Source organism: Ornithodoros turicata, chromosome 2 (assembly GCF_037126465.1).
Source record: "Ornithodoros turicata isolate Travis chromosome 2, ASM3712646v1, whole genome shotgun sequence".
In the NCBI taxonomy this organism is placed as follows: domain Eukaryota; kingdom Metazoa; phylum Arthropoda; class Arachnida; order Ixodida; family Argasidae; genus Ornithodoros; species Ornithodoros turicata.
In genome coordinates this window covers 18,695,447-18,839,625 of record NC_088202.1, presented here as the reverse complement: position 1 = coordinate 18,839,625, position 144,179 = coordinate 18,695,447, and the positions used below count along the sequence as shown (strand labels likewise).

Here is a 144,179-nt window from a genome sequence, read left to right as displayed (position 1 = left end):
AGCTTAAACATGCTGCAGCGTACTAAATATTTTGTCTCTACCTGATGCAGAAGTCGGAAAAAGTTATTTCTTCTTTTTAATCTTGGGAGGCGCGACGTCATGGTGAGAGCCAGGGAGGTGGAGGGATTTCTGCCGGCAATATTGTTGCTGGAGAAAGCTGGCTTCGAGGCATACTTTCGAGTCTAAGGAATTCGGTGCTGCTTGCATGTGTTGGCAACGATGTCATCTGTGTTCATCGCTTTCTGTTGTGGTCATTGGGAGCACTGTAAAGCTTTGGGAGGTTACAAGTGCACATACTGTCGAAACTAAAGCTCGATAAACATGTCACAGAGGATTCTGCGCGAAGCTAATCCGTGTGATTAGTGGGTGAAAGTGCTGCTGGAACACGGAAAAACCGTTCAAGATGCGGGCCCCTTTGTCAGTTCTGGGCGCTTCACGAGGGAATCGTACAAGTATACAGTATTGGTCTGAAGGTGACGCTCAGTTTACGGATGAGGTTGAGCCGTCTGTGGCCAAATGCTGTACCTACAGTATTTGGTTGGAAATTGAGATCATATGGAGGCGTCAAGGCACTATCCAGATGAAAAAAGTCTTCAAAATTTCTTTCCAACCCACCAAACGTGGCGTCAAGCGACAGTGAAACGGACGCTTGTGTCGTTGCTAGGACACTGAAGACTTGATGCATACGACGCCTTTTCCGACATAACGTATTCGAAAGCTGGTCGTTTTGTGATGACGTGATTGCGACAACTTAAAAAAAAAAGAAAAAAAACTTAAGTAATTTTGCCGAACGTGGTAACAATTTGTGTGTGGAATCTCTGACCTGCGTTCTTTCATTTGACGACACAAACTAAGTATCGGTTTCGTGACTGTGTAGTGGCACTTTAATGCCCTGATAGCTTTTTGTGCAGAACTGTGACATGACTTGTCCAAGTTGACTGCTGTTCCGGATGCACAGATACGAGTATATAGAGGCGCCACATATTGCAACAGGCTCCTCTTTCACTGGTGGTGATGGTGGTGACAAAAGACACACCTGTGTTTGACTCGCTCCAAATAATTGTCGCTGGCCTTGTTAAAGCCTAATTATCCCATGTTATGTACAGATGACTTGTCCAGCCTACCACGTCATGACCGAAGCAACAAACCCTAATCACTGAAGCAGGGATAACAGAAGTTGAGTCTGTGCTTCATTTCATTGCCTTCCACACCCCCTTTGTGGAAAGGTGTTAAATTCAACCATCCTATTTCCAGAATGGTCCGCTATAAATCTGGGCCAGATCCAGGCTCGTCCGAGGCTAGGAACCAGCCCAATAATCCAGCCTGGGAAATCGGGTGGAATATTTGTTGGGGATGATGGTGTAGTTTACTTTTGTGCTCAAATTCGCAGCCAAATTTACAAGATAAACCATTACTTACTGCCAATGTCATCTTCTTTCCAGTAATAGAGAAGTAAGGGCCTGCACATATAAGGGTCTGTTCGGAGTTAGTGTGGCGCACAGAGTACATTGGTTTGTGACAAGGGAATACTTAACGATACACGGCCCCATAGCAAGCCAGTGCCTGTCTTCAACATTGCAGTGATTTCTTCTTACTATACGCCGCGTGCACAGACTAAAGGTGGCGCTTTGCGCGGCCACGTAGCGGTGGGAAAGCGAACTTTTTGTGTGAGTCGTCCGATATCGAAACCAGTCAAAAGTGTATGTAGCGGGCATCATGAACATCGAAATTGTGTGAATCGGTTGTGTAACTTTGTAGATTTCAATCGCTTTAAACTCCGAACGACTACTTTCGGTCCTCAGCGGTCATAAGACTATAAGGCATAAGACTATGTGCAGAAGCAGGCATGTGAGCGTTATTCCAATTCTTTTAGCTTTTCTTCGTGAGTACCGCACTTGCGTATGCTTTCTTTTATACTTTTTACAGCACGCTTGTAAAGGTTGCACCTATAGCGGATGCAGAATTCTCATTAGCTGAGTTGGAAAAAGCGACAAGGTCCGAGCTAGTTGGAGGTTTTTGTCTGAATGGAGAACACACATCACGACATCACTCAACACAACACGAACGATACACGGTCTGATTATGGCAAGCAATTAGGCTCATTGGCATAAAAGAAGACAGATAGAATCCACGGAGTAGCTTATTTTGTGACGCATACGTTTGACGGCCGACATTCATCTTCTTCTCATGTCCACTTCGTGTGGATTTTGCGGGAAACTCTAGAACCTTGTACTCCGTTGGGCGTTCTCGGGTCCCGAAAAAAATGGTCCCCGGTTGCATGGGCGGAAATAATGGTCCAGCGGGGTTCCGTGCGCCCAAAAATACAGCAGTCGTTCTGGAAGGTCGATGAAACGGATCCTAGCCGACCAAATGCTATCACTCACCCTCCTGATTTGTCAACAGTGGGAGCCGTAGGTTTTTTTTAATAAACATTGATATTAACGAACAATAAAAGCTGCACCTCATTCAGTGAGAAACATAAAAGCGATTAAATTCGCTGCACGTGTTGTACTGAACGGATTACAGAGGATTACAGGCACGCTACCTTCTGTATTCGTACCAATAAAATAAAACACACATAGACGCTTTACACTGAGCTCACTAGCCTGGCTCCGACCTCACACTCTCTGTACGGGAGGGGGGGGGGGTCGTTGGGTGCAGTTCCCAATTTAGCCTGGATGCTAGTGCTTTCCGTATTGTTGGTCACACAGGTCTTACAGTTGTTCTGTCATACTTCCTATGCGATGAGCCGTATCTCTAGCAGAAGCGGAGCTGTAAAGCTGTAAAACAATTAACGAATGAGAGGGCAACAGCTTTTATTGTCCATAAACATCACAACGGAAAAGATGCAGGGGACAACTGTAAAGCTCGTGTCTCTCTCTCTCTTTTTTTTTTTGCATTCAAGCACGCGTGTCTGACCACTAGTAGAAAAATACTAGCATCCAGTGAACGATATCGCTAGCGATCTAGTGCAGCGAATGATTTCTCTTTTATGTTACTCATTGAATGTCGTGCAGATTTTATTATCTGTTAACAGATGAAAAAGGTCTATGCCTCATTTTTCAACAAATGGGGGGAGCGAATGGTAACACTCGGTCCGCTGTGATGCGTTTGATCAGTTACCCCGTCCAGACCCCTGTATTTTTGGGCGCACAGGAGCCTGCCTACACAACCAGGGACCTTTTTTTTATACCCCGCATTATCATATGTTTTTGTGCACCCAACGACGCAACAGTTTGTGCGGTACGGCATTACATTTAGCAGCTATCAATTCAGGCGCGGCGTCACCGAAGCAAGGTGACGATTGAAAGCGTACGAATAGCCCTCGAAAACGGAGCCGACTCACACAGCAAGTTCCTATGGCTGCCGCCAGGATTCTCGGCGGACGCTTTGCACGAAGCGTATGGCAAGCTATTTGCAACGTGTTTGCGACTTGTCGCTCTGCAACATAAATTGTGGGTGCAGCAGCCTCTAATTGAGATTGCTGCCAACGAGTGTGTAGGTGAATCATTGATATCAATAGGCACAACAGCAGGAGGCAGACCTATTGATCCTTGCTCACAAATCTGTAATTGTCACTGCATATACCTACAAGCCAGGGCATGAAGGGGTAATGCTGACCACGAAATTGACTACGGTGGAGACACACAGCACAGGACACCGTCATCCGTGGTGCACTACCTAGAGAAGGTCGTAAAGCTTACAACTTAAGCCACCCACCCACTTGGTTACTATACAATCTGATGAGAAATGCACTCTTTCTTATCAAAGCGTATCTTAAAAAAATAAAAATATGCTGTCTCCTGATCAAGAGGCAGCCAACCTGCAAACAGGTACGTTTTGTGTTCAATCCATTCCCAACACAAGCCGATTCCGTTCTTCAACCTGCTTCAGTCGAGACAAGCAACAATATTTCAGTTCAAACAGCGAACTTTTATACAAGTAAAGCTATCGCCAGCGCGCGAAAGGCGGCAAGCACCTCGACATGCCCTTACTTTTCTCTTATCTTCTTATGTTGAATTCCAAAGGCAGATTCGGAGCGCCTGCGGAGCAAGTTTTGTTGCTCCACCGAGAGCAAGTCTGTTCGATTGGCAGATTGGGAACAGTTCTGGAGTATTCCAATGGCAGCTTCGGAGCGGCATTCGAGCCAAGGTCGCTCCAGGGAGCAACCAAGACTGCTCCGCCAAAATAGGCAGATTCAACCGGAACTCTACGTGACGTGTCACTTGTCGCTCGTGCTTCGTATTCCCTGTCTCTGCTTCGCCAACATGGCCGCTTCGCAACGCGTCTTCGTCGTGATTAGTATTTCGCGTCGTACGTTGGCGATTTTGTTTCATGAAGGAAGCGATAAGTCCGACATTACCAGGGCAACCAAAGGTGATCAGGAGGACCTTGATGTTGCAAAACATGTCGTTATAATGGAACATGACCACCTTCTTCTTCCTCTTCTTCCTCCGTCTCTGGCCGCCATCCACCAAGGGAGATTACCCAGGGCTAAACTCCAAGGTGGGCGCATGTGTTCCAGTCACAGATTCGGATCACTTGCTCTAGGCCAGATCAAGCCGCTCCACTGTGGAGCCTGCCACTTGCTCCGACTCTGCCATTGGAATTCAACATTAGATGTGTGCGACCTCCGAACATTCGAACCTCTCAAGGACAAGGAAGCAGATCCTAAGTTCCTCGCGCAGGCCACAAATGATTTCCATTGTGCGTATCACCGCAGCAGGTTTGCCTTGCGTTAAGTCACGTTAAGAGGTGCATGCTTTGCCGTAAAATTTCGTGATATCACGAAGCTAGCTTTTGATCATGAACTCTGCTGTCTGCCGGTATCAATACCAGATGCTGGTGATATTCTGAGAGTTATCGAGGTTCCTTGATGATGGATGTTCACCGACGGCGCAAAAGTAAACAAAGGCTCGCTGCGCTGTACACGACGACATGTCATTTCCTCACTGCTGTGTATTCCATTCGCTACCCATTGGGCACGTAAAACCATATGGGCGTCTGCATACTGCTCCTATACACACTCCACAGGCCCCAGTGTAATTAATTTCGTCTTCATTGGGCGCGCGAATGACATTCACCAGCGGGAGAGCTTGCTTATCTCAATGCGCCGCATCACATCATTCATTTCATCGACGTCTTCTTTCTGTCGCACACCGATGTCTGTCGACTCCGCTTTGAAACACCGTTCATTCAGTTTTCAACATCTCAGTGCAGCAACCGCTGCGTACTCTTCGTTGGAGAACAAGCACCACCGCGCCAAACAGATACGCACTGGGCTGCCTTTCCAAGCAAGCAAGCAAGCAAGCATGCGTACAAGGCGGCCGGCGGCGCCCGCACAGCGGCACGGACCGGCAGAGAAACACAGCTGCTCCGTTTGAGTCTACCTCCTCACTCTCCACCAATCAGCTGCGTCCTTTTCCTTCTAGCGCTCTGCTCTTGAGCAGATCTAAGACCTAAATACGGGACCCGGCGGCGGCGGCAACCATAAATTGACCGCCGGCGGCCGCGTGGCGGCCCGCCACTACGCCGTATATGCCCGTCTACTTCCGCCAACTGCCAGCGACGTTGCGTCGGGCGTCATCAAGTTGGAAGTGGGCATAATGTTATGTTACGTTCGCAAACAAGCAAGTTTTACAGCGAGAGCTGATAAGCGAAGTGAGGAGAAGACTCTCTACCTCTGACTATTGCTTAGCGACACCGTGTTTAGCGATTCTTTTCCCAAACATGTAGTTGCAATGAAAGATGAAAGTCACTGAAAAGGTTACCCAGCTGTAGGAGTCGAACCCACATCCTCTGGATTGCCGGTCCAGGGCTCTACCAATTGAGCTAAGCTAACACGCCTTCTCAGAGACCTCCAGGGTGCGTCATCTGAAGGGACAAACCAGCCACTCTCTCTCACTCATCCTCCTTTCACTCTTACATTTTTGCTCACTCACACACACATTCATACGACGGGATCGACGCAGGCGATTGAGGCCTTGTATGTATTTGTCCCTTCTATGTTGTTCCAGCCTCAGAGCATCAGTTCTCTCATGAAGTTGCAAGACACGCTGAAGCAGAACACTGTGTTCATCATGCTATTCAAATGTGTGTCGTTCCTCAAAGTCACCTCACATAATGTCATTCTAGATATTTTAAACTTTGTACACGATGAGAGTGACTCAAACGTAATTATAAGGGAGGATTTTCTTGTTGTTGTGGTTCATTCCTTTCACCAACCGCACAAATTTGTGCACTGATTTCTGTGTTCTGCAATGAGAACTTTTAAGACCCCTTGTGTCTTTTGCAGTGGCCCTTGTAACCCCACACAAGTCTACGGCATTGCTCACGTTTTTCGTTTTACGCATCGACCAGTTCTGTGATGATTTGCGTTCCCTAGCTTATTCTGGGATGAATTTGTTTACACACCATCGTTTGATTGAAATAGCCCGTGCAAAATAGCCTTAGTTTTTTGTGCTTGATGTCGTACAGACATATTATTGAAATTAGTAGATGTATTACATTTCTATATACCAGCACGCACATATGTTTTGTTTGCTTTTGTCCATTATGTCCATCACTTCCATTACATTAGTGGCAAGGGATACGTGCCATGCCATCAACAAAAATGAATCATGATACATTTCATAAGCAACAATTTCACTGTACAAGCCATATCTCACACTTTTTTTGTAGACTATGTTCACGAGCTCACAGAAGGAGTACTGGCACTCATTCCAAGATTTCCAACATTCAAGTTGGTCAAGAGAGCTCTCAATGTGGAGCCGCTTCCTTCTTGCGCATCTACTTACTGCATGAGACAAAAACTGACAGTAGCTGTGGAGCAACACAGAGGTAGATGAGGTGAAGGAAGATATAGCAGCAGCAAAGGGCGGGAATTGATTGACAATTGATTGTTTTATGGATAATCACATTCAACAGTTTTTGCATAGGTTCCAGATGTGAAGAGTTGGAGGCTGCCAACCCACAGAACTTGCCACATGGAGACATGCCACCATGTATACAGGGTTTTTGCTCTTACGTGTTCAGAAATTTTATTTAAAGCGAGCGATAAAAGAGAAACGAGCGCTACTTTTCAGCTACTTGACTAGGTGGCTACTACTAGGGTGCTACTAGTGAAGCAGTACATGTTTCTTACTCAAGTAGCAGAAAAGTCACACTTGATTTTCTTTTATCGCTCACTTTAATGATAATTTCTGGATACGTTAGAGCAAACACCCTGTACAAAAAAGGCCCCTTGCAGGGTGACCCGACATAATTACGCCAGTACATAATTAAGACAGCACTCCAATAAGAACCCACTTGAACCTGTACAGTTCATTGGTTTAGCTTTGTGTCTGTGAGTCATTCGTTCTCTTCGATACATGATTCACTTGTATGACACCACTGAAAGATTGTTTGTCACAGGTTTACTATATATTTGCGTATCCTGCAAAAGGGGTGAGGCCTGCAGTGAAACGCGACTTGGTTGTAGCTGCAGAAATCCCTTACATCTTTGTGGTGCTTTGTGATTTCAGCAAGCATCAGTTTTCCAACTGCTCCAATGCCATGGCAATAGAGAGTCAACTTGCCTAAATATGTCTATGGTCCCTTGATAGCTTTCTGGTCATGCAGCTCCATCGAAAAGTTGGCCTAGGGACAACGGGCGCGATGGCGATGGCTTCCTGCTACGTTGCAGCAGCTATAATGCGAATAATCGTTTTCTGTTACTTTATTTTATGCGGAAAGCCGCTGCCGATCTCTTGAGTGGCACGGATGTATTGTCGCGAGTCTCCTATCTTCAAACGCTCAAACGGAGAATCTGGCGCCGTTTATGTGCATAGTGCCCGGCGGTAAGGCGATCCGTACATTATGTAGCCCGTAGAGGACCTTCTACAGTTAATCGCAAACAGTTACTGCGCCCATAACGGCGTACTAATTGACGCGATCGGCCAACCGCAATCAAACCAGTCTCTTTCACGTGGTACCAGATTACTTACACTCAACTGTTGCCGTGAAGCTTGAAGACGAAAGTAAAGATTCTAAAAGGATCTCGACTGACTCAGACATGTCAGGAAATTTAGCCGCTGTGTCATTGTCGTTCATCTCTTGCTTTAGTCAGAGTTCGAGGTAACTCGTTACAAGTAACTCGTTACTGTAACTAAGTTCCTTTTCTTGGTAACTTGTAACTGAACTCAGTACCCTTGCGCCATGGTAACTTTCAGAAGAACTCGTTTCTTTTTCAGGTAACTTTGCCAAAGTAACTTAAGCTAAGTTCCAAGCTAGTTTTAATTCGCTTTTCACTCACGTCCACTTATTTTCTTGCTTTCCCGGTTCTTTCATGGCATTTTATGCCACAGAACGTGATATTCAATCAATGACAGTATTCATTCAGGAAGTAAGAACCGCTGCCATAGAAATGAAGCTTAACCATTGTGCGCCCACAGGGAGTAAGATGCAAAGCGTTCGAATTGTTGGGCATAAACGAAAACGATCTAAGTGTGTCGCACTCCTCCGCAGGCAACTCAAGGTCCAACTCAATTGCTCACGCACGCTACACCTGTGTAGTGCGTTTTTGTGTCCGAAGTTACTTTGAAGTAACTCGTTCTTCTTTTAAGTAACTCCGTGACTGCGAGTTACATTTCAGTCTGTAGTACTTCGTTGTTAACTTAGTTAAATTTTTCACACGGTAACTTAACTCGTTCTTTTTGACGGGTAGCTTCTCAATCTATGGTTTTACTCATCTCGTATCGACCTCATTTCTTTTCCGAGACTGAAAGGAACCGCAATGTGTTCGCCATGCTTGCGTGAATCGATCTCGAGCAGCATTTGTATCCTGCCATACTAAACAACTTTAATAATGCGTACTTTATTTAGCGCGTAGAAAACTTTATACAGTTAATCGCAGACAGTTACAGCCAACAGACAGACGGCCGCTTAGTATTTGACGCGATCCGTCGATCGCGATTACACGATTATTGTACCAGTTAACATCCCTGAGAGCCAAATTAGCTCAAAAGCCCCAGTTGCTTGAGCAGTTTTTCTTTAAGCACTGAGTTCGCTGTTGGTGTCGACGGCGCACACTTTCTTTTTACGGGGCCGTTTCCCTGGGCTCGTTGTTTGACGGGACGGCTTCGCGGTTCCGGCGTGCTCAGATACGACGGGCAGCCGTCGAATAGGCGCGGCACTGGATATTCTCGAAGCTTTGGCCATCCACGCTTGTGCAGCGCTTTCTCGCCGTTGACGACGAATTCGTCGTGCCACACGACGTCGGTGTGGTCAACGTGCTTCTCGCAGACACGTGTGTGAGGAGAGTCAAAACTGAATCGCCCACCTTCAATGCGAGGGATGACACGTTTCCACTTCTCACGCTTGTCAGGATCCGCAATAAATGCGAACATGGATATCTTGCCACCTACGGGACATCCGAGCGACATTTCGTATCACAGCATGTCTCTCGCATGCTGCTAGCACACAGTTATCACGAGACAACAGCTGAAACGCGTGTACTGCAATGGGAAACGCAGGCGTTTCACTCCCGGGTTCGGATAGCAGCGCCACCACGCGGACGCTGCGGTCCCTGGGCAAAGCTTCCACATAGAGTTACGTAGAAGCTGCGTGACCAGGAAGCTATCAAGAGACCGTGGTATGTCTTTCAAAACATGCGGATATACGAAATACTTTTCGTTTGGGGTCACTCACAGACTTCAGGTGAGTGAAAACTTCAGAATTACGGTCATCCTTTATGCAGACTCAAACAGCTTCATAATAGTAATGTGCTTTGTGTAACGTTCTGTTAAACATAACTGATGGTGAGTTAATAATGCTTTATAAATGCGAAGTTGAGCAGTTCTTAGCAGTTGATAACCTGTTCATACACTGTGTGCGCAATATTTGTTGTATGATTTTTATGCAAACTCCTAGTGAAAGAAATTATTGACGAAACCGCCCAGAGGTTGTGTTGAGTATGGATTGTTCAATAGGGGTACAGGTGGTGCGAAAACTCACACATAGTGCCAGTACGGTATACGTACCTATTTCCCTCATAATGCGTGCTGCATGAACAATGTCACCATCCGTCAAAGGTGGGAACTCGCCGTGAGCGAAGCGAGCAAAGTATGTGTGACCAACTTACAGATGATAAGCTCACATGTGGTTAAAACTCTGTGTTAGTCCTGTTGGTGTTGATCTATAACTCGAAGCGCGAAATTCGACACAGACAGGTGACGAAGATGCCCTCAGCAGGGAACCTGTGGTTGTGTTCGTTTATTCAGCTCGCACCGCGAAGAGAGTCGCTGCGAGTCGACTCTCGAGCACCTCTAGCGCTGATTCCTCAAATTTTAGAAAGGGGGTCACTGCCAGGGCGATGACGCTACGAAAGCCGCACCAGGGCATTTTCGCCCACCAACAGGCGACTGTCTCGGCTCTCGAGCTGCTCGAGTCCAATAAGCGAACGCAGCCCATGTTTTTCCACTGGGCCGGTGTGTCTTCGGATTTGTGTCGCCGTACGCGTTCAACTTTGCGCTTCCAGTTGCAGATTATTACCAATGCCAACAAACGAATCGTCGATCTTCCGTGATAATTTACACAGCACGGACGAGACTCCGCAATCCAGCCCAGCAAACCATCGACAGCGGGAACCTCGAAGTGATTGTTTTCCTCGTGTGGCGATTGGTTCCTTCGCGGGGGCACTGTGTGACGTTTTGCCGGATTTTGGGTGAGAGACTTCCGTCATACCCTAAGCATCCGTCGTGATGCTCTTGCTGCATTTTTACTCAAATTGGGTGCAAAGCATGAGGATGTTTGAGGTGAAATTTTCACCGCTGTGAATGTTATTGGCCGGGTGAAGTACCCACACTAAAGTTTCAGAATGCGTGCCGCAGCAGGCGATTGAACGCCATCCTGAACGCCTCTGCGAATGAGTTCGCCAGTTGTGGCCGTTTACGTGTTACCGTGAGGTACCACCCGACTCCCGTGGTTCACGTGGCGTTGGTTTCATTCTAGTGCATTAGAATACCGTAGCAGCATTATGTTCGAGACAAAACACTCTAAACATTTTGGACACCATGGTTCCTCACTGTGAGGAGCCTCATTATTTCATGATGAAAGATGGAAATCACTGAAAGGGTTAGCCAGCTGCAGGACTCGAACCCACATCTTCTGGATTAATCAATAATTAATTGAGGTAATCCAGAAGATATGGGTTCGAGTCCTACAGCTGGCCAACCTTTTCAGTTCCAACTTCCATCTTTCATCAGTAATTTCTTAGGCACTTGAGGATCTGTATGTGTTTGTCCTTTCTATGTGTTCCAGCCCCAGAACATCAATTGTCTCATGATCATTATTCCATTTCACCACATTACCGCCAGCAACAGGGTCGATCATCGATCCTGGCGGTGAAACTCCCCTATGGTCAAGATTAAAACAAAGATATTGTGCTGTAAACGAACAGCTGGGTCATTCCACGCCAAGTGATTCAATGGTCCTGGTCGACACCGGCAGTTCGGTTCGTAAAAATTGTCATATCTACCCTGTGCCCCTGTGCTATCAGTAGGCATTTCACGAAGTGCTAGCTTCGGGCTCTATGAACACTTTTGCTCTTACACGCAAATTCTAAGAAAAGAGCTTAAAATCAGAGCAACATACGTAATACTGCGCTTGATGAACTAGCGCTATCAAGCTGCGCTGAAGAGCGTGCAATGGAAATATGTCGTGACCAGAGCAGGCGAAAAGGAAATGATTTTTTTATTCCGTGTTAGCGCGGCGAAGTAATTCTGGCTATGGGCGGCGTACTGATTTGGACAGAGGGAGGGGGGATAGCAGGAAAGAGAAGGGATAGGTGGTTAGTATGCGTTCTGGGCCGATTTGACGGATAACTGTGCCGAGATTCGTCTGAAAAGTCCTCAGAAAACCTAGGGAAACTCTCAGACACCATAGCCGGAGGTAGGATTAGAACCCGTCACCTGCCAGTTTTCAGCACGACCTTTGCTACCACCAACGAGCGGGATGCCTGAATCTGTTCGGCCATGCCGCTGGTAAAAGAAAAGGTGTCCCGTAAATATTTATATCAAGAACGGCCATTTCGTTAATTATATACGAATATCGAAACAAAATATTAATACAGCACTGCTGTTATAGAGTTTAGTTTCATATCACATTAATCATACCAGTCACAAACTCACAAATTTTAAAAGATTTTACAAAGTCTCAAAATTTTACAAAGATCCGCGCGCCACCAAGCCCTCGGCACAAGCCAGCATGGGAACTTTGAGGATACTGCTCCGTCGTCCGCACAGGCTGACCGCACCTTCCCCTACATCACCTCACCCCACCCCACCCATCAGCTTCAGTTATGGTTTACTAAGCTTTTAAAGGGGCACTAAACAGGTCGACAAATATTTTCCAGTAGTGTGACTCCATGAAAGAATGCACCTCACACTACCCTAGTATACCCTTGGTTCAATTCAACAGCGCACATTGACCTAGAACAATGCTATCAAAGAGGAGCAACCCGCGTGCGTCTCTCCTTCGCCTCTGACGTCATGCGGTTACGTGGAGGCTCGCCAGCGTATCATATGGCAGCAGAGAGCAATGACGTTTCGGATTGCTGAGCCAATCAGCTTAGGATCAGCTCTAGCGCGGAGTGACTGGTGGTCCGGCTGTTGTGCCGGACTACGTTGTACAGGTTTCGGATCTAGCGGCATGTAGTCCCTGACCGAATAGAGCGATGTTGAGCATGAAATTATTATGCGCACTTCGGCAATTAGTTCATTATACGGCATGACCCCAGAACGCTCAGGGACGCTCGCATCAACATTGGAAACCGCGTCAACTGAGAATCTCGCCGAAACGAGCCCGGACCACGTTGATCGGGTCGGAAACACAAACTGGTAAGTGGAAGTTACTACATCGCATTGTGTATTGTGCAAGGCATTGTCTCGTCTTAGAGCTTATCGAATTATGTTGTAATCACCACATACTATCAGGTCATAGGTGATGGGTTGGTATACTTGACGGGTGACCTAGCCGTGAGGTTTCGGTACTTGCCGCTGTCTCGGGTCTTCGCCGACTATCATATTCATTCTATCATGTTCTTTGGCACCTTGATGCTTCTGTTCGTCTATTTGTGTTCCAGACTCAGAATAGTTACTTCCCATAGGTGTCGATGCGGGAACTGCGTTGGCATGCCAACATCAATGGAATCGGTATGCTGCCACGATTACGCTGCCGTAGAAGAGATGATTGAAGAAAACGGGGTGAAATGTATGACGTAGCATGATGAGTTTGCCTCCGCCTGTATAAACGAAGTGGTCCTGCGCCTTGCAAACAGAGATCTGCGACAACGTGGAGTAAAGACTGGTAGAGCAAGAAATGAGTGAGTATATAGGGACGCCGTGAAATTACTTGCGTTAGACTCAGCACAGCCACTGGTGTACTTTTGTATTGGAACACGCAAGCGTGCATGTTTCCTTTCTTATGAAGCTGTTACATTCTTTCTTGCTGCAAAATCTCCGTCGTTTGTTTTGCGAGATTTAGCATTATGAGTCAACTTTGCAGAGTTCTTTCTCTTTCTAGTCCATTTCTGCATTCAAGATTATTCTCTGTCACTAATATTTACACCTCGCCTCGTTTCAGACAGTACCGTTTTACTGCATACCGCCAGTTTGTACTGTGGGTGTGGGAATATTTGGGGAAATATAACCGAAAGCCTCTGCCATCATGTGCAATAAACATAATCAGGAGGCGTTTCCCTTCAAGAGCATACAGGGGGTTTCGTTTCCCCAAGAAAAGCACAGCACAATAAATTTATTTGCACGTCCCTCTTTTCATGTGTTTATTCTTTTTTCTGACATGACATCCTTTGCTCAACATACATACCCCATCTATGTGCTATACGTATGTGGAGTAAGCATGTATACAAATATAGATATACAGCATAAACAACAATGCATTTTATCCTTGTGTGCAGACATAATATGCCACAATTGTCTGTTGTGGTACTCGAAGGCCAAAAATCACGTATCACACGAATAATGAAGCACAGTTAACACACTCATTCTTAACGAGAGGATAGAGAGGCAGCAAGCGAGCTGGCGGTATAGATCCATAACTTAAAAACCCGAGACTAGGGGACAAAAAACGACAAACAAACGACGCAACACACCTTGTCTGTGTTTGTCGTTTTTTTGTCCCCTAGTCTCGGGTTTTTAAGTTAAGGGACTCATTCTTTGTTTGCGATGCAATTCAGTTCCTTCGAATAGCGTACATGCAAAATGTGTAACGTGTGCATGTCTGTACTCTTCATGCATATCCTGCTAGCATCATTGTAGGGTGTATGACATGGTAGAAATTGAACAAAATCCAGGATCATGACATATCCCCTTTTTCAATGCAACAAAACAGGCACAGGAGATTTTCATACAGGAAAAACAGTTTTCACGGGTCTGACTTTGATAGTGATAGGTAGGGCATAGTACTAGGGCACAGTCACATTTGTGCAGTGGAGCAGCCAGGATTGCTGCTGAAGCAGCACGGTCTTGAAAATGGTGTCCTGGAGCATACTTATTACATGAGTACACACTTTTCTTTATTACAATGTTCAATAACGGTGCTGACACAGTCACGTAAGGTAGGGAGAACATGTCTCCTGAATGCATGTCGAAGTTCCTGTCCACATCATATATTAGCTACACCATTCGTATGCATGTGTAGAAAAGGGGCCTGATCTCTGTGTCCATCCCACTGGCATATGTACATGTCCTATTTCTTACCCGCCTGTAGCGGGCCAGTAAATTGCAATACAGTCCTAAATTTTCTTTGAGAGGTACATAGTGGTATGTAGATGTCATTGCAGCAAAAATACTAAACAGAGACTAAGTCTATTTATCCCCTCTTGCATACAGAGACTAAATGGATGAAGGGAAGGCGTGTTAGCTTAGCTCAATTGGTAGAGCCCTGGACCGGTAATCCAGAAGATGTGGGTTCGACTCCTACAGCTGGCTAACCTTTTCAGTGACTTTCATCTTTCATCGTTAATTTCTTAGGCAATTGAGACTTTGTATGTAATTGTCCCATCTATGTTGTTCCAGCCTGAGAACATCAGTTCTCATACTAAACTGACGCTTCCAGAACAACACTTGCATCATCACCATACCGATGTTACAATGTTGAGGGATGCAAAAGCTGCGTCCACCTAAAGAGCTGACATCAGTTGGCTAATCTGGAAATTCTGGCTGCCACGATGTCTTCCTTTGGCAGCCTCTCTCTGCAGTGGGTCATTGGGAGTGGGAAGCTTTGTGAATTTCGTCTCTTCTTTGCATCTTCAAATGATGTGCACGAATTGCATTCAGTTTCTGCTTGTGCAAGCAGCTTCACAATGTAGTCTGAAAAAGAAGAAGACAAAATAAGGTGGTGCCTAACAACTTTTCCTGCATTTACTCAAAAGTGGGGGTACGTACTGAATGTTGGTGGAGTTTTAATGGGGCAAGCAACTTGGTGGCCCTGCCTTGCTTTGCAGCTTTTCACTTTCCACCGTTGTACTCCAGCCGATGTCCCCGCTTGGCAACGTTCAGTGTTTTCATTGTAATGGAGAACTGCCAGTCTCGTCCTGTAAGAATATTTCCTTTTTTTAATTTATCTGTCATGAAGTATAGCATAAGCAATAGCTAACCTGCAAAGCATGCCTTCAGGGGAGAAGGCCACTGATTTTGGCGCAAACCTGATAAGGCGTGGTGTTGTGTGCAGCGTTGGGCGTTCGTGCAGCTCTCCGCCCCGGCCCGGCACCTGTTACGATGGCTTGACGTGGATTGGATAAATAACAAAAGACAAGTTGCTCCTACATCGTAAAATGTCGCATGAATCATAGACGTTCTACGTTTCCTGCCATATACTTAAAATACTAATTTTAGCCGTTTGTTAGAGAAATAAATAGTCGCTCGAACAAAAATGACACATGATGCAGCCAAGTCAGTCGCTTCACAATCCAACGCAATCCATCAAGTGCCGCAGCCACCGCAGCGCCATAACTAGTTGTTTTCATATCTTCGCGCGATGATTTCGTCGAAGTGGAAACGTTGTCGGACGTTGTCGGAAGAGTACCGGGAGGTTTTGGAGGAAATTTCTTCAGTGGACAATGATCAGTGCCGTGGACCTTTTTTGGACCAGTCGAGCTCACCAACAAGAGACGTTTTGTCAGCGGCGTCAGATACGGCTTCAAGCTTAGAGGGCGATTCGTCAGATTCCGACGCAGAATCTTACGGTTCAGACATCGAGCATGAAAATCTTCTCCAAGATGAGCTAGTGTGTGAACAAAATGCCACCTCGCAAAGTAATTCCAATGGAGTGCTCCACACAAGTGATGAGCAAGCGCTGCCTGGGAGGCCCTCAATCGTAGCTGATCTTGCACAATTATCCCAAAAGCATAACCTAACACACGCCTGCCTAAATGACATCTCAACCATGCTTCGCAAGTGGGGCATGGAGGTACAGAGACGCTAGAACGATACTTGGCACACAACGAAAAGTACATTTGCAGCAGGATGGCACGTTTGTTCATTTTGGCCTGGTGCGTGGTATTCTTCAAGCATTGGCCGGCAGTGAAGATGTTCCATTGCAACTTCAATTGCAGGCGAACATTGACAGGCTCCCACTTTTCAAACGCTTAGGAACATGCCTGTGGCCAATATCGTGCCGGAGTCCTAATGCTAGCAACAGTGTGCCCTTCCTCGTAAGTGTTTACTGTGGTAGAGGGAAGCCACCACACTTGAGTGATTACTTGAGTGATTACCCGAAGGATTTCATCGAAGAGGTGGAGAATCTAACAAGCAATGGCTTGGAGTATCGGGGGCCATGCCTCACAGGCAAGCTCACTGCGGTTATTTGTGATGCACCGGCACGGAGCTTTGTGAAAGCAATAAAGGGTCACAACAGACATCATGCGTGCGAGCGTTGCAACCAGCCAGGTGTGTATAAGGACCACCGTATGACCTTTCCAAACACTGACAGTCCTAGGAGGACAGACATTTCTTTTCGCACTCACCAGGACTCGTCTCATCACAACGGATATTCTCCATTTCTCACACTGGAACTGGACATGGTGTTTGGCTTTCCGATAGAGTACATGCACCTCTTGTGCCTTGGGGTGACACGTCGTCTTCTTCAGACGTGGGTCAGGGGTCCACGACCACACTGCTTGAGCGAGTCTCAGAAGAAGGAGCTCAGCCTGAGGCTAACAAGCTCTGCTCAGCATTTCCCGAGGGCATTCCAACGCAAGCCACGTGGATTAGAGGACCTGGAGCGGTGGAAGGCGACCGAGTTCCGTACCTTCCTCATGTATGTGGGACCAGTTGTGCTGAAGGGTCTTCTGCGCGATGACTTTTACTTTCACTTTCTCTGCCTCTTCGTGACATCAAGAATTCTAGCACCTCCAACCCTGTGTTCTATGTACTGTGATTATGCAGGACAGTTGCTAGAATACATAGTATCCGAGTGGGCACAGCTTTATGGCGCTTATAGTGTCGTCTACAATGTGCACTCACTTATTCATCTTGCTGAAGAGTGCAAGGTGCACGGCCCACTGGACAATTTCAGTGCTTTTCCCTTCGAGTCTCATTTGGGAAAAGTTAAAAAGATATTGCGTACCACAAACAGTCCACTTTCCCAGCTAAGCCGGCGCCTTTCTGAGCGAGGCAGGGCAAACCAACCCCAGAAACAGTTGGTGCAGCACGAAATCAAACCGAAATAAACTGTTCTCTTGACGAGTGGAACAGCACTGTATGTTGAAGCAGTAGAACAAGACCAAGCATTTTGTGCCGTGTTACCAAATCCGCGTGACTTCTTCACAAGTCCTATGCAGTCTTCTGTGATAGATATCTATCAGACAGACAAAGTTCACCCATCAAAAAAGTGGTACAATGTCGATACTTTCAAGAATGCAAGAACATGTCTCAAACTTGAGTACAAGTCCGGTCATCTCGTACTGCCACTTATGCATTTGCTGTAGGTGCTCACAAACATACATTGTATGCTCGATAGTTTTGCATAATGCCGAGATGAGTCTTTTTGCAACTATGCAATTGCCATTCTTTCAATGTTAGGTTTTAAGCCTGCTGTTAGTACACTCCATTTTGTGCACCCCTCAATGTACGTGGCATGCCAGATTTCCTGGGGCTCTCGACACTTGCTAGAGAACCTCAGACGAGGACAATCACACCAGTTCCACATGTTTCTTCTATCAGTATTTGCAATGTGCATATCGTTGAAGACATCTTTGGTAGCGTGCAATACATAAACAGATAATTTCAAATTCCTACTGTTTTGCGAATGATTAACAGTTGCCAGTGGGTTCATTTTTTTCAATGTTAGGTTTTAGGCGTGGTCTTAGTACACTCCATTTTGTGCACCCCTCAATGCACGTGGCATGCGAGATTTCCTGGGGCACTCGGTACTTGCTGTAGCAAGTGTTGAAAGCCCCAGGAGATGAGGATCATCATTCCGGTTCAACATGTTTCTTGTATCAGTATCCGCAATGTGTATGTCGTTGAAGCCATCTTTGATCGTGTGCAAATAAATTTGTACCTCCATGAACAGGTTCAAATTCATGTTTTATGCAAATGCTACGCAATTAAACAAACATGAACAGTGCTAGTTTATATTTGATTAACACTGTCATCTTGTCTTGTTAAAAGGTATGTGTAATGTATCGAGATACTGCATGGACTCATTCCCCTGCATGCACTGCAGCAAATGCGATTGACTGTTCTGCTGCTTGAAAAAGTTCATTTTCAAGCGGACTACTAATTGTAATAGTTCTCAAAGAGAATACTTGGCATTCGGTGTCGCAGAAGAAAGGATTTTCGCATCGTATAAACAAACATGCTTGCTTCAACATGCCGTCCTTTAACTGATGTAGCCTATCTCACGCCATAGTAATGTACATTGGCCATGTGCGGGCTACGCTGGCATTCCTGCCTGTAAAGTACCAATGGACAGCCAACATAATACCAATGAACATAAAATACCACGCAGGAACATGGATTTTGACAAATTGTAGCTGAATGCCCTCAGAAAGCATACTTAGCTGTTTTCATTCACTTTGAAGGTCTCTGTAGCACTTTTCTCAATGCCAAGCTAATGCCAATAATACCAACTACGTGCCAATGATTGGTTGTTCATTGGCATTCTTGGGCCTGTGTTGTCCCAATGGGCCCAATGTGAAGCCAATATTGGTCCAATATTGCGTGCTGCCTAGGTATGCAACGTGGATCAATAAGAAGGCCTGCAGAAATACAACAGTTGCCAATACGATAAATAAAAAAAGAGGAGAGAAGTAATACCAGTGGTGGAATTATACCAGGTAACGCTTTATTATTACGCGGACTCACCGTTGGTGTTATCGCGGCATATTGGCGCAATGTGGGCAAAATGGGCTTGCCAATATAGGCAGCCCATACTGGTCCAATATAGAGATTGGTTGCACTCCCCATATTGGTCCGTGATTGGACCAATATTAGTAATCCTGGCAACCCACATTGGTGCAATATTGGACACCTACCAATATTGGACAAAACTGGACAAAATTACAAATATCGGTCTAATGGGGAGCGCAACCAGCCAAGCAGCACGCCAATATTGGTCCAATATTGGACCCATATGGGTTGCAAAGATTGCCAATATTGCCCCAATGTCGGCAGCCAATATTGGACCAATATGGGCACAAGTGCCCATTTGGCAAGCCCATTTTGCGTCAATATTGCTAATATTTCTGTGATAACGCCAACGGGGAGTTCGTGTAATAATAAAGCATTATCCTGTATAATATTCACCCCAGATAATACTTTCCCTGATTTTCACTTTTTTATTTCTGCGGATCTAATTGATCCACGCTGCACATGATTGCAAAAAGAAAACAGGAGAAAAAAACACGGCATCGCCCCCAAAAAAAGAAAAACGAAGAACTACGCCCGCCTTGCTGGGAGACAAAAGCAGTCCCCCCCCCCAAGGAACTGCCAGTACTAAAGATCCCTCAGAGTGTATTGGCATCAAATGGAAGGCCGGCCACAGGGGCAGGCTTCCTGCAGCATCTCAAATAGACTCGAACAACATTCTGAATACCAACTCTCACCCAGCGACTAAGGCTGGTCAGAGATTGCTATACGTGTCCGTTTCGCCATGCAACAGTCCATGACACTGGAAAGCTGCAAGTGGGAGAACAACACGAGGATGTGGACATCTCATAGATTAACATGGAACTTGCCATTGTCCACCCTGAAGAGGATGTCAGAGGTCATCCAGCGACGGTGAAACTCAACTGCTCCAAGCACCGCACGCTCCCTGCAAAGAACTTTGCGAATGCCGGCGTTAACTAGCCGAATCACCTCCTGCACACTGCGGCTCTCCTGCGCGTGCACTCGTCGACAGCGTGAAATCCACACTTGGTAGTTGATTTCGACCACCAAGAGCACAAAATGCCGCCTATCCCGCAGCGAGACAGGGAGGGGGTACAGACCACGAACTGTGCTCCACTCAACATCCGTCAGGCTATAGAGGCCTGCTACACGATGCCACAGGGCACCCGGCAACAAACATAAACTGAAAGCATGTTCTGCTGACTCCCTGTACTCGCAGAAGGGACAGCCGGGTGACGTTACACCAAAACGGGAAAAACGTTCACGCAGCGGCAAGACGTCATGCGCTAAGCGCCACTGAAGACTGGCCCGCCGGGCGTCCAACCAGCCAGCAGTGGTCGTACGCCACGCTATGTGGCGCTGAATAGGCGCCGAGTTCGGGGGTGGCCGATTAAGCGCAAGAAGTGCCATGTAAAGGCGCCGCACGGGCCATGATGTTACGTCATCATCAGGGAAAGAAGCTCGCAGGCTGCGCATTGCCACAACGTATGCCTTCAGGTGGGGAGCCACGCACTCTGAGCGCGGGCGAGTGTGTGTCAGCTGAGAAAAAAAACGAATGTCGGGTCCTAACAGAAAAGTTAGTAGACCCTGAGCAGGATGCCGCTGCTCTAGGAGACCCTGAAAGATCGCGCGCAGACCTAAGGCAAGGCACTTCAATTTGAAATCGGGCACCAAAAGGCCGCCATCTACGCGAGGCCGATACATACGACCTCTCGATACCCATTCTACTGAACCGCCCCAGATAAACTGAAACGCCGCACGTGTAGCGGCCTGAAGAGTAGTCCGCGGAGGGATGGAGATATTGGCTAAATACCAATATTTACTCAGAAACCAAGACGCAGCAAGGCGCGCTCTGCAGGTAATGGGGAGTACAAGCTCTTTCAAGTCCCGGAGCACAGGAATACTACGCATATGGACACGTGCCCAGGTGCTGGGAGATATTCCTGAAGGCAGGAAATCATACCCAAGAACGCGCACGGCATTCTTCACAGGAATACCAAAGGGTGCGGAGCACGACGGGATGAGGTTGACGAAAAGTAGTGCGCTTTTATCTCTATTGATCTGTGCATTAGAAACCCTACCGTAGCTTTCAATTACCTGGAGAACATTCCCGATAGCCTCCTCGTCGGTCAGGATGAGAGACAGGTCGTCCGCATACGCAAAAAGCGGTAATGCAGATGTGCCCGGAAGGGCAAGCATCCGGGATGCAACCGAGGAGGCGAGGCCTAAAAGCGGGCCAAACACTAGGGCATACAGTGCCGGTGACAGGGGGCAGCCCTGGCGGACACCCACCTTTATGGGGAAGTTAGCAGAGGTACCCCCATTGACACCAATGGAAGCTGACGCACCAGCATACAGTGCTCGGAACCACGATATGATCTCGCGATCAAACCCATTCGCCTCCAACACACGGTACATGTATTCGTGAAGCACACGATCAAAGGCCTTCCTTTGGTCAAACGACACTAAAACACAAGGTCGCCGCCGACTATGTGCCCAGTACAAGGCGTCTCTTAAAGCCTGCGTATGAAGCGTGATGGACCGCTCAGGGACAGCACAGGCCTGGAATGGAGGAATGACTGTACCAAGAACTGGAGAGATGCGTTGCAAAATCGCTTTTGATAAAATTTTGTAGTCAGTATTAAGCAGTGAAACAGGGCGATAGGCATTTGGGTCTTGTTTTTTGGAAGCATCCTTGCACAACAAGGTGACAATGCTCTCACGCATGGACGGACAGAGGAGACGTCGTGCCAAGCACTGATTCAGCAGAACTGTCAAAGGCCTCCGAAGAGTGGACCAGAAGCATTTATAGAATTCAGCTGGGAGGCCATCGGAACCGGGAGACTTTCCTGTGTGAAGAGCTTTGACGGCAGCAGTATATTCGTCCACAGAGAACGGAGCTGCACTGAGCTCGATACGTCGTGCGTCCGGCAAAAACGCTCGACCCTCGACGTCGGCAGGCTGCACGGAGTCAAAAAGCGCCATAAAATGATCACGCAGCAGTGATCGAACTCCATCAGGGTGCTCCTGAACCGAACCGTCGGTTGCAACAAGTTGCTCCCCCTTGGGGAGACATAGCTTTGAGCTCAAAATCTGACTCATCCTGGTGCTGAAAAGATCGTATACAGCCACCAGGAGCCTTCTTCACCAGAGCGAGAAGGAATTCCACGCGTGACACTGCCGACGGCAGTGTTACGCGAAAATCGAGCGGCCGGCTGGCCATGGCACACACACACGCCAAAAGAATCACACTAGCCCATCACCAACAATAGAAACACACAAAGGAAAACACACAGAGATATATAGATATTTACAGAAAATCAGAACAAGGACAGAATCACTCACCGCAGCTCAGCTTCGTCGTCGCCGTCGAAACTGTTACTCCTGTGAACTAAAAATTTCCAACCCGCTCCGAGACTACAAACGAGTGAAACACTTTCGTGACGGTGACGGATATACGCCAGAGCAATTCACACTGCTTGCAGCAACTTGAAAGCACCTAATTTTACAGAAGAACCATCCCTTCCTCTCAGACATTGTGTTTTTTACTTGACTTGCCGCAATTCCGGTATCAGTACAGCAACCAGCGACATTTGAGCCGTATGAAACGTCCATTGGAGCTGTCGCGCTTGCGCATTAGCTATAGGACGCGTGATTTCGCTCAAACAACCCGCTCGCTCTCAGTCGACTCGACCGATTGGCATTGGCATCGCGAAGGAAGATGGCGGCTATTTCCAGAACGTGGAATGTTGCTGTTGAATTCGAGCGAACGTTACATTGGGATTGCCAAGTACGTCGACTGTTTCGAACAATGTGTATTATCTGCGGGAAGTTGTTGGATGTAACGATGCCCTGAATTGGCTATTTCACACGCTTCAACGTTCAATCTTGCCGTGCTGCTTGGGCATTTGTGCAACACCGGTACGTACCATTTTCTGTATTTTCAGTCAATATGGGGTGTACACGGGCAATATAGGGCCCATATCGCCACGATTTTCCCAATATTGGTTCAAAGTGGGCAATATGGGGCCCATATTGCCAGGATTTTCCCCATATTGGCTCAAACTGGGCAATATGGAGCCCATATTGCCCATTTTCAGTCAATATGGGGAAAATCTATACGGGTCCCATATTGGACCCGTATCGCCAATGACCAGCCAATATGGGCCCAATATTGTGTGCTGCTTGGGCAGGCTCTATATTGGACCAGTATGGGCTGCCTATATTGCAAGCCCAGCTTGCCCATATTACTAATCCCACATCACTATAACATCACTGCTTCAATCTCCGGAGCGGACATCACGGCTCGGTGGAAGAAGCCAAGCCAAATGTCATGCCAAGCCAAAACATTCCAGACCTCCAGCGTGTTGTCCACTCAGGGCTTGTGGGCCTCAAGCCGGAATGTCACTGGAACTAAAAATTCACTTTTCTGAAAAACTGGGAATAACTACTTTGCGCACATAATCAGTGTTCCCTAATGAACACGTTGTGTAAGTACCATTCCATTCTGCAACAGTCGCAAATCGCTGTAGCTCGGCTTTAAACCATACATGGAATGCACACGGGTGACCTGAAATGTCTTTTCTCTCGTTGAAGTCCGACCAAAGGGAGCAGAGCTTTCCCATACGCCCGCGCTGGAATTGGGGAGAAGAGGAGGAACGATAATTTCGAACTTTATCTTAAGCAATTGCTGATACGAGTAGTAGTGACTGGACACGGGGGGGGGAGGAATTTGCAGATTTAAAGAAGGAGGAAAAAATGAAAGATAGGAAAGTTAGAGGAGGAAGAGAAATTAATCTCCATCCCTGTTCCACAGTAGTATTACAGGAAGTGGAGTTAAAAAAAAATGAGATGGAGAGTTTAGTGTATATACCATCAGCGACACCACATCAAGGGAACGAGCAAAACTGTCAGCGGATTTATTTAAGTTTCTTGTATCTTACAAGAAATATGTATAAAGGAATATTACATCATTGCTAGCTACATAATTCTAGCTAATTGATACAATTAATTGATTTTTGTTGTTCTCTTCTTTAAATTCTTCATCTTCATTGTATTTCCGTTTCTTGTTGAATCCTATGGTCACTTGGTCTTCTGTTCCGTCTTTGCTGTTCTCCCGTCTGTGGGTTGAATTCTCGCTTGGTATTTACTCCTGTAAAAGCTTAATACATTTCTTACAATTTTCCTTTGTTTTCGATGTTATGGTTATGGGAGATATTATTAGTATGATTTTAGAAATTAATTTATTTATTTATTTTTGGCTTTGTGTGTTGGATCTTTGAAGAAGGTTATGTTTATCTTCTCTCTCCTTTTTCTCTTTTTCCTTTCCCCTTTTTCTTTTTTTCCTTTTCTTTTATGAGTCTGTACATCCTATGGATTAATTTAGTCCTTGTTTTGTTTGTAACATTTTTTTTTCCTTTTCCATTTTTTTTTCTGTTTGTGTGATTTATGTTTTTGGGGTTAGGTAGATATATTATCCGGCCTCCCTTGATGTTCTGCTTCAGCTCATCATCATCATACATGAGTCCTTCTATCTATTTTCTGCCCTTCTTGAACTTCTGGTGACCTGTATGGCTGCTCGCTAATTGAAGAATCACTGTTATTTGTGATATTCTGCCTCGTCGATTTCGCTGGATCTACATCCCCTGGGGGTTTGGGATGCAGAAGGCTCCAGGCTTAATTAAGCCCCTGTAGTTAGCCTCTTTATACAGATTCTTGCCAGTTTCCTGGCTTCCAGCAGGCAGATTGTCCTGGCCCTCAATCAACCGGAGCCCTCGTCCTCCCCCAAGGTCCGAGCCGGTTGAGGCCGCAGCAATGGGAGTCACCGGTATATTTCACAGAGGTATATCATCATATCTTGGATTGCTGACATCATTTGTTGATTGCTTAGTATGGTTGGGAAGCAATCTGTGGTGATCGTTTTTTTCATTATATCTTGAATTTTATCTCTGTGGGGCTTTGTATCTGGGCATTTTATCATATAGTGCACAACATCACCTATACCTTGGTTGCAATTGCATTGTCCGTCATTGATAATTCTGAACTTTGCCAGATATTCAGGGAAGCTTCCATGACTTGTTAATATTTGGGATTCGTAATGGTTCATAACTTTATTTGGCTTTTTCGTAATATTTGGTATCCATATTTTTATGTTATTATTATATATAGTTTAACCATCTTATGTGGCATTCTCTCGTTATGTCTTTGATTATTAAACTTTTTATGTAGGATTTAGTCATTTTTACTTGGATGTAATTGTTGCAGTGCCGAGCTTTATTAGCTATTTCATCTGCTATGTCGTTGCCGAATATATCTGTGTGAGAATTTATAAAATTGAAATCAATACCTTATTTTTCCTAATTTCCAATATTTCATTTTTTAATTCCTGAATTCTAGGATTATGATGGATGGGGTTTGCAAGAGCCATGAGGGTGGACAGACTATCGGAGTATAAGACAAATTTATTATGTGTGGAGCTTTTTATATACCGCATACTTTCTGTTATAGCGGTAAGTTCCGCATCGAAAATATTTGAGTAATTTGGGAGTTTAAATTTCCCAATATGAATTATGTCATCACACAAAAGCCAGCTCCTACATTTTAATCCATTTTGGATCCATCGGTAAAGATGGTTTGTTTTCCATAAATGACCTTGCCCGGTCTTTTAAAGTCAATTATTTTTAGTTCAGTGGGATGTATTTCCCATTTATTGTAAGGATATTCTACGTTTTCACTTTTTATAGTTATATTATTTATTTTGCAATTCACTTTTTCCTGCCACATTTGATACATTAAGCATTCCTTTTTTATTTGTAGATCTATGGGGTTGACATTGGCTAAAACTGGGAGGGTTTCGTTTGGGACGGTTTTGTAAGCTTTAGTTATCTTCAATAAGGGAATTCTTTGTATTGATTTTAGTTTTCTTAGCATGTGAGAATTGTTTTCTGCTTTGAACCAAGCCGGTGCAGCATACACTATTATCCTTTCTACACATCTTAGATATAGTTCCCTAAGAATTTCCTCTCTTTCATTTTTTATTTTATTAGTAAAACTAGATAACATTAGAGTTAGTGTAGTAACTTTGTTTTTTATTTTGTCTAGATGTTCCAGAAAATTTAAGTTTTCTCTAATATCTTTATATTTTGAGACATTTTTATACTTTGATTTTTCATTTTTATAATAGGTGGTCTATTTTTATATTTAGTTCCTGTAGTTATTAACATTGCTTGTGTCTTTGTTACGTTAAAATTAATACCGATATTTCTACTCCATTCTGACAGAACCTCCAGGGTCATATTACCCAATTCTTCCAGTTGTCTTCTAGACTTACCTTTGATGATAAGAGTTACATCATCTGCATATGCTTGTATATTTACCTCTTCTGAAAAGGAGAGGTCAAATATCGAATTAATAGCAATATTCCAAAGGAGGGGACTCAGGGGGGATCCCTGAGGACTTCCTGTATTCATCCTAAAGGTCATTTCCTTTTTTGTGTGTGAGGATTTGATACCTTCTATCGATTAAGAAGCTTTTTATTAGACTAGTTAAATTATTGGGAATGTTAAGTTTAATTAATTCTTGGATGACGATTCTGGGATTTAAATTGTTAAAAGCATTCTTTATATCCAAGGATATTAGAATGGAAGAAAATTCGTCTTTTTTATTTCTTCTCAAAATGTCCATTATTCTTTTTATTGCGGTTGTGCTTGATCTGCCGTGTATAAACCCATATTGGGGTTTATTGAAAAATTTCCTTTTATATAGGAAATGATATAACCTTTGGTATATGAGTTTTTCCAGTATTTTACTAAATAACCCTGGAACGGCTATTGGCCTAAAATTACCCGGTTCAGTTTTGTTTCCATTGCACTTTGGAATCAATATTAATTTATTGATTTTCCATTGCACAGGAAAATACCCTATCTTGATGCATTCATTATATATCCAAAGTAAAAAATCGGGATGTGAGGTTATAATTGATTGTATTGTTTAGATTGACTTTATCTATTCCGACGTCTGTTTCTTTCTTGAGAGTTTTTATAACCATTAAGATTTCATTTTTGGTATATTGATTGTCATTGTTGTTGCTTGTTATTATTTTATCTATTATGTTTATTGGGACTGTTGTAGGGAATAGATATGTTATTATAGTCTCTATGCTATCTTCTAATGTATTGGTATATGTACCGTCTGTTTTTAGAACAGCCGGTATATTTTTTGGGGCATCATTGGATTTTTTCATCATCTTATATTGTAAGGTAAAGGGATTTTATTTTTTTATCTGATTAATTTGGGCAGTCCAATGGTCTTCTTTGGCTTTTTCTATTCTATTTTTATACTCTTGAAAATATTTAAAATAGGTATTTTTGTAGTGTGCTCTCATTGTTGGATCGTAGACTTTTTGATATCTTTTCCTCATTGCACGAAATTTTTTACGTGTTATAGTTAATTCGTTACTCCACCATTCAACTGTATCTCCTCTAGGTGTTATTCTACACATACATTGTTTCCTGTATGAGTCGATTTTTTTTATAAGTTGCTTCTATTGTTTTATCTATATCATCCCTTGTTTGTAGTTCTGTTTTGGAAATCAAGGTGAACCATTTGTCCTTTTTAATTTTCTGGTTTAGATATATCTGACCTTTTTTCGTTAGTCTCCATATTGGGCTTTTTTCTTTATTAAAGGCTTTGAAAATAATGTATCTATGGTCGGAACATGATGGGATATCGCTGACTGTCCAATCTTTGATTGATTGGAAGTCCCTTTCTGAAATGATCGTTAGGTCAATCCATGAGCTGCCGCAGGGGCCATGGAAAGTCGCCAAGGATCCACTGTGATTTCTTAGAGCTAGGTCAGTTCCCAATAAAAAATCTACCACATTTTCTCCTCTTTCGTCCGTAACATTTCCACCCCATAGGGCATTTTTGGCGTTAAAATCTCCACTTATGATTATTGTTGTTCCTTTGAATTGATTTATTTCTTTATTTAAGATTGATAAATTTTCCATAATATCTGAGGTGGACTCGAAATAGAGATTAATCAAGATGAAGGTTCTAGTTCTGTTTGAACATTTCAATACAATCTGATTTCTCGAAATATTTAGTGGAAAATAGTCAAAAGTTTTATCTCAAAAAATAATTACAGTTTTTGGATTTTCATTTGCACAAAAGAATTTACAATTAGGGATGATATCCTGGAATTTTTATTTTTAATATACGGTTCTTGAATACAAATTATGTCAGAGTTTAGTTCTTTCATTATGGCATAACAATTATTTATTCCTGCCTTACTTCTGACTATGTTAATTTGTAGAAAATTTAGCATGTTGAGTAAGGTATATGTGTAACTTAGATGCCCATTCTTTTCTTAGCAAGGGCTAGTTCCCTTTTGTATTCGGGACATTCCCGGGAATAGGCCGAGTGGTAGGTATCATGATTTGCTCCTTTCAAGGAGTTTGCATACCCGCATGGCCGACAATAGTACTCGCCCTTTCTTTCTTGGCAGTCTTTTGCCATATGGGCTTCTCCACATAGGTGGCATCTAGATCGCTCATCTTTACAATCCCTGGTGGTGTGGGTATATAGCAGGCATTTCCCACATCTCTTTATCATGATCTCTTCGCTTACCCTGCACTCAGACCATCCCATATATAGACTTCTTTTTTCTAGTAGGGCTTTTGCTGAATGTAGTGCCACTTCTACTATGAACGTTGTGGTGCGTCCCATTTTGATTTCCTTTATGATATTGAAGTCATCCTGCTGTATCTTTAGGTCGTTTTTAATGTTGATTGTTGCAAGCAGGATGTCTCTTGTGATGCGTTTTTCCACCCCTGCTATGCGCAGTCTGGGGTTTCTCTTTTTAGGTAAGGCTGCCTGGAGTACTCCCAACGTTTGTTCGTTTGTGTTTACTTCTTGTACTAGTTTTCCCAGACCGTTTATGTGTCGAGACTTAACCATTATTCCTCAATTCCTCATGGGTTGCAGCGTGGCATCTGGAATGCCCATTTCCGAGGGATCAATGTTTCCTCTCAGTAAGATACCTATTTCCTCCTGTGTTCTTTTATCCTTTGCGTGAATAAATGCCACTTCCATGGAGGGTTTATCTTTCTGTCGGCTAGGACCTGGGATTGATCCCACCGCTTGCGCGTAAGTGGTCTTGGGGAACTCACTCATTTTGAGTTCAAGGGTCTCCACTTTACTCTCTTCCTTCTTTAATTCCTTCTTTAGAATGGATATTTTTCCTTCTGTTTCATTTAGGTTCTTAGTTACTGCCTCCAGATTCCTAATGGTTGTCTCCCTATCGGCGAGTATAACCTCTCTCTCTTCTTCAGCCATATTGGCCCTTACCTTTGTTTCCATTAGTTTTAGTTCGAGTTCCCTTACGAGGGCTTCATACTCGTGAACTACTCCTCGTACCTCTTGCTTATGTTTTATGGGTATTGTCTGCTCGACATCTATGTATTTGTCTCTCAGTCCTCTCAGTCTGGCTTCAATACTCTGTTCTTTTGTTTTCGCAACTCGTTCTGCGTTCTTTTTCTCCTGTGATGCCATGGCCATTTCACTTGTCAAGCCCTTTTCTTTAGAATTATCACTAGCACTCGTCTTTTTCCTTTTTTCTTTCTTTGGCTTTCTCCCTCTTTTGGATTTACATTCTCCCTGTTCGTTACTCACACTCCTTGGTGTGAGTACTTCCTCATCAGACTCCGAACTTTCCTCAGTTGATTCCACGTCTCGATCATCTCCTCCCTTGGAATCCGTTTCCATATCCAGGGCTATAGCATTTTGCTTGCCCTAGGAATGTATGTGCCAACTTCAACTGCGATTTTCGGCACTTTCTATTGATTTTACAAGGTTTTTGCTTCCTTCCGTTTACGTACCTTTTCTAATTAGTTCCTTATTCTTTTATCTTTATTTTAGTTTTTACCTTATTTTGATACGTTACCTAGGACTAAAGTTATAAGGTGTTTAGTACCAGTACATCTTTATCACCTCTTTCGCAGTTTAGAACCCTTTTGGTGTTGTATATTAATTTTTATTAATATTTAGGAATTTATTGGTATTTGGTATATCTTACTATTCAATAAGGTTACCCATTTACTAGTAATTATGCTAATTTTATCGGAATTAAAATCGGAAATAGCGACGGAAATCTAAGCTAGTAGTTTGCCTTCAGGAAATAGCTTTCCACACAGTGGTTGGCGGCATTCAGGTCTGCAAAGTGTGACCGTACTCTAACCGAAGGCAACAAGCTCGAGTCGCTGTCGGCGGCGGCACTAGTAAACAAACATGGCGGCCCCCATGGATCGGGCTATCAAGATGTTTATATTATTTTCTAGCGTTCTAGTGGTCGGATTTTAAAAAGTTTTGTCTTTCTGAAAATCGGAGCAGTAGATCTTTAATTTGAAACCAAGTTGAAAGTTCTACACCGTAAATTCACGAAGTTAGCTTCCTCGTGGTTGTAAGTTTAGGCCTAACCGATTACAGTGATAATATTGAGTTTATTTTATATCTAGGTAGATTTAAAAGAAAATTCCACTTACTTTGTGGTCCTGACACCTTTAGACACCACTGTATATGTTAGAACTCCTCCAAACCACACAAAAAACCTCAGTTCGATCTCAGAACTTCGTCTAAACACGATTTAATTAGCAATAGGTCGTGTCGGTTTCGCGGATCAGTGACGTAGGCGCTCCGCCGTCTGCAACTTCCGGGTCAATTTGCTCCTGTCAGCTGTATTGGCACGTGCATTCGACGCTTGGTGTTTCGGCTCGTCCGACGCGAAATAAGTACCCATAATGGGTGGATGTTGTGCATTTAAGTGTACAAACAGCACGACGAAGGGTTACCGCATGTTTCGTGTTCCGTGGAACGTAGAAAGTCGAAAAAGGTGGGCGGCAGCGATCGGTAGACTGGGCAGCGATGGAAAGCTCTGGATGCCATAAACCAACAGCCGACTCTGCAGCGAGCACTTTGTCCACGGTATAGTAAAGTTTCGTATACGTAGTTTGACTGTGTGGATTCAGAAGTGATAGAGGAAGACAACCTCACAATGTATAATGGGCTTCGTGTACAGGATGCAGCAGCGACGACCCAGGAAACGTGGATTACGTTCCGAGCGTATTTCGTCACAGCCAGAAACTTAGCGAGAAATGTGACAAGAAGATTGAAAGGTTGGTTTTTAGTCTGTGTGTGTGGGACGTCACAGGTGCATGACTTGCTTTAACCTCACATCACAGCTACAAACGCCGGTCGCGCGTTGCCCAGAAGCTGGCAAACCCTCTTGCTTTGGAAGCATCGTCCTCAAGTGCCACTGAAGAATGTGTGACATCAGAGAATGACGTGGAAGACATGGAAACTGGTGAGCTTTTAGTCCATCAACACATGATTGTTGACACCACAAAAAGTTTTTTTTTTTCTTTTTGGCACTGTTAAGCTGCATTGTACTCATCCTTGAAATATCGTGCAGATGCCATGCCGCCATCTCTTCCAAATTCCAATGTGCTGGACGCAGAGGTGCAGACTGTTTCGTGTGGGACCCTGTGCACATCCTGCAACATTTTGCACACGAAAGTGGACACACTGACGCAACGCATACAGGAACTGGAAGGTGCCAACAAGGAGCTTTCTGCACAGTTGGCAGAGCAACACAATGTGAAATATGAAACCATTTAGTACCGTTTGCTTGATTAATCTGCTTTATACTTCAGTAGACACAGGTCCTTGATGGTACATATATTTTCAGGCATTCCCAAGGCAACATTCTTTGCACTACTGGCTGCTGTTGTAGCCTGCCTTCCACCAGCACAGACAAAGATGCCACATTCTGCTCAGCTCCTCATGGTCTTAATGAAATTGAGGCTGGCACTCACATACCAAGACTTGGCATATCGCTTCAACATCCACAGACATACTGTCAGCTCCATCTTTAAACTGTGGATAGGACCCCTGGCATCGCTGTGTGCCAACCTCATCACCTTTCCAAGTCCCTCAGTCGCACAAAGCTGGCTAACAAAGAAGGAGAGAAAGAAATTCCCACGGTTGCGTGCTATCATAGATTGCACAGAGGTGAAGGTGTCACGGTGAGAACCCATAAGTCATCACTACATCTTTTTTCTTGTTTTGTAGCTATTAACAATGATGTTTGCATCACATTCAGTATCAGGCCATACAACCTGGATACACAGCAAGTTGTCTGGAGCAATTATAAACAGACTACAACACTGAAGTACCTGGTTTGTGTGAATAACCTTGGGGCAGTGTCCTTCATTTCCAAGGCCTACGGGGGCAGAATATCAGATAAGTCCATTACACTCAAAAACGGTAAGTGTTACTCTTCGATTGTTTCTGTCTACTGCTTAATATGTGATACTATGGCCATGTACTCTGACAGAGTATGAATTCATAAGAGATCTTGGACTCAACTGGTAGGAGACAGTAGTCGAAAAGGCCAGTCGGGAGCAGGGACCAATCTGGAGCTCCACTTCTGACCGGCCTTTTCAACCACTGCCACTCTTTAGAGTTAATTACATTGCTGGGATTGCTGCAGGGACATTTGTTGGTATCAGTTCTGCTGCATGCCTTCCAGCCTCAGAACAGCTATCCATCAAGAAACATTTTCATTACATTTAGGCCCTGAAATTTTAGGCTTTAATCTGATTTTCCCCTCAATTTGAAACCCCAAATCAAGGCTTGCCTGTTTCGGGTTTAGCCCGACTACTATTACCAAAACCGAACCTAGACCAGGCATCTCTAGGCAACAGCTTTCTGACCTCTGACAAAATATTCAGTTCACCTCTACTTCTGAAATTCTGGATAAACAGTAAGGTAGATGTTAATTCTAAAATAAAGCCCGATTTCCCAGATAATTTTGCCACCGGAATTTGCATGAATCTGTGACATGAAGTCACTAGCTCAGTTTTGACCTCCCAAATTTGAAGAAGAAAAAAACTTGAAAACTTCCAGATCTAGTTACACTCATACTGCAAGTGACATAAGAAATGCTCTCTGTTCCTTTGCAGGGCTTATGGACCTTCTGAGTGCAGGGGACCAGGTCTTGGCAGATCGTTGATTTCTGTTGCATGACGAATTTGCTATGCAAGACGTGCAGCTCATCACGCCCACGTTCACTAAAAACAACAAACAACTGAGTGCAGTGGAAACAACAAAGTCGATCCATTGGGCATCTAAAGAAGTGGCGTATACTGACTGGTACAGTACCACACTTCCTGTGCCCAATGTATGATGACATACTTGTGGTAGTTGCTGGATTGACTAATCTAGCCCCATCCATTGCAAAGAAAGGTATGGCGTTGTGTGACACTCAACTTTTATCCAAACAAGTAGGCATTCACGTTATGTTGAAACTATATATTTGCAGAAGAAGGAATCAAATATGAAGTGACACGCAGGTGCTATTTACAATGCAAGGGCAGATAAGCAGCAGGAAAAATAGCATGAAGCATATATACATGAGACGACATGGCAGTCGCACACTGAGTCCACAGTCCATGTTACGTGCAACCATCCAGTAGCATTTGTGGAAGCACCTTTTGCGTGTAAAAAGTGCGAAGCTTTGTAATGTTCTGACTGAGGAAGTCATCCTGCTTCTCAATCAAAATTAGATGTCCACCAGCATTTACATGAACGTAAAAGTAGCACTGCGTTATGTTAAACACATTCAAATGAATCTGGGCCTGGACGTGATAGTAATATTTGTGTGCCACTTTTAGCTTCCCATCTCGATCAAGGCAGAAATCTCTTCTGGACTGTCCCAAAGAAAGCAATTCACGAGGGTTGATATCCTGTAGAGTGTGCAAGCACTTGACTTCTAGAAGTGCTGGTGGGTGACAGTCGCACTCGAAGATGCCGTCAGGGGTGCAACCAAGAAATGCGTAGTCCGGGTGTATCATTAACCCACATTCTTTGAGCCGAGCATTGCTGTGAGTTTGACTTAGAGCACTCAGGGCCATAGCCTTGGCAATGGGCTCATTCTTTCGTCCGTAGAGCACTGCTGGCACATTTAGTGGTGGCGAAGAAGTATTTTTCTCTGCCAGCCAGCAGGTGTATGGGCTTTCACTTCTTTGTGATGGGCTCACTTCACCTCTTATCACAATCGTGCCGGTTCTTGGGCAAGCACATTGTTAGCTATGTACTTTGCCTGCGAAAGAAAATTATTCAGGAAAGAAACACTGACGTTCCTGGCACAGCTAGGGAGTTCCATTCCAATTCTAAACAATAGATTCAGCCCCCCTTATATCTCCAACACAAAACTCTCAAAAGGCTTTCGTCACAACTCGCTATGATGTTGCCTTAAAGGTGCGGTCCTATCAGGAAACAAGGCTAACACCTGTTATGTATAAGCTTCGGGTAGTATTTGCATATGCTGCCGCATAATACCTGACAAGACGTAATTGTCGTCTTCAAGGGACTTATAGGCCTCAAATGGTTGGCCGTCCACTCCCTCTTTGTCCAGAAAGTACTCCCTTATGTCATCTTCGGTTATCACAGTCCACATGTGTCTATCCGAAGTATAATGAAGGGCCTTGAGTGCGTCCAGAGGAATTCCACTGTAACAATGACAGTGATGGAACTGCCTCCAAGCCCGTGGGCGCTGGCTCTGGCGCACAAAAAAAACCGCATTTGGCGCAGAATTTCACAGAATGGCGCACCTCCGCCGTATGTATTCCACTGCGTCCCGCGCAATACATTGTGTTTGCAATACATACTCTCCACTTTCTAGTGAATATTGGGGTTCAGGACATCTGGGAACAAGTATCGGCATGTACGGTTCAAGTCCTGAATGCTCAATTGCTCGCGCTGTCCTTACGCGCCTACACCCTGCGAGCACGCGCGATGTTACCCAGTAGCGGAAAGCCTGGACTGATCCATAGTGCAGGCGCCGGCAACTCCGGAATCAGCGTCGTCAGTTATGCCTATCCACAATTAGTTAAAACGCAGTTGTTTAAAAACAACTCCCATGCAAACGAGCCAATATTCTATCGCAGGCACGTGACGTGTCCAATGCTCGGTAAATTTGCACCACCACCACCTTTCGTCCAGTACGCACACACTTGATGCACTAACAGTGCGCTTTATTGTTGACAACTTCTTTGAAGTACAACAACGTACGATTCTTGTATTAAGTTAACATAGAAAACATATTGCACGATTCCACGTTAGGGGTGGCGACACACTGCGGAGAACGGGAAAAAGAGGAACGAGCAAACAGCGAAGATTCACGAGCGCTACGCAAACACAGCGATGACAGGAAACCGGATGATAACTTTACGCTACTTGTGTAAGAAACAGGTGCTGCTAATTATGTAGCACCTGTTTCTTACTCAAAGAACAGAAAAAGTAGCACCAGTTTTCTTTTGTTCGCCTATTTATAAAGTGATAGTGAAAGCTTAATTTTGAACACCCTGTATAGTGAGCTACTGGGGGAATATCGGTAGTCCTGTACATTCCTTTGTACAAGGATCGACGACACAGTATTCGGAGCGAGTATACTTCGCACTTATTGTTGCGTTTTTTCTTGGGGCCTGTGACTTGGCGTCGACTTGGCGTGACTCGGCTTCGTTGTTCAGAGGCATGACGAGAATAGAGAGGGCGCGGGAGCATCGCTCGCGGTTTTTGTTTCGTGTTCATGCGTTCGAACCAGGACATCTTTGTTCGGCGCAGCTGTGTCGTAGAATTAGGGAAAATTGCTTTTTGGGCGCGGGGTTGCGCAGGCAATCCCAAATGGCGCACTTTGGCGCAAATGGCGCAGCAGTTCCATCACTGCAATGATCAACGTCAGTGGACATCAGTGGCTACAATGGTTCTGATTTATTTTTGCCTACATTACCATGATTAATGCATGCACTCTTCGCATTTCTAAAAACTACATGCATGAGTGGCCTTACCTCGCCAGGAAATTATCGTCTTTGCCTTGCATCGGGGCTCTGGAGAAGACAAACGCACAAATTGTTTATACGAAAATGTTATACAAGGCGGTCCGTAAAACAGCAACACGACGCTCTGCCCCCGAGCCAAGAGATCGTAATCTGAGTGAGGCCCTAACGCATCTGTTCCTCGCATTCAGAACAGAAGTGACAATCGACAAAGGGTTAAAGAGCAATATCGTGTTATCGCACGGCAGGTGCCAACGCAAGCATTAAATAGGCGATTATCCCAGTGCATTTGCCAGTACTTAAGTCCTTGCTAAGCAAATACAGTGAGTATTAGCAGTATGCGCAAATGCGATTCTCCCTTTGTCAACATTCGGGCGCCAAAGCTCGTAAACACCTCAAGACGACGCGCAAAACATCAACCGTACAACGCTTAAAACGCCCTTGTTATGTGTAAAATGGAAGATCTAACAAATCGAAGACAACGCGATATCATAATCTCACTTGTTCGAAATGCCTCACCTTGTCACCGGCAATTGATGAGCAGTAATTTCAGGCGTAAGGCTATGGCCAGCTGTCGCCATGGCGCAGCATTTAGACCCAGAAGTGTTTCCTCCTCGCACCCTTCCTCCTCGTCGAGAGAACCGACATCACCTATTAGAGCTAATTGGGACCCCTCACATTAATCAGCACCCTCCAGGGTGTCACCACAGTAATTGGGAAGCATCTATCTCTTGTCCAGACCAAGCTGTGAGTTGGCGGCAACCTGTGTCCATAAAAAAGAAAAAAGAGATAGAAACAGAGTGGAGAGAAACAATTTATTCGAAAATCAACGACGCCGTGACGAAGAAGCCACTCCGAAACGTCAGAGTGACCAGCGCCCGCCATGTTGGTAGTTGGCGACGGGCAGTTGCAGAGATCGACGACAGGTGGCCACTTAGTTGCAAGGCATCACACCAGATGGCGCCAACATCATAGCTCTATGCGAGAAAGACAGAGAACAACAAGATACTAGCGGCAGGTAAAAATGGCAGCACTGCTAAACAAGTCTAGGCATGCGAGAGAAAAGGTCTAGCCGCTACTGCTAAACAGCACGAAGAAAACAGTACACATCGGGGAAAAGGCTTACGGGGGCGATCAGTTAGGCCTAACCACAGCGTCACAACACTATGCAGCTAACACAAGGCGGGAACCACTGGGCACACATCGCTAAACATGCGTCAACATGAACAAAAGGATTGCTCACCGCTGAACAAGTCTAAACATGTGCGTAAGGCGAGAAAAGGCTTAACACGAGCGCGGTCAAACTTCGTCAAATCACTCGTTGGTCACCGCTAAACAAGTCAAAACGCGGGGGCACGGCAAACATGCGAGAAAAGGAGCGCGGTAAAACAACGCGCCAAATCACTCACCTTTTCCCCTGCGGCGACGGGTCCGACTGCTCCATCCGAGAGGCAGGCAGAAACTGAGCGGTCGCGAGGACTGAGGAGCAACGAGCGCACGTCTGCTCTCCGCGACAGCCAGCGAACAACTTACTGCGGCGATGCGCCGCAGCAGCCTCCTAGCGCCCTCTGCGCCGCCCGACCGCGGGCTGTTTGGGTTTCAGCCAGGCGCCCGCAGCTCCCCATAGAGCCCATAGTTTGAGATAATTCAGGCAACACTGGACATACGACCAATGAAAATGCGTCGTGATGCCTAGCAGCCAACCAATCAGCAACCTCTCAGATTGGCTCGGCTTTCGGCCGGCCCTGGCTGCCATTGACTTCTACTGGTTTTCATACCTGGCGCCCGTTTTTCCAAAATACCTAAGACATTTTTGATGGGCGAAATACATATTTATTGATGCAACGTATAAACTCAAATGTTTGACTCATACAGTCACCGTGCGTACAGGACGTTTCGTTCCTTGAATAGACAGCAGCCAAACAAAGTTCGAACTTGCAAAGCACACATACAGTCTACTTCTGGAGGCGAGCGAAGTCCACGAGTGCGTGCGTTTCACAGATGAGCATCTTCTTCTCATTCTGGCGATGCACCGTAGGTCACACAGTCACGGGAAATACTTTTGTCGTTACGAACACTCTCTTCTTAGTCACTGTATTTGAAAATGCGACAGCGCTCGAAAGTGTTCCTCAGGCGTCAGCTCACCAAGCATTCCAGTTCCGACCCGGCAAGAATGTCCGTAGGTTGACACTTTATCGGAGATCAGTACATGGCCAGAGTCACTATAGCTCACGATCAAACCCGCGCGTACACTTCCTCTTTGGTCGTTGTGGTCAACCGACATCGGCGAGCCGCGGAGACGCAGCGACCTTGCTTGGAGCTGCCCGCCTGACCGACTGACCAGACTGCCCGCGAAAAGTGAGCTGTCAGATATTTCGAAACTTTATCAATCAATCCCTGAGCGCGCATCCTCCTTTGGCCAATGGGCATCCGTCATGATGCCTGACGATGTAATACCACGTGTCTGTGACGTGATTTTATTTTTCTACTGCCGCAAATGCGGGGAGCTGTGGAGGCCTGTTTCAGCTCTCCACTGCACGCGCTGCGCGCGACCGCTCCTAGCGGTGACGGGTGGCTTCTGAGTTTCGGTTTCGCTCTTCTTTCTTTGCGCGCGCGTTTATGTGTATAAAGGCAGCGTGCACCGCGCTCGCGTCATCACTACGTGAAGATAAACAGCTTCCACTAGTTACAAAATTGTTCCCGCACCCACTCTTCTTGGGAAGAAGTGGAGAAGGAATGTTTCAGCAGCGAAAGTCCCTGCAACGAGCTCGTCATCACTGCTTTTCGCTACGTGACAGACATGGTAGGTTTTGGCAATATAGGAGAGATCGCCAGGGCCGCTGCAGGAGATTGTGCGTCGGATCTACGCCCGTTACAAGAACGTCTGCATAACGGTTGCGGACGGACCCCTGGGACTGATGAGCGAATTTGTGAGTTTGGCCAACGCAGAATTCAGCTACATCGCTGCAGACATTGTGGACCTTGTCGCTCGTGCCATCGCTCATATGAAAGGGACCGAAAAGTGAATATAAACCTATCGAAACTTTATGTTCAGCGAAAAGCTTGAACCTTCAAAAGTTCAAATATCAAAGAACTCCGCCGAAATCGCTGTAGTTTTTCTGTAATCGAATTTTCCATAATTGCATGTCCAGGGACCTAGTAGGAGACCGAGCAGTCTGTCAACAATTGCATGACCCCGCGCCATCTGTCATGGAAACATGTAATACGCACACTTCCGGGGGCTAATCCGGCGGAAACGAAAATGGCATTGGGCATTTGTGACCACTTTCTACGTCGAGAATGTCGTGCCTCTTGAACATGAGTGCGCTGGAATTCCGCATCCGAGGACTGTCGCTCACGCAGAACTGTTGTTCGTGCGTTAGCGCGGTGGAAAGTGTGTTCTTCGCAGCAGAAGATTCCTCGTCCAGAGATTAGTTGGAGTCAAATTCGTCCTCAGCAGTAGCTCACCGTGCCGTGAACATGGACTGCTTTGTGAAATTTCCATGTATTAGGGAGAAGCACTTGTGTAAGCCGAAACAAGCGCTGTTTTTTCGTCGTGCAGGTGTTCATGCGTGAAATGCAAACCGACGGATACTAGAGAGATAGAGACGGCCGAGAGATAGAGAAGCGTGTGGAAGGCAGACAGACAATTGCATCAGAACTAACGAATATCTCGAAATACTGTGCCTTGACACCGAAATACTGCAAGTGTCTTTTACATACATCCGAGAAACCGAAGAGCATGGCAACATCACAGCAGCGCCGTGTGGTCTTTACGCGCTACTTGAACGGCAAACTGGACTGAAAACCCTTATTTCTGTTATACCACCTGTCTTCCATTCACAAGAAGGATATGGGGTGCTCCGAGAAAATACAATAGAAAGTACCCCACTGGATCTCGATCTGCGTCATGCATGGAGTTAGGGATGCTTTCCCATCAGTGCGCAGACTTGTAGAAATATTGATGTCAGCATATTTTCATTTCGTGCTTGCTGCAAGTTTTTCTCATTGCGTTTTCTTTGCTGTCACAGGATATTATAATTCCTAGTTTGTTCCTGGAGGGTTAAGTAACCTGTGGGCATAGATCTATTTGTAGGTTATACTCATGTCTCAATTGTATATGTGAGGGGTAAGTAAGATAGTTTTCATCAGTGTCATTCGGCTGAACTGTGTTCATAACCTTTTAGTATACTTCTTACTGACCACGTCTCCAAATGTCAGTTAATATTTGAACCAAGATTGGGATTTAGCACTTAATTTACTCTGTTTTGCTAAACGGATACTTGTAACTGATTCATTATCACGTCACCAACTAACATTTGTAAAGAAGGACTGGAGGGCTGACTTAGATTATTATTAACCCTTGATCTGGGTTTAAAGTTAACCATGCACCATTGGTGTGCATAGTACTCCAAAATGGCTAATTTATTGCATAAGTTCTCTGTTACTGTAATTGAGATGTAGTTTTGTAAAGTATTTTTGACAGCCCTGCAAATTGAAACTGGCTTCAGTGTACACTACAAATGCGTCGTAACATTTGATTGAAATATAATATAAGAGCAGAAGCAATGTTTTCTCACAACTGAAACTATATCTTTCTTTTTTATTGTACAGGGATTTAGGAAACAGAGTAGGACTTCCTGCCCTCTGATGTTTTGACGTACTTGATAGAGTTGTAAAACCTGCAACAAAATAAACAAGAGACTTATAAACAGTTTCGCCTTTTGCTTTTGATTTTAACAAGCTAGTTATATTTACCATTTGTTCACTTTTGTATTCTCTGTTGGTGAAAAGATAACAGGAACAATAATACTGCAGATCAAACAATGACCTGTCATCTGGATGAAGATGAGAACATTTCTTCAGGAATGCTAAGTGAGACAAAAGAAATGTACAATGAAGGTTGTACAAAAACAGCAAATCTTTGTCGCCTAAAACTTTATATATGTGGATGTTACCACATCGTGTAGTTTCCATCCAAAAGTAGGACTAAGCAAGGTTGTTTGGTAGTTGTTGGTAGGTTGTTGGCATGTTGATGTGCTATACCGTTACAGCACATCAATATAGATGAGGGGCAAACACAGTAGACAGCGTAATGGCTGCAAACTCAGCTGAAGATTTATTCATCAAAACAAGAAACCGAAAGCATGAGCAGAGAAAGGCAGTGCCCACGCAGTGTATGGTGAACCACACTAATCTCTGAGAAGGTAGGATCGGAAGAGCAATCAAGAGAAATGACAGTCGCCTCCGATATAGGGGAACTCTGCAAATTTAGGACCAATATGATGTGGTAACCTTGCATGGCTCACTACAGCTCTGACACACATTGAACAATTCCAGTAGTGGGGCTTCAAACACAATGAACGTTCGCTGTTTCATTGGGCATTCAAGTGTAGAGGATGCATCTCTAGAAAATTAATTAGCGTTCCTTAGTCATAAAGTCATAACTACACCTCAACAGGAAGTATTCATGTACCCTTCAAACAAGCTAGTAGTACTCATCGGTTTGTTCTCCTGTTGTTGACGTCATACTAATGTTCTGCACCTGTCCAAGGACTCAAAAAAAAGTCACAAAGTCTGCAACACGTAATAAATCTAGTGCTTCCATCTGTGGACTTTGCATACCTGCTTTCAGCTATTTCTGTCATGTCAACTTGAGTGCCTGGATCACACACACACAAAGCAGTCTTGTGCCACTTCAACACTGGAAGGCCCCTAAAATTAAATTTGTTGATGTTGACAATGTTGAGTACGGGACAAGTAGGATAACACATGTGAAATGGAATACGTCATCGCTATATTATAATCTATACATGTGTGACGCTTGTACGTACCTAAGACGTTGTGTTGTGAACACGTTGTGAAACTACACCAGGTATATGTAGGTCTCTCGAATAATTGACACAACAGCCACGAACATGTCATTCACTTATACTTTCTAGTTTCTGCTTCGCGCGACCAACGTGACCACCCACGACGTAAACAATAAACGCGATAACACAGATGGCCTTGCAGATGGCGCGGCGGATCGTAGCTCGTAGGGGCGAAGTAGCTGAATGCTTTATTAACGTAAAAGCTATGGAAGTGAGCGTGATTTTTAAAATGGCGTTTAGCTGTAAGATAATGTGCGTCAACTTTGTTCTCTACAAAATTAACTCTCACGTGGTAAGGGTTGACCAATCCCTGGGAGCCATGGACCCGAAACCCAAGTTGCTCTTTTTCGCCGTTCGCTGGCAGCACCATCCATGTTCCGGCAATCTTCAAAATATTTATACGTAAAATATATGCCGAATTGAGAAGTAATGTTTTCTGTGTCTTGTCAAACAACGATGTTGTGCACGACAGTGGGCAAAAATATGGGGGTTATTTTTCACTTTTCGGTCCCTTTAAGCACGCCCTGCGGAAGCAGTGACATTTGCAAGCATTCTACATCGTGAACTTTGTCACTGATTTATTGAAATACCGCTTGGTTACCGACCTACAACGCATTAAACAGTCCGATTAACTTTGACGAGACTCTGTGTTTTCTTTCACTGAAACATGTTTATTGAATACATACAAAAGAGTTGGTCGATAGATGCTTGCACCCTCCCTGACTTGTCTGATCTCACGAACGGAGCATTACGAGATGATCAGACATGCCAGAAAAGAACAGGGAATCTTCATCGCAGCGTTGTCATTGCGCGGGTCACTGCACCAGCACGATGACGGAACAGTCATTCTTTTCGTACACACATTCCGCTACCACACTGCCACGACGACCCGCGCTTCTCCTGTCTGCTAGAGAAAGCGAGAGCGAAGCATATCTCGACTAGAACTTTTATTCTCGATTATATGCGCGCACGAAGGACTTGCTCTTTGTTCCACAGTCACTCGATGCCTGACGACGACGCTCTCGGGCTCCCTTCGGGGTTTTCCGATGCTACACAAAGAGAGAGATCACTATCGTAATCCTATACGCATCAAAACACTAGGAAAGCTTACCATATTAGCAGCTTCCGTAAGGGAAGGCATCCACGAAATAGCGCTTGTCGTCGTAGGACACCAAGCTCTTCTTGAGTCTCGAAATGGTGTGCATGGTTTGCTTTATACTCTGGATGGTGCACTGCTTCGGAGAGACTATCTTTTCATCGAACAGAGAATCTCTGTACACTTCGTGCAATAAATGTTTGCTCACCACGTCTTTCTTAACTCCTTTCGCTCTTGTGATCTGTTTGTATATCCCAGCCAAGCTGGGACACACCAGCCAAGAATGCTGTACATTTTCGCTCGGATGGCTACTACTTCCTGAATAACACCACCTCCCGTCTCGTCTTTGAAGTACCCCATCTGATTCGCGTGCTTATCGTTGAAAAGCGGGTGGTCCGGCGGATAGGGAGACAGATCTAACTCACTCTCAATCTTCATCAGCTGCTCTTCCAGGCTTTCACACGTGAGAGAAAAAATTATGCTGTCCGTGTCGCTATAGATCAATTGCACTGGAGACGTCAAGCGAAAAAAGAGCGACTCGTAGGTGAAGCTGTACATTCGGACTTTGGATATCTCTAGAATGGCAAAGCCCACGTAAAGGGGGTGCGTGCATTTGATGCGGCGTTGTTTCATCTCGTACAAGATGCACTCATCACTCAGAATGTGAAAATGCTGACTGTCGACGGAGCTAGCTTTTCAGAGCGCGCTTTCTTTGTCGTAGGCTATAGCGTACCTTTTCATGCGTCTCACATTTTGTATCGACTTACCGAACGTACTGTTCGACATGGTTTTGTACAGAAGTCGCTCAAATTTCGTGGTCGCGGCATTCCTCAACGCGACGTTTCTCTGCACGAAGGTTCGCAAAAAGTTGTGTTGGCGTAACGAGATGATGTTGTGAACACGTTTTATTTCCATGCCCAAGTCACGTACACAGCGAGCAATGCATAATGAACGACATAACGTTCTTTGTCGTAGCACTTCAGCAAGAGTTTCTTTGTGGGAGGGGTGTTTAGCGCCAACGCATGCTTCAAGTGCTGTTGGTAGGGGGAGAGTTCGTTCTCGTCCAAGCAACTGTGTTCGGGTGCTAGGGGAAAATCCCTGGTGAGAGCGTGCAATTCTTCGGGATACGACAAGTCTACCACGGAGACGTAACCCACTTCCGAATCGTGAGGAATGTTGAGAAAATCGATCTCGCTCCACCTTGAAGGATCGACCAACTCAAAACCACCTGTCGGGAGATGGAAAGTCATCGTGTACGGGTACAAACTGTTGACGTCGAGGTACTGGATAAAAGTCTTCTCTTGCTGGGGATCGTAATCGTCACACCCCTCGTGATTAGCCCGACAGTATCTGTGGGAGCTGTTACAAATGCCTCCCCTGATTCCCTTCTCGATCGTTTTGTACATCTCGCGATCGCTCATGAGCTCGAGTTTGACATTGGTGAGCTTCAGAGCGCTGCTCCACGCGTAACTGGCGAGGGACATGGTACGTAAGATATCCATCCCATCCGTCTCTAGCGCTATATTCCTGAAATACAGTGCGACGTCGCAGAGCTGACAAGCGTCGAGCGTGACGTAGAGACGCGTGTAACCGCCGAGGTTCTTACATTCGAACAATTCGAAAATCTCGAGGGCGTACTGATAGTCCTCGTCCGTGATCTCTTGGTCATTCAGGTCACTTTTGAAAGCTTCCTTTGGCTGTAGTGTGGGCAAATTGTACGCTTCGAAACTGTCGACGAAGGTGTACGGGGAAATGCCCTTCCTGAGGAGGCGCGGGAAACGGTCACCATACATTTGACGGGTACAATGAAACGCGCTCTCGCCACCGCTGGCGAGGAGGGTTTCCACCAGGTTCGACAAGGACAGGTTGAAAAACTGCGTGGTATCGCGGAAATGGAGATCGCCAATGTTGAACTCTCTTATCTTTTCCGAGCTCGAAGCTAAGATCCACGGTTCGCCCAGATTTAGAACGTGCATGCTCAGATCGTACTGTAGCTTGTGCACGCACACGACGAGTTCTTTGGTGTTCCGACATGTAAGGTTACACGTATCACACAGCGTCGCGACAAAATTCGAAGAACCGGGCTCTACGAAGCTGGTGTGGTCGTGATAAGACACCTTTCGCGTATGTCGGTTAAATTCGATTCCACAAAATTCGCAGTGTGTAGCGCTCGCGTGTCGCAAGTGGTCTTCCATACTAATGACCAACGGTGAGAGACAACGGTTCAACCTTTCGATTTGATCGATAAATCGCTTGAGCGAGAGCAAGCATTTCTCTGCCGCGTTGGGTCCCAAATAGCCATCTAGGCCTAGTATTTTTCCGTCCCAACTTCTCACTACAACGATGCAGTACGAGCTCATCCTGTGCACACTCACGGCGTCCTTAACGAGTGCGTCCTTTTCCAAGACGCTCTCCGTGTCCAACACCGCGAAATAGGGATAGGGATGCATGTACTGTATCTTGTTGAAGGAGACACTCTCCCCCGCTTTTGGCATTTCGAGAATCACTTCGTTTACGTCTCGACACAGGCATTCGTGTTGCTGCAATGCCTCTCTCGTCCCGTAACCGGACGTGCATTTCTCGCAATAAAAATAGTCACTTCATTCCATGAAAGTGCTAAATTTTTTAATGCCATAGAAATGCTGCCGAACCTCGAGCAGATAGACTTGATCTTTATGGAGCGTGCAGGGAACCCATCCGGTAGATATCGAACTCGTCTGCTCGTCGAACACGTAGATGTACACTGAGATTTTGTTTTTTCTCTCCCACAGGGTAATGTCTTCGTAAGTGACTGGGAAGCAGCGCGTCTAGTACGTTACGCGTGTCTTCGGATTTGAAGGATTCATGTATTTGCGGTATCTGGCATAATCGTTTAGTTTGTTCCTCGACGGATGCAAGAGTACCAGCACGCTATACTTGAAACACTCGTTTTCGTGATTCGGTGGGAGTTTGACATTTGTGAGAGTCCTTGTTTTTCTTTTCAACATTTCTGGATGCTCGACCGTGCACCCAATCCGATTCGGTTTTACGCGCGTTACTTTTAAGTCGACACATTGGACGTCGTTCGAGGTGAAACCAGACCCTTCTCTCGCATAGTTTTCTTCGTGTTGCGAGGACTCTGCGATGGCAGCATTTATCGCGCCTTCGATTTCTTGACGGTTATGAACCACTCTCATGTGAAGGTTCACGTGAAGGAGATGAGATGTCAACCCGTCGGCTCCGTCCTTAACCATGAGCGCCTTCGAGCACAGACAAAATTTGAAAGGCATGGGATAAGCTTCGAGGACGCGCGTGATTACTGGAGCTATGCTCGGTAGATAAAGTCGCAAATCGTCGACGTTGTCGTCGTGTGGGGAACAGAGAAGCGTGTACCTAGTAGCCCTTCCGTCAAATGCCTCATCTGTGACAAAATAAGGAAGGAATCGTCTCTCCGTGACGGAGGGATGATTCTCTACGATGTGTTCTCGTAATTCAACGATTCTACGACCCTGGACAGTCTCAACTTCGTTTTGAAATTCTGGGCTTGCATCTGGTGATTCATCTGTAACCCTACCAGACAGAGGAATGAAATTTGCATACGACTGATCCCCTTCCCACTATGAGCGATTCGTCTGCATTGTCGTGCCCATCTAGGAGTTCGTCGTCGTCGTCCGTTTCAGGTATTACCAATGGCGGACTACTGACTCTGTCGTCGTCGTTGTCATCTGAAAGGACGACCTGGGCTGTTACCGAGATTCTCTATTCTAGCTTCTGCCATGAGCATGGTATCGATGGGGTCGTACTGACATATGAGACAGCGTGGCACTGCGGTCGAACAAAATCAGTACGAGATTTCCCCTCATGAAACAATGCTCACTTTTCCCTTCAGTTGAGGAACGCTTGAGATTGATGATGATGAGAGAGGATTGGATGAGTCCCTGTGTGTGTTCAGTATCATGCGGAGACAGCGGCTATTGGTTCCTGAAAAACAATGTCATACATAGAATAGACTCTCACAGCAACCTCGGTCAACTTACATTTTGGTCCACGAAATGACTCACGTTGTGGATGGATGCCCCTCGTGGGCTTTCGATCAATCGTCTTACAACCAGCGCACCTTTTATAGTCGCTACACCGCTCTCCTGGTGTCGTCTGTACTTTGACCGCCCCGCCTTCCGTGCCTTTTTTCTTTGCGATGTCGCATATGACAATGATACCATCGACCTTGAATAAAACATTACACTAATGTCTAACTAACACTCTGGGACGACTTGTATATGACGACGAGAAGACCCAGTGTGGGATTCGAACCCAGGAACCTCCTACACTGGACGCGACACAGTAACCACCAGTCTAATTCGTACTGCATGACGTTTTTCGTATTGCGGGGTTCGTGTCTACACACGTCACATCATGTTCAAACATGTTCAATGACGTCATAGAGAGGGAGAGAGAGAGGAACTAGTGTGTCCAGGGGCGACTTCGACGGTTCGCCGCTCGTGTCTGAACACGTCCAAACTTGTTCAAACACGTCTTAACATGTTTAAACACGTTCAATGACGTCATAGAGAGGGAGAGGAGAAGCTTTACTATAAATGTCGAAGCGAACGTTTGATCGTCATTCTCCTACCATCATGCTCAGCTTGGTAGATGCTCGTAAGTAATACCTATGACGTCATCATCGAAATGTTTGAAGAGTTTCGTTTCCAGTGTACAACACTTTTGCTGCGCGTGAAGTCGGTTTTTTCCCGCCTCACATATTCCGGAAGATTGGCAGCGCCCGCTTCTTCTGCACCAATGGCGGTGGATTGTGGTCCAAAGGTATGCTTCCTCGTTATTTTTAATGCGTCCTATAATCGATCACATTTTTGTTTTTTCAGAGCAAAGGCATTGGACGGACCGCTTCATTCGCCCGTTTCTCGGCTGTCGGACGGTACCGTTTGACATACGTTGCGAAGGACTTCGACTATTGAAGGAAGATGGAGAAGATGGACCATCAGTGTCACTCTGTGACTGAAGAAGATTGTACGTGTGTTTGAGATTTAAAAAAAAAACGTGTTTCTCACGTTCCTTCCATGTAGATTACGAATGGCTACTGGCGGGAGATCTACCCCTGGTCCTAACCTTCAAACCTCCTCCGAAGACCTTCTGTTTGCGGATCGGCGATCAACTGACCACCTGTCGTTGCAGTGGACTCTGGTCGAGAAACCCCAGCCATTGGTTAGACTCGAGCCTTCGTCCGTATTTGGGCTGTCTTCCCGGCTACGAAACCAAAGCTGGAGCCTGATTCATGTATAACCTGTCACGATCAATAAAAAAGGTTGTGTATATATATACTCTCCTTCCCTCTCAGTCATGAGGCCCGAGCAGCGGTTTGCAACCTTTGTGCAAACGCGAATGTATCGGGACTTGCTGCGATTACGCGATTATATTCATGGCGATAGCTGCGAGGGAGACTTTGGCTCGATTCTCAAGACGATACCATTACGTCTGTTCACCGTCAGTGGGAAGATTGCAAAGAAAATGAAGCGTTTCGTAGATTACAAGCTTGAGCTGTTGGAAAAGTATAGACGAGGAGAGACAGTCGACCAATGTCTCATCAACGCGGGTTTCAACCGACCTATCGTCCGTCGCTACTGGCTTCTCCACACATACCTCGACGTCACGGTGACCGGCGACGACGAGCGCCGGGTCAGCACGTTGGAAGATCGTCTCGCAAGCGTCTTGTCATGAAAAAATGAATAGACTATTTTACGAAACGAGTTCGCTCACAAGGAGACGTTTTATTGTTTCGTCATTCTCGAGGAGGTTATAGGAAAACACGGATACACAATTTTTCAATTTGTAGCGTTTCGACATGCGCGTGGCTACGTAGATACAAAAAAACCCGTAGTAAGGCTAAAAAGGCGATTGAATACACTGGTCGTTATACTCGTCCACTGCAGGTAAAGTCCTTCGAAAGTTTGCTTCGATGGGGGGAAGTACGTAGCTGTCGAAAAACATGGTAGACCCGTCGTAGTTTTTCAGGTAGAGCACCCAGTGCTGGCCGCGCTTTCTTCGCTCTTCTGTATTGATGATTAAATAGCCGGGCTTGCGTAAAACATAGCATTGCTACATATTGCTCTAATACATACATAGAGTACATGCAACAGATGCAGTATGTATAAACTAAACATAGCAACATTAGCATTGTTGTTGTTTCCAGAGCCCTCCATGGAATCCAGCACGTCTCTCCCTGTTGCTATGGCCGTCTCTTTTACTGCGCGCGATATTCCTTCGCCGTCGGCCAAATTCCGCGCCAAACCCTTCAACGTTTTCTTGGCGATCGGTTTTATTTGCCGCCAGATGGGAACGATAAACTTGGATATGTTGCTCAACACACCGTCCCCTCGTTGGAGAACAGGTCCCGTATACACGGGAATGATTTTGGGGGAATTACGATACATATTTGAAATGCAACGTTAGATTGGTTCTACCTTTGGACCGCAACGGCAAACGTCTTGCCGTTTCGTCCACGAGAACAATCGTCACTGAGGGAATTTTGAATTGAGACAGGTTAAAATACTGGATGTTGTCTAACGTGTAGGTGACGACGTGCTTGTCTTTCTCGTAATAACAGGGTAGCATTTTCAATATCGTTTTTTTCCAGCTTCCCACGTACGTGGGTTCCACGATATCCGTGTAGACGATTGTGTTATGAAACGGGGGTTCCAGGAGTACCTCGACGACCTCGTGACATCCTCCTCCCCTGTGAACACGGTACGCGATTCGAAGCCCAAAAGCACGGCCAGGTACTCAGAAAGTCTTAAGGTGGAGGTGCCCTCGGAAAGCCGAATTTTTACATTTCTGTTCTGTTCCGTAGAAGCTCAAAACGCATGTGTTCGCCTACGCGCTGGTTAATCGCATCGAGAAGTGCTTGCGGCGTCGCATAATAGCCGGGAGGCAGATGTACTTGGAATGATCGAGGAATTTTCGTCTTGATCGTGAAAGAAAATTGGCGCGCTACGTGGAGAGAGACGCCTGTCCGTCGAAGGATGTGAGATGTAGCAGCTTGACAAAGGGTTCCGGTACATGCAACCCTTTCGGCGTTTTCAGGGAGTAGACATTATCCGCGAATTCTAGTGAGGCGTCCAGCTTGTGCGTCTGGAAATACTTGTTGAGTGTGTTACGTGGGGACGTGGTTTCCGAATTCAAAGTGACGTCGCCGAAAGCGACGGGTGCGGCGTGCTCCAATAAGATGGAGGTGGCTTCGCGTTCGCTCAATTTGGGAGGCTTCACCGCACGACCTGCTTCGCGGGACGCTAGCGAGGCGTCAAGCGCCTGTGTGAGCCGAGGGTCCAATTCCACTGCTTTCACGTCCACGGGTAAGACGAAGTTGTATCACGATTTATTGTACGCGAAAGAAACGTTGAATTCCGAAAGGGCTTTTCCCAAATCCCTCTCGAGATCCGAGGTGACACAAAAAGTTCTCCCGGCTTCGACCGTATCCTCGAAAGTAACCTCGATTTTCGCATCTTGCCTTTCGTACCTGATATTTAAAAAAATGTTGCTTATGCTGAGATCCATCAGACCGACTTTATAGCGATTTGAGAGGTGAAGCGGACTATCGAAAGCTACAGTGAAGGCGTTGAGTTTATTCGAGGGAAACTTATCCATGCTGGCGTTCGAGAGCAGGTGGACGTAGATGTCTGACGTCATTTCCCAATCTTGACCACGTCGCTGCTCGGAACCAGAGTTGTGCCTAACTCGTTACAAGTAACTCATTACTTGGTAACGGTTACTTTTTTTGGTAACGAAGTAACGATTCAGTTACTTTTTAAAATATGGTAATAGTAAAGGAATCAGTTAGAAAAATTGGTAACTCGTTACCGACGTTACTCGTTCCTTTTGTTTAGCGCGGGGGAGCACATTTGAGCACTCCGTGTGGCGCACTGCGTGCAGATCTGACCTGCGTGACCCTCAACCATGTGTGACTCATAGTATTTGCAGTCCCTCGCTGGATGTGTTGTTGCCTTTTCTCTTGTTTCCGTAATCTCCGACCATCACTCCTTGCCAAGAACGGGCACCAATTGTGCTATGGCTACAAAAAACGCGTTTCGACTTCTAGCCTTATCTTGTCTTTGCTAAGCTTCTGAGCGCCCTAAATTATTACATAACCCCTCGTCTGTTTTTGGGAAGTGTTGGTGACCGGTGGCACGAAAACCGGTGTCTTTTCTTGTGTTTTCATAATCTCCGATCACTCGCACTTCGGAAAAAAGGCAGAAGGTCCAGGCAAACTGATATAGAATCATGGTAAGGGGCCGAGAGACACGAAACACGAAGGACGGACGACAAATTCTCAGACTCAGCAAAAGGTTTATTACAATAACCCAGACTATGTAACCAAGACGCGACACAGAGGGGGAACATGACAAAACGAACGGTGACCAATCGGGTTCCGGAAGAAATGGTCCCGGAAAAAATGGTCCCGGAAGAAATGGTCCCGGCCGGCGGGGGCGGAAAAAATGGTCCCGTGTTTTGCTTTTTTGTGTTTGCCGCATGGCAGTGGAAAGAGGTTCTAATGAGGAGTCGGCCCTTAAATAGCGGGGGGGGGGGGATATGTTTAAGGCAAGTTAAATAGCGGGATAAAATTTGATTAGTTTTGTTCGTGTTAGTTAATGACAACAAAACATTTTGCGCGCTCAACAGTAAAGCTCTGCGTGTACCATACGAAAGGAGTTCAATGAAATAATTGCTTCGGGCGTTGTTGAGGCTGTATTCGTCGTCCTGTTTGTTTCCCTGCCTCACCTACTACGTACCATTGGAAATGATTGATTTTACGCGTATATATTCGTTAAGTTATTAATTACTTATATCTATTTATTATTATTTATATTCGCTATTATTTATTATTCTTAATTATTTAGTATACGTTATTAGTATGAAGCGATGTGTGGTATCCTACATTCAAACTCAGGGCCAAAAACTTCGCCTGCTATGCGGTCCTCGCGCCTTGCTTCTGGATTTTCCAATTCAGCGGTCGACGTTCTTTGTGACATCTTTTATTATTTTTTTTCTCTCTGCGCGGGGCTGAGTGGCTGTAATGCTGTTGGGTGCGCGTACCAGAATACTGTAACCTACATTTTCACGTCGCGTTCACATAACTAAGACGGGAGTGCTTCGAACCTATAAGAAATGGGTAGCTGACTGCTACGACTTTACGCGGCAACAAAAGCATACACACAGAGATATGCGTGTCAGCTGGAACGGTGCGTTTTGTGCATGGAGTGAATGACCAACGCAAAAGATGCCTGAAAAGTCAGGATATTTAATGATGGTTATCAGGCTCTTATTAATTATCAATGGTCCTTTTACCGGCATGCGCAAAAAGCGGCCATGTGTTTGCTTACAATTTTACTGTAATAATGGCGAAAAATTATGTGCACACGTTTCACTGTGTTCCGAATTATCATACACAAAACACCCCAACTGGACACTTTTTGAAAACCGAAAATTACAAATTGCATAAATGACGTACGTTCACAGTCAAGCTGCATCCTAAAAAAAGAAAAAAAGTCAACGGGACCATTTTCCCCCCTCGCAGCCGGGACCATATCTTCCGGGACCATTTTTTCCGGGACCATTTCTTCCTACACCCTGACCAATCACGTTGACACGTGTGGCGATCAGCTTCTTCTGAAGTGCAATTCCTCATTAATACAGAGTTGGAGACAAGTGACGGCATGTTTGTTCGGTCCTTTAGCTATGCGGCGGTAACGTAAAAGTAACTCGTTACCTGTGAGTAACGAGAACTCGTTACTTTTCTATGTTGGTAACGAATAACGTATTTAGTTACTTTTTTCTAAAGTAACGGGTAACGGTATCTAGTTACTTTTTTTTTGTAACGGGCACAAGTCTGCTCGGAACCCACCTGTCGTGTTCTTTGTCGTAACCGAACCAGCGAACCAAGGAGAAGCTCTGACCGTTCACTTGCTTCTGTCTCAGCACTTTCGTTGCTGGCTAAGGCTGATTGGCATCTCGGGTTACGAGTACCTCCTCCGGGTAGAAAGATCCGTCCACTTCCTTACCCCTGTAATCTTCCAGGTGCACGACGGGAGGGGAGGTGTCTCTCAGGCGGGAGACAGTGGAAATCTGAGGCGACCAACTCCCCTCCGAGCTCTTATGAAATCCTTTTCTGTGTAGTAGGACCCTCACTTTGTCCCCCACATTGAGCTTCTTTTTCATGGAGGGTACGACGGGCTTCCCATTTATCTTATTGAACAGCTCCAATTCGTTTTTGGGTGTGACTTCGGGCGGGCTGATGCCCAAAGTCCTGTGTTTGGTGGTATTGTAGTCGCGCACGATCTTGGGAACCACGGAAACGAAGTCGTATTTTCCGGTTATTCTAAAATAGCAGAATATTCTGTTGCTTAAAGTGCGTATCACGCGTTCTCCTTGCGATGCTTTGATTAATGGAGAGAAGGTGGAATACATGTGGACCTTCTTTCGTGACAGATACTCCTTGACGGTCATGTTGTAGAATTCCCCTCCTCTGTCGCAAAAGATGCGTGTAGGTGCATTACCTCCCCGAAAAAGTCTTATCATGGCCCTTTTCATTTTGGCGGGGCGCTTCGTCTTTAGCGGCAGGGTGCGCAGAAAGCGGGAGAGGGAATCGATTGCCACGAGAATGTAGCGGTAGCCACCGTCGAATCTCTTGTATTTTGAAAAGTCGGCGAGGTCCATTTGCCACACGTCGCTGATCTTGAGCGCGATGATGCGTCTCCTATTAAACTTTCTTCTGATCGGATGGTGTAACCTGTAGGCCTCCAGCTTTCTGAGAATGGCAAGAGCCTTCTTTTTGCTAAGTGATGCGCTTTTCTATAGCGGTTCACACACCCCAAACCACCCGTTGGTTTCTCATATCCATCTATAAGTCGTCCATGCAATGAAGGCCTGCTGCTGCTGCTGTTGAGACTCACGAGATTTGGGCAGGGATATCACGCGCAATAGTTTCGAGACCTTGGAGAACCAGGAAGGTTTCTTTTCCGTTTTATGTTGCAACAAATAATTGACGAGTTCGTAAACGGAGGAGTGCCTGATGGGCTTGCCCGACACGGAGACACAACCCTCGCGATCCCAGGAAGGAACCTTCTTTAATTCCGAGACGACACTTTCCGCTTCCTCTTCGTCCTCTTCTGGAGAGAGGAGCGAATAGTCGAAGTCCTTTGTAGCGTTGAACGCCTTGTTTTGTATTGTCGTAGGGGTCAAATCTGTACTGCTTGGGATACAGTGCTTGCAGTATGAGTTTCCCTTTGACGTCCTCACTCTCCTTCGAGGAAAGAATGTTTCCGATGGAGGAGGTGGTCACTTCAATTCTCTTGGCCATTGGCGAAAAAGTTCAACACGGCGGAAAGTAGGAGAGGAACCACCAACGAAAGAACACCCTGTCCTCGCTGTTGAGACAGATAGCGCTTCAAACATTGCGGATTCTTGTGAATATTTTTGTAGGTGAGCCGTCGTAAGAAGCGTTTGTGCTTCTTCAAACACGTGAACGTGTCTCGAGCTAGAGCCACCTTTCCGTTCAATACATTGAGGCAAATTTCGGAGAGGTGTTTCATGTCGGACGAAGAAGAACGTCTCAAGATGTCGCGACGGTGCGGAGGGAGTAGGGTGGAGAGTACTTTGAGTAAAGTGAGGTGAGGGTGGAGGTTCATTTCAGAGCGTAGATATACTGACGTTCTCCCGGAAAAATATTGCTACACAACCTGTGGTCCTCGTGCATATAGTTGTGAAGATGCACGAGTAAATAAGCGTCGAGCGACGACATCGCTTGTTTATGCATCCAGAAAATACTCCAATCTTTTTCTGCCAAATAGCTGTTGGCCGAAATGTTCCATCTGGTGCACGCTGCGCACGGTGTGCCACAGGACGACGTAACTGGCGTTGTAGGATATAATCCTAAAATGGCTACTGTCGAAAAAGATGTTTTGAACGAGTAAGAAGATCGACGCGTTGGCGTGGTGAGAACCTCGAATGAAAAGGTCGGTTACTTCCTTCAAGGAACCGGCGTTGGTCATGTGATCGTCGACGATGATCAGCGTACCGCGACGTGTGCCACTCTCACGGTAGCTCCTTGCTAAATTTTACGGAGTCCCCAAATTCGTCCTGCATGCACGGCGAAGCATATTTCTGTACGTAGAATATTTGTGACGGAGGCTTGTCCACCACGCCGTTCAGGTTCCTCAGCACGTTCGCAACGAAAGTAGATTTGCCGCACATGAAGGGCGTGCAGGTTGTGCGAAGAAAAAGAAGAGACTGAGACTCGAAGAGGAATTCATCACTTTGATTTACACGTCGTCGTCCTCTACATCGGAACTGTGTTCCCAATACAGATTATCCAGGCTAAAGTTGAACTTCTCTGGACTTTCGTCAGTCTGTCCGCCGCTAAGATGCGGTCAAGCGTCTTCATCTTGTCCTGACACATTTCTTGACGTGCTTGCAACCATTCCAGGCGGTGGACTTGAAAGGCTTCCTCCACGATACCGCGAATAAATTCGCGAAGTTCTTCGTTTTTGTTTTTCCTCGCCGACAAGAAAAGCAGGAGAATAAACCACACATGGCGTTTTCCACGTATCGGTCAGAATGATGACGCAAGCGTGGTGCGCACTGCCTTCATACAGATAAACGTGTGCGGAAAGAAAGTAGAGCGAAACCGAAACTGAGAAGCCAGCCGTCGCCGCTAGGAGCGCTCGCGCGCAGCGGGAGGAGCAAGGAGCCAAAACCGAAACAGCGCGCGGTCGGGCGAGCGGGCGGCGCGGAGGGCGCTAGAGCATGCGCGCATGCGTAGCTGCTGCGGCGCGTCGCCCCAGTCAGTTGTTCGCTGGCTGTCGCGGAGAGCAGACGTGCGCTCGGTTGCCCCGCAGTCCCCGCGACCACTCAGTTTCTGCCTGCCTCTCAGATGGAGCAGTCACACCTGTCGCTGCGGGGGAAAAGGTGAGTGATTTGCCACGTTGTTTTACCGCGCTCCTTCTCTCGCATGTTTGCCGTGCCCCTGTGTTTTGACTTGTTTGACGGTGACCAACGAGTGATTTGACGATGTCTGACCGCGCTTGTGTAAAGCCTTTTCTCGCATGTTTAGACTTGTTTAGCGGTGAGCAAGCCTTTTGTTCGTGTTGACGCATGTTTAGCAATGTGTGCCCAGTGGTTCCCGCATTGTGTTAGCTGCATAGTGTTGTGACGCTGTGGTTAGGCCTAACCGATCGCCCCCGTAAGCCTTTTCCCCGATGTGTACCGTTTCCTCCGTGCTGTTTAGCAGTAGCGGCTAGATTTTTCTCTCGCATGCCTAGACTTGTTTAGCAGTGCTGCCATTTTTACCTGCCGCTAGTATCTTGTTGTTCTCTGTCTTTCTCGCATAGAGCTATGATGGTGGCGCCATCTGGTGTGATGCCTTGCAACTAAGTCGCCACCTGTCGTCGATCTCTGCAACTGCCCGTCGCCAACTACCAACATGGCGGGCTCGTAAGTTTCGGAGCGGTTTCTTCGTCACAGCGTTGTTGATTATCGAATAAATTGTTTCTCTCCAGTCTGTTTCTATCTATTTTTTCTTTTTTATGGACACAGGTTGCCGCCAACTCACAGCTTGGTCTGGACACGAGATAGATGCTCCCTAATTAGTGTGGTGACACCCTGGAGGATGCTCGTTAATGTGGGGCTCCCAATTAGCTCTAATTGCTAATTAAATCCTGTTTAGACGAAGTTGTGAGTTGCCGACAGTCTGTGTCCAGTCATTACTACATATACGGCTAGGCTTTATCTGCCCGATCTCAACAAACCATTCGTTGTGCAAACAGATGCAAGTGATTATGGTGTTGGCGCAGGTCTCTTGCAGGAGCAGGATGCTAGTCTTTGTCCAGAGGCTTTTGCAAGTCGCACACTGAATCCTGCAGAGCGAAACTACTCCGTCACGGAAATAGTGTGCTTGGCGATCATCTTCGCTTTCCGGAAGTTTAGCCTCTACCTGGATGGCAGTACCTTCACTGTCCAGACTGACCATCAGGCACTTCTTTGGCTGCAGCGGCTCCATAATCCGTCTGGGCGTCTTGCCAAGTGGGCCCTGACACTACAAGGCTACCCCTTCAACGTGGAGCACAGGCGAGGCTCAACGAACGTGGTAGCAGACGCGCTATCCCGCGAGCCTCTACCGGAGGGGGAAGAGGAAGGCACTGAGGCGCCTTCCCAACTTCTGGCAGCCGCACATGTAGCTCGAGGCGCATCTTTGTCTCTTGAGCAGAGAGCAGCTCCTAGACGCTCAGCGGGTGTCGGCCTTTGTCAGCGGGTGTTGCAATGGATAGCTGAGCAGGACTCAGTGGACACCGAAACGACTGACATACGGCACAACTCATACCTGCTGGGTGAGAATGGCATCCTGTCCAAATGCAAACCCCAGACGTATGAGGACGACGGCTCATCCCGTTCAGAGCTGTGGTGCCACGGAAGTTGCGTAACCCTTTCATGCGTTACTTTCATGACTTGGCCTTGGCAGGTCACAGCAGCGGCAGGAAAACTTCCAAAAAGTTGTGTCGTGTTGCGACATTGCCAGGAATGAGGCACGATGAAATAAAGCCTGTTCATACTTGTCCCATATGTCAGAGAGCAGAACCTCGTGGTGGTTTACCCCCTGGGCGCTTACAGTCTGTTCAGAGCAATAGACCCTGGCAGATAGTTGCTTGTGATATAAGGGGACCATTTCCCCTTAGTCCTAGAGGTAACTAGCATTTGTTTGTGGTTACTGATCATTTCACGAAATGGGTTGAGCTGTTTCATCTCAGGACGCTGACTTCCCAGCGGGTGTGGGAAAGACTACACGACACCTTTTGCCGGTTAGGGTTTCCCACACAGCTGATCACAGCCGATGCAATACAGTTTACAAGTAAGGTGTTTTCATATTCTTGCGCTATCTTAGGTATTCAATATAAGAAGACTTCCACATATCACCCTCAGGCTAACATTACCGAACGTGTTAATCGAAACCTGAAAATGATGTTTTTTTTTCTTCTTTTACTAGTCAGCACCACCGTGATTGGGATGCATCTCGGACGGCTCGGGAGAATCTGGACGCCGCAAGGTTGGACTAGGCTAGCCAGTACAACCGTGGACGTCGGAACCTCACCTACAGCGTTGGTGACCTGGTTGTTCGACGGACTTACCCGCTTAGTGATGCGGCACGAGCCTTTGCAGCTACACTCGCAAATAGGTGGGATGGCGCCCTCGAGGTAAGTGCCTGCTCCTCCGGCCTCACTTACAGGCTTCGTCGCTGCGGCACGGGCGAAGAAACTGGGCCAGTACACATCTCGGACCTAAAGTCTTACGGAGAGAAGCCCGGTCTGCAACCTACCTTCCCCCAGGACCTGCACCCGGATCCCGTTCCCGAACCTGCGTCCACCCGCTACAACTTGCGTCCCCGCAGGCAGTGCACGAAGCCGCGACTATCCATCGCTAAGCATAGTGCTTTTGATTTAGTGGTTTATTAGTGTGATTTCTGTTCCACAGTTTTCGGCTATGTCCCTTTTGGGGACTTCCTATTCAGACACTGCACCCACGGTATGGCGCTACCCTCTTACCGTGTTCGCTTCCCTCTCCCTCGCAGATGCAATGTCTTCCGCAGGTCGGCACCGAGACGTCGGTGATGGGAGACCTCGGGTTCCCGCCATTTACCTGGCCATGCAGCCTTTCGCTTCCGTTCTCGCGAAGGCTCGGTTCGTGCTCCCCGTCTTTAAGGCCAACCTTCGCGGGCTCCTCACCTTTAACAACACGCCGTCGCCACCTGGAGGGTGGTGGCAAATAACCAATCCATCTCTTGGGCTTGATGTTCCCGCTGGCAAAACCAGACTTGCCCTCCCTGAGGCGACGACCTCTCCAAAACACCAACTCCGTTCAAAGGACTCACGCTGTCGGAGCGCCACCCGTCGAACCCCCTGCAACCTTTAAGGGCGAGACACATGTACGACAAAGCACGTGACACGACATGCGATGAGTAGTACCACATGCGCGTTGCGACGTGTCGCATGTCCCACCCGGAGACACATGAGATACACCCTCACGACGTGTCGCTGTAGACCGTCGTGTCGTTGAAACAGTGTGACCCGATCAGGCGACTCGAATGCTTGGTTGCCTTTCATTTCACGAAACAATATGGGCCCACAGAATAGAATTCATTACTCGAAAAAACTTTTTTCACTGTTTCGTGGCCCTTCCATGAAACCCATCCCAAAACTGAACCCGTGTCGCACCATTTATCGCGCTTGGCTGCAGTTAGTAGTTGCACTGCGGGGGCTTGTGTTGGGAACCCTGTCTGTTGTGTAGCCGCTCACGCTTGCTCCAGATCGTTCGTGTCAGCCCTTTATTCCTGTGATTTTCACCCGTGTTACAATGTATCATATCAGCCATCACACGAAACCTTTGCTGCTCAAGAAGAAAGTGATGTTGCTGAAAGAGCAGCGCAAGGAAAAAAGGAACGAACTTGGTGGGTGGGGCATTCCTGGAGGAAAAGGCATAATGAGAGCGAGTCCTATACTTCGGTAAGCGGATTCAAGTTGTGGATGGTACTGACTATCTCACCATCTGAGCGTCCCTGAATGATTTGCGGATGGAGCTGATGCGACAAGGTCACATGGAGTACTTCACAAAGTACTACAGGATGGCACCCCAGCAGTTCGACCAAGGTATATCTAAACAGGTAGCGCAACTCCCATAGGCCCCTGTGTCTTCATAATGACGCCATGATAGAGACGGTCAGCGCCATCCATCCGTTGAGCGGACTACTACGATTGTAAATAAATGACGTCAGGGATGACGTCAGCACCATGAATAATTAGTAGTGCATAATTAGCCATGGCACGTTTACATTCGCGCACTTTGTCTGCCTTGTATACCCTTTCCCTCACCCAAGCAACAACACCACACGAGAATGCAGAAAAATAATTCAGATTAGGTTTAATTAAACATATCAATTCGAAATACATAGAGTTATCACAGATTTATACAATTCCAGACTGAAGGGCATCGTGATGACCACACAGAAACTAGGAAGATTCACCTAAGTTCCATTTCTCTCCTAGAGCTACACGTACACCTAGTGATTAGACGTTTGCGTTTATTCAGTGAGTGGCTATATTATAGGTAAATTGCAAAGAAACATGGCATCGTTGGTGCACAGCTGATTCCTGCTAACGCTCACGCTATCATGGCCGCTCGTCCCATGACGAAATTTTTTTTTCGTGGGGCCAGCAACAGGGGATGCATTGTGTTTATCTGTTCACACAAGTGGTTCTTGGTCTACAGCTCCGAGATGTGAACGTCGTTTCCTGTTTAACTCAAAAAGTGTACCAACTCAGTATTACAATGCACGGACACAATGCACGGATACAGAGATAGATGCACGGATAAAGACGCCTACTGTGACACATGCGCAAAAGGAGCAGGACACGGAAATGTACTCGGGTGGTAGATGATTTCGTATACAGGGTGTCCCAGAAAACGTGTCATTGAATTATAATAAAAAAACTACGCCACCTAGAATCATGCGGTGAACGCCATTTGTTCATATTAGGTTTTTGCCACCTTGTAAAGTTAATGCCATGTATCCCAAGTTTAATTATGTAAATATTTGCGAACTCAACTCGGAAATTTGCCAAGGGAAGGTCACTTTTTTACCCCACCAATGTGAAGAGCGTGTCTAATTTACTCAAAATCATGATAATTGACAGTGATATTCACGAGCTATCCCATCTGAAAAAATAGCCGAATATCACGCTTTTCAGAGCATCGGACCATAACGCGCGATGCCTTTTTGAGCGCAATCGCTCGCAGTCCGACGAAAGGAGGTTCCGAAGCCAGCCCACAGAGTGATAGTAGAAAAAGTAACAGTTCCTAAAATTGGGAGAGGGAAAGCATTATCCCAGCGAAAGTCGGACGTGATAAGCCATGCCTGCGTTATCTCTTTCTGCGATGCCGGGATGGGCTGGGTTTCCAACCTCCTTTCGTCGACTGACAAAGATTGCGCTGAAAAATTCATCGTGCGCTATTCTGTGCGACCTCCATAGAGCCTGATGTTCGGCTATTTTTTCCGATGGGATAGCTCTTGAATATCCCTGTCAATTATCATTAATTTGAGTAAATTAGACACGCCCCTCACATTGATGGGGTAAAAAAGTGACTTTTACTAGGCAAATTTCCGACTTAAGCTAGCAAAAATTTACATAATTAAACTTACGTTACATGACATTCACATGAGGAGGTGGCAAAAACCCAGTAAGAACAAATGCCATCGACCGCATGACTATAGGTCGTGTAGTTTTTTTATTATAATCAATGACACGTTTTCTGGGACACCCTGTATTTGCACGAGCGGGGCAACAAAGTTTTTTCTACATTGAAATTATGAATAACCTATTAGCACACACACGAGCCACGCCCATGTTGTAAAGTTTTTGTGTTTACGACCGTACCTCTACTGCTAACACCCAGGATCGCTCGCGCCTCTTGCCAAGGCGTCTGATTTGGTATTTTCGCTTGTTTATGCTACCAGTTTAGATATACCTTGGTTCGATTTCCTTGTTAGCCTAATCAGAGCTGACGTGCAATGGGAGCATATGTGCAGGGAGACACTTTGCCCTGCCCAGCGATTGGCCATGACACTGAGGTACAAATGTTTAGCAAATTTCACAGTTCCAGTGACCCGTGCACCGTTTCGCATTCTACTTGTGGTCTCAGGCAAACTGTAACAATTGTTAGTCAAGCAAATACGAGCATTTCAGGACAATGTAATTGTACAGCGTGGGTGCAGACAAAGTAGCCCCACATTTTCGCACATAGCGCGTTCCCTGCATACCGTACGAACTTCCGGCAGCGCAGGACGGTGTATTTATGCGGTGTAAATCGACAAAAAAAATCTTGGTAACCAAACAGTGCGCAATAAAATCGTTGTCAACGTGAACTTCGTGTGTCTTTCCAATGGGACATTGCAGTCTAGCACAGTTGCATCGTCCTACCGCTGGGGTTGCCACCTACACAGAAACAAAACGAGATCTGGTACGCCTAGCGGTAGCTAGACCCAACTGTGCAGTGACAGCCATATTGATTTCTGCATAGGCAAATCGGGATGCACGGAGAGCAACGTTTGCGTGGATAACTTTTTTGTTACGTGGAGTTGGGTTACTACGATTTTTTTGTGCGTTTGTACAGGATGTAATGTAATGTAATGCAATGTGATTTTATTTCCAGAACAAAAATTGTGGCGGAAGCTGTGAAAAAAAAGCCACTATAGTGACTTGAGGGACTCACAGCTCCCAGCGACATAAAATTGGCAATGGTGATACACTGCTACACACAGGATAAATGCGTCATCCCGTGCCACCGGAAGTTCATGCGGTAAGCAGGGAACGCCATACGTGCAAAAATGTGGGACTACTTTATCCGCACCCACCCTGTATTTAATTGTAATTGTAGTTAATTGCACCAGTGTAATTGAATTCGTATTTGTATAATGGTGGCCAATTCAGGGCTGCGCTTCGAACGGCTAGTGCTACATGATTTTTGCAGGTACCTGTCGTCTGGTGACCTCGCTCAGGATATTGCCATTGCTTTCAGAGCGGGCACCTCCACAGCACGGGAGTCCATCCGAAAAACGTGCAGGTCGTTGTGGACGAGATTGCAGTTATTATAGACGAAGGTGTGATGGTTGCTCTGTATTATTTTTCTGTGCAACTTGCAATACGTATTTCTCTGAACACTACAGTGCAGCTGAACATCTTTTATCTCGTCTGTACCTTGCATGTAACACCTTTCCTAACCAGGCTGCATCTTGGCCTACCTTTAATTGATGTAACTGACAGCACTACAGAAAGCACAGACCGTTTAACACACTACAACCAAATCCGTAACTGTAACTTCTTTTTAGAGACCTGGCATTGCAGACTGGCAGAAAACAACGAAGCTTTCAGCGAAACTGGCAGTTCCCCAATTGGTTGGGAGCTGTCGAAGGGAAACATGTCCGAATCCGTGCTCCACAAAATTCTGGCAGCATGTACTCGTACCATAACTACAAGGTATGCATAATTCTGATGTCAATAAATCGTAAATGTCTGTGTGCCAGACATTTTAGTCCAGTGCCATCTGAAATAATCCAGGCGCCATTCAGTTTAATCCGGGTGCCATCTGAAATAATCCAGGTGCTATTCAGTTTAATCCGGGAGTCATCTGAATTAATCAATGGTGTTTTTAAGCCCTATAGCCGTGTATTCACACGAGAGACATCTGGCGCAGAATACTCTAGAGAAAGGAAAAGTAAAAAAAAAACACTGCTGATGGGACTGAACTTCTGCCGCGTCTTATGCTGAGCAGTTCCACGATGCCGACACATTGGGAGGTGAACCGGGAGTATGGTAAACGACACCACTGGTGCTGTCGTCTGCTACAGAATATCTCCTGACTGAGCTTCAGGATATTCCGCGTGGTTAGACGAGCACGAAAATGCATGACTCACATAGCAGACGGTAGCATTTGTCCTGTCATTTGCTACGGAATATCTTGTGACTCCCTGAAAGACATGACGCACATTCTGCGTCTTATCGAGTCACAAGATATTCCGTAGCAGACGACAGGGCCAACGGTGTCGTCTGCTATACTTCTGCTCGCCAACTCCTGCTATCTTGGCGTCGTGCGAATGCTCAACATAAGACGCAGCAGAACTCCAGTCTTCACTTCAGTCTTCAGAACTTCACTACATGTCTGTAGAATATTCCATCGGTATGTCCCTCGTATGAATACACTATTATAGTGCTTAAGAACACCGTGGATTAATTCATATGACACCCGGATTAAATTGAATAGCACCTGGATTATTTCAGACGCCACCCGGAATAAACTGAATCGCACCTGGATTATTTCAGGTAGCACCTGGTCTAATTCAGATGGCACCTGCACTAAAGTGGACGGGAAAACCTGTAGTTGCACGTCCCCATGGGTGTTTCTGGGAGATGAAGCATTTCAATTACGGCCAAACTTCTTGAGACTATTCCCTGGTCAAGGGCTGGACAGGAAGAGGAGGATATTCAACTTTCAGGTTGAGCAGAGCCAGGAACCATTATTTCATTACCGCATACCGCATACTTATCATTATCAAATTTCAAATTCAATGAAAGTTAATTGCTGCTTTCGTCTAATTATTTCTTTCTCCACATTTTCCATGCAGGCGGCGAAGATGCATTCAGATGGTGAGGATAACTTTGAGAAGTCACACAGGAATCAGCCTTGTTGGTAGACAACTGCCCCACATCATCGTCATGGTTGTCCTCATCTGTCCATACGTGTAGCCATGTATACGTCCCCTTCGCCTATTTTTCCCACCTTGACATGCCATGAGACCCTGATATATTGATTCTTAGTCAGTCAGAGCTCTTAGGGAGTCAGTCCGTCAGAGAGAGTCCCCTTAAGTCCTTCGAGCCCATTTTTATCCTCTAGTAGACGAGCCGGGTCTCTTAATCTCCCCGGTTCCCTTGATCAGCTGGACTCTCGCCCCCGTCTCTCAAAATTGCTTGACCCTTAGTCAAATCCAACCCACAAATGCTCGGTCCTGAAAGCTCTTTTGACATTTTTGGACACCATAGGCCTTCGATCCTTATTGTGAAGGGGCTCGTTATTTTATTCCCTACATCACCACCAGCAATGATTGAAGGGTATCGCTCCTGGCAATGTAACTCCCCATTCATCATCTACAAATAACGTTGGCGATGCTTAGTCATCACACCGAGGACTGATAAACGTCTAGCACTTACTCCGCTTACACATAAAATAAAATGCGATCCGATGATTCTAACTGAGGACCAAATATTACACCCCATAGAGAAAAGTGATTGTAGAGGGCTGTATCAACAGTCAGTTTTCGCAGAAACACAAACTCATGAATCAAGTGGTTATCCTTTATTTACTGGCTGATAGGAGACGTGATATTTTGAGCCATCACCTATAAATGATCTACACAGTAGCCATAACCATCACATATTCCCTTCCGCGAAGCCTGTGGCATCTGAAATAAGGAAATAATGAGTGGTGTATATAACATATTTTTTAGAACCACAATCCGTCGGACTCCGGAGCGAAGCACGTAGTATGAGACTTAAAAACAATATACTGTATGAGAGCTAGTCATTGCGAACGTCCCTTTGCAACGGCCAGCACGATCTAGTTTACCCTCTGTAGGCGATCTAGATTCCCCGCACGCGACACAGGTCACATCTCCCGTATACCTGCGGGTCCCGCGACGCACAGGCGGGGCGTGGCGGTTCTTCAGAGAAAGATTATACTTTGATTCAAGAATAAATTAGTTAAACACCAACGAACCCACACATACAAATAATAGACATATACATTTGTGCATGTTAAAATATTTTGTTAATGTGAATTATTGGCAATATGCAATCAAAACAAACAGTGTAAGGGTAGAAAGAGGAATAGCAGCCGGCAACATTAATAGTTGATACACACTACAAATTTTATGATATGCTAATATCTGAGACACACATTCAAAGCAATTGATATCAATTGGATAGATTCGATGCCTCAGCGCATAGACAATCGCAGAAAGCCCTCGCATTTCCCAAGCGGCTAATATTTATTGAATAACTTCTATGCAAGGAAGCCACTTTCGTTGTTACCCTAATTCAACACAGGATATGGATACAGGATATGGATTCAACACAGATATAAGCAACAAGAAGTCATAACAAGCATTAATTAATTAATAGCAAGCATCATTAGCTGTGGAACAAAACTTATACGTAAGGAAGAGACCATTCTAAGCATGCTGTCCTCGCGACCTGAGCTAGGGCGAACACATAACTCACAGAACTCACTGGGGATCATTGGGAGCATTGGGGATCATTAGGTGTACATGCGTTAAATGCAGTGTTTTGGTTTTGGAGCACGGTTTCGTTAATATTGTCCCTCCGGTAGTTTTTAGCGTTGACTACCGACAGTTTTAATTGCCGCTATGGTCGCTCGCTGTGATTCTATCCCTGTAATGATTATTTGATGTTCCTCTGTTAGCGTAGTATTTCTAGCGTTATCTATTACTGGTTTTAATTATACCTATCATTGGGTGTGTCCGATTAGGACCTTTGTGCACTGTGCATGTTCCTCTATCAACCAGTTCTTCTGTTGTGCTCTTCAGTAGGTGGATCCGTATTTAGTAGATTTTGAATAATGCGAGCAGAAGATAATTAATTCATCTTATATATCTGTGTTGATTACATATAGTTTGAATTAAGATAATATCGAATGTCTAACAGGGAAAAGAATCGGTTTGGGTTGGAGAGAGTTCTCCCAGTCGTTTCGAGGAAGGAGGGAAACGGAATTTGATGAAGAAACCGGTTGCACACTTGCATCATCCCTCATCCCCTTATCATCCCCTGGCGATGAACCTCCCCACTCTCCTTCTGAAAATAAAGTTGTTGTTCCATCTGTCAATGTCATCCCTCTGACATTTTCTAGCATTAACTATCGCTAATTTTAATTATTGCTATGATCACTGGCTGTGATTCTATCCGTCTAGTGATTCTTCGATGTTCCTCTGTTATGTACGATTATTTGGTGCGGACCATTGCTATTTTTAGTTGTTGTTCTGATTGGGTATGTCCAGGGTGTCGAACCGAAACGTTTTTCGTTCCGGTTACGTCATAAACGATCCGGTACCGGTTCTGCTCCGGAGCAAAAAAATAACTGTTCATACCGGTTTTTAACCCGTTCCGCTTCTGCTGGGAATATTCATCCCCCCCCCCCACATAAAAAAACAATGTTACAAAATGTAAACCCGTTTGTTCCGTATACATGGCATTTAATATTAATAGACAGCTGTGAAAATGGTAGCTCCTGGTTCCTGTAGGTTACTGTCTGTTCAAATTTTTGCTTTCTCCTTTCTTGAAGCACATGCTACAAACGGACTTGTTTGTCGTGATGTCAGACGTAAAGTACTTTCTTGCTGGATTGGAGCGATCGCGTCCCATCCGAATGTCTGTTGCTACTGTCTAGCCAGCAAGCACCACCGCACGAGTAAGACGCAAATCGAGGAACACCTTCACTCACAAACGCGCTCGACGGCTCCGTTTGATTTTCTTCGTGTCCTGTCCACAAAAGAGTTGCCACTTCGCACGGGCTTGCCCTCGCGTATACGTAAATGTATTCAACTTAGCTGCTCTCAAACAAGGGACGCGTTGCGCGATATTACCGATAGAGAAGCCGTTACGCAGCCCCCTTGGGTCGCTGTTTAGTTGAGGAGAGTTTGCGGGGATCAAATTAAAACGAACACTACGGCACATTGCTAGAGAGTCACATGTACCTCTAAGTCTGTGTGCGTGCGCGAACGATAAACCGTTACAAAGGGAGCCTAAGGGTCATAGTATACCGACATACATTCCACCGTAACCGTAACCCTTGTATAGTATCCATGACATGACTTCAGAGCACACGACGTCTGTTTCATTCGCCTATCCGTAGTCCAAACCGGCGAAGTTTTTTGTTGCACCGAAAACCGTTAAATATATTTTTCGGTTTCCCTCCTGAGCGAAAAAAACGTATACGGTTTCGATTCCGTTCCGGTTCGCACCAAAATAGCGTTTTTTTTCGGTTTTCGGTTCCGGTTTTCGGTTCGCTCCGACACCCTGGGTATGTCTGATTGTGCTCCTCTGTTGAATATCTGTCGCAAGGATGGTGTCAACTACAGCAAGCTGGGGAATGTCATCATAAACTTTATAAGTTTCGTTGTGATTGTTGTAGGCGGTTTTATTCACTATAACATTGGTTACATAGGTTAATGGGATACAGATCGGCTAATACATGTCCGCCCGCTACGGCGGCGTTAGAAGGAATGTCCGTGTACGCAGCCGTACGTGCTTTTTCTTCTTTCGAACCCTGGATGGACTTCGCTCCTTCTGCTCCTTCTGTTGCGTCTGCTCCCTTTGCGGAGGCACCCGTGTCGGTGGGTTACAACATTGTATTGAACAAGAATCTCTTTTTAATCTCTTTTTTTTTTGTACCCGGGTAGTGATATGGACACGGTGTGTGCATAGAATAGTAATTGCTTGCACATTTCTCAACTTGAAGTGTTGACTAACGATAATTTTAATTGCTATGATCGCTTGTTGTGATTCAGATAATAAAACAGTGGTGAGAAATTAATGCTTGCTACGACTTGTTACTACAGGTATCAGTGTCGATTGGAGATTGGTTGAAATTGGATAATATAGAGAGACTATTTCTTGCATGGAATTCATTTAATAAATATTAGCTGCTTGGAGAAATGCCATGGCTCGCTGCGATTGTCTGTGCGCAGGGTTATCGAACCTATTCATTTCATATGAATTGCTTTGACTGTGTTCCTCAGGCACTAGCATAGCATAAAATTTGTAGTGTGTATAACATATGAATATACAACGTACCTCATTTAAATTTTGTATAGAATGTAAGATTTGCACTTTGTATCTTGAGAGAGCGCGTCGTTCTTCAGTCGTCACGCACAGTAGTAACAGCAAAGGCGCGTTGCAGGTCATTCCCCAACAGCAGGCGTCTCTGGAGGACTGCATCATTGATGAACGCAAACGTAAAGACGACGCTGATGTCATCGCACACCAGTTCAGCCGCTCTCTCTAGCGTACCACTCATTCACATACGTCGCAAATTTCTCTCCAAAGTTCGTATCTTAGCTAAGCCTTAAAAATAAATTTGGAAAAACTCCGACAAAGAACCTCCGAATCTGCCCAAAAATAAATTCAGAAGACCCTTAAATCTAATTATTTCCCGCACGATTATTTTTTATTGTTCGTCAATGAATTATTCAAGCGTTCTCGTAGAACCACTCTCGTTATGGCTGGTGTCTCACTGAATGAGTGAGTGAGGAAGATGTATTAGAGAATAGGAAGAGCGTGATTGGTCGAACTTGTATAGTTGAGGTACTCTAAGCTGAGGAGAGAGTCCTGCCTGCGTGGTGTAATAATAATATCTCTGACCGGAAATCAGAAGGGTCTAGTTTCGTGCTCAGGCGTCAGAACCTTTTTCCTGAGTTGTTTGATTTCATTGAAGGTGAACTTCGTCGTCAGCACTATAGGAGCGCCTCCGCTTTGCGATTACTAACTGGTCCTGCCGAAGATATTCGATAGCGTTCTGTTTAGGAAGATCGTGCAGCTGTCGGGGTGTTTCTAAAAAAATTACCAGTGTGCGGTGCAAAAAAACAAGAAATACAACTGGATGTATTTCTTGAATACTTGCCGAACATAATCGGTACTTCCTCGAAAATAAATGTCTCCTACGTCTTCCTGCTGGACTTGAGCCGACGTCCTATACCAGTTCACAAGGAACGATTGAACGATTTCATGGTGGTTACATATTAAAAAAAAAAAAGAACTAGATGCAGAGATAGCAATTATTCAATGAAATGGTACTCCGCATTAACGCTACCCGACAGCACTGGAAGACGGCTCAAGCAATATCGTGAGACGGTGCTACTCATGACTCGAGAAACGCTACCTGTACCTACACAGTAAACTTTTTTACACTTTTTTGGTGTAAATGACTTGACTCATGGCGCACGTATTTTTTGTGTTGCCTCTACACCCGAATGAACGCTGTTTCGAAGACACACTTTAATTAGTTATATTCCTCATAAAACACTCTTATAATGGGCGTTTAAAAACAAGAACATTCTTAAAAGGGGAGTATTCTATTGAAAACACTCTTTAGGATGGAGTTGTTTTCTGGCAAATACTCCCTCTCAAATGGTGGTAGCATGCCCAGACATACAGTTCGACGTTCTTGCTTCTATGACAAGCACCACCCTGAACACTGCAGACTTTCAGCCGTGGTTCCATCGTACAATCTAAACCGAAGCAATGTGTTACAGGCACGCCTCGCTAGGTTGAGACACCGTGAGTGCCTAAGTTGGAAGAAAACTGGGCACCCTGTACTGGCGTACCGGATGAATCATATACTGAAATACCATCTGTTAAGTGTAGTGGGGCGGAATACGTTTGTAACGCTGACAGGAATGCGTTTTTGCAATTAACACGTACGCCTGCAAAGAGTCAAAGCTACCAGCTAAATTTCTAACGTCCTACCATGTCAAACACTGTATTTGTGACTCAGGTTATTGTCCATTATGTGATTAATTTCTGAGCGGAGCTGTGAAACCAGCATAATTTTTCGTTGACTAATTAGAACACCATCTTTAACACTATATTCCCAGTTCAAAACGGGTGTAAATATGATGTATTGGGTGAAAAGGGTGTTTTCATAGGAATACACCTGTTTTGAGCGAATAAAGGAGTAAAATGACTTAGTGTACGTGGACATGCCCCAACCTACGGAAATCTATCGCTGACGCCCGAGTGAAACTGGAGACCTTCTCATAATTACAAGTGGCGCTTGCTAAAATAAAGGTTTCTACTATAGTATAAATTTGTGATTGTAATAATATGTGACCTCTAAAACGGAATTGTCAACACACACAGCACTCAGGACAATACACAGTAAATTCAAAAACACCCTTTTGGGTATAGACCGATTACACCTTTTTGTCCTATGGCTGGCACCCTTTTTACACCGTAAAACTGTAACACCCTTTTAAAAAGGTGTATTGTGCAAAAAAACTCCGTTACAAAGGGTGTTTTTAACATAAAACACCCTTTTTAATGCTGTTCTGACACTGTTTCAAATGGGTGTTTTGCATGTTTTACACCTTTCAAAAAGGTGTAATTGAATGCTGCAGCGCATCCCTGCGGCTGGATACACAGTAAATCATTTTACAGCTTTTTTTAGTAAATTGCTTGTCCTCTAACCGACTCCTTTTTTCACACCACAGTGACTGGTGTTCTTTAATACACCCTTTACTAAAGCATATTCATATTCTATAGGAAGCATTCCTACAATGGGTGCTTTAAAGAACAACACTTTTATTAGGGGCGTAATCCAACAACAACAACTTTATTTTTGACTTTGCAGAGTGGGGAGGTCCATCGCCACAGGACTGGCGGGCGTAATCCTTTGAAAACGCCACGTGGAAAAAGGGTGTTCTGTAGAGAATACCCCCAATCATATCGCGTTGCTCCTGCAGCAGCTGCAGGCTCGCATTTTCACTTTTGTGGCAAACGTCACACGAAAACAAAATGCGGTTATTCAGGCCTGTGTTGAATGCCTGTGTACCCTGTATAACGCACTGCAAGTGTGAATAGTGAGTACCTGTGCATTTATTGGCAAAGTTGATCAGGCACTGGAGTTTCGGCAGATTGCTGGCATCGCCTGGATCGCAGTATCGTAACGTCGTCCGTGCTCGTGCAATGAGCGCCGTTTCGATGCCGCGATCTCCAGTCGATGCCAGCAATGCGCCCGGGTTTAGCCCGGGCATCCTCGTGTATTGTCACCAAGCAGGAGAGCTACATATGAAGGTAGACCCCTCGTATTGCCAGCTGTAGGATGGGACAAGCGGTAGCCTGTATTGGCGTGCTGGATAGATCATATACTGAAATACAAACTACTTCTCATAAATAAATTTCAGTCACAACTTTGGTTTGCAGTTGTTCACTAAAATTGTCTCTTGCAGTGCGTTTTGAACAGGTTATTCGTCCTTACCAGGCATCCTGTTCCGTCCGGACGGTTGGCAGGGCTTGCACCTTCGCTGCAGTAATATTTGCAGCCGAAAGGTCCGTAACTGTTCTGTTTACAAGAGAAAGAAGGGTCGTGGGTGAGGAAAGATCAGACTGCTGCATTTGGAAGCACACTGAAATTAGAAGGCAACCTCAGACCGAGAATGATTATCGCACGTATTTTCTACTATCTTTGGGTTCACAGTCTCGGAAATACTCGTATGCCAGTGGTGCTGAAAGCCATTCAGAAATATGTACCTATCATTCAAGAGCATAGCTTTGACATACGTGGATGTACTGGCGATATGCGACGGAATCAAGAATAAAAGACTAAAGACAGCGGCTTCGAGGCGAGCTTCCGTTTAGGGTAGGATTACGTGAAGTCCCCCTCCCCCTCCCACATGCACACACTAGATGTCTTTGTAAACAAAATAAACTTTAAAAAGCCTCGCGTGTAGTTCCGACATCACGAGTGATCACCAGTGATTATTGTTCTATTGCTGTACGGCACATCCTCTGGCGAACGCGCCGGGGCAGCTGCCCCTCTCGCACCCATCGGAACGCCTCTGGGGAAGGCAACGCTACAGTGCTCGACCGAATTACTTGTCATAATTAACTGATGACTAATTTAATCTCGGCCAGGGAAGCGCCAGAGGAAATATATTATATAATACATTAAACCGTCGTGTAAAGAAGATGGTTTCGTTCAACCGAGTGTCATGATAGCCCATGATAGCGGCGCAACAACACTTTCAGTGATCTAATGATCATGATTCATCACAGCACAAGTGGTGTGTACTAATGAGTCCGTATTCACCAACTTACTTAAACTATCGGCTTAGTGACGTCGGGTTTAAATAGATCACGTGAGACTTTCGTTCGCCAATCCCGGATCACTACCCCATGCTCTACCAACTGTTGCTGCGAAGCTATGGCACCGCACATAGTGAGCTTCCTGCACGGCGCATGCGGATTTCACCAGAGTCTGCCAGAAGCGATGGTGACCGGTAGGCCTTATCCCCGGTTCACATACAATTTTTCATCAAATCTTGGGTAAGTTTTCATTGATATAGTTAATAGATGCGCAGAGGACACGGACTTGATCACAGTGGCACGAATATTTGCTTCAAATGTTCCATTTCGATCATCCACCCAAGCTACTTAAACTGGTGGTTTAAGCCCCATGCATTTGAATGGAACGTATTTTAAACTAGGGGAGGGGCTAGTTTAACGTCGGTCTAAGTTCGCTGCAACTACTGTGAACGTGTGTGTTGAAAAAACTATCGTAATATTGTTGACAAAGGTGATCCTGCACCAATTCGAAGTTAACTGGCAAAAATTCAGCAGGATCGTTTTAAAAGCACGGCTAGTAAAGAAAACGGCATAACGCTTGACCGGGGGTACGAAATGCGGCAGTTGTCTTTAGAAGGCGCTATTGTGAACTTTTGCATGACAAACGTAAACACCACCGTCAGAGTGTGGTCGAAGAGAGTGACATCGACATATGCCACTGGACAAACTCCATATACCAATCTAACGGACCGAGAGAGCGTGCGGATGGCCGAACGTCAATCTGCATCTTCAAAAACAAAGTGTAAGTAGTGCTGGTGCTTATTATGTGTATTATCTCCTTTGATACACACTGTAAGCGCCCCCATCATTGTACAGTAACAGCAATGACATGCTAGGTGGTTGCTGCGAGCCCCGATGGAGATATTGAGGGGCGTTATCCACTGGCTTGTTTATGAACCATCCCAGTATCTGTCATCTCTTCGCAGCGTGTCTAATCTCCAGAGACATTTAACAGTGCAATAGGACTGATCATAAAGTGCATTAGCGTCTTGCGGCTGACTGTCGAGGCAGGGGGACATTGCATGTTGTTGCACCACAGTGAACGCGAAATCCGAGCAGATTTTACATTCCCAGATTATGAAATACCTGAGCAAAAGCGAACGAGGTCCCCATTTCCCCTGGATTGACGTGCAAGCATAGATGAAACTGAAATGTGTGGTTTACTTATTTCAGCGTGTCACAGCAGAATAGACCAATGCAAAACAGCTACTCAGGTATCGTGTTACTACTGCTACACTCTAAATCCCGTGACGGACATGTGCCAGTTAAAAAAGTTCCCTCAGTAAGTGCAGCCGGTACACAACCGTAACCGTCTGGAAACAGCCGTAACGGTTATCAAATAGCAAGCACCAGCGACCCTCATCGCGAAATTTCAGCAGGAACAAAGCCGTCACGTTGGTATGAAACGCCGTTGTGCCCGCTGAATAATATGTGTGCCTCCTGAACCTCGTACTCGTGTGCTTGTTGAATAATGCGTGTGCCGGCTGAATATGCGTGCCTAGCGTACTACGTTGCTCCGCGCTCCGCCGGTGAGGAGTGACATGGCACAACGTATTCTCCCGCAGTACGTTCCTTCCCGCTTTCTTGCCCGCTATCTGCGTTGCAACCTCGCCTTTGAGAAGGATGCCACCTTGCTTTTTAAGTACAGGTCTAATATTTGCTTAAGGTAAGTCAACCTAGCTGTGATGCATCGTACGACGCCTGCGTTTTACTCGTGTTTAACAATCGAAGTACATTCGAAGTACATCGTAAATGGCGGCAGGAGAGGATCGGCTGCATTGGTGAAGCTACGATGTACATTACAAGCGAGGTTAATTGTATTCTTTCGTTATAGGTGACCGTGGGACTGTATCGACTGCGAGAAGGTGAGTTACAAAATGGGGTACTATTCCAGCATTAACGTTGGAACAATAACAGCGTGATATTCACTTCGGTTTCTTTACAGGTTGTTTCATGTCTCAACGGTCACACATACGCGTGCAAAATTGCAACTGCTTCTCACATCGAATTGGTGTCTGTTGCCACTTGTTGGACAATTGTTCCTCGGCTATTTCGTTTGAGGAACTGTCGTGTTCGTCACTAAGGATCTTCGTTCAGCTTTGCAGTACCAGCCTGTTCGAAGTTTCGAGGATTGTGTGTTCGGCGTTTGGAAGACTGCCTGGTGCATCGGATGGGTTGTGTGTCCGTGCAACGTGTGCTCCATATGTGTGTGTTGGGATTAGTGAACCGTGTATGGTTTTCATTCGGCAAACGATGATGTACTGGACGCAATTTAAAGGTACGTGCAAGCCAATAAAATTTGGTGTTTCATGTTCGATGTGCTTGGAGCATTTTCTTCCTTGCTTTTTCTTTTCTTTTCTTTTTTTTTTTCGAAGCGTGGAGGTAATTTTTCTGTTAGGGAACTCGAGAGGCGCAATGTGTTTCGCGTATTAGTGGGTACAAGTAACCCTTCGATACGTCCGGTACACTGTTGCTCCTGGCGTCAGCAGGGATGTCGTACCAGTTGCTTCAGGGGGCACATGGCACCTGCAGCTTTCCCAGGCACCGCGTGCCCCTTTGAAGCCATCTGGCACAGTTTTCTTTTTTTTTTATGTGCCAGTTGATCAGACGGCACCTATCCGTCACTGGGTTTAGAGTGTACATTGCAAAACATTCAAAAAGACAGCTGCTTACTTCTATATTTATTTATTTATCATCTGGTAACTGTAGATATGTTTTTTAGGGCTTCTTCGGCAATGTGCTAAAGGAGGCTGCAAATCTTTGAACGCATCATTACTATTGCAGATACACAACCAGGACCAATCACTGACAGCTTTTGTGCATTGTAGAAGCACAGGTATTCTGGAGATCCTTTCTTATCTGCTATGGACTCATTCATCACAACAACTTTGTATTCGTGAGCTTTATGTTTACGTTCAGACAATAAAGGCTGTTAGGTAGTTCCATAAGGATGACTTTTTTCATAGAAGCGTGCACTCTGGATATCCCGCTCAATTAGTTGCCAAGGTTACATGAAAACATAAGAGAGGTATGGCGCACAAGAAAAAAAGAAGTATTTGCTACATTCCACGTGCTGACCACACTGTCGTACTGCAATATAGTTGAATCACACAGGAAAGGGCAATGTGTACAGAAACTTTGACGCACAAATCCCTCTGGAATCATGCCACCTAATTTATCATATACACCTGCATCCACATTGCAATCATGCTTCTATGTATCGCAAATGCCACAATGCCTCTAATTTGGCTGTGTTGTGCATGTCATCAACGTGTTCTGAATACAGTGACGCGCACACTTGCCTCGAACAGCTGTCATCGGCGCTGATAAGCGAATGGGGTCGGATTCACAAACGCGATCGTAAGTTACGCTAAGATGCGCTAAAGGGCAACCTCCATGGAGCGAATGTACAGCGAAAAAGCTGCGAACTTCGCTCAGCGTCGGACGCCCTGCGCGAGGCGTCAAAAATGTGAGCGTCCGCCGCCGATCTGCCCATGCCAGATATTTTCGCCCAGCGTCCGCGATTCCGGAAGCGTCAACTGCGGATGAACCAATCAAAGTGCTCTTCCGCTACGAATCTATGCCAGATCGCCTGCACGTGGTTGGGTCGTCTGGTCTCGTGAATCATCGTCATCGTCCTCTTCTTGCAACTGGATGCTGTCGTCTGCTCGTTCTTTCACCAACTGCATCGTTAGAACGTGAGGCATTGTCTGCCAAGAAACATGTTTTCCTTTCGCGGTAGTGAATATGCTTTTCGGTACCTTACTGGGCGCATCTTTTCAGACAGTTGTTGGATTTAGTTGAAAAATTTGTGACATTAAATGTACTTTTTTTAGCAATTGATTTCACTAAGCTTTCACCTTATACCCTGGCAACACTGACATCACAGCATGACTTCCCGACGCCGTCCGCTGGTTTTTCGCTCCATGGAGCTGGTGCCGGCGAACAACTGGCGTCGGAACGCGCGTGGCAGTCTGCCGCGCGAACTTCGTTGCAAAAATCCGCTCCATGGAGGTTGCACTTAAGACGTCGTAGCCTGCGACGCACATACGACGGCGTCGTAAGAGCGATTCACACAGCTATCGTAGTGGAGAGGGTATCCCCTTTGACGAGGTAGAGGGAGTTGCTCGCTTCCTGTCACGTGCACCTCAGAGAGAAACAGCCAAAGGGTGCGAGACTATGTTTTCGCTATGGTAACGATGACGAAAATTTGTAATCGCACCAATAAGACTCGTCCCGGTAGAAGAAGACGAAGTTGTTCGTCCCCAAATGTTCTGTTACTGCACGTGCTCTCGGTCTTTCGGTAGCCATAATGGATGCCATGCAATCGCAGGCGAAACGTGTTCGATGACACAGCAAATATATTCCCAGTATGTTCGTCTCTGGGAGGGGGTGGGTGAGGGTGTTTTGTAAGCGGTGTGTGGCACCCAGTTTTGCAGCTTTTATGGCTTGTTTTGCCTTTCTTGCACACAATTTGGAGGGGTGTTGGGGGATGCTTGAAAAATCCTTGCGACCCGATTTTACGGAGCACAAAGTTGAAGCATTTCTTGAAGGTTACCAAGCAAAAAAATGCCTCAATGTCACTTCGGGGATGGTCTCGAAGGTTATGTGGCAAAGTGCAATGCTTTAGCGCGTATTGCGGGGTCTTGGTTTGCCGTCTCCAAATCCGCCGCTGCCAAATAACGCCGCCAGCGTCCTTCGTAAGACTGTTCGGGAGCTCTCGCAGGATTCCGCCGTAAGCTGCGAAGATTTTGCGACGCGCGCCCTTCGTGAATCTACACTTCGTCGTAACTTTCCCGTACGACGAAGATACGACAGATTCCGTCGCACGAGCTCTTTGTGAATCCGGCCCCAGGAAACCAGATTGGGATGATCCACTATTCCCTTGAAGGGCGGGGGGAGGGGGGGTTCGGTACGCGCAACGGTTGCTTTCGCCGCACCGCACCGTTTATCTGACGCATCCGTTACGCGTACTGACCCTCCCTTCAACGGGATAGTGAATCATCCCAATCTCGTTTCCAGCTGTCTATCGGCGCATGATGACACGCGCTCCGCTGTTCGAGGCAAGTCTGCGCGCCATTGTAGCTGAGTTCCAAAATAGCGAACCAAACCAATATCCTTCTTATATGCATATGTGTAGTGCATCACTGCGCTTTCGATTATGTTACAACTTGTTCTTCTTGCACCAGCTCAGGTGCGTGCTGAGTGTCCACGGTTTTTGCTGTAAGACATGTCCATGTACATTGGTACTCTCATTTCACACCAGCTCTCCTCTGCCTTGCATTCCACCCCTAAATGTACAGCAGTGAGTGGAGGATGGGCAGAATATGGGCATACTACGGTCATAAAGTTCTGATGTAACTAAGAATGTGTCATTAGCATCATGACAAATTATTTAACATCTTATTTAACATCTATGGATCTGTCATTCGAAACAGTGCCTGATTGCTGTTGCAATACGAGACGCCATCCCGTTCGCAAATCCCTGAATGACCTGAATCAGGCCTGAATCCGGGAGCATTCTGGCGGATTCCGGCGACGTTCAGGCGCTATCAGGGGATTCCGGTACACGTCCGACCGGATTCCGGGTAACACTTTTCGGAATCAGGTCGGATATATACCGTCGTAATATTCCGATTATACCTGAATGACACCTGAACAAAACCGGACAAAAGTGTCTCGTTGGCCGCGTAACATCGAAACATACGAGGGTGATTCCATAAGTTTCCGGCCCGACCAACTTTTAATAGTCATAGGGACGAAACATGTGTATCACTTTTCCCTTAACTTCGATGCACTTTTGACACCTTTCAACCAGCATTCTTATACCCTTGAAAAAATAGTCAGAAGTTTTGTCCGCAAAATGCTGGAAAACTGCCTCTTGCACCTCACTATCTTTTCAAATCTCCGTCCTCTGAGATCCCTCTTCAAGTTTGAGAACAGGAAGTAGTCACTTGGTGCCAAGTCTGGACTGTAGGGTGGGTGGTGGATTGCTTCGAAACCGCACTCCTTCAGTGCAGCCTCGGCAACAGAAGCCGTGTGGGCAGGGGCATTGTCCTGGAGCAACCGGACACCTCGACTCAAGCTGCCGCGCCTCTTTTCATTGATGGCGTCTCGCAGTCGGTGCAGGAGTGAAGCATAATAAGTCGCATTCACTGTGGTGTTCCTCTCTTTGAAGTCGATGAGGAGGATCCCGTGACAATCCCAAAATATTGTTGCCATGATCTTCTTTGTGGATTGTGTGACCTTGGCTTTTCTTGGGGGTGCTTCTCCTGGTTTGCGCGATTCCATCGACTCCTTTTTCGAAATGGGATCATAATAGAGCACCATAGTCTCATCCCCTGTGACAATTGACTTCAATATTTCTTCTTCGTTCTCTTGACAGAGTTCCAAAAACTATTTGGCACAGACGACGCGCTGTTGCTTTTGAACTGACGAGAGAAGTCATGGCACCCATCTCGCACTGACCTTTTTCATGGGAAGGCCGTCGCGAATGATGCGGAAAACGGTTGTCTTGGAAAGCCCCAGCCTTTCTGAGATTTCCTTCACCTTCAGACGCCTGTCGCTCAGCACTTCCTCCTCGACAAGAGACAAATTTTCTTGTGTCAGCACTTCCACTGGACGACCATCGCGTGGATCATCTACAATAGACTCTCGCCCCAGTTGAAACTGCTTAGCCCAATCTTTTACCGTTGTGTATGACGGAGAGGCTTCCCTGTACACGTTGTCCAGTCGCGCTTTAATTTCTTTAGGCGAAAGTCCCTCTTTTGTCAAGAATTTTATCACAGCGCGGTACTCGATTTTTTCTATTTTAACTGAAGAGTGCACCTTGGCTGTTTGAAATGCCGCTCTCCAACCGACAAAAGCATGGAGAGGGTTGAGGGTGGTGCTCCGGCCCTCCAAGAGATGGTGCCACGCGTCCTAAATCGCATTTTCAAATTCGCGCGCATTTTCCGCCTCGGACCGGAAACTTATCGATCCACCCTATTTTCACGCAACTTCTTATTCCGACGACAACGGTCCCCAGAAGAAATGGTCCCAGCTGCTTAGAGAGAAAAAATGGTCTTGTTCAAGCCAGTGACGGCATACCACGGGATAAGTGGCATTACAAACATGATGTGACCTAACCATTCTGGCGTATATAGGCAACCAAGCGTCACCCTTTTCTGACGCTTTTGCTGTGTGGGCTATATAGGCATGCGCGCCGTACGTAGCCAGTACAACCCCCTACACTTTTTTGCAAGGTACTATACAAGTAATTTTCGCGAAATTCGTGAGGGCTCCGCGAAATATCTGACCGGGGGACAGGGCAGTTCGGCAAGGATTCACACACTAACCAAGTAAGGACGCCTCATCGCCGCCCTCTGAGTAAGAACCGGCTCAAAAGGAAGACAATAATATATGACACGGATTACTAACCAGTTGTGATGCCTTCTGTAAAGTTCTGCATGAGACGCCAGATGAAAGGTGGACGCACCGTACACGGTGCATATACTATAGTGTCGCAAATTTAAGGTTCCGCAAATCATCTCAGGATCCTGGCTTCTCATAAATCGACGAATTATTGAGTCCGCGAATTCAATGGCTTATACAGTAATTAATCAGATTGAGCTCGCTGCAGTTGACTCTTCTGATGTGCGGTACCGTTAGTAATTCGCACATCTAAATACGACACGTAACAGAAGCATATGCGGACAGATCGTAGCTCTGTTTGTCGTGTACGTGTGCGTAACACCTTCTATTGCGCACTAATGTCACATGAAGAATACACAACACTTTAGAGAGATTTCGCAGCTAATTTGTCAGTGATCATAAATAATCGAAATGTTAGAACCACATCTGGTGAGATGGTGCGATATTTCAGTATTTCCGATAAAGGTTCGTCTGTCTCCAAGAACTGGTTTCCGCCTGTCACGGGGAAATTCCTAGCACAATGGGGAGAATGCGCTGACATGCAGGCGCTTACCCTTCCCCTATTCTACCCCTTTGGTATCTCGGGCCTCCTATGGAACTGTTCTACTTTTGAACTGCGGCTGACGTCACTGGATCATTCTTTGTGGTGGGGACCAGGAGTCATTTGCTGCCCGTCGTCCGCAGAGGAAGGCTCCCAAGTCGGAGAACATGGCGTTCGCACTTGTGCACTTTGAGAACGAAATTTTTGTGTGTGTGTGCGATAAGTCCCACATACGAAAATTTACCACGGAGATCCGCCTCGGTAGCAAGATCAAAGTTCGCTGGGAAGGAAGGAAGCACTGTCCTGCTTCCTTTAAACAATTATCCGGTAAGTGGACTGTACTTTTTTTCTTTTTACTAAACGGTTTGCTAAGCGTTGGTTATCTGTGCAATATAATGTAGAGACGGTTGTACTGCGTATATGCGTGCCGCTTTATTAAATGTCGTGTATGTTCTCATTACAGATGACGAGGTCTGGCTGCAGCATGAGATGGACGCCATGATAGAGGAATAGAATAGCGAAGAGGAAGAATAAGAAGAGCAACCAAAATTTGGTAGTGACACCACACGAGGACGTGGCTACCATGCAAGCGCTTGACCTGCTGCAAGAGCTTAATGGAACGTGTGCCGTGGAGGAAGAAAACGCTACACTGCTAGAACAGTTGCGCCTACCTGAAGAAAAGCTTCGTAATATTGAGGAGGAGCTGCGAATCGTGCAGCGGCAGCTTGCAACACATACGGGTACGTATTTCCTTTATATATTTTCTAACCACCAGCTGCTTGAGGATCAGCGCAGAAGATATCGGTCCAACTTGATTAACTCGCTTTCGTTTTGCTCGCTGTTCCAGAACTAGACGGACATTTGAATTCCAGCCACAGAAGCCGTGGATAGGCATGAGCCGGAGCTTGAGGTTGACGAGAATGACCCTTACCTTCTTCAAATGAAATACAAGCCAAGTGACTTCCAGGTACGCTTGCGAAAGTTGTGCGTCGTGAATGTGCTGCTGTTAGGCAACATTAGGCTTAGATATATATGACATCCTGCACGCAGGTGGTTGAACTGCTGCCGGGGTCCGGCGTGTACATACCAGGGAGGACGTTAGCTGGTGCAATGCTAGCAAAGTCATCGACTGCAATGACAAGGTCACTGCTGGTCAGCATCTTTACGGAGGACGCACTCCAGTTATGCTCAGTGAAGGGCCGGCGGTATAACGGAACCCGTGGTCGCGTTGAGGGGGCACGGCACCGCTGTATCCGAGGGCGATCGACGCTATTATAGGCAAGCGGCCACCTCGTACGCTGTTGGCATTTCTCCACGGATTTGGCATTTGCAGAGTTCACCCATGCACATGGCGGCAACCGTGAAGACTGGAAAGCGGCAACCTCTGTTCTTGTGAGGTCGCTTGGGCGAAAACTGAGTGAATTGCGCGAACGAAAGCGGGACGATAATAAAGTCGTTGAGTGACGCCAATACGTTGTTTTTCGTTCCTCTGTACTCTGCATGCATTGCCTTTATGGTGCCCTTACTGTGTAAAGTATAATGCACGCGCGCGTAAAGCGCATTCGCGCCAGTTTTTCGTAGCGTATAGATTCAGTGATCATTCGGGATTCTATATGGATGTAGTCAGATGTTATTCAGTGATCGTTCAGGATCATATCCGGCTGCGATCAGTTTTTATTCAGGCTACTTAGTAATTATTCAGGATCCTATCGGGCGCATGTCTGGAAATATTCAGGCCCTGTACGCGATCACACGCGGTTGTGTTGAGGTTTGGTTCAGTAATTGATTGCAGAACCGGATTGATTCCTGATGCTCCATTCCTGAATCAATCCTGATTCACATTCCCGCCCAATTTTGAATTCAGACCTGATTCAGATAACCTCATTCGTTCCGGATTCCGGAATTTCCATACTGGATGGCCTACATTTATTGCTGGAAAGCTTCCTTCCTTCACATCATCATCAGGAGAATATGTGACATCTCGTGCACACTGCATTCACTGCACGACTGGCAACAAATGCCTGTGACGTATGATTGTATATGTGTCACACCTGGTTATTTATTTTGTTTCAGGTAAGCAGTTCTTCAATGCCATATGTGAAGAAAGTTTATCGCTATACGAATATGCGGCTGGCATTAGCTTAGGCTCATGGCATACCATGCCATCCCCAACAAAAAAAGATGTCTGTGTAAGAGCTAGCTTCACCATAGCTTCAGAAATGCTGTGGTTGTGTCTGTGGAATTTTTCACTTCTTTTTAACGGGAAATTCACACTACTTCTGTTTCTTTTTAGAACCCCCTCTCCCCTACATTTTCTATGGCATCATTAGGGGTGCTAAAGTTGAGTAAAGTGGACCGAAATAATTACGTGCTCTTCTTGTGTGCCACTGTAATGCATATGCCCAGAATCTGTGCAACTGTTGCTTTGAGTGCTGGTATCTTGCATACCATCTCCCCATACGTCATCTAATAATTTCCAGAAGTTACCTGAAGACATTGCATGTTCATCACTCGTTTCTGAAGTTAGGCGGTTAGTCATGAAGAGGCATCTACATTATTTTACTACCAATTCAGCATTGTGTCCCATACATCTGCTCCCAGACTTTGTCCCTGATGATGCAGTACACCATGCTCACTACATTTAACTATCCAGTTGCATATCCTGACACAACTGCATGAATATGTCGGCTTTTGCAAAGCGATAACTACCAATGTGGCTCAAAAATAAATGAAGTTGTGGAAGAAAGATATGCAATCATATAAATTTTAATAAAAATAATACAGCACATTGTAGTTAAGATGCACCTGATTTCAAGTTGCCGCCTTTTCATTGTATGGGCTTATTTGCATTGCGTCCATTTTTCCACAGCAGATTTCCTCTTACGGTATGGTACATATCAATACAGAAAGCGAGCATACAATGATCAGTGCTGCTGCTTGCTGTGGCAATGAGATTTCATGCTAGAACGAGCACCCGTAGATGTGCCTTGCTGTGATATTCCACTGTGTTGTTTCTCACGAAATAGCATACTGTAAACGTATTTTTATTCGCGATGTATTAATTTTCGCGAATTTCGCGACCGCTAAAAAATCGCGAAAAATTGTACTCGCGAACAAAGCCTGACGTTTATCCCGCGAAAGGAAACAGCCCTGGAATCGCGAAATTAAGTAATCGCGAATAACTTCGCAAATGACTGAATGCGCGATTCGCGAAAATTAATACATCGCGAATAAAAATACGTTTACAGTAATCTCTCAGTACAAAGGTGTATAGTCAAACTGCATAACCACACAGTGCAGAAATGCGGCCTGCGCAGTCAAAGCTTTTTTTTTTTTTCAAAGCTTTTTTCAAAGCTTTATCATCTGTGTAAACAACAAAAATTAGTCGACGCAGGCCACAAATATGGACGATACAAACATGTAGGCCTCGAACGCCCAGCTGCTGAGTTGCTTGAACTATCGTCTGTGTTTCATGATGTCTGCAATCCAGTAAAGGATAGCAAACTGCGAGTAGTCTGAGAACTATTGCATGACTGAAAAACTATTAAAAAAAATGTCAAGAAAGCGGTGAAGAGCTGCTGGAGTAAAAATGCACTAAATAACTTTTACACAATTGTACAGTGGCAATTATCTTTCTCATGGCGTCACAGTGGCATCTCATGTCATTTCATAGTCAGAGTTCAGTGATCTGTGTCAGAGTGAAGTGATAACTGTAACTGCATCACTACGCAAAGTCTTTCTGAACAAGAAGCCGAAATTAAAAGAAAAAAAAAAACTGAATAAGGTTGAGTACTTTCAAAGATCGCAGTGTATGATGCAGTCGTCCGTGTCGTTGTTTTTCGTCCGTGTATTTTTGTTGTCTACACACCATGAACTCGCACCAAATATCCCGCCTTCATACGCTTGTACAGTGCATCATATGCTGTTGGCAGCCGTATTATAGCATGGCATGAGCTGTGACGAGTCTTTAGGCATTGGTGGTGGTGATGGTTTGACATGTAATAGTGCGATGATAATGATAGTCAAATTGCTTCCAATGCCAGTATGGAGTCGAGAGAGAAGCTTGTAAATGAATGAGCATGGCAAAAGAAGTTCCCAACCAGGTGTGTAAACGTGTTTCTTTAAAAAATATGGCTTTGAACAGATAAGCACATGCAATTATTGAACAAAATGGCAACACAGGTTTGTTTGTAGCTGTTGTTCTGTGTGTTTTCTTTGGTTCATTCCTGTTTGCTCGATTCTTGAAACACCACTACTGATCCAGTGTATGACATCCTCCTTGATGAGATATTTGGTTAATTTTAACGTCTATATTTTGGGTACATGATCTCATTAAACTACAAAATCTGGATGGCTCGGATGCAGTGTAATGGCATTAAAGTGTGGCCGTTTATTTTAGCAATTGTTACATCTGTGATGTCAAGCTCATCATAGCAGATGACAAGTAAGGACAAATAGTTCCCATTTTGCGAAATTTCATCGGAGCAAGAGACATTCACAACGTAATGATGAATCTTTGATGGCCGAACACAACAATCAATTCAGTGCTTAACAATTTGTACAATAATGTTATATGCTGAAATGCAGAAATAAAAGAGATCAGAGCTAAGCACAGCACCGCACTGACAGGAGCGTCACGATGTAGAAGGCAGTACAACGGGGGAACAGAGTTGACGATGTTTAATGGAAGGGCTAGAAAAGAATGAGTGAAGCACGAGGTAGCGCCGCCGTCCTCATCAGGAAAGATTTAACAGACTGCCCCCCGCAAAAAGGCGATATCGGATCCTGGTGTATATTCCATCATCGTGATGGCCATGCGACAATGAGCTCCAATAGGTGATCGCTTTCCATTGCTATCAACTTGTGTGCTAACGTGAGACGATTGAAGCCAGGGTGGTCCTTTGCGCAGCGGGTGACGTTCCATAGGCATACCAGGTCGTATTCTTCGGAAAAGGACTGCGGAGTTCATGTCAGTTTCAGTGTTCTCTTGCTCAGTGTCCTCAGGACATTGCTTTTCAGATCGAGCGATCTGTCGTATTCCGCTGGCATTTCTGCTCAGTGACCCTGCCCTATTGGCGTGACTTTTAGCAGCACAGCACAGCCAAGACTTGGTGTCCCTCACGTAGTATTGATATGCAGTCGTCACGTTGATTATCACTGCCTCACGCGCAGGAAACCGCTGTTTTTTTATGTCAGCAGGATTCGGGGCGTGGCATTGCGGCGGCGTATGGGTTGAGTTCATGTTATTGTTCAGGCGTGATCCATGCTTTCCTCTTCTTTTCCGTTTAGAAGAGCGGTCAGTACGATGCCGTCCTTCTGTTTGCGTATCATCTTCTTTAAGTAGCGGTTTGACGACCCCATGATTAGTCGTACAACATACTGGCTGTACGTGACTCGGGTCCAGGTCGTCAGTCATTTAGACGTGCTTTGTTCGGTTCCTGCTGAGGTAAGAGCATCGGGTATGAAAGTCATGTAGTCCAGCAACTGTTTCATAAATCGCGTGGGATTGATCGCTTGATGCAGGTTGAGAGAAAAGTCGGTAGGATGCAAAACTTCACTTGAAACAATATCTGTCCCTGTCGTGAGCAGTGCAGCGACGTCAGAACGTTCAGTCACAGGTACGTTGTTCGGGAATGAGGTACTGGCGTGCGCTTCCTCCTGATATTTAGCGTCCTGTTGTTGACTGACACGTGTTACAGTCTGTGATGGTAGTTCGATCTTCTGAATTCCGCTTGTTGAATCGTTGATGTTTGGCACTGAAGTGGTAGTAGATGCCGTGATGAATTCAGCGTTGTTTCTCTTTAAGTACTCGTTGGCGTAGAAAAGCGACGTCAAAATACTCATCTACATTTCGACCTGCTTCGTATGCATAATGTAAAAACCCCGAGACTAGGGAACACGAAGGGACAGACACAACGCGAAGCCTCTTCTTGAGACTTCGTCAGTGCCCGTTGCAGTCTTCTCAGTCAGGTCGGTACAGTCGTCCAGGGATGTTCAAATGAAAGTTCGGTGTATCCTGGTCACGGCACCACTTTGTAGAAGACATCACAAAGGGGCAACAGAGGTGACGATGTTTAATGGAAGGGCTAGAGAAGAATGAGTGAGGCACGAGGTGGCGTCGTCGTCCTCATCAGGAAAGATTTAACACACGACACTGACAACTTCAACGCTCACAAGTAGGGCCGCCCTAAGTAACATGACGAAAGCAAGCGCTAAACAAACAAAGAAAAACAAACACACACACACACACACAGGACGAGGATGTAAAAAAAATGCACCCTGACTAAGTTTTCCGTATGAGTCGCACTCCAAAGAAACACTGCCAGCAAAGAGATGCTCTAACGCGTTGCATATTTGTGACACGTTGAAAGTACCACGTCGATTTCTTAAAACTATAATACTGTGAACGTTATGAGTGTGAGAGACACCTGCAGGACAAGGCCACCCTTGCATGACAATGCCAATAGTGCGCACGCATTGTGGTCAACTCTTTGGTCAACCGCTATTCATAGTCGGAGAGATCACGTGATCGATTTCAACCCGACGTCACTAAACCAATGGTGCAAGTCGGCTGGTGAATACGGACTATGGTGTGTGACATATGTGGTGTAGGTATTTTTAACTATTGACCTATTAATAGCATTGAAATTCATTTCAATACAATGCAATACTTACATATAAATAGTCATGGCCTGCTGCGCAATCTAGAGTTCTTTTCAGATCTGCAAAATACATAAAAACATGGAGGATGCGGACGCAGAAGACTACATGGATCCGACAGTGACATTTGAGCCTTTTTAGGATATGTGGCGAATATAGCGTTTCGTGAAGGGGTACATTTCGCTTCGTATTTCGGGCCCCGAAACTCAGGATCACAATCATCTGATAAGGCGTGAGTTCAGCCGCGGCTACGAACTCCCGTAAAGGTCGACATGGCCTGCACTCACTGGACAACATTACAAGAGTAAGCAGAACACGTGTGATGTTTCCTGGTGGGTGCGCTAATATGCGGCATGACGGAGTTCAGTTCTATGCCATGTCGACCTTCACGTGAGCTCGTGGCAACTGCTGAACTCACACCTTATCAGGTGATTGTGATCGTGAGTTTCGAGGGCCCGAGAGGCAAAGCTATGACCGTAGGCGCCGTTCGATTCCGACTCCGTTCACTGTCAGCAAATCAGATATCAGCAACGTGATATCAGCCGCCACTCCAAATCAACCAGGCGATTATCTTATCATGTTTTCGAAAACGTTATCGTGGTGCGTTTTCCTAAAACTCCCTATAAGAGACAGTGTTAGCAGACCGTTGAATACGTCACCATGAGGCTATCGTACCTACGGGAACCAATGGGTGCGTGCATGACTCAGGCACGGTTTCACCAAGGCCAGTTAACTTTGAAGCGAGATTAAGCGTTGCTAAAACTTGAAGTTAATACTCAATTATTTTTGCAGACGTTAGTCGGTAACCCGATGAATGGCTCATTAACAATAACTCGCTTTAGTGAAGAGCAGTTAAGCGTTAAAATCAAGTTAAAGGACCGTTGATCTCGGTTCAAATGTTAATCGGTGTTGGTGTAACCGGGCCTCAGAGTCATACCTGTTTATTGCGTGCGGTAGACACTGTACTTCGGAAGCCGGGTTAAGGAGAGTCTACTTAACACTCAATAAAATTCGCTTTTCGGAGGCCCCAGCCCATTGCATTTGCGCCAGACTGACGGTTCTCGGAGAACCTTGAGGTCTGCAAATCTAAAGTCGTTTCACAGTCGTGTGCAGACCACAGCATTAGAGGCCAATACTATCTTATATTGGAAACTTTCCCGTTGATTAATGTCGTTTTATTACCAAGTATTTCTGCCTCCTGATATCGTGTCAGGTTGCTTGGGGCGGGGGTCGTGCGTGCGCCCGGGAACTTTGGTGGCACTTGCCGGCATACGCTTGCTGGTCTACAACACAAGCGGTATACTGTTTAAATTTTTCAGTCTGGTCTGTACATGTTCTCCAATGTTTTTTTTTAATACTTCCGGCGCGACCATTCATTCGCAACACAGTCCATATGGCAGTCACATCAATGTACTGGCAGTTCGCGTGCGAGCTTACTCTTTCCCTTGGTGACGTTCTGAAACTCTGACCACGTATAACATACTCCTGCGAAGCATTTGCCGTAAGAAGGAGGGTCGAATCTCTGAAAAACAATAATAATGGCCATATTATATGACGCTACACGATGGTACGATGTGATGCTTTGGGCGTTAAGCGTGCCCAAGTACGTGCAGTTTCTCGAAACCAGCACAAGCGTGCTGTGTAGCTTAGTACTGCCCCATTATCGAGGAATTAAGCGACGCACGAAATGCCCGCCGTGTAGGACTGCACCTCTAGTTGGACGCATGTCATTGCCCTAAATCAGATGTGGAGTATTCGGCGTTTCTTCCAGGGGAAGAAACAGCGTCGCTGGATCACCGGGTGTCCACACGAGCGACTTTATCTGGCAAGATGTCGGCAAAGGAGAGCAAGGAGGAAAGCACGCGCCAACGAGATATCGCGGAAGAAATACCGAGCGCATCCGGACGACGTCTGAAGTGACGATGAACAAGTTACTCAAACACGCGACGGAGGACTGCGCTGAATGCAGCGCAGCTAGCAGATGCAATTTCTCGTCGGAGAAATTCTGTGCAGCGCGCACAGAATCTCTCGGCGCAAGACGAGTGCACGAGAAAACGGGACGTTGCTCACGTCCACCCAAGAAACTATGACGCCGCTCCTGTCGCCCTCGCGCCTCCGCCGAGATCTCTCCCGAAAAAGTCGGTCGAGCGGATACCCGGTCAAGGTCTGGACGGCGACACCCACGAAAGTTCGCCATGAGGAACACTTGCGATAGTACACTCCCTTAGCTTGGCTTGACTTGGCTTGGTGGACCGTCATTGCACGACCACACACAAAGAGCCCCTTCTATTTGATATCTAGGAAACATCTGATATTTTCCTCGGCGGTTGGTCTAATCTCGTGTGTCCAGTCTACGTTTTTGCTAAGACGGAGCCCGCGCTTTAGCCTTCAGTATCTTCACCTTGGAATTTGCTCTACACGCACTAGCGCGACCAAGTCCACGCCTACAATAAGAAGCATATAGCGTCTGTTACTGTTTTTCAGGACACTGAAACCGGAACGGAACCGAAAACTGTTTGGACCCCAAATTTTTCAAGAACAGGAGGTAGAACGCAACCGTAATTCACCATGGGCAATTGTCCGAAACCGTAACCTAAACGGAAAGATTTGTTTTCCGTTAGCGGTTCCGATGAACCGGTTCAAGCGTGAACGCGAACAACTTGATATGCGATATTTGCATTGCTTTTCAACTCTGATTAGTGGTGTAGTAAGGTAATTTCAGTTAAGGTAGACATCTTCGTCATGTGTTTTTCATCCCGAAGTTGTCTCGACAACATACAATCTTATGCGCTTTGACCCATATACGGATGATATGCATTGAGTACGTCCCTTGTGAGTTATGAACTGTATTATCCTGATCACCTGAGATACGAAGCACTGCACATTGTTTATTTCCGCACCTGAACCGCTGAACGCAGCGCTTTTCCTTGCCTTGTAGCTTGTTACAGCACGAGCGAAATGAATGTGCACAAGATAATAGTGACCGCAACAAATCATTTTACAGGGAACGTCGCCAACGGCCAAGGTGCGTTCAACACAACGTATACTTTGGGAGGTGGCAGACCTGGGAGCTGGCACTGCATGCGCCGCCCTTTCGGAGCACGAAACATAAGTATGTTCACTTTTACCCGTTCGCACTTTCTAGCACATTTGCGATATCCACGCAGCCTGCAGACAACCATCATAATATATATATATATACAATAGGAAAAAAAATAGCCGGAGCTCTTTGGCTGCACGTATAGCATATGTTTGTAACTCAAACATCGCCATGCCAGTACTGGACAGCTGTTTCGGCCTTCTTGGGCCTCATCAGCAGTACGCAGGCAGGCAACGTTTGAGTGGATGGCGTCAGAAGGTCATGTAACACGTGATTCCTCCCGTCAGGGTGAGATAACTCACTCACTGAAAGCCCAGTGCAAAGCCAGTGAAGTATAATAGGAAAAAAATAGCCGGAGCTCTTTGGCTGCACGTATAGCATATGTCTGTAACTCAAACATCGCCATGCCAGTACTGGACAGCTGTTTCGGCCTTCTTGGGCCTCATCAGCACTACGCGGGCAGGCAATGTTTGAGTGGATGGCGTCAGAAGGTCGCGTAACACGTGATTCCTCCCGTCAGGGTGAGATAACTCACTCACTGAAAGCCCAGTGCAAAGCCAGTGAAGTACAATAGGAAAAAAATAGCCGGAGCTCTTTGGCTGCACGTATAGCATATGTCTGAAACTCAAACATCGCCATGCCAGCACTTGACAGCTGTTTCGGCCTTCTTGGGCCTCATCAGCAGTACGCAGGCAGGCAACGTTTGAGTGGATGGCGTCAGAATGTCACGTAACACGTGATTCCTGCCGTCAGGGTGAGATATCTCACTCACTGAAAGCCCAGTGCAAAGCCAGTGAAGTATAATGGGAAAAAATAGCCGGAGCTCTTTGGCTGCACGTATAGCATATGTCTGTTACTCAAACATCGCCATGCCAGTACTGGACAGCTGTTTCGGCCTTCCTGGGCCTCATCAGCAGTACGCAGGCAGGCAACGTTTGAGTGGATGGCGTCAGAACGTCACGTAACACGTGATTCCTCCCGTCACGGTGAGATAACTCACTCACTGAAAGCCCAGTGCAAAGCCAGTGAAGTATAATAGGAAAAAAATAGCCGGAGCTCTTTGGCTGCACGTATAGCATATGTCTCTAACTCAAACATCGCCATGCCAGTACTGGACAGCTGCTTCGGCCTTCTTGGGCCTCATCAGCAGTACGCAGTCAGGCAACGTTTGAGTGGATGTCGTCAGAAGGTCACGTAACACGTGATTCCTCCCGTCAGGGTGAGATAACTCACTCACTGAAAGCCCAATGCAAAGCCAGTGAAGTATAATAGGAAAAAAATAGCCGGAGCTCTTTGGCTGCACGTATAGCATATGTCTGGAACTCAAACATCGCAATGCCAGTACTGGACAGCTGCTTCGGCCTTCTTCGGCCTCATCAGCAGTACGCAGGCAGGCAACGTTTGAGAGGATGGCGTCAGAAGGTCACGTAACACGTGATTCCTCCCGTGAGGGTGAGATAACTCACTCACTGAAAGCCCAGTGCAAAGCCAGTGAAGTATAATAGGAAAAAAAATAGCCGGAGCTCTTTGGCTGCACGTATAGCATATGTCTGGAACTCAAACATCGCCATGCCAGTACTGGACAGCTGCTTCGGCTTTCTTGGGCCTCATCAGCAGTACGCAGGCAGGCAACGTTTGAGTGGATGGCGTCAGAAGGTCACGTAACACGTGATTCCTCCCGTCAGGGTGAGATAACTCACTCACTGAAAGCCCAGTGCAAAACCAGTGAAGTATAATAAGAAAAAAATAGCCGGAGATCTTTGGCTGCACGTATAGCATATGTCTGTAACTCAAACATCGCCATGCCAGTACTGGACAGCTGTTTCGGCCTTCTTGGGCCTCATCAGCACTACGCGGGCAGGCAATGTTTGAGTGGATGGCGTCAGAAGGTCGCGTAACACGTGATTCCTCCCGTCAGGGTGAGATAACTCACTCACTGAAAGCCCAGTGCAAAGCCAGTGAAGTACAATAGGAAAAAAATAGCCGGAGCTCTTTGGCTGCACGTATAGCATATGTCTGAAACTCAAACATCGCCATGCCAGCACTTGACAGCTGTTTCGGCCTTCTTGGGCCTCATCAGCAGTACGCAGGCAGGCAACGTTTGAGTGGATGGCGTCAGAATGTCACGTAACACGTGATTCCTGCCGTCAGGGTGAGATATCTCACTCACTGAAAGCCCAGTGCAAAGCCAGTGAAGTATAATGGGAAAAAATAGCCGGAGCTCTTTGGCTGCACGTATAGCATATGTCTGTTACTCAAACATCGCCATGCCAGTACTGGACAGCTGTTTCGGCCTTCCTGGGCCTCATCAGCAGTACGCAGGCAGGCAACGTTTGAGTGGATGGCGTCAGAACGTCACGTAACACGTGATTCCTCCCGTCACGGTGAGATAACTCACTCACTGAAAGCCCAGTGCAAAGCCAGTGAAGTATAATAGGAAAAAAATAGCCGGAGCTCTTTGGCTGCACGTATAGCATATGTCTGGAACTCAAACATCGCCATGCCAGTACTGGACAGCTGCTTCGGCTTTCTTGGGCCTCATCAGCAGTACGCAGGCAGGCAACGTTTGAGTGGATGGCGTCAGAAGGTCACGTAACACGTGATTCCTCCCGTCAGGGTGAGATAACTCACTCACTGAAAGCCCAGTGCAAAACCAGTGAAGTATAATAAGAAAAAAATAGCCGGAGATCTTTGGCTGCACGTATAGCATATGTCTGTAACTCAAACATCGCCATGCCAGTACTGGACAGCTGTTTCGGCCTTCTTGGGCCTCATCAGCAGTACGCAGGCAGGCAACGTTTGAGTGGATGACGACAGAAGGTCACGTAACACGTGATTCCTCCCGTCAGGGTAAGGTACTCACTCACTGAAAGCCCAGTGCAAAGTCAGTGAGGTATAATAGGAAAAAAATAGCCGGAGCTCTTTGGCTGCACGTATAACATATGTCTGTAACTCAAACATCGCCATTCCAGTACTGGACAGCTGTTTCGGCCTTCTTGGGCCAGACATATGCTATACGTGTATGCTGTACGTATATATACGAGGGGCGTTCAAGTCAATCTGGGACTTTCTGTCTCCTGAGTGTACAAATGGCTCCCGCTACTTCTTTTTCATCATTTTCACACGCGACAGGCCTCCGCGTTCACCACGTAGTGGTCCAAAGTTTGTGCAAATAGGAGACACGTGCTAGACAAGATGGCCGACAACTAATAATAATAATAATTGGGTCTTTACGTCGCGAGACAACTGAGATCATGTGCGACGCCACAGCGGTCGGTCTGTGGATTGCTTTTGCCCACCTGAGGGTTCTTTAACGTGCGATGAAAGCTCATCACACGGCACCCCGTATTTAACGTCCCTCGCGGAAGACGGCATGTCTAAGCAACTTGTACCCTGCCACCAAGTTGCTGGCGTCCTCGGCCGGGTTCGAACCCGCGATCTCGGGATCAGAAGGCGAACACGGTACCAACTGAGCCACCGAGGCCGGTAAGCCGACAACGAGGTGAGCGCGCACATCGAACAGCGAATTGTCATGAAGTTTCTCGTGAATGAAGGCGTAAAGTAATCTGAAATTCACAGAAGACTTCAGCCTCAGTATGGGCACGATACACTTAGCCGCAGCAAAGTGTTTGAGTGGTGCAAACGGTTCCGAGACGGCCGTACATCAGTGCAGGACGATCCCGGCCGGGCCGGCTCAGAGCCCAGTGTCAGAGCACCACAGAACATCCAACTTGGGGAGCGCCTGATCCTCACGGACCGAAGGATAACATGTCTCGAACTGGCTCGAACGACGGATCTTTCTGTGGGAACGTTGAAGACTATCATTCATGAACGCATCCAGTTCCGGAAAGCCGGGCCTCATCACCAAAGAGTCCTCCTCCTACAGGACAATGCACGCCCGCATACCGCACATCTCACGACACGCACCTTAGAGGAACTTGGCTGCGAGTTGCTGCCACATCCCCTTACAGTCGATACCTCACCCCCAGCGATTTCCATCTCTTTGGGCCACTGAAGGCGTTCCTTGGGGGCCGCCATTTCAGCTGCGACGACGAGGTCAAGAATGCGGTCCGATCAGGGCTGCTACGCGTCGGTAAGGATTTCTACGCTGCTGGCATCCAAGCCCTCGTGAAACGCTGGGACAAGTGCATTAGTGCAGCTGGAGATTACGTTGAAAAATAACTAATTTCTCGCCTGTAAGTTCAGTTTACTTTTGCGAAAAATGAAAATTCCCGGTTTGACTTGAACGCCCCTCGTAAGTCAAAGAGGTTAATATATCAGACGGCTACGAAGTTGAATAAAAGTAAAATAATAAGACGTGGACGGCAGATTACAGGAAAGTTAACGAAAATTAATTTATTTAACGGGTAACTTAACACATAGATTATAAAAGAACGGTCGACGTTTCGACAGTGGCACTGTCTTCGTCAGGACAAAGGAGGTACACGGGTTGCATATTGCTTAAATGGGTTCGGTAAGTGACGTCACAATCGGTGAAAGTATGCCACGTGGCAGTTGTCCGTCAGTCATATTCAGGAACATACAGCAAGGTCAAGTCCGCGTGGTGATGTCATTTGTCTTGGGGAGCCAGCTCAGGGTTAGCTGTACTGGGGCCATAGCTGAAAAGGAAAAAAAAAAGAAAAGAAAGAAAGAAAAGTGTATCCTATCTAGGAGATTCCTTACTGCTGAAAGTACACCGGGATCTTCGTTAATGATTGATTGGAATTTGTAAATGAGGTAAGACTCGCGTTGTTCCCTGCCTGCTATCGGAGCTAAAGTTAGATTAAAGAATAAAAAGGGCGACGTCATTTATTGAATGACCAGGCTGTTTGAAATGGCGAGAAACAGGAAGATGGGCTTTGTATTAATGTCCGACCGGTGGTTCTTGAACCTGATCCGAAAAGATGTTCGGGTTTGACCTACGTATTGTGCTTGACACGACACGCGTTGCACTGAATGACATAAATGACGTTGCATGAATTGACATTGCGTTGCGTTTGACGGAGATACTAGAATTTGTGCTGTTAAGCACGTGGGCACGTTGCATTAGTTCGCATATTTGACATCTGCGGCCATTGCATGGATGGCAGCCTGCTGTCGGACTTGTTGGTCGGTTGACTTTGGAGCTGACTAGATTATCGTGGAGGTTTTGCGTGCGCCTGTAGGTCACATGTGGGGCTTCCGGGAAGATTTGTTCCATGCGTTCTGACTGACGAAGAATACCATGGTGGCGATTACGTATACTGTTGATGTGGGAAACATTGTTATTGAATGTTAAAACGAGGTTAACGGAACCACTGCCTGATTTGCGGTTGCGGTTTTGGAACAGAGCTTTGCGATCTGCCCTGCGGGCATTCCTTATTGCGTGCTCAACTAAACTGGGTAGGAATTCGCGACTGATGAATGTTTGCTTAAGTTGGTTCAAATTTCTATCCAGATCGCTGTCGCTGGAACAGATGCGTCTATAACGAAGTGCGTGGCTGTAGGGTATCCCCTATACAGCCAGGCACTTCGTTATAGACGCCATCTTGATGTGTAATTTTATTTTTAATTTCAAATACGTCTAGTGCCATTTACTTTTTTTAATGTCTTTTTTTTCTTAATTATAATTCACTGGCTTGCACTGTGGCATTGAGGAGTGCTCAGTCAACGTCCCAGGTGTATATCGCTCGCTGAGCGACCCCTGGTTTGCCAATTCCGAGGGATGCGCAGCTACCCAGAGCTGACGAGCCGCAAACACGGCGAAACACGTGTCCTCTGGTGCTGTCGCATCGTTCCACGAGCATCTATATACATATGTATACAGGGTGTCCACGCTAAGTGTGAACAGATTTTTAAAAAATATATCAATCACTTTTTCCGAGATGAAATCAATTGCAATATAGCATATGCTGAAGGGCACTCCCTAGGGGGGCATTAACAGACTCCTAAGGCAATGTCTTAATTAACTTTCAATAATTAACTTTTTGATTATAAAAGCTACGAAGTCGCTCCAATGAGAACATCTGATCTCTTCGGTCACCAGATACCAAAGCCGTTTTCAGAACAAAAATCCGTTCGATAGATCGTCCGCCAAAAATTCGTGAAGGAACGCCATTTTTTTCTTTATTTCATTCATTGCGCATCTCTAGAGACGCGTCTTTCCTTCGCCCCCAATACGAGAGGATGAAAGAGCACACTATCGCCTCTTGCGTCCTGGAAAAAGATTAAAAGAAAACAGAAAATGCAGCCCAAGATAAGGGCAGTCGCGATAGAGTCACCCGATAGATTTGTGTTTTTGTTTTGTTTCCGCAAGTTAAAGCTAATCTTCGACGCATAAGGCGGCACTGTGCTCTTTCACTCTCTCACACTGGGGGTAAAGGAAAGCCGCTTCTTTGAAGATGTGCAATAAACCAAATAAAGAAAAAATGGCGTTCCTTCACGATTTTTTTTTGCGGACGATCTACCGAACGGATTTTTGTTCTGAAAACGGTTTTGGTATCTGGTGACCGAAGAGATCAGATGTTCCCATTGGAGCAACTTCGTAGCTTTTATAATTAAAAAGTTAATTATTGAAAGTTAATTAAGACATTGCCTTAGGAGTATGTTAATGTCCCCCTAGGGAGTGCCCTTCAGCATATGCTATATTGCAATTGATTTCGTCTCGGAAAAAGTGATTGATATATTTTTAAAAAATCTGTTCACACTTAGCGTGGACACCCTGCATATATATATATATATATATATATATATGTATATACACCGAGTCAACAGTTTGATTACCAGTAACAGCAAATATTAAAACGGCGAATCCCGTAACCGTCACCGAAACCGCTTTCGGAGTTCTGAGGCTGGACTGTAACCGTACCCGAACCGATATTTGTTTTGGTTTTAGTCCCTGCTGTTTTCAAGTGCAACCAGGAAATATTCAAATTGTCTAGTCTTCCCAATCTTTGTTCTGGATTCCCAGCAATCGATTCCGGATATTATTTGTATTGCCGTTCTGGTGGAAACGAGAAACAATATATCGAAGAGTGAAACGTTTAGTCATGAGAAAAATATGGAAGAATCTCAGAGGTTTTTGTTAATTCAGTTTGGCACCATGGATAGCCTGTGGCCATGAGCCGCGTACACATCCGGGAAACTGTGCCGAAATTCGTCTGGAAATTCTGCCGCAAAGCCCAGCAAACACCCAGGGAAAACCTTACACATCACAGAGAGCGCTGGGATTCAAACCCGCATTATGGCCCCACCTCGGTGTGGAAGGTCATTCTTGACCACAACGCCACTCGAGCTCCTAAATTCAGGCTGGCTTCACGCCAGTTCAGGCAGGGAGGCCCCATCGACCTCCTGGATTTTCATTTTTTTATACTTCGAATCTCATCGTACATGATGATGAACGTCCTTCAAATAAATTTTTTCTACCGCGAATAGTTTCCGTGCAAAAAAATCGAGAAAAGCCATTCAAAAAATGGCTCAGAAGCAAGCGAGCTGGTGAAGATGATGAGTAATGTAAAAACCCCGAGATTAGGGAACACGAAGGGACAGACACAACACCAGCCGTGAATTCGAGTGTTGCAGTTCTGCCGTGTTTGCACGCGTATATCTCCTGATTTTTAAAAGACATTCTACTGAAATTTTTTATGCATTAATATGCCCACAGGCCAGCTGTGCGAGCGCAAATTTTTGCGCGCAGGTGCAACACTGTGTGGTATAAAAAACGGCGAACATGCTCTCTCGTGCAGTTTTGTTCCAACTTCGACGCGTGATTCCTCTGGCTGTAGATGTCCCTTATTACTATACTTGGTATCAGTTCACTCAGCCTTTAATGCTCTTTCATCTGATATATCTATCGTACGTATACCTCTATAGGTATGTGCTGAAATAGGCAAATGTTTAGGCACAGTTCGAAGAAACAAGGATTTTGCGCGTCCGTTTCCCTAAAACGCCCCTTTTGATTTCATTTATATTTTGCCAGAATATGGCCCGATGTTAGACCTTTCATATTGCGTAAAAAAATCTGCTTCAAAGAGCGTACACTGCGATTAGCGCGTTAAAACGCTGCCCTACTCAGCGTGCGTACGTGTCTGAGCCCGGCGGCCAGTACCGCGGGATGGCAAGCCTCCTGTCCATGTCGTACAAGAAAAGGGACAACTTTGTGTAATCAAAAGTGGTAGTTTATGTCGATATATTTACAAGACTGCGAAAGCGGAAGCAGTATTTTGCAATGACAGCGACAAATGATTTCACTCGGCTGCTATGAAAACGTCACTTTTCTGCATTCACTGTCCACGGTACGAGCAATGAATGTTTCTCGGCCTCCACTTTCCGATGTCTTGCTTTGCCACGCATGCGAACCCTGTATGCCACTTTGATGCGGCATATATTTACCCATTCCTTCTTATTTTGCATTCTAAAAGAAGCCACGTCCTTTGCGCGTACACGAAGTAAATGTACGCGCTTTAGGTGTTTTAGCAAGCACGGCATCATATCTTGTGGCCCTAGGATGACATCTTCATAGGGTGAACGCAAGTTAGGTGTCGTGGCATGATGCTTCCGATCCTGTCACACGCACTTTTGTCGTGACCTGTTCCTGTGAACAGCCTTGTCCCACTCGCAAAAGTAGATTTGGAGAGCTCATGCCGAGTAGAGCCTATGCCGATAGTTATAATGGCTCGCCGCTCCACCTGACACGTAAATCATTAGCTGCTGGTGGAACATTCTTGTCAAACCAGTCTTCAATAGCGATGGAAGCTACCAGTGAGTGTGCTGAAACGCGACACAAGTCTTCGCTCACCACACCAAAGCTGTGCGTTTCCGTGCCAGCTGTTACCACACATGTGAATACGGAAATCTGTTCTTACCCAGTGGCACGCTTGTATTTCGCTAGGCATAGCTTCTGTCCAGTTTTCAGCGAAATTGAAGTGCATTATGTGCGTCTTGGAAGGTGAATTAGTATTTTTCTCATGGATGGCTTTTTTCTGAAAGTCTCTAATGTATTTATGGCAAATGTGAGAACCCGTCCAAGTCCTTAGCTCTGACAGGAAACTGAAAGCCCTCTGCATAACTTAAAAATATCTTGAAATGAAGTACGAACTTGCTGGATCCCAGCAGAAAGCAACTCCTAACTCGATATTAATTTGTACAGTATGCGCACCACCATGTACGTAGCTTGCAAGATAGAGGTTGTACCTTCGCTCACCATTTAGTCGTTGAAATGCGGCTTCACGGCAACGTAGGATTTCATTCAGATGCGTTGTGGGAAATAACGAACTGCCAGTCGTGGATTCTTTCTTGAGCACGACGTCAAAAGTTTGCCGACGAATAGCTCAGGTGAGGCTAAGGCCAGACAGATTTGCCCAAACAAGGGACGCAACGACAGGAGGCACGTCATGCCGCGGTACCGCCAGCCGGGCTCCGACACGTACGCACGCAGAGTACGCCCGCATTTTAACGCGCTAATCACCGGTGTACGCCTTTTGAAGCAGAATTTGTTTAGGTCAGATGAAAGTTGTAACATCGGGCAATGTCCTGGCAAAATATAAATGAAATAAACAGGGGCCTTTTAAGGAAACGGACGCGCGAAATCCTTGTTTTTCTGTTGTTTTTTTAACTATGCCTAAACATTTGCCTGTTTCAGCACATACCTGTAAGAGGTATACGCAGGATAGATATATATCAAATGAAATAGCATTAAGAGCTGAGTGAACTGATGCCAAGTATGGTAATTGATATCTACAGCCAGAGAAATCACGCGTCGAAGTTGGAACAAAACTGCGCGAGAGAGCATCGCCATTTTTTATGCAACAGAGCGTTGGACCTGCGCGCCAAAACTTGCGCTAGGACTGCTGACCTGTAGGCATACTAAAGCATAACAAGTTTGACTACAATATATTTTAAAACTCGGGAGATATACGCGCGCAAACACGGCAAAAATTGTAACACTCGATTTTTTTTCTTGTGCACGAAAACGATTCGGTAGAAATTATTTATTTTAGCGTTGTTGATCACCATGTACGATGAGTTTATAAATATAAAAAAAAATAATCAAAATCCAGGAGGTCGATGGGACCTCCCTGCCTGAACTGACATGAAACCGCCAGCAGAACCCCATTGCTGAAAGGAATAAGCCTCGTCCTACGAGGCGCATTGTTGGTGTAGTGACGTTGGTTAGCGTTGAGTGTAAGTGTTTCTTGTCGTTGTCTTGGCTTTTCGGCGAGTGCTATATTTCTATCTTTCGTGTTCTGTGACACTTCTAGTTTTGTGGCATATTCCACAAAACTAAAACTGAACTAAAAAAATTCAGAGGTTGCTGTCGTGTGTGGATGTTGACACACATTGCTGATATATATGCACAACCACTTTAGAATGACGAGTACTGCCTTGTGATCTGTGAAGTTATTGTACGGCCTTCTGATCTGCCCGGGATTAGCTGCAGAAAAATATTACTAAAATCGGGACAAAAGCGGAACAGGAAGCGCTGTCAAAACTGCTTTTATTAGCTTCAGATTATTTCAATTCGTTTTGCATCACCGAAACCGAACAGAAAACCGAAAACGAGGGTTCTGTGATACAGCCACAGCGATTTCGCGAGACTTCCCGCTTCCAGATTTCCCGTTCAGAGTTACCGCTGGAAAAGGGCTCTACGCTTTCCCGATCGTCTGTAGTTTCTCGTACAGTGTGGCAGTACACGTGCAGACGACGCTGATACCCTCCTACTATTATGTGGCTTAGGGGACATAACCAGAGTTGTACGTAACTCGTTACAAGTAACTCGTTACCCAGTAACCAGTTACTTTTTTCGGTAACGAAGTAACGACCTAGTTACTTTTCTAAAACTTGTAACTAATAAAGAATTCAGTTACAAAAATTGGTAACTCGTTACTCAAGTTACTCGTTGCTTTCCTTCGTTTACGCTCGGCTTCAACATGGACGACATGGTCAGTTAGTATGGAGAAATTCCCGAAATCTCGTACTCTTCTAACACGAGGTGACCTGACCAGGATGTTCAGCTCCTGGGAGCCTCTGGTCGACAGACATTCTTTTGTTGAGTCCTAAGGTGACCGGCATGACAAATGCCGCAACACTTCCCTGTCGTGTCATTGACCATGAAAGCATTCTTGGGAAAAAAACCCTGGATTTGTTTGTGGGCGTGGCTGTTATCTTCCAGCAGCTGCCAATGGATATACTAGAGTAACTAAGTTCGCCGAAACTCGGATCCTGAGATGGCATTGTCATTCTCTGCTGATTCATCGTGTTGTTGTAAAGTGGGTCCACCTGACGTGGACCACGAAATCCCGGGTTTATTATATGCAGTTCGCGCGTGTCGTTGGCCTAGCAGCGTATCCCGGGAAGAAACCTTAGTCCCTGTATTTTCGCTCCCACCTCCACTGTTGTGGGCTCCAGTGAGGATCACTCGTTGGATTATAAGATGGCACAGATGAAAGTCTTGTGAGTGTGGCCTGGGTTGGACGAGACTCTCGTTCAGGGTGAACGGGCAAAAGATCACGGCAATGTAGCATTTTAGTGTCTTCTTTGCCTTCCCAAACGAAAATGACCGAGTGCATCCCACTCGTCGCATTCGAATTTGGAGAAGTGTGCTGAGGTAAGCGTCTTCAATAATTTAGTTAGCTGTAGCAGTTACCGTATCGATGATTATACGTTAAAGGCACTGCTTTCCACGAATCAATCGAATAGCTCGTGGAGCCAATGCCGCGTTGTGAGGAGGTAGCCCGAGAACCTTGGCTGATTTGATGGTTTCCAAGGGGGGTTGGGGGGGGCGGTTATGTTTACTAAAATAAAGAAAAGGTTAGCCATGCAAAGAGTCAGCTTATACAACGGCTTGTAGACGTTGGTGTAGCATTTATCAGTTTACATAAACGAACAATATCGCGCTGACGTCGTGTAGCCTCCTAACAGTGGTGCCAAAATAAGGCAATTAAAGCAGCTGCTGACCTTGAATTCACAGAACAAAAAAAGAAGGAAAGTCAACCTCGCTACTCATCAGGCGCATCCAACACATGCATCAAACAAAGGTGGCTATATTTGATGCAACTATGCCTTTCCACAGCAATTTTTCAGTCTTGCCACAGAGAGTCTCTCGAGCAAACGCACCAAAAATAACCGATGCCCATTTCGAGTACCAACTATTCTTTAAAGCGAATTCCATGGAAATTGTCGGACCAAATGAAGCACGTGTCAATTTTGACATGGTTGTGGCTCTGTAATAGCGTGGTAACGTAAAAGTAACTCGTTACTATCGAGTAACGGGAATGCGTTCCTTTTGTTACCTTGGTAACGGGTAACGTATTTAGTTCCTTTTTTTCATGGTAACGAGTAACGGTATTTAGTTCCTTTTTTTCGGTAACGTGTACAAGTCTGGACATAACGCCGTAGGAGCACTGCGGTATCCAGTCCGATCGTGTCACGGCTCACCTCCCCCGCCCTTTTTTTTTTTCTTGTTCCCCTCATCGTCCCCCATCTGATAGCGCTGACAGCTTCGTGCTTAATGGGTACTTTCTCAAGGAGGAGTGCAAATTACGTCGGAGACGTCAGAAATGCAGTTCTCAGGTGCCCTTTGGACAAATAACATGATACAGAACATTAACTTACCAAACAAGGTAATTCTTCTTCCTCAACTTGGTAGCATGAAGCACGTTTCGAAGGAGCGCACATATAGCTGCAGCTCAACAAGCTGCCTCTGTACTGCAAGTGATCGAAGCAGAGGTGGACATTAGAAGCAACATACGTCTTCCAGTCCTGATGTCAGAACATGCTCGTGCGGATTTGACCGTTTCCCCCAACGGTTTCCAACGTTTCCTTTCAGTTATTGTTGCCTCCCCGTATTTTGTTTACGTATAAAAAGTTTGTTGACATTCATGTTATGAAGACTGGTTTGCTTTGCGTACCTCTTGGTTAATTATGCAGTTACGTTGTACAACACGGCATATGTTTTCCAAGCGTGCGTCGCTCTATAATGTGCCTCAGAATCTGTCCTGCTTGCACACTGTTCTAAATACACTGGAAATATTGATGTCTCACAACACCCATGCAGCCAAATGGACAATGCAACTACGGTCAATGGAAAGATGCAACTATGGACAATGCAATTTATACTGAAGCGGACGGAGCATTCATGCCAAAAGATCGAAATCAGTGCTTCCACCTGTGTGCTCTATGCTTGCGTTAGTTACTAGTAATGTGCTCTACATGCGAAGAATTACCAGCGGGGATGTAATCTCGAACCCGGCGTGGCAGTGTATTAATGAGCACATGTAAAACATGACATTTGTTACAGTTGCAAAGTACGCGTAAGTCTAGTCTAAGTAACACGTTTGATGTCAGTACTATATCAATACTATGTCGATACTATGGATTATAACGCTTTTATGAAAATTGTAATCGTAACACTTTCAACGCTGAATACATTAAGGGGGTGCAGCGCACTCCTGCCTTAATTGCATTCCTCATGAATTTTGCTAACTACATATCTTCCAAAAGGAATTGTTCGATTTACGTAAAATAAGTCTCAATGGGTTCTAGTATTTAATGATACCAACAATTTACCATTTGTTTTGGAAGTTTTCCGCAGACGACAGGTATTGCGTTTCATGCTTCCTTCAATTTTGTTGGCCGTTCACAAAATAGACATCAGGTGAGAATTTTAATCTCATGAAAGAGGCTATGAACTCTATCAAGCTATCCCGCCGACTGTGCCGGCTCCAAATGGCGATTTCAACTTAATGGCTGTGACACCTTTTGTATAAATGAACCTGATACGTCCGTATTTTCACCACATTTAGCGTGTTGTTAGCCAACCGTCATCCCCAATGACAAAATTCTTTCGGACGGCTTCCGGACGAAGAAGGTCCTGTCAATGGCAAGTTCTGCACCATCTGCACTCGGGCAGAAAATCTTGGTAAACAACCAAGCAAGCACGCGTGTTACAAGAACTGGTCGGAGAGCTCTTGCAGTTTGGAAAGAGCAGCTGTTGTGCAAGGCTTCCGCTGCAGCGTTTCAATGTATGACATCAAGTACAACTGTGTGGTTGCTGACGGAGACTCTAGCAGGCACAGTGCCCTGCTCTCCGCGTCTCCATGTCCCGGAATGTACATCGAAAAGACTGAGTGCAGAAACTACATATTACAGAACTATATAAGTAACCACAGGAAGCTCCTCGTTGACAAGTGGGTGTCCAGCGTGCCTGCAGCAATGCGAATCATACTGAAGAGTAACTTGAGGCGCCTCAGGTCCAGCATAACCGCGGTCATATAATGCAGACCGCAGCATCCGAAGTTGCGGTTCAACCAGCGTGTGAGGCTTCTTGAGAGTGACATCCGCAGTAGCCCCAGTTACGTTTTTGCTGAGCACCGTGCATGCGCTGCATAGTTCTGCGACATGAGTAAGTGCTCAGAAAATAACCATGTTCCTAACCTGAAATGGTGCGGTGTCTACACCGAGATCCTTAGAATACGCAGCCGTGTTGAAGCAAGTGCACGTAGCTTGCTGATGAATGTTTACAGCAATGCAGCAGAGCATCTTAATTCTATCATCAGAAAGTCTGTTGGAGGCAATGCATCATCCATGGGAGCCGGAGCTGTGTTGCAAGAGGAGAAGGACGGTAAATTGTTGGATCAAGAACACTGGCTCCACATAAAAAGAAGTAATCTGCAGGTGAGCGTGACACCTTAGCCTGTTTATGGGCTTGTGAGCGCTGGCATGCGTACATATAGGGCCGAGATTTCGTTCTTCCAACTGATCAGTAAGCAGTCGTGACGCTTTTATCTTCACAAGTGTCTGGTCACCGCCTGCTACTTATTTCATGGTGATGTGCAAGTTTGCTGGCCTATAACTTCAAATTTCAGTACTACAGAGACACGGAAAATGTTGTTACAGATGCGTTATCTCGTCTTCCGATAAACAACGAGACTCCTACACAGTTCGAGGAGGAAATCGTTTTAGTTGTAATAGGTCCCATCAGTCGAGAAACACTGCAGGAGCCCAAACGGAACAAAACTTCCCATGGTGTTCCTGGGGATAACCTTTCCCGGAAATTCGGATCTCCCTGGGAGACAGACATTTTTCCGACGGACGTCCCCCACATCCCCGAGTGGCCACGGTTTGGACTTCCCACGAATATCCGTCGTTTGTCCTCACAGGAAGTTACACGGAGATACCCGGATGTTGCACGGACTTACTTCTGTACGTGCTCAGGATCCTGCATTTCCTCATTATTATTCATACTGCTTTATTTAGTTGCCACGTAAGTGGACAGATTCTTGGTAGACCCGTAGGCGTTTTTTTTTTCGCCATTTTCTTTCGGGTTCGGCCACTGCATCGTTGCTCCTTTTCGTTTGTTTCTTGTATTTCCGTTACGGACAATGAGCATGAAGTTTTAGAAAGCAAAAATAAAGACGTACATATACAGTCTCTTAGAACCACGAAGACCGTTTAGAAAGGCAGTGGCATACCTTTCCAAAGCGAAAACAGATACTATATATATTGCTTGTCTCGCAAGCTTCCACAAATTCGAGAGTCCAGTTTGCCTGCGAGTCAAACTAAAAGGTGGGGTGTTTAAGTTTAACATGATTGCGTATACCAATAACAGTGGATTGAAGAACTGCTTGGCGCATTAACTCATTATGATGCAACATTTGTGTTTCTTACTCCTTTTGGTGTAAGGTGTTTAGTTCTTTCACCGAAAGTCGAACTCACTCTGCGATGCGCCTTGCCATGTTTCTCTCTCTCCTGCGATAATGCTCCACGTAACATCCCGTCAGGGACCCTATCTGGACAATTCTTGAACCGGTCGTTACGGTACATCCTGCGGATGTACGGTTAGGGATGTCCATTCATGTAGCTCCGAGGGATGTCCACCTGACATCCATTTCAGGACACGGATGTTGGGATCTATTTCGGACATCCGCAGGAGATAGTGTTCTGTCTGGGAGAAGGTTGCAGAGGACTCAACCCTTCAAAGAATCAAGAAGTACGTCACAGACGGTTGGCCGTCTAAGCAGTCCTTGCAAGAACGATATTTTCCATAGTTCAACCTAAGAAAAGGACTGTCCTGCATTAAAGACATACTTCTCCGAGAAGACCGAATGGTCGCACCAACAGCACTTACCGAAGCGATAGTGCAGAATGCTCATGAGTTCAATCCAGGTAAAGTGAAGACTAAACAAAGATTACGAGACATGCTTTGGCGGCCTTGCACGGATTACGCAAGTGGAACTTGTGGTACGCAACTGTGGAATCAGCCAAATCGCGGATAAAGATGCCAAACAATGAACTTAACCATAATACCATTTCCAAGTCTGTCATGGGAGAAGCTTGCGACAGACATCGCCGGCCCATTTGAGAAGGTACCACCAGATGCAGATTTGCCATAACACTCGTGGACTATTAGTAAGTAGCCAGAAGTATCCTTCTCCGCTTCTGTTATCACCTTTCTACAGCAAGCGTTCTGCAGAGAGGGATATCAACAAGAAATAGTGTCTGATAACGGATCACGGTTCAAGCCAAGTTAATTTGATAACTTTCTGTAACAGCGAGGAATTGAACATCGCTGCACCTCTTTGTACTACCCGCAAGGAAATAGACTAGTGAAATGGTTCAATCGCACGTTGAAACCGTATGTCCAACTGGCATCTTTGGAACGGGGACCCCTGCGCACGGCTCTTACACAGTACCTCGGCGTGTTCAGAGCTATTCCCGATAGTACCACTGGTCAGTCTCCGGCAAAACTACTACACGGAAGACAGCCACGTGCGAGGTTAGACATTGTTGGAATTCTGACTTTTCAAGATCCAGCAGAAACGTTACAAGCGTTAAGAGAACACGCGCAGCAGAAACAACAGCATATGAAGAGCATCACAGACGAAAGACGTCGAGCAAAAACCACTACTTTTCGTCCTGGTAACCTCGCACGCATTCGAATTAAGCCACATTTCAAAGCAGAAGCAAGGTACCCAACGCCGATGAAGACACTTAAACGGTGCGGAGAGCTCCCAGGGAGCACATGGTGGGCTAGTAAACGTCTAAATGACGTCTAAAAAAAGAGATAAGGAATGTCTATAGAATGTCTACGCAATTAGACCACATGTCTAGTATCCCTCCACTAGACGTCAAATAACACGTCTAACGTTACGCCACCTAGCCATCTAGCCCTAGACATCCGATGTCTATGTACCTAGCCGTGATTTAGACACTCTTTTGACCTGGATGTCTGGAACAGGGTGAGACACTTAACCATGTATTAGACATGAAGTCTACAGCTAGACCAATTTTATCCCTCCATTCAGGCGACAGGTCTAGGGTTATACATTTCCTGTACCCTATTTTAGCCACCTTTAGACCTACTTTAGACCATGACTAGTCCTGCTACCGTCCTGGCATGCATTCATGCAGAAATATGATATAATTGATAGCAACACGGATCTCAGCATAAACATTTATTCGCAGTAAACCACACACGAAGTCTACGGTACAAAACTCTTGTCTAAAACTGGATTGACTTTGCCGCCAAGCAGGCGTCTTGTGTTTTGACTGAGGAGTGTTGAACTGGCAGCAGGGTGTTGATGGCCACCTCATTCCTTTCTTCCAGTGAGTTGGCGGAGTGATTGTTGGTGCTGTAGCACTGCCTCCAATGACTCACTGTGGCTAGAAAATAGAACAAAACATGTCAGAAAGCATTATGTAGCCTGCTAGTTCTAACTAGTTTGTTTAGTGGCTATGCACACTATTTCACGGGATGCTTGTCTGGCCACATAAGAGCAAAAGCTGTATCAACACTGATCTGAGAGACACAAAGAAAAGCTGCACGTACAAAAATCACAGAACTGTTACAGCTACACAACACAAATTGCAGCAACAGCTGAAAATCTGTTTGCGCGTCACTACCTGATGTGGACGCTAGAGCCCTGCACCATCCGCGGATGGAAGCGGATATCCGTAAGATACTTGCGGATTCGGATGAGAATTTATCACTTTTTGCGGTGTGCGGATCGGATGGCTCGAGGTCGGATGCAGATATACCGCATGCTATAATTTTTCTACTAGCAATTTATTTGTATTGCGCACCGACAGCGAGTGCATGTCCGGGTTCACCTTTGACCATGCACGGCCAAGACGGGAGAGAAGCGTCCACACGAGCACCGGTGAGGAAGCGTTCCAGAAGTCTCTCCATATCGCGTTTGTTGAAAGGTTTACCTTTGCTTGTCGCCATGAGTCCTTCCATGAGAGCATGGAGGCATCCGAAATTATACCAACATTCTTCCGGCTGTGTTTACGCGTCCTTCGAAACTTGCGGATCTAAACGGTTGTGCATGCAACGGTGCGGATCGGATAACGTGTACGCGGATGCTAAAAATCTTATCTGCACAGGGCTCTAGCGGACGCTGCCAGGATCTCAGGGAAATGAGGATGTAACAGCTTTCGCTGTGAAAGTACATCAATGTGACAGGCGTTTTCTCGTGACACACGACCTTACCTGGTCGAGCAGGCGACTGCTAAGCACTCCATGATTGGTGCAGCACTTCCATCACTCCATTACGCTAAAACAACATCTGTGCTGCTCTCATAACTTTGGTGCAAAGCTTCTGTACAGGATAAAAATAAACACTGTGTATATTATAAAAGACAATACAAAGCAAGAGCTGTATCACCACGTCAAATATTATAAGTACGTACAAGTAGTATACAACTTTATTCACATGACGTCATCCGCAGGAGACCGCCACTGTCGCTCGCAGGCAGATTTGCTGCCATCGGCCCTATTGTAGATTTCAGTCAAGCTGTTACCCATATTATACTCACCGTATATCTGGTGTTTAAAACTTCTTGCTCTGTGATTTGTAGAATGTCTGAGCAATTTCCATATTTTTGGTGTTAATAGTCACCTAAAAAGCATAATGCAGCAAACAAATGCAAGGACTAAACATTGCGGGACCTATAGTATGGCGCTGAGGTGACTTCAGTGAATAAACCTTTTAGGAACTCAAATCTTGCACTACTACCAGATAGCTGTTTGGGTGAAGTAAGATGGAATGACATAGTCACGCTGTTCTCCATACAATACCAAGGATGTCTCAAAACGACCAAGCACAAAAATACTAGTTTTGTACCGTTTGATGAATATTTTGTCTGCTGCCCACACAGGTTGTGCGGTTCCTTAGCAAGCTTCTGGCAGTCGTTTCTTCTACATCGCACTTCCCTGCTGACTTTCACAGCATCTGAAAAAAAGTTCGATTTCGTTACCCACAAGACAACCATGTAAATGGAAAGCAGTTAGAGTCTTCCACCAACTGTATTTGCAATACTTTGTTGACAAAAAATTTAAAGAGGCACCCTCCAGAGTAAGATTAGGGGGCACATCGAACATCAGGAACATTGGAGGACAACACAGTCACACGTCAGTGACAACTGCTTCCCCTCACCTCACAGGGAACTGTTAAGCTTATGTGCAAACAGCTGTTTCGTAGGGTAGGTTACCACTATTTTCATATCCACCGATGCAAGATAGTCCAAGCACCTATAAAAAGAAAAACCCAGTTGCTATGAAACCATGATATGCAAACAAAAGTACTTGCGCAAAATTTTCAGTGTGTAGTTTCACTACCAGCGAAAAATGCAACAACCGAAGTCGGGCTGACATGACAATGAACTAACCAGCATTTATGTTCCGGCATGTCCGCCCTGCAAACCGTAACTGTCGACTTTCGTTTAGTCAAGACTTCAACAGTAATCGAAAACTCGTTAATCTCGATGGTTAATTAGTGATACCGTATTTGTTTTAGCACAAAGACGAACCAAGGCACTTAATGAAACGTTGTACTGCCGAACATACAACGTTAATCACTACTTTGAATGCGAGTGCAGTCAGGTCAACCCACAGTTCCAATATGCTTCAATCGGTGATACGAAGCCGAAATAAAGGAAACGATATTCCAATATTATGCCACGCATCTCTACTACATGCGATTTGGTGCACAGAAACAGGCACATACTTTAATGAAGAGTGAACTCACCCCTTAAACTTGAAAGCCAGAGAACAAAGAAACGTTGTCCACCACAGTACTCTGGGAGCTCTGCTGTGCTCAACAGCTTTTATCACTGGACAGCACGGCGTACGTTCTCGCTATGCTCAAAAATTGCAAGACAAAACGCGCGGGAGATTAGAACTTCGAAAGATTTTCGTATAACAACCAGTGGAATGCAGCAGCGAAGACCCCAACTGCTACCCGTTGCGCGTCCGGAAAGTTTGAAGTTTCAACCGTTGAAACTGAACTGGTTCGAACTGGTTGGATGGATGGATGATGGATGGTGATTGGGTAGACGGGCAGGCGTCATTGCCATTGCTTTAGCTCGTGCTTATTGAGTACTTATTTTTTGTAATATCTTTAATTTCCGTGGCCGTTCATTATAATTGGGTGGTGGAGGTTAAATGTTAAATAACACATATGCCAATCCAGCGGAAGTTACACCAACATCATCATCATTATGCAATCGCCATCGTTGTTGCAGCGACGAGTGTCGTTTTTTGTGATGTATGTGTTGAAAATCGCTGTTCTTTTTGCAAACATTTTATCAGTGCCTTTGCTACTGAGCTACAGGTGTGCCTAATATGTAGCGCATTGCCTGTTCAGTGGTTTCAAAGAGATACCATGGGCAGTTTCAAGATTTTTTTAAGGGTTCTGAAATCCCTGAGTCATGTCAGATTCCATTTTACTGCTGCAGCTGTGTAGCTTGTGGGAAAATGTTATGTGCAGTAAACAAACATCTGCTATCTGCTGCCCACAGTGCGTGCAAAGTGCTTCTGTGTTTGTGGAGCTATGGTTTATAGTGCTGCGCTGCACGATTCGTCGGCGTCGTCGACTTTTTTATTGACGTTTCAGTGATTCAATAATTTAGTTGCTGATTTCTTTAAGTTGGTGTAGCCGTTGGTGCTAAGGTGTTGGTGCAGGGGAGTTACTTCGTACAAAATTTACATTTACCAGCAACGGTAACGCCATCAGGAACGCTAGCTCGAACGCCGTTAAGAAAAAAAGATATATATTCAGTAAAATAAAATATTACTTCACAGCACTTAGATTCTGGTAATGTCTTCTAGTTGTGGATGCTGTCAGTGTATATGCATGTCAGTGAGCCAAAAACACTCGGATCATCATACGTATGGACATTATTTAAATTATCTACATACCTCAGTCAGACTGCCTTCATTTCACTGATCTTTTGTTACAATATATGGGCATACAACTCACATAACATGAAAGACTACATACTATCCATTTGGTCATAATATAATTGGACAAAGTTAATGTGGTCCATTCCTTGCATAGTTTCTGAAGGTTGTTGCAGAGTCCAGTTTTATTACCTCAGTATGATCATTTGCAAACAGATTGTACTTGCTGCTCCACACACGTGTGATGGAAAGTAAGAGAATAAGGAATTTCCTTCATGTATGAGGATCATCCAACAAAAGTTCCTCTGCTGTGATCAAAATAATAAACCTATAGCACAACATTGAAAAAATTTATGTACAGATTAGAGCTCAACGTTACTCCCTGACACAGTCACCTTATTTAGCTGAACATTTTTGATACTGTGATACCAAGTATTCAATACGTTGTCTGTGCCATGCTATGCCCTGTTTACAAAGTGAGGCATTCACTTTGCATTTCACCTGATCAATTTGTGTTTCATGATCACTTGCGAATTGGTGACTGTCGAGGAGTGCTTTGAGAGGAAGATGGAACAGCAGATTGGGCAAATTTTCATTGAAGTAGGAATCATCACCTTGAGCACGAGGAGAACGAAGTATACAGGAAGCCCACGAAAAGGAAACTCACGTTTGTGTGTCTCCTGTATACTTCATTCTCCTCATGCTCAAGGTGATGCTTCCTATTTCAACGTTGTACCAGCTCGCTTGTGTACTTTTTCTCTCTTTGGCAAATTTCCAGATGAATTTCTGGAACAAATCCCGAGTCTTTCAAGACGAGTGCAGACAGCGTTGACGTGGTTGTACTACACCCTTCCAAGTCCTGTGCGTTTTTGTTTCATTGCAGTTTGACGCTTTCTCAGGATCTCGCAGTACATCTGCATTTACTGTCATTGTGCATGTGAGATAATCTACAAGTTGCACACAATGATAGTCCTAAAACATTGTCGGCATAGCCTTTCCAGACGAAAACGCGAGTTTGACCTCCTTCAAAATGCTTTCACCGGGCACCCACCATGACTTCCTATGGTATTTTGTCTCAGCACTTGCATAATGCATCCAGGTTTCATTAATAAAAATTGTTCCAAGAAATTCATCTTGACCGTCTTGATACCATTGAAGGAAAATGCAAGCTGCATTCATTCGTTGCTCTTTACAAACGTTACCGAGCAAATGTGGCCCCCATCTCGCATAACTTTCGTTGACCATGCTGAAGGAAATTTGTTCTCATTAGTATCAGAGTGCAGTACCAGTGACCCGCCAGTCTCCGTTAACAATTCTCGGAATTTCAGAAAAGAAACGTCGTTTCGTGGTGTTATAGCTGATCTCCCAGCTATTCACTGTATGTGTACAGCTAGTCACTATGTACTGTTCATTGTGCAGATTTTCACGACCCTGTATAGAGGACACACCATTTCAATGCCTGTAAAATGTTTTGTATAAACAGGTGTTAACTGTCAGTGGATATTCTCTAAAGTACTCTTTCACTCTTTTATTCTTTAACGAAAAATAGGATAACTCTTCCGTACTAGACGTCAGACGTACTAGTCAGACGTACTCGGAAATATTACATCCATGCTTGAATGCCTGATACATTAGGTGAACGGCACTCCATTAACCAACATCTGCAGTGCCGGGATGTCACACCCAACTACTACACCATTCAGTTTGTCCTAGTGGTGTTTCCTTTGAATAACAAATATCGGGAAACTTATTTTTGGATGGCCCTCCTAATTCCAGTTCTCTTTCTGCATTTGGCTACATTTTTTAGATTTCTTGTGACGACTCTTGTGGACAAATACCAGCATGGGAGACTTAATAACAATTGGGGTTTACATTGCGAGACAACTGAGATCATGAGCGACGCCACAGCAGTCGGTCTGTGGATTGCCCACCTGAGTGTCCTTAAATGTGCAATGAAAGCTCACCACACAACACACCGTATTTAATGTCCCTTGTGGAAGATGGCATGTCTAAGCAACCTGTATCCTGGCACTAAGTTGCTGCTGTTTCTGGCCGGGTTCGAACCAGCGATCTCGGGATCAGAAGGCGAACAGACTCACTCACCAGGGCCGGTTCACGGACAACTTGAACACCACAATTATGTTAACTCTGCCATCAAGTAATTCAGTTTCCTGCATATGTTTTGTAACAATTGAACTTCAGTTTTGTAAGCCTGAAAGCTAAGCTTAGAACCACCTCTTATAATATAGTGACTGTATTTGATGTGTGAATGTGTTCACACCTCTTAAAAAGCTAATAAAACAAAAATCTTGATGATTTCTAATATGTGGTACATACAAGGCCAGCTACAAGACGTCTACAATTAGACGTCAATTACTAAATGTCTACAAGATGTCTAGTAAATCACTAATTTTAGACGTCTAAATAATGGTAAGACTTTTAGACGTCTAGTCAACGTCTAGTTTGGGCACTATCCCTAAAGTCTAGGGCTAGAACAGGTCTGGACGTCTAGTTGACTACCATGTGTTCCCTGGGCTCTCATACTTTCTGCAAGGCACCAAGGTATGGAACGCCTCGAAGTTAGTCATTGCCAAACAAGTTGACAGCTGTAATAAGCACGTCCACATTACAGACAAACCAACGACAGCAGTGGGCCTCCACATGAGCACCCTGTGGCAACATCTGAACCCGTCAGAAAAGTAGCAGAGCGAACAACCTAGGTATTTCGCACATCTGCAACACGAACACAAGTACCTGATCAGCAACAACATGCTCAACAGCGAGGAAAACTAAAGAAGGCCCAAGCCCAATCTCACAAACCAAGAGAGTTACGACGATCTACCAGGAAGAAAAGTGTACCGAATTGTTTTCATTGTTAACTGACCTTTTCCTTAACCCGTTCTTTGCTGGGCTTACGGCAAATCTCAAGCTAAACCCATTTTGCCCGCTTCAACTTGCATCACAGAAGGTTGGTTGCAGAAGGTTGGTCGCATGTTTTCAAACAGAAACGATGAGAAGGCAGGGGACTGAATTCTTGTCATTAAATGCACTTCTTCAGTTGCTGTCTGTCAGGGATACACGCATCCTTCTTGAATTGACGACACATGCTGAAGCGCTCCTTAACGCTATTTCACAAGAGGCAACAAATTTCGACCACTGAAATACTACCTTCAGCTGCTCTTGTTCGCTGAATGGTCCAGACCAGTGGTTCTCAACTTCTGCTAGGGGAGGGGAACCCGTGATCGTGCCAGCACCACCTCAGGTAACCTATACCTCTGGAAGTTGCTTACTAGAAGGGGGTCAGGCGAACTAGATGTCGTATCAATATGAAAGTATTGATTTTTAATTATAATTTCTATAAGCATTTATTATTTCGTCGAAAGATGTCGGCTTGAGCTTTGTCGTATTGATTGCGTTATTTGACAGAATTTCTCCTCGAATAACGCATTGTGGATTACAACTGATTTTTGTAAAACTGATGTTCATGTAGGCAAGGGAGTAGCACCACAGTTACTCCGAACGCTCCGAATTTCCAGGTGGTTGCCATGCTTTCGGAACACAAGAGAAAATGAACAAGAGCCCCACGTGGTGGACGTGGTGGCGGCGGAACTGGTTGAGTACCCGCCGCACGTGGTGCTGTTCGATTGTCAGCTGAGACAGCCAATCATGAGGATACGGGCTGGCTCTGCTTTTTACAAGAGCTCCTGCAGCGGCACCACGGTCCAGCGATCTATGCGGCAATCCCGATGACAACGACGCTATCTGCAACGCGGTCAGAGGCGGAGGTTGAACGAGCTTCAACAAGGGTAACTCAAATCACACAGTTAACAATCCCCAGAGGTTAAAATTCCGAAGTTCGAGATCCTAAATCGCCACAGTGTGATGCCGGTACGTGCCCGAGACAATGTTGTCTCCAACCTTGGCAAAGTTTGGCAACCTTGGCAAAGCCCAATTACCTAACCGTAAGTTAACCAAGTCGCTTCGCTTTGTGTTGCTCCAGCTCATCAGCCGTACTATGCCTAACCGTTCGACCGACATCGAAAATACGCGAAGGTAACACATTGCTCAGTTACACCTTATTTTGAAACACGATCACTATCAGACCTCGCAGATATAGTCTTTCAAATTATAACTTGAAATTTTGTTATTTTGGATTTTGAAATCTCGAATTTTAAACGCTGGGATATAGTGGCATCACTGCCGGATTTAGGGAGGAGGGGCAAACGGGACGCATCCTCTGGGGCCCCCACCACTGCAAGAGTCACTGTTTGTTCTGTGAACAATACAGCTTGAGGTTCTCACCAAAATCACACGCAGCGGGAACTTTGGTGCATTAGAAAATGCTATGCCAGTTGAAAGATTCGTACGGCTCGAGCCTGACCTTGCCTGACAAGCGTTCGCTTAGGCCTGAGGACATGTTCAAAGCTTTAATGAGTTCCTCGACGCACGTGGTATAAACGTCAAGGGCTGCCGCGGGTAGTCTTACGAAAATGCTACGTCCATGACTAGAAAGTACGAAGGTCTTCAAGCACTAGTACGCCAGAAAGATCCTCTGCAACATGGATTCCTTGTTCAGCGCACTCTCTCAATCAGGGTGGCCAAATCAGGTACCTCGAGCAGATATACCAGTTCTTTACCGCCAGCGATATACAGACACAAGGTGCTGAACGACCTCGCCACGACGGTTTCGGACGACTGCTCAGAAAAACAGCCCAGTACCCAAAAGAGTATCCGGTTCGCGATGTCCAGCTGGGCGGATGCTCTGGGGGCCTTAGACAGGGGCCATATTTTTTTCTCAAAAGCGCTGGAAGTCATTGCCAACAATCATGACGAAATTATTGAAGTCCGCTTTAAAGAAGATGGTCTCATTGACACAATGTCACGGCTTGAAATGGAAATTTATACCACGTTTTGAGACGATGTTAGACAGTGGACGAGACCAGTAAAACGTTACAAATTCCAAAGATTGACCCGAACCGCAGAGTTTCCTTGTTCAGATCGCTCAAAGGCTTTACTGCTTCGACGCGCGAAGGATTCGATCACTACCGCATGGTTCGGGAAGATGTGCTTGGAACGAGGGTGCTTCAGTAAGAAAGCGCAAACGACGATACAGCGTACGGCTGACGTCTCTAGGCTACACGGAACTGTCCAGCAAGCGCGGTTTAGTTGTCCTTCAGAGGAGTTCCACCTGGAGAACTTGCTCTCGGCAGTAGAATAAATTCTAGCTCCTCTTGATCAACGGTTGGCCGCGTATGAAAAACTGCTGTGCAGGTTTGGACTCTTCGGATAAATCGGCATCCGCGGCACATAAGACACCAGGAAGTTTAAAAAGCCGATTTGGATGTACTTTTTTCCTGATAAGGTTGTACACCACTTTGCCAAGCGGTATTTTTGCAATACGAGGTGGACAGACGAGTACGGTTCATTTACACGCTGGGAAGGGTGCGAAGGGTGCTTTCCCGAAAAGAGAACTCTATAGTGCTCAAGAGATAGCTCTGCTCTCGTATAGAGATGTCACTTGTAGAGGAGGTGGTGTTCCTCTACATGAGTCCTGACCGGCGATGATGGAATGTCCCAGCGGGCAGATGGTCGTGTCCTCACGCTAGGACGGTGCCGGTAGAACTACCGTGCCAGCGCCGTAGCGCGTGGCAGCAGAGGCACGTCGTCATCGTCGTCCACGGGCCGCCACATCACTCCCCCCTCAGACGCGGAGCGGTGCATGCGGTTGAAGTTCGCGTCGATACCACGAAGAGGAGAATGATGACGGCTCGTAGATGGTGGACGGCTGGGCGTACGGCTTGTGCTTGTGGCTGTTGATGCAGCAGCAGCGGGATGGCGGGAACAAGAGTGCTGCGATCCGGGCGGGTTCCAGTGATGAGATGTGAATGCCGATTGGTTTGTACCGACCCAGCTAGGCGCAGCGCTCTGTCATCGGCGCACGCTGATCTTCGTCGGCCTCTGCGCACGCTCCCCGCTCGCTGCGCTCTTGTAAAAAAACATTCTCGTTCCACCCTTCAACTAGAAGGTTCTCTCTCTTCCTTCACTGGTGACCCGAACGTAGAACACAGCTACCATGACCTCTCCGGCGCCGACGATGCCGGACCCCGCACCGCTGGCGTCGCAACCTCCCACTCTCCATGCGGTAGCCAACATCGAAGCGCAGTTTGCCCTCCGAGGCATATCTGCACAGCAAACAAAGTTCTTTCACGTCGTTGGAGCGCTTGGCCCTAACGAAGCGTCAGAGGTCAGGGACGTCATCACCAACCCCCCAGCAGCCAACCCTTTCGACGCGTTAAAAGACGCGCTCACGAAGAGAACGACAGCCTCTGAACAGGAACGTCTGCGACAACTGCTCACAGCTGAGGTCCTCCGCGACAGGAAGCCTTCACAGCTGGTACGTCGGATGCAGCAGTTGTTGGGCGATAGGGCCTCATCCTTGGACGAATCCATCCTGCGTGAATTATACCTGCAGCGTCTTCCGAACACGGTTCGCATGATACTAACAACGTTGAGCAGCGTTTCGCAGGAGGCTTTAGCGGAGATGGAGGATAAGATGATGGACATTGCGCCGCCAACTGCTTGTGCCATATCTCCACAACCCTCTGCACCATCACCGTCGGACTTCTAGAAGCTGCGTGACGAAGTCAGCCGCCTTTCCGGCTTAGTTGCATCAAGCCTACGCTTCGGCCGATCGCGAAGCCCAAGATACCGCAGCCCTCGTCGCGGCAACTTCCGTCGTCGCACACCATCGCCTCTCCAACAGTCTGCAAATCCCGATGAGTGCTGGTACCACCAAATTTTCGGAGAGCGTGCCCGCCGCTGCCAGCCTCCCTGCGCCGGTCAGGAAAACGGGAGCGTCAACAACTGAAGACGGCCAGTTTAGTTGACGCAGCCCCAAGTCGTCCACGCCTCTTTTACATCACTGACCGCGGCTCTGGCGCCCGCTTTTTGGTTGATACGGGCGCAGAGGTCTGCGTCATCCCCGCCTCTCGAGACGATAAGAAGCGGACCCCGCCTAACGCCAGTCTTTAAGCTGTCAACGGATCCCCTTGTGGCGGCCCGTGGATGACGATGCCACGCGCTACGGCGCTGGCACGGCAGTTCTACCGGCACCGTCCTAGCGTGAGGCCACGCACATCTGCCCGCTGGGACATTCCATCATCGCCGGTCAGGACTCATGTGGAGGAAAACCACCTCCTCTACACTTGGTGACCCGAACAACGAACACCATGTTCGGGCGTAATTCGGCCACTCAACATCCTAAATTTTTCGGCAAACCAGCAGCGAACCACCCTCTAGAAGGCAAGGCGCACCGGGACCACTGTTCCACCGGGGACCCGCAGGAAGACCACAGCAAGCTCAGTCTACGGCCTCCACCTGCTTCGCGATGGTCTTCCCCGGCACTTCTCTGGCGGCAACCGGCATTCACGCTGTCGTACCGGTCGCGGTACTGTCGCCCACTCAGCAACGCACTCACCCAGCAACAATCAGCACTCAGCAACTCACTCACTCAGCAACAATCAACGCTCGGCAGCAATCACTCAGCAACAATCAACGCTCGGCAGCAATCACCCAGCAAGCACTCAGCGCACTCAACAAGGGCTCAACGCACTCAGCAGACACTCGACGCAATCAGCAACCACTCAACCAATCGGCATTCACATCCCATCACTGGAACCCGCCCGGATCGCAGCACTCTTGTTCCCGCCATCCCGCTGCTGCTGCATCAACAGCCACAAGCACAAGCCGTACGCCCAGCCGTCCACCATCTACGAGCCGTCATCATTCTCCTGTTCGTGGTATCGACGCGAACTTCAACCGCATGCACCGCTCCGCGTCTGAGGGGGGAGTGATGTGGCGGCCCGTGGACGACGATGACGACGTGCCTCTGCTGCCACGCGCTACGGCGCTGGCACGGCAGTTCTACCGGCACCGTCCTAGCGTGAGGCCACGCACATCTGCCCGCTGGGACATTCCATCATCGCCGGTCAGGACTCATGTGGAGGAAGACCACCTCCTCTACACCCTATTACGACTTACGGACTTACGCGTTTTTCGGTGGATTTTTGTGATTGCCAAGGTACCCCAAGCCATCGTCGGTGCCAACTTCTTGACCCACTTCGGGCTCCTGGTCGACATGAGTCGAAGAAGGCTAATTGACAGAACCACCAGCCTTTCAGTACAAGGAGTTGCCGTCACCTCGCAACTTCCCCCAACCATCCGTCGACTCGAACCGAAAACTGGCTTCGAAGCTATTTTGCACTTTCCAGACCTCACTCAACCACCAAATTGGAAGCTCCCGGTCAAACACCACGTCATGCACCACATTGTGACATCGGGCCCGCCAGTGCACGTTCACCCTCGCAGGCTGGCGCCAGAGAAATTCAAAGTGGCCAAAGAAGAATTCGAGCACATACTCGAGCTCGGAATTATTAGGCCATCATCTAGCGACTGGTCTTCGGCTCTCCACATGGTCCCCAAAAAAAAAAAAAAAAAGGAGACTGGCGGCCATGTGGGGATTATAGACAGCTAAACCGGGTTACTGTTCCCGATCGCTATCCGATACCACACGTCCAAGACTTCGCGGCAAATCTGCATGGCGCAAGAATATTCTCGAAACTCGACCTAGTACGCGCCTACCACCAGATCCCGGTGGCGCCCGAGGACATCGATAAGACCGCAATAACCACGCCGTTCGGGCTGTTTGTATTCTTGTGCATGCCCTTTGGACTCCGGAATGCGGCACAAACTTTTCAACGGTTCGTCGACTCAGTCATCAGAGGATTGGCGTTCGCATTTGCTTATATTGACGACCTGCTGATCGCTACTGCCACCCCGGAAGAACACGCCGACCATCTTCGCACACTCTTTGCCCGCCTCAACGAGTTTGGTATCATCGTGAACGCTGCCAAGAGCGAGTTTGCAGTGGAAGAACTCGATTTTCTGGGCCACCACATCACCCGTTCGGGCATCACTCCTCTCGCGTCCGAGGTGAAAGCCATCCAAGAGTTTACGCAGCCGACTACCTCACGAAAGCTCCGCGAGTTCCTCGGGCTAGTAAATTTTTACAGAAGATTCGTGCCGCACTGCGCATCCACCCTCCAGCCCTTGGAAGCGTTGCTAACGGATTCCAAAGGCCGCAATGCCCCCCTTGCCGGGACATCGCGCGCCACCGGTGCCTTTTGCAGTATCAAGCAGGCTTTCGCTGAAGCCACCGTGCTGAGGCATCCAGTGCACGACGCGCCCACCGCGCTCATGGTGGACGCCTCGTCGTCGGCCGTTGGCGCTGTGCTTCAGCAAAGGATCGACCACGCGTGGCAGCCGCTATCATTTTTCTCTCGGAAATTCAAAGACAGGGAAATTCGATACAGCACCTTTTCCCGTGAACTGCTTGCTGTCTTCCTCTCGGTGAAGCATTTCCGCCCGTTTCTTGAAGGTCGCGTCTTCACTATATACATCGACCACAAGCCGCTGACCCACGCGTTCACTTCGTCCGGCAACAGCTACTCACCACGGGAGATTCACCAACTTACCTTCGTGTCCGAGTTTACCACGGACATTCGGCACGTCAGCGGTCACGACAACCCCGTGGCCGACGCTCTCAGCCGCATCGGCGCACTGTCACCACGTCTTCCGCAAGCTATCAGTACTACGCTCAGCCTAGAGACATTGGCTGACCTGCAACGCTCACACGAAGACCTCCGCATGCTCCGCGAAAGCTCTACATCGTCGCTTCGTCTCGAAGACGTCCTTCTTCCCGGTACCGCCACCACGCTTGTCTGCGACGTATCCCAGGGGCATCCACGACCCTTTGTCCCAGCAGCCCTGCGCAGGCGGGTATTTGATACCCTCCACGCATTATCGCACCCAGCCGAGATCATGCAAGCATGCCGCATGCAAGCCGAGATCAAGCACTGGACACGTGGCTGCCAGCAGTGCCAGAGAGCCAAGATACAGCGACACACTTTAGCTCCCGTGCACCCCTTCCTTCCACCTGACACCCGCTTTGAAAAGGTCCACTTGGACATCGTGAGCCCCTCCCGCCTTCTCAAGGTCACCGCTATCTACTCACGGTGGTAGACCGTTTCACGCGGTGGCCTGAGGCGGCCCCCATGCCTGATATTTCCGCCGCAACTGTCGCCGCTACCTTCACGAGCACGTGGGTTGCCCGCTTCGGGGTGCCCTCCACTATAACTACTGATCGTGGGCGGCAGTTTGAGTCGTGTTTATTCAGCGCCCTCACCACCTTACTGGGATCTCAACGCATTCGGACCACTTACTACCATCCGGCGTCAAACGGCATGGTGGAAAGATTCCATCGACAACTCAAAGCCGCCCTCAAGGCACACCCCACCCCCACCTCTTGGACGGAAGTTCTTCCTGTCATCCTGCTCGGCCTCCGTTCAGTCTTCAAGCCGGACTTGGGGTGCACCGTAGCAGAGCTCGCTTACGGGACAACTCTGCGACTACCTGGAGAATTCTTCGTTTCCCCCAAGGCTACTCCCCCGCCAGATCCAGCAAACTACGTTTCCCGGCTCAAAGTCATATTCGACCAGCTTCGCCCTGCACCCCCTCGTCAACCTTCTTCCTCCAGGCTTTACGTGCACGACGACCTGGAGACGTGCATACACATTTTCGTACGCGTCGACGCTGTCCGAAAGCCACTACAGCCCCTTATACTGGTCCCTATCAAGTCGTCAGCCGCACTTCCAAGTTCTTCTCCCTCATCATCAACGGCAAGCAAGAGCAAGTCTCCATCGACCGATTAAAGCCTGCATACATTGAGGCTCCTGCTGCTGACCTCACGGCTGCTCTGGTCTCCACCCCTCACTCCGTTTACCAGCCTGCCGTTCCCCGTTCAGCAAAGTCCGTCCACTGGGCCTCTGTCCTGGTGACGCACCGCTCTTGCGTTTCACCAACGCGCTAAGTGGGGGAGCAGCTATTGCGACCCAGCTAGGTGCAGCGCTCGCTTGCTGAGAGATTGCTGCCGAGCGCTGACTGCTGCTGGGTGAGTGCGTTGATGAGTGGGCGACAGTACCGCGACCGGTACGACAGCGTGCCGGTCGCCGCCAGAGAAGTGCCCGGGAGGACCATCATGAAGGAGGTGGAGGCCGGAAAGTCAGCTTACTGTGGCCTCCCTGCGGGTCCCCGGTGGAACAGTGGTCCCGGTGCGCCTTGCCTGCTGGAGGGTGGTTCGCTGCTGGTTTGTCGAAGAATTTAGGACGTTGAGTGGCCGAATCACACCGAACATGGTGTTCGTTGTTCGGGTCACCAAATGTAGAGGAGGTGGTGTTCCTCTACGTGAGTCCTGACCGGCGATGATGGAATGTCCCAGCGGGCAGATGGTCGTGGCCTCACGCTAGGACGGTGCTTGTAGAACTGCCGTGCCAGCGCCGTAGCGCGTGGCAGCAGTGGCACGTCGTCATCGTCGTCCACGGGCCGCCACACACTAATATGGTTAGCAACACTTCCTGCGAGCGCTCGTTTTTTTAAACTGACGCTCATAAAGAACATTAATTGTCAAACCATGACGCACTGCAGACAAAAAGCATGTCACTGTTATGAAAAGGCAAATTCTTTTCAAAAAAAGTTCATTTCACGTGATTTTTCAGTAAGGAAGTCCCACGGAAGGTTCCAGTTTAAGCTAGCAGCGTAATGTTGTCTTGAATAGCTTGCGACATTGTTGTGAAAATACTATCTAGAGTCTCACGTAGATGGGTAGAAATCCAGCGAACCGGTAGAGATGTAGGAAGGGAGTTGCCTCAGGACAGAAGCCGCCGATATTTCGAACAGAGACTGTTCTTCTTCTGGGCGCCCAGAAGAAGAACAGAACTAACTGCAACTGAACTGAACAAGAACTAACTGCACTGACTTCGTGCAAACGGTGATGTAACTGGGTTTGCTGCCAAACCTGTGCATTCCTACAGATGTCTTAGTAATTGCAATTTGCCTAGTAAAAATCGGGTTGCACCCTAAACAGGCAACCGTCAATTCGGAGTGCATATTCGAGAAAGAACCGTGTCAAACCCACTTCAGGCTCTAAATATGTTAGACGATGTAAACTGAAAATCTAAGGTGAACTACCTTTCTGTAAACTCGGTGGTAACGAACTCCTCTACACTGAACGAACCAACAATTTTTCATGAATATATTGCACGCAATACCGAGGTCATGCATCTCTATGTCCCTGAACGTAATTTATCCCTGTGAAGCACGTTAAAAAGTATTGGCCAGGCAGGAGGGCCCCCACCATGTATGCTGTCACGGGCCCTCACCACTGTAAGTCCCGCAGTGAGTGGCATACCCATCGAGAGTGCTTGCACTCTCGGCACTTCGCGAAACCTCAGAACAAAGCTCGCGGAACCCCGGTTTAAAACCACTGATCTAAACGACAGCGTGCAGCTGCTGCGTACCACTCTGTTTCGTGCTAACCGTGTATTGACGCGGGTCATTTTCTGACAGCATTCCTCTTCGGCTGCCACCAGGAACAAAAGAAGAACCACTCCTGTGGAGGCTTCTAAGAAGATCATGATTTTTACCAAAATAATAAAAAAGCCTCATTTTTCAAAGTTTCATATGGAATATGGATCCAGAAGGTCACTAATCTCGTCATTTCGATGCAGTGCATGACTAAAATATTTATTAGATCTTTGAGAGCAAGTGCGCTGAAGGTTGAGTTGGCTAGTTTAAAAAAAAAGAGACAAAGGTAAAGAGCTTGGCACAACCAACGCTCAGAGCAGCACAAATTCCGTTTTTGTAGGTGGTGCATGACCAGCTGGACATACTGTCGACGGGAGTATGGAACTACTAGATAACTAATTACTCTAGATCAGTTACCTATGTCGGATTTTTGAGGAAATGTGAGGTCGCAGAATCGGCGCCAGACATTATTCAAAGTCACACAATTTCTCTAAAAAAATGTTTGAACCAGCAAATGCGTTAAAACATTCATCACCGAATTTTGGTTCATTTGAAGCTCATTGCATAGCCATTCACGCACAGTGCTGGACAAAAGTTTACGGAGCACGCTCCTGCGCATTCCTTCTGCAGAGTGACACGCTAGCAGCGAGTGGTACCGTACGGACTTGCAAACAGGTGACCGGGTGACCTAAGGGTATGTCTGTAATCCCGTACGATGCCATTCGCGCCTAGCGTGTCACTCTGAGGAAGGAATGTGGCGATGCGTGTCCCGTAAACTTTTGTCCAGCACTGCACCATCGATGCAAGGGCGATATCAACAGCCAGCGAAGCAATATAGCGTCAATTAGCTTGGCTGCCACTGCGGTCGGCATATGCGCCGCCGCGTCATGCTGCCGCCACCGGTAATTTTCAGTACGCCGACGACGTTTCCAAACAAAGGCGCGCCGGGGGACCCTTCGCACCTGTTTTCGACGCGAGAACACGCATCGCAACCCTCTCGCGAAGTCGAATTTGTTTTTGTTGACGCTGGTGACCAGTGCCGGATTTACAGTGGTGGGGGCCCCGGGGCACTGTGCTGTGTGGGTTCCCTCGTGTATTCTATGTCTATCCAATGTGTTATTCGGGGTCGATATGCGTGGAAGGAGGACAGATTTTTACCAAGGTTCCGTTTCAGGGATGCGTTTCAGGCATGTAAAACAGATTTCCCTTGGACAAGACCTTTACTGGTGGGGGTCCCTTTGTGGTGGGGGCCCCGGGGCAAGTGCCCCGTCTGCCCTCCCCTAAATCCGGCATTGCTGGTTACGGTAGATTGCGGTTTCGTGCTGTTCTAGACTAGTGTTTTAAAATGGGCATGGCGCCACCGCCGGTCAAAGTTCCATCGGCACACACGTCTACACAGCGGCCACCTCCCGAGCGCAGCTGCCAAACTGACCTCCTTTCTGAGAACGTCGTGCACGACTCTACAGTGGGTCGGTTACTTGGGTATTGGCGCTGACGGACGGAGTTGATATTCCCTCCACTAGTTGTACGCATCTGCAGTTGATCTCCGTTACTTCCAGTTATTATTCTTAGCGTAGTATGAATGATAAGCACTAAAAAAATATTCACGAGCTTGTGCGAATTCGTGAGTGGTTTTGTTCTTACGTAAGTGCTCCATTTGACAAATGATTGAAATAAATCATTTAAATCGAGATGATTTAATTCAGTCTACTCTGAATTTGTGAGTCGCTCCCAGTCTCTTCGTGGGCTTGTCTGATATTTTTCCCGGTAGGGACGTTTCGTTCTACTCCGCTTCTGGTCACAACTCACATGAAAGAACTGATGTTCTGAGGCTGGAACAACATAGAAGGGACAAATACATACAAGGCCTCAAATTGCCTAAGAAATTAACGATTAAAGATGAAAGTCCTTGCAATCCAGAAGATGTGGGTTCGAGTCCTACTGCTGGCTAACCTTTTCAGTGACTTTAATCTTTCATCGTTAATTTCTTACGCAATTTAAGGCCTTTATTTGTCCCTTCTATGTTGTTCCAGCCTCAGAACATCAGTTCTTTCATGTTCAACAGCTGCCGCCTGCGTCGATCCTGTCGTATGAATGTGTGTATGAGTGAAGAAAAATGTAAGAGTGAAAGTAGGATGAGTGAGAGAGAGTGGCTGGTTCGTCCCTTCAGATGACGCACCCTGGAAGTCGCTGAGAGAGCGTGTTAGCTTAGCTCAAGTTGTAGAGCCCTGGACCGGCAATCCAGAAGATGTGGGTTCGAGTCCTGCAGCTGGCTAACCTTTTCAGTGACTTTCATGTTTCATCGTTAATTTCTTAGGCAATTTGAAGCCTTGTATGTATTTGTCCCTTCTAAGTTGTTCCAGCCCCAGAACATCAGTTCTTTCATGTTCAACAGTTGCCGCCTGCGTCGATCCTGTCGTATGAATGTGTGTATGAGTGAACAAAAATGTAAGAGTGAAAGTAGGATGAGTGAGAGAGAGTGGCTGGTTTGTCCCTTCAGATGACGCACCCTGGAAGTCGCTGAGAAGGTGTGTTAGCTTAGCTCAATTGGTAGAGCCCTGGACCGGCAATCCAGAAGATGTGGGTTCGAGGCCTACAGCTGGCTAACCTTTTCAGTGACTTTCATCACAACTCACATGTTATTCTGCCACGCAGTATTCTGACATAATCTCCAACGCACGGACTTGATTCAATAATGGCAGTTGAAAAAAAGTTACCATGCAGCTGTCGTTCTATGTTGAATTGTCTTATCCACTGCAACGTTGCATAGATTTAGATCAGTGTATTTATTTATATTGCTTTGCTTACCTTGAGACGCGTGTACTCAAGACATCGTCCTCCAAATATCAAGACAATCTCGCACGGAATGTTGCCACTGACAGGAGTCGCTGCTGCAGTTAATAAACATTCATTTACTGCAGGTTTAAAGACCGAGTCAATCGCTCGCGCGAGAATCAATTCTAGAATGACGATCACTGTGACGTCGCCTCGCTGCACCCTCAGGAGTTGAGTCACTAAATACGGAGCAGAGTAGCGACACTGAGCCATGCCGGCGAGCTCGCAGGCGTGCCTCTTGAAGCGAAGACATCTTGAGCCAGGCGCGGCTGCGTCGCCTAGCAATGGGACCCCAATCTCCCCTTTCTCTGGTGGAGAACAACGCGCAATCGATCCAGCTCTCAACCCAGGAAACCTGCTTTTCATGGTGGTGATCCAACATGGACGGCGAGTTCTTGGAAAGAGAAACCACGCGACACGATCGGGGCCCAATCACGGACAGCGAACGGCGGCTCCTGCACTGAAAAGGAATGCAATACTCTACTAGTGACTCTACTTAGGAGTAGCCAACAACATCAGTACAATGGCGGCTGGGCGTTCAGTTCGACATTTTATTGTGTCAACAGAATTAGCTTCTTTTGTACTTCCAGAGCCGCGTTCTTGAGGAACGGGAGGAGTACGGCGTGTTCAGTCGTGTGATTTTTCTGCCATATTTTTTGCAAACAATTCCAGACCTTGTCTCCCTCGCAGACCGCCAGGCCACACATTAGTAACATTTTCTGCAACAACCAATAATAAGGAAGCAATAACAAGCTCTATTGTTTCCTTGACAAATGATTATGTGTAGTTTCGAAATTCAGAAACGCATTTCATCCAATTGATCTGTGAAGGAAACGATCTGGCTCGATATTGTTTTTTTTTTCTTATTATTAATTGATCAGTGCAGGAATTGCATCAATAGGTGGCCAGCTTGTGTGTGCTGGAGACAGAAAGTTTGGAATTGTTTTGCATAAAATATGGGAGGGAAAATCAAGGACGGTTACTAGTCCTGTAACGCGAATATCAGCGTCAGCTCTGTGCGGTTGAGTGAAGACGCATGAAGGTTTGTACACAAAATGCTTATTTCAGTATGATGACTATGGCTTTGTGGTCGTTCAAATGGTACAATGTTGTCAGAGACTAAAACGCCTCCGGATTCACCCCACAATGTTATGTAGTCATAACCCCACAATGTAGTCAGAGCATTATGTTGGGCGAACACCTAGTGATTTCGACGGACGTCCTATTCTTGCTTTGGTAGACACTGATGCTGCTCTCTCTGTAGTATACCCTAATTTGTGCTAGCAGTTACACAAGGTGACTACTCCTTTCACCGGGCCCCTAATGAGTAGTGCCGCCAGGGAACCAATTTTACCTGTCGCAGTACGCACAGCCCGACTTAATTGAAGACGTCTGTTACCCTGCTGAGTTCCTAGTTCTTCCTGCTTGTGCTTGACTTTCTGAGCGATAACTCCGCAATTATCTGCAACGTCTACTTGAACAATACTGCACCACCTCCTACGTTGCCCAAACTCTACGCGATCGTCCACATACCGCAGCTCTCCCCGCTTTCTTGTTCCGCCCTCTAACGTTTCAGGTTTGCGTATAACAGCTTCCGCTGTAAAATGATATCACTGAACACGCTGCATCCCTGCCTGTTGAGCGGCGTCACTGCTCCACGGATAGACTAAAGAATGCCGCCCTGGAAATACGAAAGACGCTAACTCTTCTGAGACGATAAAATGTCACTCAAGCACGCTCGTAACGCAGGCTTACGCATATATTCTAATAATTTCAGCAACCCCACCTGTCGGTACTTTCCTGTCTCTCCCAGGGGAGGTTGTTTCAAGAATGATGAAGCCAGTGCGGTGGGGTTGAGGACCATTATACTTCGGATTTTTGCAAATTGCGGACCAATTCTAGTGTACCCAATGAGCAGGGCCTACCGTGGACGCAAAAAACAGAAAACGACAGATTCTCACCATAGGAAATTTCCCTTCGCCACCGGAAATACAAGATTCTCGCCTGCTTGAGAAAGGTAGCAAATTATAACGGCGCTATGCCGTTTCTCGTGCAAAATTTATGAACTCGAAAAACACAAGTTTTGTTCAAAATAACATTGTTAATTTTGATTGATTCTACTTTGAGTTCGCTTTTCCTCTTAGCACTTTGTGAGAGCCAGAGCGACGCTAGCTCGCTATGGGGCGACCCACGTTTATAATTGAGAATCCCAGCATAAGTAATGTACAAAAGGAGCTGGTTGATACATCATTTCTTGCTGCTTCTCCATCGTCACTTCTTAGGTACAGCAATATTTTAGGTGCCCAAGGAAACACCGTTTCATCGCGCCATTGCTCATGCATCAAACACAAACTGCTCTTTGGGCATGCATTGGAAACTTCCAAAGCGATTTCCATACGCGCAGCACTTGCATTTCCAATTCAAACCTTCCCATTAAACTGCACTGGGAGTAAATAGTGGACGACGCTCTTCGTTTAAAGAAACTCTGCATTGCTATAACTGGTTATATGGAAGGACTTGAAGGGGTAAAAAGATTGAACATGGTGCAACAGAAACCGAGCGTCCACTTACAGAACTCCAGATGTGCCAAGAACGCTACGACGAACTTCACGGTCAACCGAACCATGTCTGTCGACGTCCACTGTGGATCCAACACAGATCTGATGCGCATGTAGGCGCGTGTGATATATAGGGCGTGCACACTTGCGGGAAAGCTGACGTGCAGCGCCCCGCGGCGGCTTGGAGGTTTTCCCTTGATCTCGCCTCACAGACACATTTCCCTTCCGCGGAGGCAGTCATGGCGATGTGCGACTTTTGCGATCGCGGCACGGCCGATGGCCAATGAGAACAGAGCAGGATGTGACGTCGAGTTGTATACTTCCGGCAGCATGACAAACACATGAGGAGCGTGATAATAAAGCTGTCCCATGTGAAAATAACATACAAGGTGTCCAGGATGACGTGCACCGGGGTCTAAAACATCGTGCGCGTCATAGGTGAATAAAAATGCAGAGTATTGTGCGGAATCGAGTGTTCCAATCTCTTGAATTTTTTCCTACACAACCACGAAAGAACCACGAACATCCATATTTGAGCCGAACGCCTTCGCCTTTCTGGGACCAGCTGTGAACGTTCCTGTTGAATCCCGTCTCGTGCTGCCTCAAAAGTATGGTAGAGGTTCACCGTGAACGCACAGTGGATGGACTCGCTTCGCGCCACCTCAAAAGTATGGCAAAGGTGCCAGAGAACATGAAGGGGATGGGCGCACATCGCGCTATCTCAAAAGTACTGAAAGGTACCCCGTAAGCTTAGAGGGGACGGACGCGTTTCGCGCTATCTCAAAAGCACGGCAAAGGTCCCCTGTGAACGTACAGGACGTACGTTAGGATGTACTTCACTTTCATGAAAAGAACGTGAAAAAAGCGCTATACGAGCAATATGTAAAACATCACAAGAGTACCTATTGCAATATCAACGTTTGACAACACTTCCAATTTATCTAGCACTCTTACCTGTAACGCATTAGACCATAAATAATTTCAACGTCTTTCAAGGAGTAAACATCGGAAACTTTCCGAGAAACGCTAAGAGGGATAGCCGTGTAGGCCTGAAAGCAAGATGAATACCACAGTGAGTCGACCACAAGTTAAAAGTAACACATTCGCCTATATTGCAAGCATAGGCAGGATCTTTGTCATTTTCATTTACTCAGTGGGCTGAAGCGACTTGAAGAACAACTGAGGCTAAAAGAAGCGCTAATAAACAAAGGCACCACGGCCGTTTACCTGTATTTCAGTATGGCCGCCTTTGGTGTATTCGTTATCTTCGAGGCATTGTCACTTAAAGCTTCACAAACTTGAAGCTGTGCTGATGCTGTTCACGTTGTACATTACCGCATTACTCCAAGGCACCGGAGACGCCGTCATGTTTGTCAACTCCAGCCTCTGTGCGTTGTTGGCGCTCTCAGCGTGTCGGAATTCTATTCTATCACAACGGGCCTATGACGTGACCTCTTTCAACATCTCTCGTCATTCACCCACGCGTCGGCATCAACATGGCGGATATCTATTTGTTTCTCGCTGACGCTGGCGTATGCGAAGATGAAAGGACACGTGTCTTTCACAGACAGCGTGACGCTTTTGCGGCGCTAGACGAGGAGCACTTTATTGCCAAGTTCCGCCTTTGCAAGGACGCAGCCAGAGAAGTGTGCGACGCTGTCACAGGGGATCTGCAAAGACGTATGTACTCTCATGTTCACTTTAGAATTGAAAGAGAGATACGTTTACGAGAGATAGCATTGTTTGAAACTGACGTTCTGCAGGGCTTCTTAATACTTCCTATCGTCTGCGTTGTACCGTGGAAGAGCCGGAGACTGTGCATGCTTAAAACTCTCTACTCTGAACATCCCCTTAGTTCAGTGTTTGTAAACAATATAATTGGATATTAAAATCTCACAACGAATGACCTCAACCGTGGTAGCCTAAACGGACGAACACAACCGGCTCGAATACAGCTATTTATTTATGTATACGAGTGGAAACTAAGGATGTAATGCAAGCGTACTTGATCATACGTTAATAGTAAAATATAATGACCAGTTTGAAATGTATTCTAATATTTCACTAACCTCTATTGGTTGAGCTCTATAATGGAGAGAAGGAATGGGAAAAGAAAATTAACTGTGTTGGTCAACTGCTGTTTCACGGTTTCAGAGAAGCTCTCCGTAGCCCCCGTACTTACCTCTCTGACACATTTATAAACAGATTTCCCTTGAGCGAACGTTTCACTCTGCTTCACGCCTTTTGGATTTCCTTTTTTGTTTTGCAGAGGTCGGTTCGCCCTATCTGCGTCGGACTTTTGAGCAAGCTTGTCTTCTCAGCTATGGTTTCAGTACGGTTAATAATACTCTGTTGCACACAGCTATAGTACACAGGCCTATCGTACATACACCTATAGGCTATACCTCTATGTGTGTGCAGTTATGAATAATATCAAATATTACGTCTGTTTACAGCACAGCAATGGCACAGCACCACTCTGCCAGTTGCACAAAGGGTGCTTATGGCACTTCGATTTTACAAAACTGCTGCGTTTCTTGGGAACATAGCAGAGGAGGAAGACTTTCGTACAAGCAAACGGGCAGTGTCGGAGTCCTTTCATGATGTCAGCACTGCAATCAACCGTAGCCTTGCCCGGCGATACCTGTTCCCGATATAAGTTCCCGATGTCACCCGAGGAAAAGTGGAGGATAAAACGTGGCTTTTATGAGATTGCAGGTGTGCCTGGCTGTCTTGGTTCGTCAACGTGACTTTACAGCATAATGCTGTATTCTAAAACATGCAGAGCTTGTGCTTACGGACCATATTCTAACGTTTCAGGCGCAACTGATGGGACAGCGATTTCAATAATTGCTCTAAGCACGACAGACCAACGTTTTGTGGATGGTAACTATTACTGCCATGAGTAATATCATGCCATCAACGTGCTTGGGGTAAGGTACATTTCATATACGATAACTTAGCATACACATTCCTCTGTTATATCCATAAAATTCTGACTGGTGTTGGACGCTACTCGCCGCATCCTTAACACATACGCGTGCTACCCAGGGAGCTGCCAGGATTCTGCCATATGGAGTTTGTGTGACCTCCGTCGCCCGGTTCCGCAAGTGTTTGCAGATGGCGAACGGCTTCTAGGCAAGTGTGTATTCCACTCCCCCAAGAGAAGAAACAGTAAAACAAAATGGTTCCGCCTTTGTTTGCGTGGAAAGTAGTTATAATAACTACGGATCGGTAATTTTTCGTAAGCAGCGTCAAAGGAGCAGATCCTGTCCAACCGTTCGTGAATGCGTTTAGTCCAAACTGAACGTGCTCGTATTCATCCAACCAAAAGAGCCCAACAAATCACTACGTCACACAATGCACGCGAGGCACCACCTTCCTTCGAAAAGTTATCTCTCTCTCTCTCTCGAGTGTCAGCAACACCCTTCTGAAACTACGCTCCGAAAGTCGACCTCCAAAGACTTCCACGGTGAGCTCTTCTTCAGCCAGAAATTTGCACACCAGTTTCCTAGACATTCTTTTCGTGGTAAAGGATCGCTGGCTTCCTTCATCAAAAATGGTCCTTGCTAGCGACGTGGCCCTTCGGCCTGCTACGCAGGCTGCTGCGGTTTGCGGAAGAACCGTGGTATGCTCTGTGCTGCCAGCGGTAGAGTGCAGACTGACCGGCGCTGATGACGGCTTAACAGCGTCTTCTGTTTCTCCGCCGTCCTTGCGCGGCTCCCTCGGCTGGTAACCCGGATCGCAAACTGAAAATGCATGTCTTCTAGAGCATTGCTGGCACCGTATCTTTCTCTTGCGTGCCTTTGACTGGTGATATGGTCTGGTACATCGGTAGCATCTTCCTTCCAACTTTAGTATTTCCTTTTTCTTGGTCAACACAATATCGGCGTCACAGTCCTCGGTTCCGTGCTTTCTGGATTCGCCAAGCAAACAACTCGGTCGTCCTGCAACGAACGTGCTGCAATGCCGCTGCTGAAGCTGCGTCTTGTCTCGCCTGTTTCTTGTGAGTCACGCCCTTAGGGTGACCCCCGTTGTCGGTCTTCTGCACTGAAGCTAAGCGCTCACGGATCTCCACTTCAATCCCGAGCAATTGCAGAAGAGACACCACTTTCCTCCGATACTTCGTCACTGCGGACTCTGAAGTCCTAGTATCCACGTTATCGCCGGTTTCGTTGATCGACGAACTGTTGGTCCCGTACTGTGTAGAGTCCACCGCTGTCTTCCGACTGTACTGTAGAACAAGGTCCTTCGGAAGGAACCGCAGCAGTACAGGATAAAGCAGGGAGCAGTAGAAATCCTCAGCTACACCAAGAACGTTCAGACCACGCATGTGCGCTCGGAGACGGTCATGCAGCTTTCGTAGCTCGTGCACATCCCCCGATGACTGGGTAGGTCGAATGTTCAGGAGTGCATCCCATGTGCTCTTGTATGATCGCTGTGTCAGCTCCAAAACGTTGCTGAAGGAGTTCCATGGCGTCGTTGTAGCACTCCGCGGATACATGCAGTCCTGCTATCGGCGCAGCTGCGTCGCCCATCAGCAACGACTGCAAGTAGTTGAACTTGTCACTCAGAGACAAGTCCTCGTTCCGATGAACCAGCCTGTCGAACTGCTCCCAGAAAGGGTGCCAGTTCTTCTGTTTCCCATCGAATTTCAGCAATTCCTGCCTGGGAAGCTTCACTTTCACTGATCCTCGTTCAGTCATCGCAGGCGGTGGCATCATTCGCTGTACCTGATTACCTTTGTACTTCAAATTAGTTATGCAGGTGACCACCTTATCGTCGTACTCGCATATTCGTGCGTAGTCTTGCTCCTCTTGCTCGACGCCACTTTCTTCAATTTGTGCATCGACAACGTTGAGTTGGCGTTGAAACGTGAGCAAGCGTTCGATCAGTACCTCCGCTTCTTCCGGTGCGATCTGTCCTGTCCCGCCAAGTAAACCGTTCGCGTCGTTGAGGAGACGGGATAGTTGAGACCGAAGAGCTTATCGCTTTTTCGTGAGGTTTGACATGCTGGCCCGTCCTTCAACGCCGTCCAAAGTTCAGTAAGTCGTTGCAGGAGTCCGCTGTCCTCCCGGGTTTGGGCACCATATAATAACTTCGCATCGCTAATTTTTCGTAAGCAGCCTCAAAGGAGCACATCCCGTCCAACCGTTCCTGGATGCGTTTATTCCAAACCGAACGTGCTCGTATCCATCTAACCAATCAATCAATCCCAACAAAGCACTACGTCACACAATGCACGTGAGCCACCACCTTCCTTTTCGTGGTTCACACAATCAATTAACAAAGTCCCAACAGCAGTTATCTTGACAACACTGTGTATTGAAAAAAAAAGAAAAACACACACCTTTAGCCAGAAGCTTCCCAGTACGCTGCTAGTAAACTTGTGCTCGCTTGAGAATTGCAAGTACTAGTAGCTAGATTTAAAGTACTAGTCGTTACATTCTACTATCCACGTAACCAATTTTCAGTCATCGGGAATAGCAAGCCCACAGGTCTGGGCTTTCCCGTCATGCCATCACCGTTCCCCGTCATCGCAACAAAGAAATCCATGTCCCACCCTGATGTTACGTGATCTTCAAGTGGAGTACGACAAGTGATTGTGTCGGGAGTGTCCAAATATACTCAGCCTAATTTTTCATAAACACGTTTAATGTAATGCTTGGAAGGTCTGCAAAAGTCAAAGCTGCAAAAGAGGATGAAGAAACCCTGATAATGGCAACGGTATAAGTGTTTCCACTACACATATTCATATTCTTGTGCACTTTTTGAATTGTGGTTCGAATAATACTGGTTAAATAGGGGTTCCAAAAGCATTAGAAGAAATACTCGAGACCACACACAGTCATCCGAGCGCCCATTCTGGATTGGAAAACATGAGTTCACCGTCGATTTTGACGAGTACGGTCATGGAAAAACGGCAGAGTCCGTCGTCGGCGATCGTCCGAGGGCTCATCCAGCACCCGGTCTGGATGGGAAAACACGAGTTCAGCGTCGATTTTGACCAGTACGGTCATGAAAAAACAGCAAAGGAATCTATACCCCTAATATGCATTGTTTAATGCACGAAAAATAACATGAATATGCACTCTTCTATACACCCTTCCCACATGTAACGTTTTAGAAAACGTTTACCTGTGGTCAATAGTGGATACAGGCAACTTACGTATTTACAATAACATAGTTATACGTCATTCAACATTGCGCAGCTATAGTGTTTTCTGAGCAGCTTGTGTACGTACCATGGTTTGGTAACGGATATGTATTTTCATCTATGGTGTCTTTTCCTCAGACTTTAGCACCAGTGCTCGTAGGTGTCTGTTGCCGTGTAAATGGTCGGACTGCCGGCGATTTGCCGTGCAAGTTCACTTTTGTGCCCCGTATCCTGGCAAGTTTTTTTCCTTGCCATATCGTCGCGGCTCTCTCCTGCTGAATTCAAACAGCAGGTACAAAACAAAACAACTTTATTCTTGACTTTGGAGAGTGGGCAGGTTCATCGTCACAGGCCATACTCTACCCCATTGCTGGTGGGAATGTGGGGAATAAAATAACGAGCCCCTTCAGAATAACTCGGTTCTCGGTGCATCTAAACAGCAGGTATCAGCTTTTAGTCCTTTGCGCAACTCGTATCAGCACCGAAGAGCAACGACAATTTCTTCTTTGTCATTGTTGTTGCAGCTGGCACTATCATCAATGCGCATAGAAGCCAAGATGCGGTACCCGACGTGATAAGATGTCTGCGTGATTTCGAGTGGAGCGAAACATAGGGAGGTATATCTTTATGGATACATATCTATGGGTATATGCATTGGTGGCCAAGCTGTATCAGGAAATCTCATGAATTACAGGGGGGTGGTTGGAAAAATTCAGGGGGAGTGTACACCTCCCGGGGGGGGCGGCAATGAAACCCCTGGAAAGGACCGCAATTATAGCAAAGTACCCTAGCGTAAACTGCTGAGCGGCATAGTTATTATGCATTCGCATATACAATTCCAATGAAAAACTTCACTGGACACACCAACAGAAACAAATGAGCTTCTTTTCCAAATGAGACACCGAAAATTTGAAAGGCGTTTCAAGTTCTTCGTACATAGTTCTTCACGAACAATTATCCCAACGTCCAGGAGCACTGAAATTGTCGGTTTACACACGGTATTGTTGATTTTGCTTGCATTTTCAACGTGAAAAAGAAAAATATCAGGGAAAGAGTAATTAAAAATTTTCACTCAATGACTCTCGTACATAACTACTCCATCTCTTTTTTTTTCCCCCACTTTTTTTCTCTGCGCCTCTCTGTGCTCCGTATAGTTTTTCGCGCATGATACCCGGAGAGGCTGCTGTTATGCTGCAAGCCCATAAACTTAGTGTAATAATTAAGATGATGCCATTCTCTGCACTTGTCTCCACTATTACTTCTTAATTATCATATTACTTACAGTGTAGTTTATCAAAATGCACGTTCAGGCCAGATCGCTATAACTACTTGTTGAGGTTCATGAGTCACAAGAACTGCTCGAATGTCTTCGTAACGTTGGGATGGGGGGGGGGGGGCAGCTTTATTCTATTTAGTGGTCAAGAGCCCTCGGGGCACAGAATAGCTGACTGCAAGCCATGCACATGCGGCCCGCGTGTGTGAGAGCCCTGATTACCCTGATCTAAGCATTCCTTCATCTTAAGCGAGAAATAAATAATGTACTCGAGGGCGCGTAGCACTTGTTTAGCGTAATCTCCAAATCTGGTAATGAACAACTTTATTTTGAAGTTCGACTGTCTAATCGCTGTCGGCGATATTCTGCCCTGTTCCATTCCAGTTTCTATTCCCCTATACAGGCTATACTCAATCCCATGCCAGTCTTCATGTCATGGATCCATACAACTGCTTATTGGAAATCTACAATAAACATTGGAGATCAAGTTGAGAGGTATAGGCTGGGATTGAAGGAACGGGTGGCACCATCAAACCGCGTTATTGTTGTTTCGTTTCAAGCTGATGTAAACTCGCTGGTTGCTATGCAATTTATTTTTGGAGCACCTTACATTTTCCACGCATAACGTCAACGTCTGTACGCCGCTGATAGCCGCAGTTACTTCGCGGCACTAACATGCAATAAAAAAAAAACAATACAACAAGATCCGTGCGGTGCATCCGATGCATCCTACATTTGTAGTTGTAAGGGACGAATGTCGCCTCGGTAGAAATACTTTCACCCGGTGGATCACGTCATGGATATGTTTCCTTTCCAGGCGGGGCCCGCGGGGGGCGGCAGACGTGCATTGTCATTCAGAGATGCGATAACACACCACCGAACGCGTTTCAAAATGAACCTCCAGAAAAAAGCTCATTTTCATGTTATTTTGGTTTCGTCACTGATTTTCCTTTCCCACACGTCAGCCAATCAAATTTTGCTACCTGCGGAAGCCAAAATCTGACATGGGACTTTAAGTTAGAAACTGCAACATCTGTTGTAATTGTCTGTTCTTGTGTTGTTGTAAATTGCCGTGTGACCTATCCACCTGCGACTATACCTACAAGTATGGGTAAACAGTATTGTAAATACACTAAAATAAAATTCACTCAGTGTTCTTTAGTTCTTCACCGCCTCGTGTGTCGGTGACCTTCTGTAGTCCTTCCCATTGCTGGGATTTGGGAATATACAAGCCTTCGATTCTGAATGTATTTAGTTCTGCACCAAAATCTCTGGTCCAACGAAGTCGCGTTTGATCATTGCCACTCGCAGACGCCACCACTCGCATCGCCACAGCGCTCGCAGACGCCAGGTTGTCCATATCTTCCATTTCATTTAGTACTAACTCTGGATATAAACGTGATATCGAAGATGTCCTCATTTAATTACGTAGTCTCTACATCCATGCTTAATAGCTGTGAGTCCGCGGCCCATACCTGTTCCCCTTGCTACAGCCTGCGAAGTAGCGTTTGGTCAAATCGTTAATTTTCAAGCGACCAAAGAACAAACAGGAGACAAGATCACACACAAGTCGCTCCGTTGTTGTTTCGTGTTTGTTCTTTGGTCGCTTGTGGATTTACACCAACCAGCCCAAACTATATACTTCAGGCATTTCGCCAAATCGTCGCCCAAGTGGCACTTACTGGCGCCAAATTCTCAGTTTCCTCTATTTCAGCTCGTAATAACTCTTGATACCAACTTGATACTGACGGTATCATCATAAAATTACGTAGTCTGTGTATCGTCTGCGGACCGTAGCTGTTAGTCACTTTGTCGTCCAGAAGGCGATCACAGGCGCCAACCTGCCAATTTCATCCGGCAATCTCCCGATATCTGGAAAGTATCATGCTAATTCCCCCAGTTATACATCACGTCTTATTCTTTATCTTACGCGAAAGCTCCCGGGCGTGTTATCGGTGTTGTTGTCAGGTCAGGGCGCAAAAGGCGAATTGTTCGCCTCAGATATGTCCTCCTCTCCCTGCTCAAATATGTTCCCCCTCACGTACTCACGCACCATCACCCTGTAAGCTTAGCTTCCTTGTGTAGTCCTCTGCTATCAGGTCAAGCAGGGTTTCAGAGGGGGGTGTCCCGGAATGCTGCTCTTGGCTACAGGAAACATTTAGAAATGCTGTGTCATACCATGAATCACTATGGTGAATGGCAGTTTGAAAGACGGGGGGAGATCGTCATTATAACTGGGGAAATGTGCTATGGTGAATTTTTTTACAGCGTGTGCTTTACCGCATAATGCACTGCAGGCATACCACAGTATGATAACCCTCTGACTACTGATTTGCTCAAACACGAAACGTTTGCCTGTCGTGTGCTAACTTCCCCATGTGCAAAGTCGTACAAGAATGTTTTCAGCCAATGAGGAGGGAGAGGACATCATTCTGAACACTGGTTGGCCTAGCGTGTTGTGTGTGAAGGAGCGCAGGTGATACAAGACTGTGTTCCCACACTTTTAACAGTGTTGACTAATAACCACAATAAAGTAGAGACTATGTAATTGTCTTGCTGCATACATTTGTGTGATATATCTGTCTCACCATCGACAGGTGCCAAAACTGATTTTTTGTGCCTAAAAATATGCCTAAAATGATATGACAAATAGTGTTCTGTGCAACAGCACTAATTATTTTCCAGCCTCCACGGCATGTTTATGATATGCCGTAGAGGCTGGAAGGATGTGACGAACTGTGACGAGTGTGAACCTTCAATGGCTTCTTGTAACAAACAAATGTAGTGTGATTTGTGAGCAGTGTAGTGCCTGGCAGAACCTTCACAATTCTACATAAAAACGTATAAAGTTTGAGGTAGAGAACATGGTGAAGTTCCATAGCTAAATCCCTGATACGAGGGACAGAAAGGGGCTTGGGATTTCGCTATCATAGATACTACCACCAGCTCGCTTTAATCATTCTTTCGATTATAAAGGTCACTCTTATGAACTGGATGGCGGCCAACGTGCCGTCAAGAAAAAGAATAACGTAAAGAGCTCAATGTGATTTCCAGGCTGTGCGTGGTCATGAACTGCCCTTGCGCTGTTTCTTTACTGATACCGTAGAATATCTGACGGTGTGTTTTCCTTCTATATTTTCCTCTACGGTCTTGTATATATCGTACAAAGTACTCAGTAATGTGTTGCCTATTAACTTGCAAATAAAGAGGGAATGCTACATGTATGCGATATGGCAGGGGCAAAAGGAAATCAACATAAATGGAACGACTATAACCAGTTGGAAAGCAGAATATCCCAAGGTATATGGGAAACATATCCTACTGAACTAATAAAGATAGACTTCCAAAAAACGGAGAGGGTAAGATATAGAGAGCAATAACATATGAACAATTTTCACGAATGGGTCCAAATCAACGGAAACGGTTGGAGCAGGTTTTTGTGTGATGAAGGGAAGGAGGGATGAAATCCATACAGGTAAATTTAAACTTCCGGGACATTCGCCAATATTTGACGGAGAACTAACTGCAATAAGAGAATGTATGAAGTTGATACAAGTTACACAGAACAATAAGTATTCAATATATTCAGACAGTCTGTCCACCCTTGTGGCCTTAAATAATCCCATGTACCCAAACCCAAGGGAAACTATTGCTGTACAAAAGTGAAATACTGCCATAGAGGTCAAGATCCAACCCACCGTTCTCAAATGATTGTGGGTGGATGAAGTACTTTAGGGACCGGATCCATATTAAGAAAAGAAAGCAAAATAGAATTTGAAAAAAAGAAAATAGTCAAGAATAAACAGGGAGAGGAAAATTAGGGGAAAAGGTATAAACTAGAAAATCGAAGGGAAAGAAAAACGGAAAAAAGGGACGGGGATTGAATAATAGCGACCCGAAGGATATTACTTATAAAACAAACAGAAAGCGAAAAATGAAAGAAATTCATTCTCGTCGCACAAAGGAAGGAAAAGATAAAATGAAGAATGCGGAAAGAGGGGAAAACCATCAGACAAGACAAATTTTTGTCTGAAAAATTGATGTAGATCTTTGAGTCACACAGGCAACACAGCGGCTGCAAAATGAGAAAATGGGAAGGAAGAAAGAAACTACACATATGATATGTAATCAAAGAATTTATCAGCTAACATGGTACCAATTACAATCGAGGTAATTTTCGTTTATAAATACACATATCTTGTAAGCGACAAGAGTTCTAAATAAATCCGCAGATATGCCGGGTTGGTTCCCTTGTTTTCGATTCGTTGGTGGCACTCTGGTACTCCCTACCTAAACAACTCCTCATACGTTTTCTTTTTTAATCTCCGCCCCTTGAAAGACCAAGTGTGGAACAGGGTACGATATACTTTAATTTTTCCTTCTATTATCATGTCCATGCATCTTTAATTGTTTCCTTCCATATAACATTTTGCAACCCCCCCCCCCCTCCGGCCAGCAGCTGTCCAGAGGCGTTAGGAAACAGACTGACATTCATTACCGTGAGGCTTACAAAATGTTTTCCATTCTATTAACATATCCTTCGCAGTCGACAACGTCTGATAGGAAAATGCGTAAAGATCAAAGAACCTCATTATACCTGAACGTGTTCACATTCTAAAACAGTTGGGTCTGTGTTGTCAGCCACATATGTGTATGCAACTGCGCAGCTATTACGAAGGCACGCTCAGTCACTGAAATGTCACTGGGGTCTCTACTGCTAAAACGCTTCATTTCCGCCAGGTGTATGTGCAGGTTCGAGCAGCATATGATCCAATCACCATAAATGTTGACCTCGGTGTAGCATATGATATTATAATTTGGGTGACATATAGAATGCCAATTTCACAGAATTCAAACTTGCAAAATTATGAGTATCTGTGTGACTCAGCTAGAGCACACAATGACCAACCCTGGATGTAAGTCCTTCTCATTGACCAGAGGAACCTTACGAGCAAGGGATGTAGAGTTGAGGACTGTTGGGCTAGTCGGCGGTTATCTAGGACAGTGTTTCCCAAAGTGTGGTCCGCGGACCCCTGGGGGTCCGATAGAGTGTCCGTGGGGGTCCGCGACCATCCCTCACATTTGAGTGAGGATTTTCGTCCCCACAAACACGCGCTCGTACATGCTGCCAGATTTCCAAACACCCAGAACTTCCAAAGTTGCTACAAGCACGCTTCAACGGCTAGCTTCTAATTTCTGATACAAAAGTCCTGCAATGCACGTTTGTCCGCGTCATACACATACAAACAACAAGAAGAAACCAGTCCGGAATCGTTTCTGAAGCTGTATCGAAAGCACGCAGCAGCTGACGAGGTTGCTGGTTATGCACTCGCTGTGACGGTGTGTGTGTGTGGAGGGGGGGGGGGGGGGGTCCGTGAATTGGTTCTTCACCGCTTCCGGGGGTCCGTCACCGCCAACAGTTTGGGAAACACTGATCTAGGAGAAAAACGCGCAAACGCGACGAAGGCATGGGGCAAACACACAGGATAGGCGCGTACGTTCAACTACAGTTTTATTAAAAACCGAACAATCGACCAGGGCTCCCCCAATCCCATCGTTAATATTGAAACCATTATCTTCCAATCATTGTGTGGGTACAGCTAGTCCGTACGTAAGCTGAAACAGAACGCGAGTCCCATCATCGTGATGCCCATCATGCTCAGCGGTGACTTCAACGTCGATGTATCCTAGAGTACATCGCTGTTTGGAGCATATGAACAGAGAGTTCGGATTGGAATTCGTCGTCTACGCTTTGAAATACTCGAATAGATGTGACATTTGTGATGTCTCTCAGTGTACGCAGCATACGCTACTTAAGTTATTTCAGTTATTATCGTCCAATCTTACACAAGGTAATGTTCAAGAGTTATATGAGTGTAGTGCAGCTCGTTCACAGATGTGATTGTAACTGTGTCCTGTGAGCCGTTACTTGTTCCGTTCTCTACGAGCCACTGATTATAATATTATAGCTTCCCAGTTAGCAGTATACAACCTCAGGATGTACCGATGCCGTAACATCCTCGGATAAGCAGACGTCGGCACATAGAGAAATTTCCCAGATTTTCCGCGGGGATGCCAGCTTTCGAAAGTCGTTTGCCTAAACGTGCGCACAATGCCACTTGATTTCTGTCATTCATTTTCTAGCGATTGTTGTCTATCGATCATTTCCCACCGCTTATTTTCTGTAGACTATTTCCCAGCTATAGATATTTTGTAAGGCTTGTTTGTGATCGATCAATACTAGAGATAAATTGATGCAGGGTGACCTCATTACTCCTATAATGTCTACTGCCGACGAAATCAGTAAATATATTATAGACTTCGCATGGACCAGTAATCAGAATGAAGAACGGTAGCAGGAATTTGTTTATAAGACTATTTATGAGATAAAATGTTCCGGAAGGAAGTCGCTGGCGTCTCTACTGCTAAAATGGTGCATTTCCACCAGGTGTGTCTGCAGGTTCGAGCAGCATATGATCCAATCACCATAAATGTTGACCTCGGTGTAGCTTATGGTATTATAATTTGGGTGACATATAGAATGCCAATTTCACAGAATTCAAACTTGCAAAATTATGAGTATCTGTGCGACTCAGCTAGAGCACACAATGACCAACCCTGGATGTAAGTCCTTCTCATTGACCAGAGGAACCTTACGAGCAAGGGATGTAGAATTGAGGACTGTTGGGCTAGTCGGCTGTTATCTAGGAGAAAAACGCGCAAACGCGTCGAAGGCATGTGGCAAACACACAGGATAGGCGCATACGTTCAACTACAGTTTTATTAAAAACCGAACAATCGACCAGGGCGCCCCCAATCCCATCGTTAATATTGAAACCCTTATCTTCCAATCATTGTGTGGGTACATTGGTTGTGTGGGTGATGACATGACACGCATGAAGAGTTCCCCAGATGGAGCCGCTCCCACGACGCACGAGGTCGGAGCTGGGGACACTGACGCATGATGTGTCCCGGCTGGTTGCAGTGATAACAATTGACGTTACCGGTCTGACTTCTAGTCCTTCTTGGAGGAAATCTTTGCCGCCCCGAGGGTTGTTGGAAGCGTTCCACGGCCAATGTAAGTGCTTCAACGCTGTCCTGAAGTTTTCTTATCTCCGCTGTGGTGTCCGTAGCTGTTTCCAGTATTTGTCGTGGATCATTGGTGTGGAAGACGGGTCGCAATTCGTGATAGACCCAGCCGGTGGCAGGAGGACCCGGTGCTGACTCGCTGACAATGTCGTGCCCATGAGGAAAGAAGAAGGACGGCTCGGCGACAAATCCAGGGAGGGCGTGCGTTGGCATGGCGAGCATGGCA

The 144,179-nt window shown here is 46.2% G+C and overlaps 1 protein-coding gene and 2 long non-coding RNA genes across 3 annotated transcripts; 1 reads left to right on the top strand and 2 right to left on the bottom strand.

Annotated features, from left to right (window-relative positions):
* Nucleotides 1–81,616: 81,616 nt before the first annotated feature.
* LOC135383175 (uncharacterized) lies at nucleotides 81,617–82,171 on the top strand. The gene is made up of 2 exons (XR_010419718.1): nucleotides 81,617–81,668; nucleotides 81,752–82,171. It is a non-coding gene; the product is annotated as an uncharacterized LOC135383175 (long non-coding RNA).
* Nucleotides 82,172–88,570: 6,399 nt separating this feature from the next.
* LOC135384365 (uncharacterized) lies at nucleotides 88,571–129,547 on the bottom strand. Its single transcript, XM_064613570.1, has 5 exons — nucleotides 129,448–129,547; nucleotides 126,850–126,932; nucleotides 103,053–103,145; nucleotides 88,799–88,883; nucleotides 88,571–88,644 (listed from the first exon to the last, which is right to left on the bottom strand). Exons 1-5 carry the CDS (start codon nucleotides 129,545–129,547, stop codon nucleotides 88,571–88,573), a joined length of 435 nt encoding a protein of 144 aa, XP_064469640.1.
* LOC135383174 (uncharacterized) lies at nucleotides 107,879–110,965 on the bottom strand. Its single transcript, XR_010419717.1, has 5 exons — nucleotides 110,468–110,965; nucleotides 109,877–109,971; nucleotides 109,565–109,672; nucleotides 108,931–109,039; nucleotides 107,879–108,101 (listed from the first exon to the last, which is right to left on the bottom strand). It is a non-coding gene; the product is annotated as an uncharacterized LOC135383174 (long non-coding RNA).
* Nucleotides 129,548–144,179: the final 14,632 nt, after the last annotated feature.

What these genes read in the sequence shown, in the direction of transcription:
- LOC135384365 (XM_064613570.1), bottom strand. Translation starts at nt 129,547, where the DNA reads ATGCGCATCAGATCTGTGTTGGATCCACAGTGGACGTCGACAGACATG. An exon ending in CTTGGCACATCTGGAGTTCT is followed by an intron (nt 126,933 to 129,447) that starts GTAAGTGGACGC and finishes TATTAACTGCAG; the next exon opens with CAGCGACTCCTGTCAGTGGC. An exon ending in GAACGTCACCAAGGGAAAGA is followed by an intron (nt 88,645 to 88,798) that starts GTAAGCTCGCAC and finishes CTTGTGTTGTAG; the next exon opens with ACCAGCAAGCGTATGCCGGC.